This window comes from Lepus europaeus, chromosome 5 (assembly GCF_033115175.1).
Source record: "Lepus europaeus isolate LE1 chromosome 5, mLepTim1.pri, whole genome shotgun sequence".
Taxonomy (NCBI): Eukaryota; Metazoa; Chordata; class Mammalia; order Lagomorpha; family Leporidae; genus Lepus; species Lepus europaeus.
This window is the reverse complement of record NC_084831.1, coordinates 6,053,528-6,175,423: the sequence shown is the minus strand read 5'-3', so window position 1 is coordinate 6,175,423 and position 121,896 is coordinate 6,053,528. Positions and strand designations below refer to the sequence as shown.

The 121,896-nt window shown below is 56.6% G+C and overlaps 2 protein-coding genes across 3 annotated transcripts; both read right to left on the bottom strand.

The window, feature by feature from the left end:
• Positions 1-380: 380 nt before the first annotated feature.
• Positions 381-22,233, bottom strand: TMEM201 (transmembrane protein 201). 2 transcript variants are annotated; one of them, XM_062190387.1, is made up of 11 exons: positions 22,121-22,233; positions 16,361-16,481; positions 15,492-15,686; positions 14,250-14,426; positions 12,797-13,149; positions 12,124-12,327; positions 7,321-7,553; positions 3,805-3,876; positions 2,689-2,988; positions 2,366-2,503; positions 381-1,880 (listed from the first exon to the last, which is right to left on the bottom strand). In XM_062190387.1, the coding sequence occupies exons 1-11, from the start codon at positions 22,231-22,233 to the stop codon at positions 1,783-1,785; spliced, it is 2,004 nt and encodes a 667-aa protein (XP_062046371.1). In that variant the 3' UTR covers positions 381-1,782. The 2 variants fall into 2 exon arrangements, with proteins under 2 accessions (XP_062046371.1, XP_062046372.1); XM_062190388.1 differs by lacking the exon at positions 22,121-22,233 and adding an exon at positions 21,824-21,878 and having other exon boundaries at positions 382-1,880.
• A 3,845-nt stretch (positions 22,234-26,078) lies between these two features.
• On the bottom strand, positions 26,079-66,193 carry SLC25A33 (solute carrier family 25 member 33). The gene is made up of 7 exons (XM_062193085.1): positions 66,089-66,193; positions 52,115-52,294; positions 35,968-36,045; positions 34,987-35,087; positions 30,788-30,854; positions 28,369-28,649; positions 26,079-26,636 (listed from the first exon to the last, which is right to left on the bottom strand). Exons 1-7 carry the CDS (start codon positions 66,142-66,144, stop codon positions 26,434-26,436), a joined length of 966 nt encoding a protein of 321 aa, XP_062049069.1. The 5' UTR covers positions 66,145-66,193; the 3' UTR covers positions 26,079-26,433.
• Positions 66,194-121,896: the final 55,703 nt, after the last annotated feature.

Here is a 121,896-nt window from a genome sequence, read left to right as displayed (position 1 = left end):
CCGTCTCCCGGTGGCCCTGGGCTGGACGACGGCAGCCGGCAGCCACCACTCCCGCATCAGTTCTGTGCGGCTGAAGCTGGAGAGGATGCACACAGCCCACAGTCGCCGCACAGCCCGACCCAGAGCTGGTGCTGGGGCCAGCAGTCAGCCCTCCTGGGGTCTGCCTGGGAGAGTCGGGGGGGCTGGGGAGCCCCAGCTCCGGAGGACTCCTGCTCAGCAGATGGCAGTGAGCAAGCTCCCGCTGGGCCCAGGGGTCTGATCCCACCCTAAGTCCTCAAAGCCCAGGGCAGGAGGGGACAGGGCCATGCCCTGCCGCGTCCTGGACTCAACCCCCAGCTCTGTCCATCAGTGAACCAAGTCACTTCCTCTTCAGCGCTGCGGCCCCCCAAGCAAAGGACGAGACAGACTAGCGAGGCGCAGGTCAAAGGTTCATATCTTTTTTGGTTTCATTTTTTTTGTTTTTTGCTTTTGTAAAGAAAAATAAGGCTGCACTTTCTGTTTGAAACAAAACCCAAGTAAAATCCCCTCCCAGCTAGCCTGGCCCGTGGGGCGCTGGGCCCAGCTGCAGCGTGGAGAGGAAGGGACTGGGGAATGGAGTTTGGTTTTGTTACGCAAAAAATAAAATTAAAAACTCAACACACGCTCCCACTAGAGCCCCGGGCCAGACAGGGGCCACTCCCAGGCTGGAATCTCTGGCAGCTAGACCGAGCCCTGCGGCCACCCCGGTCCCCAGGTGCCCACCTTCTGGGTGGTGGACGGGGCAGGAAACAGGACTCCCAGGGCAGGAAGGGGGAGGGTGACGTCAGAGCACTCTCCTCCCCCACGAGTTAAAAAAAAAAAAAAAACTATTAAAAAAAGCACCCAAAGCTTAAAAAAACGATAGCTCCCTGGCGGGGAGGGCCGGGGGCTTCCTGCCCGCCAGCAAGACGCCTGGCGCCGTGTAGAAAAATAAAACTAACCTCTATCCCTGAATGGTAGCGAGGCCCCTCCTCGCCCCGTGGCCCTCCTAACACCTCACAGAACCCCCCGGGGGCTCACCCTTGCTGCTCCTCGGGTCTCCAGTCCCAGGGGGCAGGAAGGGACTGGGCACAGAGGGGTCAGAAGGGCAGTGGTGGCACCCAAGGGAGGGGGCAGGGGAGATGAAGGCCATGGGGGGCTCAGGTGCAGCTCAGGGACTGAAAACCCAGGGCCCACCGGGGGTCTGGTCTTATCTGAGGTCCAGGGGCTCAGGTGAGGATCCCTGTGGGCAGCAGATGAGGGAGGGCCAGAGAGCACCTGGGCCGTGTCCTCACGTTGCCAGGAAGTCCCCAGGGAAGGGGGCCCAAGGGAGGGGAGGGCAGGGGCCTTCTTAGGCCCTGAAGGCCCAGCAGGGCCCACGGCCTGGAAGCCGGGGAGCCCCAGCACCACCTGCCCTGGGCAGAGCTGACAGGAAGGGCCGGCCACACGGGGGCAGCGATGCCCATGTCTGGAGGCCCGCCCCTTCCACTGGACTGGCGACCACCCCTGCCTCCCCCAGGGAGCTCCACCCGGACCGGGTGTACAGGAGGAAGAGGTGACCTCGCCAGCAGGCTCCACCAGATGGCAGGGAGGGGAGCCGGGGCGGCCGGCCCCCCGGATCCTTGGCTTGGGGACCAGAGTCAGCACCAAACAACGGAGGTGAGGCCTCGGACCCTGGCTGAGCCTGTGTGCGCAGGTGAGGAGCCGGCGGCCCGGGCAGGTGGGCCAGCGAGGTCGGGGCCCTGGAGCCGGCAGTGGTGGCAGCAGCGCCCAGCGCTCAGAGGCTCAGCGCAGGCTCTGGTACAGGTAGGCGGAGGTGAAGAGGGCGTTGACTGCCAGGCTCACGGCCAGGAGGCCCTGCACCAGGGAGGGGCCGAGACGGCCTGTGGGAGCAGAGAGCGCCTGTCAGTGTCCCCAGCCCACGAGAGGACAGGGCGTGGGGGCCTCGGGACCTCCCCGGCCACCCCCAGGCTGGCCAGGCAGAGGCCTCCCCATGGGGAAGGGGCATACCTCTGCCAGTCTCGTACCCGGGGCACGTGGGGTGACGGCAACAGGGACCTGGCCTTGGTTCCCCCCAACTCCCCAGTCTGCCTGACGGGGGCGGCGCTGGCTTCCAGGGAGCCCTTGGCTCCTCTGCTCAGAACTCAGCACACACGCGCCCCTCACCCAGGAGAACTGGCGTCGACTCCTGGACCCCAGCTCATGCCCGTGCCCGTGGTCAGCAAGCAGGGGAGCTCCAGGCCAGTGTGGACAGAGGCAGGCCGCAGGGCCAACGCCGGGACCCAGGCTCTGGGCTCAGTACCTGCGGGGCCCCAGGAGGCTGTCAGCGCTGCAGGCCCCCTTCCCGACCCCCACGCGGGACACAGACCTTTCCAGGTGGTGGCCTCCTCGGAGCACCCCCTGGTGGTGGTGTCCACCGCACAGGTGGACGACTGGGACGAGTCGTCCTCCTTCTTGATGCACAGGCCGCTGCAGCTGCGGTCTCTGGTCGGCATGGACCTCACGTCTGCGGGAGGAGGGCCAGGGTCTCAGCCCCGGGCAGTGCTCAGCCGCCCCCCCCCCCCCCCCGCCCTGGGAGCAGGAGCGTGAGGCACTGCTTGGGGGGGATGGTCTGGGTCAGAGGGGGCAGCGCCTGGCCTGGGGCCTCGGCCGCCCCCAGCAGGCTCCCAGGAGGGCTGGGGGAGGCCGTACCCATGCTGTGCTTCGAGTCCCGCGCTGGCTGCCTCTGGGGGAGCTGGGGCGGCTCCACGGTGAAGAGGCTGCTGTTGGAGAGCGGGTGCGCGTCCGAGCTGCTGGGGGAGGTGGGGGCCTCGCCGGGCGGCGAGGGGAACAGCAGCAGCTTCTGCCCCTTCAGGTTGAGCCTGGCAGGGCTGATGAGGGGCCTGCGGTGGCGCAGGGAGCCAGAGCTGGAGGCCACGGAGCCGGCCACGGAGGGCGCCGGGGAAGGGAGGGGGGAGGCGGGGCAGCTTCCGGAAAGCAGAGAGAAGTAATCTGCAGAGAGAGGTGGAGGACGGTGAGGATGGCGAAGACCATGAGGACGGTGAGGACGGCAGGGATGGCAGGGACGGTGAGGACGGCAGGGACGGTGAGGACGGCGAGGACGGTGAGGACGGCAGGGACGGTGAGGACGGCAGGGACGGTGAGGACGGTGAGGACGGTGAGCACGGCAGGGACGGTGAGGACGGCAGGGACGGTGAGGATGGCAGGGACCGTGAGGACGGCAGGGACGGTGAGGACGGCAGGGACGGTGAGGACGGTGAGGACGGCAGGGACGGTGAGGACGGTGAGGATGGCAGGGACGGTGAGGACGGCAGGGACGGCGAGGACCGTGAGGACGGCAGGGACGGTGAGGACGGCAGGGACGGTGAGGACGGCGAGGACCGTGAGGACGGCAGGGACGGTGAGGACGGTGAGGACGGCAGGGACGGTGAGGACGGTGAGGACGGCAGGGACGGTGAGGACGGCAGGGATGGTGAGGACCGTGAGGACGGTGAGGACGCGGGCACAGCTCGGCTGCCGGCACGGAGGCTGCTGTGTGGAGGTGGGGGCAGAGGGAGCCCTGGGGACCCAGCCCCTCCCCCCACGCCCCTCGGTTTCTCCCAAAGCTGAGCACAAGGTCCTGCTGGGGCAAGTCTGGAGACGGGAGGGCCTGCTGGTGGCTGGGTCCTGGTGCGTGATGCGTCTCCACCTGTGACCCCCGCCCCCACCCGACCCTTGTCACCGCCACCCCCACTTCCCAGGAGAGGACACTGAGGCCCCTCCTGGGACAGCTCCTCCGTCCCTCCTCTGGACTCCCCGCCTCCTTACCTGCAACAGGGACCTCCCCAGATCGGGACACCTGAGACGGTGGGCGGCTCCCGCTGAACAGGTAGCCGGAGTCTAGGAGAGACATGGCCCGTCAGGCTGCTCACTCCCCGTCCGTCCCCCAGCCCCAGGCTCCCAGGGAAGATCTGCCGTTAACGCCACCCTTCCGTGGGCACAGGTGCCCAACCAATCCCTTAAGCCGCTGCCTGAGGTGCGCAGGGCACAGGCCCAGTCTGAAGACACAGAAACTGCAAGGCATGCTGGGCTGCAGCAAGAGCTGGCCTGGGCTGCTCCTCAGGCTCCTTGTTCTAGACCTTTCTTCCTTGGAAGGTCCTGCCTCCTCCACTAACCCCAGCCTCAGGCTGCCTGTGTCAGACCCGAGAGCCCCAAATGTGCTGTTTCTTCCTACATCAGGTGCACCCCAAGAGCCCGGCCCAGTCCCCCTCACGTAACCTATGACTGGGTCCCAGCGTCCAGCTGAGACCGCCCTGTGCCCTGCTGGAGTGGCTGCTCAGACGTGGGCCAGCCCTGTACCCACGACCCCGGCCCACCAATCAGAGTCCTTACAGGGCCCTTTCTACAGAGCCAGGAGAGGGTCTCCCTGCTGGGCACGAGCCACAGGACGCGGGGTGGGGTCTGCACAGAGAGGCTGAGACAGCAAGCTGGGTGCTGGGCCAGGTCCTGGCCGGTCACCAGCAGGAACCTATCTCTGGGGTCCACCCCGGGAATGGGGACCCAGGGACCCCATCTGGCACCAGATGGTCTGCACCCAGACCATGCCTGCAGAAGCCGGCGGCCACCTCAGACTGGCCGCTCCTGGGCCTCTGCCTCAGGCTGGCAGGGAGACGGCGTTGTCCCGGGGAAGGGGTCAGGGGTGGGAGGTCCATCCTAAAGGCCTGCACTGGCTCTAGGAGCCGCTCCTCCGAAGGAAGTCCCAGCCCCTCCACCGGTAGTCAGTGCTTGGGCCCCGTCTGCCCCCACCCCACAAACCAGGGAGGGGTGTCTGCTCAGGGAACAGTGAAACCACCCTGCAGTGGGCACAAGGGAGCAGTGAGCGGCCAGGGAGGGGCCTTGGCTGGCACCAGGGGCCCTGGCCCTGGAGGGTGACAGGGCCACGTGTGTCCAGGCCCGGCTCCAGGTGCTTCCCTGATGAGCTCGCTCCCTCCCATCACAGGGGAGACACCATGGGAGTCACCATGAAGGGACCAAGAGATGGGCGCAGGGTACAGGCACCTGCCCAGGCTCACGCCTTGTGTGCGAGGCCCCGGGCCCTGGCTGCCCCCAGGATTTTAATTCTCTGCATTTGACTCTCGTGGCAAATCTGCACGGTGCACCTCACCGGCCTCGGGTGTCACAAGGGTGACACAGCAGCGCAGACGTGTGGTGTGGGCATGGGCGTGGGCTCAATTCCCTGCCTTGCAGGAGCCACGAGGGGCAGAAACTGCTCCCCTCAGAGGTCAAGTCTCCGCCTGCACTCCCTGGGATGACAAACCAGGATCAGCTTTTTTTTTTTTTTTTAACAGGCAGAGTTAGACAGTGAGAGAGAGAGAGAGAGAGAGAGAGAGAGAGATCTTCCTCCCATTGGTTCACTCCCCAAATGGCCACCACAGCCGGCGCGCTGTGTGGATCTGAAGCCAGGAGCCAGGTGCTTCTCCTGGTCTCCCATGCTGGTGCAGGGCCCAAGGACCTGGGCCATCCTCCACTGCCTTCCCGGGCCACAGCAGAGAGCTGGCCTGGAAGAGGAGCAACTGGGACAGAACTGGTGCCCCAACCGGGACTAGAACCTGGTGTGCTGGCACCACAAGGCGGAGGATTAGCCTAGTGAGCCGCAGCGCCGGCCAGGATCAGTTTATTTTTACGGCACAAAGCTAGCCACAGTGCTGGGGCAATCAGTGTGGGACTCTGGTGCTGCAGAGGCCCGAGGGTGCCCCCCTCTCCCGAGCACTCCCTTAGGGAGGGGCCCAGCTGCAGGCTCCCAGGGCACTTCTTGCTCACCATGTGCCCACCCATGGAGACTCCACCAGCACGCAGGGCCTGAGCCAGAACTTGCCTGCCAAATCCCCTAAGCCTGGTGCAGGGCCTGGTGCTGGCCCGGGGCTCAGGGAACAGGCAGCTGCCAGCTTCCCCCAGCCACCCGGCTCATGGTTGGCTACCCAGAAACACCCAGAGTCCAGACCTGCTTCATCCGACCCAGCAGGCCCGAACCCCTTCCCCTCGGCTCAGACGCTGTCTCCCTCCAGGACCTGTCCCTGCTGTGGGGCACGTGCACTGGGTACAGGACAGGGCTAGAAGCGGCCTGAGGAAAGGAGCCGCACCCCAGCTCTCAGCAGCAGAGGGGCCCCGGGCCGCCTGACACAAAGCCGACATTGTCTGACTGCTCATTGCCAAGTCTGGCGCCTACAGCAGCTGAGGGGCTGACGTCAGGGCAGAAAGGGTCAAGGCACACCTCGCGAAGCCAGCATCCCACGTGAGCACGCTGGTTCCAGTCCTGGCTACTCTGCTTCTGATCCAGCTCCCTGCTCATGTGCCCAGCAGGTGGAAAATGGCCCACGTGCACGGGCCCCTGCGGCCTACGTGAGAGAACAGGTGGAGATCGGGGCTCCTGGCTGCTGTGGCCATTTGGGGAGTGAGCCAGCAGAGGGAAGATGAGCATCTTCATCTTGGTATCCCTCTCTGTCCTCCCCCCTCTAACTGAATGACCCAGGCCACCCCTCACGGTCACTGAAGGTGACTCCTGCCTGGTGGTCTCCCAGTGCCAGCCCCAGGACACAGCCCTGCGTGAGGCAGCCCAGGATGCGCCGGGATCATCACATCGTGTTTAGAACTGGATTCGGGGGCAGGTGTAAGCGGTTAGGATGCCAGGTGAGACGCCTGCTCGCCCCGCCCCGTGCTTAACCTCGATTCCCAGGTCTGGCGCCTGATTCCAGCCTCTTGCTGATGTGCCCTGGGGGCAGCGATGGCTCAGGTCACGGGGTCCTGTCACCCACACAGGGGACCTGGCCTGAGTTCCCGTTCCTGCCTCCCGCCCCAGGCCCAGCCCTGGCTGTTGTGGGCATGTGGGGAGAGAACGGGCAGGTGGGAGCTTCGTCTGGCTCTTTGTGAATAAATACCTAGGAGCTTCTTACCCGTGGGATTTCGCTTCCTACCATGGACTTCCTAGATCCTGCACGGAGAGGCAGAAGACGGGACCAAGCCTCTCAAGCCAGGGCCCGCTCTCGTACCTTCACTCCATAAATGCATCGGGGCCACACTCAAAGGCCTGGGCAGAGTCTCAGTAACAATGGCCAAGCCACAGGAGGCACCAGGCACCCCCATCCACCCACGAGGGGCGTTCTACCGCCAGGGGAAACCGAGGCTCCGAGTGGCTACATCCCTTGGCCAAGGGCAGCTCACTCCAAGGTACGAGCCCAGCTCTGCCCGTCTCTGCAGCAGCAGGGGCTCTGCCCACTGGCCCGCACTGCCCCCACCTGGCACTCACTGGAGCCTCGCTCCGTCCGCCAGTGCTTGCCGGCCCCTTACCTGCTCGAGTCAGAGAGGGGATGGTTCCCAGCGAGAGGGCCCGGCTGAGGCGGCCGGGCAGCGAGGAGGGCGAGGCCCGCCGGGCAGACCGGAACAGCTGCTGGCTGGTGAGCGGCAGGAAGCCGGGTGGGGTGGGGGTGAAGAGGGACGGCGAGGCGCCTCCAACTGCTGGGTAAGGCACGGCCAGGCTGGGGCTGGTGGGGCAGAGGCCAGTGGCGTCTCCAGGGAGGTACCTGCAAGGGCCCGTGGGGCACGGGAGAGAGAGGCGGAGGGTCAGCGAAGAAGGTTCTGGAAGCAGCCTCCAGCCCCTCTCCCGTGCTGCGAGGCGGAGCCCGAGGCGGGGTCCCGGGGGAGGCGTGCGTTAGTTGAAGCAGGAAAGCGTCCCGACCACATTCACGCCATTAGGAGCAGGTGGCTGGGAGGCGCCAGTGTGGCCCACCCCTCCCTGCATGCCCCTCCGGCTGCTCAGGCTCACAGCAAACTAGATCCACTACGAGTCTCGGTATTAAAGTGACACTGTCGCCCTCGCCGGCCTCGCCCCAGCCCGCGCCTCGATACAGAACGGCCAGCCCTGTGCCACACGCTCCGTGAAGCTTCCGGGACTCGGATTCTTTGCCACCTCCCGTGTTGGGCCCGGGGTCTCAGCTCAGAGACACCCTCTGCTCCCCACTCTGCCCACGGGTGGCCTCAGGCACTGGAAACGCCCCTGGGGCACAGAAGGGGAGGCGGCCCAGGCAGAGCCTCGCACCGGACACACGCCAGACTCAAACTTAGCAAAGACCTGCAAATGACCACAAGGCCGCCTTAAAGACAGGTGACAGTGTCTCTTTAACTCGAGAATGGTACAAATCACACCATGGGGCCTGGCGGCCCCAAGCCACAGGGTCAACCATGCTTCTGGTTAGGGCACCCGATTACAGGGGGAGGGTCAGAGGCAGTTAATACATTAGCCTGCCATCCGGGTGGAGCATGGGCGTCCAGCCTTACCTCGCTCCCAAGGGACAAACGAGCCCAGAGGACAATGTGCTGACCAGCGGGCAGGCTGGCCCAGCCCCGTGGCGAGCTGGGGGCTGGCTAAGGTACCCGTGCCCACCACGACCGAGCTCTCGGGGTCGCTAGCCCAGCTCCACGCCACCCATCTCTCCGCCTCTTTTTTCTTCCTTTCCTCCTACACATCTTTTGTAAGGCAAGCGTGGGATCAGCCGCTGACATCGGGACAACCGTGTGGCCTCTCTTGCCTCCCAAAGTCCCAGGAGGCTACCTGGACCAGAGGCAAGGCCTAGTACTGGAAACACAGCAGGTCACCGCTGGACACACTCTCACGCTGCCCTGACCCGCGCTCTGGGCCTGACGCCCACCCCTCTGCCCCCAGGGCTCTGGGGAATCCGGTCGCGCTGCGAAGCAGGGAACAAGACTTTGTAGTCATTTCAGAACCGCGACACCCCTCGGCAGGGTGACGCCATTGCCTGGAATGGCCCATGGGAGGCCACATTCAGGAACCTTGGGCCGAGTGCCCCGTCACGCAGGACCATCACCCAGGCCCCACCCAGGCCCCCAGCAGTGGCAGCTCTGCACCCGGTTTCTATATCCTGCTGCATGGGGCGGGCCAATTGTGGCCCTGGGACAAGAACCTGGCGAGGGGGGAGGGGTAGGGGGGTGCAGGGAGCCAGCAGCATTGTTGGGGGACAGGTGAGAGTCACAGAATCGGCTGCGGGAGAGGCCAGCTAGGCCCAGAGGCTCCGGGGCCCTCCGGCTTCTGTCCGTGCTGCTTCTTGCTCTGGCCCGGGCTCACCCCAGGACGTCACCCAGTCTTGCCCACTCAGCACAGGGCTGGCCCAGTTCTGCTGCCGCTGAGAACGCTGGAGTGAGTTCTCTGGAAGTCTGAGCCCTGTTGCCGCATGCCTGGGCTAACGTCACTCAATGAGCCACCCTCTCGCAGGGCAGGGTGGGGGGAGGGAATGGGAGGTCTCTGCGAGGCGCTCTGCTCGCTCTACGAGCAGCCCTGAGGGTTTCAAGGGTACAGGATGTTTCCTCCGGGCACGAGGCCCTCCCTGGACAGGGTCTCAGAGTGCAGGCCCCATTGGGTGCCCGCCGGCTGGCGTGGCCACTGGGATGCTCCTGACCCCAGCGGGAGACGAGAGCTCTTCTCGGGCCAGCCCTGTCCGCGTCCAGAGCCGGAGAGCGAGGCCCACACTTTAAGCAGTTTATTCAGACAGGAAAGAGAGGCTCCAGCAAGGCAAGCGAGGACAGCCGGCACCGGTGAGCGGCGTCACCGTCACCCCCACCCCCACCTGACTCCCGCGCAGGCACCTGCACCCCAGAGGCCCCCCCCCCCCCGCCCGGGCACAGAGGCCCTCTGGAGAGACATGGAAGAAAACAGGCAGGAAGTCGTGGTGCCTGACGCCCGCCGGGAAGCAGAGTCCCACAGGCATTTATTGATGACACGGCGGCCAGGGCCAGGGCAGTGGTTACAACGCTGGGGTCATGGAACATCGTCCACAGCTCTAGCACACGCGGGACAGGCGAGATCCGGCCACGGCACACACACGGGACACGGGCTCCTTCCAGGACTGGGTGGGGCAGGGCGACGCTGCTGGGGGGCTTGGAGTGTCCTGGGACAAGGGTGGGGACGTAGAGGCCGAGCCCCCTCCCACTTGTAGGGAGGGTCACTGGTCCTCAGGGGGCTCCCACCCTGCTGGGGGATGGTCTGACTGTGGCCCCCAGGGGAGGGGCTGCGCTGCCCAGCAGGGGTAGGCCCCGATCCAGGGCAACCTGAACTTCCTCCAAGTAATGAATGAGACTTTAGAGAACACACGGGTAATTAAAAACGTCACACAACAGTAAAGAGGCCAGGGACACTTCCTTTGTGAGCCCTGTCCTGAGAGTTCCTTCTGTGCCCACCAGAGGGCAGGAGAGACACCGCCTAGCAGGGGATGCCGCCAGCCGAGCGGCTCTGCTTATCCTAAATAACTTAAGTCAGACACGCACAGGGCCAAGCAAAGCGGAAATCAGCACACAGCTGCCTTCCTGGAGCCCAGCAAGGGCATACACAGCCGATGACCCAGGCCTGCCACCTTCTCTCCCATCCCGATGGCCGTCCGGGAGTGAAGGGGCAGGCAGGGTACCCTGGGCAGAACTCCCTCCTGCTGCGTAGGGGCTGTGACCCTAGCCACACCTCGCCAGAGCAGCAGCCGGCACTGGGGCACGGAAGCCCTGGTATCTCGACTGCCCTCCCCACCCCCGCTCACCATGTGCACTGAGCAGTCACAGGAGCTCTGGGGGGCAGGGCAGGGCAACTCCCTAGGCCCCTTCCCCCAACAGATTCACAGCACCACGCAGGAGCTCCCCACGGGGGCTCTGCAGGGGCTGACCAGGGTCCCCTCACGCAGGTGTAACCTGCGTTTGGCTTTCCTGGGCTCCGAGGCACAGGGTGGAGGAGCTGGTGCACTCCGGGCCACACCTGGTGTAGGGGTTATGCTCCGAGTGACAAGTGGCAGAACACAAGATCCTGGATGCAGGAGCCGCCCAACCTACACAGGGTCACCAGGAGGCAACCGGCAGGTAAGGGACAACCTTGTCCATGTTCCTGCCGGAGCCCTGGCATCAGCCTCCTGGCCAAGCACTTCTGCATGGGGGCGGCAGCTCGATTCCCAGAGGGTTCCCCCTGCTACCTCCTATGAGGTCAGCACCCATGCGTGTGTCCTGGAGGGGCCACCTCTCATCCAGGTGCTACACAGAGGTCCGACAGCAGGGTCCTGGCCAGGACACACAACTGGCGAGGAGCAGGTCTGGGGCTCATCCCTGGGGCTGTGACTTTGGGAACGGGATCTCCGGGAGGCCCCCAGGTATTTCACAGCCTGTGTGACTCAGTGGGGGGGAGGGGCACATGGCCGAGGCTGTGAGGGCTCTGGGGCAGCCCCCACAGAGGTAGACCACTGGAACCCCAGTCCCCAGGAGCCACTGCCAGAGGCTAGGGGAGGCTGGTGACACCGACACACTCGAGAGGAGCAAGGTGACAACGACCCAGTGTCACTAGGGGCCTGTGTGTCCCATGGGCCCATTAGCTGTGCCGACCCAGGGCCCAAAGAGGAGCGTGAGGAAGAACAGGCGGCCAGCAAGGGCAGCCCTGCAGGCGGCGAGGGCAGAGCGCGCCCGGGTAGCTGACGGTAAAGTGGAGGTCAGCAGCCTCCCGAGCCGGACACCTCCCACCACAGCCTGGCCTCACAGAGGCCATGCTGACAACCACCCACACTCACAGCCAAGGCCAGCCTGGGCCCATGGACTGCATTCTCCACTCTCGGGGAAGGAGCCAGGCCGCAGACTGACCCAGTGGTAACAGGCTGGACGGGACGGACCAGACAGGAGGTTCTGTCTGGCTCCCTCTCCCCTCTGTGCCCTGAGTCTGGGTGGTGGGGCCGTGTGGCAGAGGCCCAGCCCACGGCCCCTGAGCAGGGGCTCTGAGGGGCAGGAGGGGGACAGCGCTTCCAGTGGTGTCGGAACCTTTCAGAAGGGTCAAGTGGGGCCCGTGGAGCCAGCAGGAAGCCACGGGGCACAGGCGGGCTGGGGGCGCTGCCCCTGTTCTGTTCACCGGCTCTTTGGCCAGAGAGGCGGTGGCAGCGGGGGCACCTGCTGGGGTGGGGTGGGGGACAGGCAGAGGCAGGGCTGGGCCGGGCCCTGGGGCTCTAGGAGCGGCGGGCGGCGTGAGGCGGTAAGAGCAGACAAGACCGAGAGGCTTGCCCGGCGGGGCCCCGCGCGGGCCTGGCCATCGTGTCCTCCCCCCGCAGTCAGTGCTGCTGCTCTGACCTTCGGGGCCGGGAGCGCCGCGGGCCTGTCGCCTTCTTCGTGGCCACAGCTGCTGTGAAGCCCATCAGGCAGCACAGGGACGTGGTGCTGAACTTGAGCGTGTCCAGCCAGCTGGGCGAGGCGGCCTGCAGGTACGGCTCGGCCAGGTGCAGCCCCAGCAGCAGGGCCCACAGGCAGCTGCAGAAGGCGTCGATCCTGCGCAGCCTGCAGGGGAGAGGCGTGGTGAGCACCCCAGGCGGCCCCCCATACCCACACCCAGCCGACCTCAGAGCCCGGGCCTCCTCCACCTGACACCGGGCGGCTCCTAGGTGTCAGCACGGCTGTGAGGAGCGAGGGGGCACAGATACGGCACCCAACAGGGCCTGCCACAGGAGGGAAGGCCAGGCCTGAAGACCCCGGGGCCCCCAACCCCGGAGGCAGGTGGCTATCATGACCCCAACTTCATAGACAGGAGTCTGTGGGGTCTCTAGGCAGAGCGGGGGGAGGGGGGCTGCTCCCACGCCGTTGCTCCAAGGCAAGTCATGTGCGCTCACTCCCACCCAGCAGCCCTGAAGAACCGGCTCATCTCGCTGTGTGGGGAAGCCTGGCCCCGGGCTGTGGCCAGCCAGGCCTCTCGGCTCCTGTCCCCAGGCACCAAAGCAGCCACCCACGTTGCCAAGGGCCCTGCACTCACCTGATGCGGCCAGCCAGCAGCATGGCCAGCAGGCAGGTGAGCAGGCCCAGCGCCACGACGCCGGTCTGGTGGCTCTGCCCGAAGGCCCAGGCCTCGCTCAGCTTCTCTGTCGCGTGCTCCGGCAGCAGGCCCAGCAGCTGCCGCCAGCCCTCAGCCCCAGCAGCAGTGCCATTGTCAGGCGTGGCGGAGCTATTGCCACCAGGTGGCAGGGCTGGAGGCAGGGCGGCTCCCGGGGCAAAGGGGTCGCTGGGGCCATAGAGCGCGGCGGTCAGCAGGAAGGCGCAGGCCAGGAAGGCCAGGGCGCGCAGCAGGATCACCTGCACCGGGGCCTTGACCGCCGAGGAGCAGAAGCTCTGAGGGGAGAGCAGCAGGTCAGCGAGACGCCAGAGCCACCCACAGCCGGCCTGGGCCCACACTGGGCAGGGGCTCCGGCCAGCCCCACACCGAGGCCACTTGGCTCCTGATGCCCCAGCCCCACGCCCTGCACCTCCCACCACCCTTCCGGTGGGGAGGGGCACTGCTCCCCCACCTCCTCTTCTTACTCATTTACTTTATCTGAGAAGAGAGACAGAGACCTCCCGTCCGCTACGCCCAGGCCACTGGTTCATGCTCCAAACGCCTGCAAACCAGGAGCTCCAGCCGGTCCCCCACACCGCAGCAGGGAGCCTCCCTCACCTTCTCATCAAAGAAATATTCTCCCTACGACGGTGATCTTACACCACACCAGCCTCAGGCTGTCACTAAAAACTGACTTTAACTGACACTACAGTGAATGCGCAGACAACCTTGGCAAAAGTTAAGAAAAGACGGTGGCATGGGCTGGGCCGCCACAGTTGCAAGTGGGGGTCACGGTGCCTCAGGGCAGCACGGAGGCTGCTGAAGGCACACACATGATGGATGGTCTGGGGACAGCACCAGACAGCGACGCCGCCCACAAATCTACGCTCAGGGACACACACAGCCAGAGCTGCCGATGCTGGTCTCTCCGCTGGGGTACTCCCACTCTGGCTGCTGACACGAAGGGCCCAAGGGGCACGGTGGGAAAGTGGCTGCATGGGCAGGGTGTTTCCCCAGGACCAGTGAGCCCCCCAGGCTCACCGGGGGGCCTGCCATGCGGTATGGCGGGTTAGGCTACAGCCTATGACACTGGCCTTGCATATGGGAGCACTGGTTTGAGTCCCAGTCGCTTCACTTCTGATCCAGCTCCCTGCTACCATGTCCGGGAAAGCAGTGGAAGATGGACTTGGGCCACCCACGTGGGAGACCTGGATGGAGCTCCAGGCTCCTGGCTTTGGCTGGGCGCAGCCCCAGCTGTTGTGGCCTTCTGGGGAGTCAACCAGCAGGTGGAGGATCTCTGTCTCTCAACTCTGCCTTTCAAAGCAATCTTGCAAAAAGCAGGGCCAGCCTCGGGCCGCCGGGGCCCAGCCTGAGGGAGGCCGACGCCGCCACGGACCTGCGTGTGGGGCTGGCCAGCCTCCCGGCGCTGGAGCTGGTGGCTGAGCAGCAGGGCGCGCAGCTGGCGGTTCTGGTGCTTGATGTAGTACTCGACGGCCGCCTGGCACGGCCGGCACAGCTTGTACATCTGCTCCAGGTGGTGCCGGAACACCTCGATCTCCTCGTCGTACCTGCCCTACGGAGCGACACACGGGGGCTGGCATCTCAGGGGCCGGGCCGCAGGTCGTACAAGGGCAAGCTGTCCCTAGTCTGCCCACAGTGCACCGTGACTTGGGCTCCAGGAGCGAGGCTGGCACAGGTGGGGCCTGCAGGGGACACAGCACTCTGGGAAGCGCTACTGCCCCAGGGATGCACCCACCCTGGGAGCTGGGCTGGGCTCTCTGCTGCCAGGCCTGAGAACCGGACTCAGGGCTCCCTGGAGGGGGAGCTGGGGGGGATATAGGGGGAGGGCTCCAGGCAACTGGGAAGCAGCGCCTGCCTCTCTCCCTGAGACTGAGTCTGAAAAACACTAGAGGCCCTGCTGGGCCTGCAGGCAGTCCACCCCCGCTCCCTCCCTCCCCGTGTCCAAGGGGGACAAACCTCTGGTCTGCAGTGGCAGGAGCGGGGGCCTGGCAGTTTGAGACCTGGTGCACCCAGAAAGCTGCCTGGTGCCAAGCACCCTCTCGCCCTCCAGTCTCCCTCGAGTTTCCCTGCTGGCACAAGCTCACCCCGTTCTCCCTTCCAAACCACACCTGGGAAGCTAGCGTCTCTGGGTTACAGGAAACATGGCCTGACAGGGCAGGCGGGAGCAGCCAGGGACCAAGGCTCTTGGGTCCCACGGGGGGCCCCGGGCAGAAGCCCCCAGTTCAGCCCCCCTCCTGGCATCAGGCCTCCCCCAGCAGCGTGCTTCCTTTCCCACCCAGGAGCTGGGGTGCCCCCAGGCAATCCTGCCCCAGCCATCAGAACCAACTGCCCATGGGCAAGTTGAACCCTGAGCGGGTGAGGACAGGACAGTCACCAGGACCCTCCCCCTTGCTCTTTGCAGGACAGACCCTCTGCACTGGCAGGCACAAGGCCTTTCCTGGTACATCCAGGCCTGTACCCAGACAGCAGTGACCACAAACATGGGGGGCAAGAAGCACGGGTCCCCAAGATGAGGGAGATCCCACGCCCCGGCATGTGAGGCCAGCCCAGAGTCCCGGCAAGCAGGGGCCCTGGGCGCTCTGGCCGTGCAGGGGCGGTCCCGGGCAGGCGGCCTTACCTCCTCGCGCGGCGCAAAGGCGGCCAGCTGCTTGATCTTGGTGGTCTGGTGGTGGCTGCACCTCTTACACAGCAGCACCTGGCTGCTCACCCACTGCTGCGGCTGTGCGGGGTCGCGGGGGCTGGGGACGCTGCTCACCACATGGTTCAGGTGCTCCATGTACTGGGCAGGGATGGGCTTGTTGTAGTCGCCGTTCTGGGGGGGGGGGGGGAGGGGGGACGACTCTGTGAGCAGCAGGCAGGCACGGCCCCGGGAGCGACGGCAGAGCCCCACACACCTGCACGGCCGCGGGAGCGACGGCAGAGCCCCTCCTTTACCTGCAGTAGCAGCTTCTTTTCCAGACCCTCACAAGAACCTTGCAGGCCCACGTGCAGAGTAAAGCCCCCAGCCTGACTGCCACCCGAAGCCGCCTCCCACCCCAGGCTTCTCCCTGGCACCGAACCCTCAGCTCTCAGAGCTCAGCTTGCACACGGTCAGCAAACCATGGCCCATGGGTGGGCCGCCTGGCGGTGTGAACAGTGTTACAGGGACACCAGCAGGCTCACTCCTTCATGTCTAGTTCCCGGCGGAGCTGGGTAACTGTGGCAGAGATCGCACAGCCTGCAAAGCCTGAAATGTTATCTGCCCACTGCAGGAAGTGCCGGCCCCTGCTCCAGGGCAGAGCTGAGAAGGCCTGGGTGTGCACCCCAAGTGTGTCACCTTCAGGAGCGTGACTTTTGATAAGCTGCCATAAGCCCCAAGCCTGCTTCCAACAAAGGTGCAGGGGAAAAACCATGGACTGAAGTGAGCAAGACGGTGCGCGGCCAGGCCGGCAGAGGAGGGGTGTGGGATGGGACAGGGAGCAGCGCAGCGGCCCCACCCGGCCGCACCTCCTGGAAGCCGTTGTACTGCTCGCAGTGGGGGCAGTCCCAGCAGTTGCGGTTCCCGTAGGGCACGAGTGTGTCCTGGTTGCAGAACCAGCAGTTGACCATCGTGTGCGTTGGCTTCATCCTGCGGGCCGAGGGACACGGAGTCAGCCTGGGGGACCGGCCTCCAGGGAAAGGGTGCTTGGAGCAGGATCTGAGGACCACTGGACTGGAGACACAGCCCAGGGAGCACAGGACAGCGTAGGGGGAGAAGGGAGAGGGGCGGGGGCAGGCTGCCGTGCCCTCCCAGGAGGACCAGCCCTCCAGCGAGGCACCTGGGATGCAGCTGGGCTCTTCCCACACCCCCACACCCCACCTCTCCAAGAGCTCAGATGTGGGGAGTGTCGGGGACCAGTGCCCAAAGCTCAGGGACACCCCTCCCCCACGGGTCCTAGTCCCAGGCTGTGCAAAGTCTCCGTGGGAGCTGCCGGGCTACAAAGGCTTGCTATGCTTCCCATGGGGTCCCCAGGAGAGAGAGCCACGGAGGCTGCGGGGTGGGGACTGGGACAGCTGCTCCTTCCCTGGGGGAGGCAACAAGGGTGGGCAGACCCACAGTGTTCCTTGCTGGACACGTGTGGTGACAGGTGTGGCCTGTGGGATAATCCGGGCCCAGACACTGGGGGATCTGTGCTCCAGGCCCCTCCAGCTGCCTCGCTGGCTCCAGGGCCTCGCACACAGCGACTGCCCAACAAGCTCCTCCAGTCTCAGGAATCAGAAACACGGGTCACAAACAGCAGCTGCTGAAGCCTTGCTGCCCCGCCCTCTGCTCTCCCCATAGGCTACCTCCAGCCTTTGCTCCGCCCTCTGCTCTCCCCCATAGGCTACCTCCAGCCTTTGCCCCGCCCTCTGTTCTCCCCCATAGGCTACCGCCAAACCTTGCCCCGCCCTCTGCTCCCCCCATAGGCTACCTCCAACCCTTGCCCCGCCCTCTGCTCCCCCCCATAGGCTACCTCCAGCCCTTGCCCCGCCCTCTGCTCTCCCCCATAGTTCCTCCAGCCCTGGAACCTGGCCTGGGCCCCTGAAGAGCGGGCAGTCACCCCCCTACAGACGGCCCTGCTGGCTACAGGGCCAGATGGCAAAGCCCTAAGGGTCTTCGTTCTGAGACAGGACAGATCCAGAGTCCTCTCCTGGGGTGTGCCTGCAGGAAGTCCCCAGTCTCCCATCCTCGGTGCCCACAACGGTGGAGTGGGAGCAACCACAGCACCATGGGTCCTGCGTGGCACAGGATGCAACGACATAGCTCAGAGGTGCCCTGTGAAGCCAAGGGCCGGCCCGGTCTCTGTCCTGCCCCAGACTTGGGGAGGGAAGGCCCAGGCTCCTGTTGCAGTGCTGGGGCCTGGCCCTGTCCTCCGAGCACGGGCAGGATAAGGGAGTTCTCTTGTCACCTGTCAGTTGGGGACAAGAGCACCTCCCTCTTGGGCCTGTCTCAGAAGTGCTTAACAAGAGCGGGAGTTGTGGCGCAATGGGCTGTCATCCATGTCAGAGCGCCAGTTCAAGTCCCGGCTACTCCACTTCTGATCCAGTTTCCTGCTAATGCACTTTGGGGGTGGCACGTGATGGCTCAAGTGCTTGGGCCCCTGCCACCCACATGGGAGACCCAGGTAGTGTCTGGCTCCTGGCTTTGGCCTGGCCCAGCCCCTGCTGTTGTGGGCATGTGGGGAGTGATCTTCTGGTCTGTCCTACACTCTCAGCTTTTCAAATAGATGAAAAGAAGCACACATTTTAAAAAGTGCTCAGCGGTAACTGGCCCAGAGGAGAGCAGTCGCGCCCTGCGGCGGCGGTGGTGGGGAAGCAGACCACTGGGTGGCTGGGGTCCCCAGTAGCCTCTGCCTACACCTCCTCTCCTCCTACCCAGAGCCCCAGCCCCAGCCAAATGCTCGCTGTGACAAGGGACCCCCCAGCCTGTCTACAGCAAGGCCCGCCCTGTGCCCACTGCTGTGGCCTCACAGACCCTCTGTTTCCTCACCGGTCACAGAGTCTGCTGAGAGCCCCTTCCCCAGAGAGCCACGGGCAGGGCCTCACGAGTGACCGGAGGTGACAGAGGCAGCCGTGCCGGCATGGGGCTGCGGGGTGGCAGGAGGCTGGGGATCTATCTTCCCGCTGCAATGCCCGGTCAGCGCCCGGGCAATGAAGCACCTGCTAACTTGCAGCTGTTTTATAGGCTCCATAATTTCGTGTCGGGGGCATCCTGACCGCTGCTGACCGGGCCGGGGACCTCATGGTCCGATGGCCCTCGGCCCTGTCACCCAGCCTGAGGGGGAAGGCGGCAGTGGGCAGGGCCCGTGGCTTCCTCTGGGGCGCTGCTGCCCCTCCTGCCCCAAGAAGCCACTGCTTCCACTCTGACCCCCAGCCCTGTCGCTAGGGAAAGCGCTCCTCATGTGTACAGAGGCTAAGATAAGCCCTTGTCCCCCTCGCCCCCACCCCAGGGGCCAGCGGCTCCAGCTCTCGTCGCTCGCTGCCCTCGGTAATCCCTGCAGGGCCCCATTTCTCTCCGCCAGAGCGGCTGCTGCCCACCCTGGCCAGGTGGTCTGTGGCTCCTTTGTGCAGCCCCCAGCAGCGGGGCAAGACGCCTGGCCCATGAAATCCTTTGGTCTGGCCCTGCCAAGGCAAGTGCGGGTGGGACTTGAAATTCAATACGTTTATAGCAGGCTTTTTTTTTTTTTTTTTTTGACAGGCAGAGTGGACAGTGAGAGAGAGAGACAGAGAGAAAGGTCTTCCTTTTGCCGTTGGTTCACCCTCCAATGGCCGCTGCGGCCGGTGCACCGCGCTGATCTGAAGCCAGGAGCCAGGTGCTTCTCCTGGTCTCCCATGGGGTGCAGGGCCCAAGCACTTGGGCCATAGCAGAGAGCTGGCCTGGAAGAGGGGCAACCAGGACAGAATCTGGTGCCCCGACCGGGACTAGAAAATGGTGTGCCGGCGCTGCAGGTGGAGGGTTAGCCTAGTGAGCTGCGGCACTGGCCAGCAGGCTCATTTTTGAGCTGATCATCTTGTATGGCCCACAAATTATGTCATAAATATCCAAAGGCCCTCGGCATTTAGCAGCCCTGCTGAAGGCTGGAGGTCTCGGGAGACACACAGGGACCCAGAGGGACCGAATCTCACTCCCTGTGCCCTGAGCTGGTTTCCCAGACATGTGACCGTGACCCCGTCCCACAGAGGAGTGCCCGCAGGTGTCCAGCTCCATCCCAGCCTTGCCGCCCAGGCTTCTGCTCAAGGAAAACAGGCCCGGGTGTCCCCCATCCACTCCGCCCCACTTGGTGGACAGGGCCTGAGGCAAGGATGGAGCATCTGTGCCACGGACAGGAGAGGAAGACAGGCCCAGAGAGGTCCAGGCTGTGGCCCCAAGCCCAGGCCCCACTCCCGGCCAGGCTGCTCTCCCAGCTAAGCTCCTGGCAGCCCCGGGGGGGTGGGCCCCTTGGCAGGAGCAGGGGACACCCCACAAAGCCCAGAACACACAAAGAAGCTGATGCGTTCCTCCGACATCGAGTGAGAACAACGCGTCTGTCCTGGCATCTCACCGCCCTCGTGTCCTAGGTGTGAGCTCGCAGTGAGGTCCTCGGCCCAGGAACCGCAGGAGACACTGGCTGGGGCTCAGCTGCTGCTGTGAGCTGACATGGGAGGCCAGCGTACCCCCCAGTCCCTGGGCAGGGTACAGCCTCTCTGAAAGGGGCTTGGAAGACTTTCGAAGTCAGGCTGGCTTCCTTGGGGTCCAGCGAGCCGGAGGTCAGCACTGGCAGGGCCCCAGCGTGGCTCCTCACTCGCTCCTCTGCACTCGGGGCAGGTGACACATGGGTCGCCCCATCCGATTGCAGAGTCCACGAAGGCACCCACTGGGCTTCAGTGACAGCGCCACCAAAACACAACTGGGCATTGCCAGGACAATGGGCTTCTGGCCCCAGAGCAAAACACGCAGCCTACAGCGAGACAACAAACCTGCAAACCACTCCTGCCCTGGGCAGGTGTGCCACCGCGATCGGTTTACCAAGTACCACGCCAGCAAGACTCCGCTTCCGAGCCAGACCCGAGGACAAGGACAGCTCCCGGGAGAGCTGCCGTGTGGGGCCTTTGCCGCCACTCAGGAACGGGTGAGCTCGCCAGCAGGGACTGCCCAGCGTCAGAGGGGACTCTGGACGAGGGGACACACTGGGCCACCGAACCTGAGGCCGCCTCCTGTCCACCCACAAACGCTGGACAACCGACAGCCCCGGTCGACCCCGAGGCTCCCGAGGGGGACGTCCCTTGCAGAGAATGAACTCTGGACACAACCCGAAGCGGCACGGGGACACAGGAAGCGACTGGTCACCGACCGGTCACCGTGACTACCGGCTGGAGGGGCGGGCAAGCCCAGGGAAGTGTGAGCTGGGTCGCCAGCCTGTGCTGTGCTGGGTGGGCACCCAGGGCAGGAAGCTCGCTGACAGGTGACGTGGGCACGAGGCTGGGCCCTGCCACTCAGCAGCTGGGGGATGCAGGGCAGGCACGCCACTCTCTCCAAGTCTGTGTTTCCCCACTGAAAGACGGGGAGAACACCAGCACCTGCCCCCGCGTGGGGCGGCTGCCGAGGGAGGGGGCAGTGTTCACGGGCCGCGTCAGCACTGCAACCACGACGGGAACCGGGCAAGACTCCCCGAGGGCGGAACCAGGGTCAGCCCTGACCGAGACCCCGAGGGAAGCCAGGGTCAGCCCCGACGGACCTGAAAGCAGAGGCCGGAGCTGGAGGAGTCTGCTCTGTCCACAGCCCCCTCCCCTCGGCGCCGAACCCGCCAACAGCACCCAGCGAACCCCTGCTGCAGCCAGAGCTCCAGTCTGCGCCCTGGAGACAGGGGGACGCAGCCTCCCCGTCCTGGTCTCTCTGGGGTCAGCACAGCAGCCGGAAATCCGGTGCTCCAGGGGCCGTGTCTGAGAACGGTCCTCCCACCACACTGGGCCCCTTGCAGTCTGCCGCCCACCAGGGAAAGGGCTTCGGGGCGTCCACCTGGCTCCTGCTGCACCAACTCTCCCAACGCCTTAGGGGGACCCAGACTCCGGTCCGCAGGGGAGGGGAGGCGAGGCCTGTGACACAAGACCGCAGGACAGCCACAGCGGGGACCCAGGAGTGACCGGCTGGGCACCGGGACCCCTGGAGCGACGGCTCACACGCGTCCAGGAGGCACAGCGAGTTCTGGGACCTCGGCTCCCGCGTGCCGGACAGCGCAGGTTCGGACCCACTGGGACCCACCCTGGGGTCTGGGCCATCAGGGACGCCTTCGAGCCCGGAGCTCCCGATTCCTGGCTCCCGCCTGCTCCTCCGCTGAGGCTCATCCACGCTCACCTCTTCTCTCTCCCTCCGCACCCCTGCCCCAGGAGGCACACAGTCGCCAGGGTTCGAGTCCCAGCCCCGCCACGAGCCGAGCACCACCCCCCCCCCCGCAGCTGCGAACCCACTCGTACTGTTCCTAGGATGTTCGCACGGCGACACGACCGCCTCGTCCCCCCGAGCCGGGTTCGCAGGCTCCGGCTCCAGGGACACGCGGCTCCAGCTCCAGCAATCGGCTCAGCCCCGGGCGGATGTGCGCAGGCCGGAACGCGCCGGCAGGGACCCTGGGGGCCGCGCGGCCTGGCCGTTCCCCGGCAGGTGCGAGGAGCCCGAGCCCCCGGCCGCCCCTGCCCAGGCTCGGCTCCAAACTCGGTCTCGGCGCGGGGGCGGAGCGCGCCGGGCGCGGGGCAGGCCGAGGCCCGCGCACTCACCTCCGCGCGATCCGGTAGAGCAGCACGCCGGCCGCGGCGCACGCCGTGACCCCCAGGCCGCCGGCCAGGCCGGCCGTGGGGCAGCTGGCCAGCAGCGCGCTCACTCCCTCCATGGCTCCCCGCGCGAGGGCGGCGGCGGCGGCGGCGGCGGCGGGGCCCGGCTCGGGCCGCAGGAGGACGCGGGGCGGCGGCGCGCGCCTGCTCGCGCCGTGACCTTCGCCGCTTTGTAGCCGGCGCGGGCCCACCCCCTGACTCGGCGCGCTCCCGCTGCGCAGCCAATCGGGGCGCAGGGCGAGCGCGGTGGGCGGGGCGCTGGCGGAAGCTGCGGCGCCCCCGCGCGGCTGGAGGTGGAAGCGGCGCGCGTTCCGGCGCCCAAGCCCCGCCCCGCCCCGCCCCGCACGGCGCCCGTCCGCGCCCGCGCGGAGCCCAAGCTCCGGCTGCGGGGAGCTCGCCGCGCGGCGCCCGAGCTTCTCTAGGCTGCGGTCTTCTTTCAGACGCTTAGGCGAGCCCGGCCTCTGTGCTCCATTGAGGCACCCCAATGGTTAAAAGCTTGCGAAGAACGCGCGCGTGCGTTGAATACCCCGGGACCCCCGGCCTGCACAAAGGCGACCGTTATGAAGAGGTGTCGGCCTGGGACGCCGGTACCCTGTGTGGTTTCTTTTAAAGGCAGTACGCACACTGATTTTTACAGTAGTCCAGGCTTGTATAGAGCCTTGTGTTTGCAAGACCCAGTGACCTGGGTGGGGATTACGCGTGTCGATTGGAGCGAAATCCCGGGCTCCAAAAAAAGCTCAGGGAGATCTTTGCATCCAAGGGCACAATACGTTTGTTTCCTGAGGTCGATATCGAGTCCTCGCGGATGCTGAGGGTTACTACAGGGCGACAGTCACCTGTGCGCATCCAGGAGGCCGGAGGACTGACCGGAAGCTGAGCCCCAGGACCCCGGAGGCTGAGCGTGGGCCGGACTCCACCTCCTTCCCTGGAGATGGGTTCCGGAGCGAAGGCCAGCCGGGAGCAGCCGAGGTGCAGCTTCGGGGTCTGCTAGGCCCACCCGAAGGGCCCTGCTGTGTGCGGCCTCAGTGCGCATCCAACAGGGCCCCACAGAGCCTCGGTGCGCGCACCGATCGCTGCCGTCGCCTGTGGATTTGTACCTTGAGTGAACAGAACGGAACGGTTGGCGGGACGCTGGCTTTGGGGGCAGCCCCTCCAGCAAGCTTCCTGCCCACCCCCACCCCCACCTCATTCACTTAATCAACAGGCGGTGCAACCAGTCCTGCAGTTGGCGACCTTCGCACTCAAACCTCAGGCCAGTCACGCTCGGAGCCTGTGTTACTCGTCGAAATGCGGACCACACGGCCTGCCTGCAAGGTTGTCAGAATTTGAAGACGGCACCTGGCAACTTGCAGACTGTGTGGGACACACCGCGCAGGCCATGAGGGCCCTGAAGGCACGCAGACACGATGTAAAAGTAATTAAACCCAGTGACTAAGCCTTGGAGAGCTTAGATGCTTCTCCTTTTAAAGCCAAATGACCCTCTTTATAGATAAAATATTTGATCTGAAAGGTAGAGAAAGAAGAGAGACAAACCTCCAATGCCCTGGTTCAAACCCCCAGTGCCCACAATAGATGGGGCTGGGCTAGGCCAGGCCAGAAACAGGAGCCCTGAACTCAACCCAGGTCTCCCCATGGGTGGCAGGGACCCAGCGTCCTAAGCCATCCCCTGCTGCCTCCCAGGGTGCTCATCGGTAGGCGGCTGGGATTGGAACAAGGCACTGGTAAGGGATGCGGGCGGTCCAGGCAGCGTCTTAAACCCCTATGCCAAACCCCCACCCTGCGATCTGATTCTTAAATCTTCTTCAGAGAAAATCTGGGGGAAGAACCCAGGTTTATGATGAACATGGGCATCGAAGGAGTTTACTAAAGGCTTCAGTTAGAGCCTTTCTGGACTGGGAAGAACCCAGGTTTATGATGAACATGGGCATAGAAGGAGTTTACTAAAGGCTTCAGTTAGAGCCTTTCTGGACTGGGAAGAACCCAGGTTTATGATGAACATGGGCATAGAAGGAGTTTACTAAAGGCTTCAGTTAGAGCCTTTCTGGACTGGGAAGAACCCAGGTTTATGATGAACATGGGCATAGAAGGAGTTTACTAAAGGCTTCAGTTAGAGCCTTTCTGGACTGGGAAGCCCTTGCTGTCACACATCTTAGAAGCACGGGAGCCTCACTGAAGTCACTCATTCCTAGATGGTTGTCGAGAGCTCAACGCCACCAGCCACCCTCCCCTCGACTACAGAGGTGAACAGATCAGACGCAACTTCAATACAGCTGAGAATTATCCTCCTCGCCCGGCCTCAGCGTCTGCCATTGAATCTGAAACCACAACGCACCAGGAATTAGAAGCAAGCATCACCCAGACGTTCAGGTTGAAAATCACGTGAGATTCCATGAAAGAGCTCCTGGAGGTCTGGTCCACTCACCTGCTTTTTGTCCCACAGCGATCCTTTTCCTTTAAAATCAAGGGGGTGGCGCTGATGTTGGGACTCGACACTGGCAATCCGTACGGCTACTGGTGTGACTCTCAGCTGCTCCACTTCCAATCCAGCTCCCTGGGCCCCGTGGGACACCCAGATGGAGTTCCAGGGCTGGGCCAGGCCACGGGGGCAGTGAACCAGCCATGGAAGACTTCTCTCTGCCTCTTGTCCCTCCCTAACTCAGCCTTCCTAATAAGTAAATAAAAACGAGGGGGTTCGCTCCTGTTGTTTTTGGAGTATTTAAACACCGCCAGTGCCCCGTCAGAATACAAGCACTCCCCCAGGGCTGGCAGGCGGTCCCCTGGACTGCTCCTCTTCTCCCAAAGTAGAGACCCAGTGACAGGGTGACACACTGGGGCAGGGCGACTGCTTGTGGCATTCTACAGGCACAACCACTCAGAGGCTGCGCGGTCCAGGCTCTCAAGTGTCTGAGCGTGACCAGGGGGAAGTTCTGGAAGCATCTCCAGGAGCCAGACAACTGATGAACAGTTCTTTAGAGCTGCTGCGTTTGGTGCAGTGGTCAAGACCCCACTTGGGTGACCACATTCCACTTCACAGTGCCTGGGTTTGAATCCTCTTCTGCTTCCCATCCCAGCGTCCCGCAAACGTGCATCCTGGGAGACCCAGGCTCCTGGCTTTGGCCTAGCCTGCCCTGGGTACTCAGGAGTGGGCTCGCAGAGGGAAAATCTGTCTCTCTGCCTTTAAGTACATAAACATAAGGAAAATTTAAAAAGCTCCCGCCTTTGGTTCGCATGGGAGAGAAGGTAACTCAGGGGTCGGGGTGGCACGTGGCCCAGCAGGTTGAGCCACCTGCGTGACTTCAATGACGTCTAAGGTGCACGACAGGACAGGGCTTCCTAGTCCAGAGACGCGATCTGACTGCAGCACTTAGGAATGCCCCCGAATTCCATGTTCACCGTGAAACCGGACTTTCTCCTCCAGATGTTACCTAGAGGTTAAGCTTGCATCCCACAGACGTCCGACATCAGAACTGCAGTTCGAATCCCAACTACTCCGCTTCCGATCCAGCTTCCTCCTAAGGTACCTGGTAAACAGATGATGGCTCAAGCGCTCGAGCCCCTGGCATCCCCATGGGAGACCTGATGGAGTTCCAGCTCCTGGCTTTGGGCCTGGCCCAGCTCCAGCTGTTGGGACCATTTCAGGAGTGAACCAGTGAATGGAAGATCTCGCTCTCTCACTGTCACTCTGCCTTTCAAATAAACAGATAAATAAATAAATAATCTTTTTAAAAAGTTTTTTTTTTTCATCTCAGCAGCCCAAACACTTAGATCATCAACCTGTGTGGAAAAGTGGCAAAGACAAAGGAGAAACGGAGCTGGGAAGTTGGTCCTGTCCCGCACGGCACCACCGAAATGTGCCGCTTCCTGCCTGCGCAGCAGCGAGACCTTCAAGTCCCCACGTCACTGTTTCCCCTGTATTGCCCGAGCCCGGGCCCGTCTCACGGTCAGTCCTTTGCTTGTGTCTACAGCACTACAAGCATAAGAGAGGACACCACCAAAAGTGTAGACTTAAATTAAATAGCATGATTTAATTTAGTTACTGCTTAATTCTGAATTCTCTTAAGTTAAAAAAAAGTTATAATTAACTATTAACGTTAATGAATTTAAACCTTCCAGAAAGCATGAATCCAAAAGGAAATGTCCCACAGGAAATATGAGCCAGGGATTTTATGGCCAGTTTCAGTCTCAAACGTTCTAAACAACAATGGGGAAAAAAATCTCTAGAGCTTTCTGAGTCTCGCAGAACACGGCTTTTGGGCCTGTTACTGGGTTCGGTCCTCTAACAGGTACACAATCAGCTCGTAGGTGGACAGCACAATGGCAGTGTTGGGGATCTGCCGGATGAGCTGGGCAAAGAGCCCCCGGTAGAAGGCGAGGTAGCCCTCCTCCCGGAACACCAGGCGCGCCGTCTGCAGGAAGGTCTTGTACTTGGTGCCCTCCTCCCGCAGTCGCGTCCGGATGACCTCTGCAGAGACAGGAACACCCAGTTATGCTGCAAGTCAGACGGGAGAATGGAAGACAGCACACAGCTCTCTCACTCCACTGGACACTCTGAATGCCCTCAGCTCTGCTTGGACAGGGTGACCTCAGATGTGCGGGCAAAGGAACGTCAAGTTCTGTTCAGAACATCTTGTTCCCCCAACCCTGGCCTCTCCTGGGCTCCTTCTCCTCTCTGCACTCGGCCCAGCATAGGAACCACCCCCTCCTGTCTCAGCCTCTGCCCCAGACGCCCAGAGCCCCAGCACACCACGGGGGGGGAGGACCTGTTCCTGCCTCGGCTGACCTTGTGCACTTGGCACAGCTGACAGAGCAGCAGGCTTCTCACAACAAAAGCTGCTCTTCACGCCACGATAAACCGAGCTTTCCTTTTTCTTAAAGTAGGGCAGCACATTAGTAATTTTATAATTCTTAAAAAACAGGGGCAGGTGTTTGGCCTGGTGCCAGTTAAGCTTCCAGCAAACCATATTGGAGGGTCTGGGGTCGTTCCTGGCTCCAGCCTCCTGTCCCTGCAGACCCCTGCCATCCACATGGGACACCTGAACTGAGTTCCTAGCCCCTGGCTTTGGCCCGGTAGTGGCTGCTGCAGACTTCTGGGAAGTGAAGTGGCAAATGGGAGCTCCCTGTCTCTCTTAACTAATCAGTTAACTAACCAGTTAACTAACCAGTTAACTAATCGAAAATAAGCCTGGCCAAGAAGCTTACTCAGCACCCATCCAGGTGGATGCTAAGCGATTTTTAAGTTTGGCTCCACATAATTTTTTTGAATAAAGGAATTTTACATAAAATTTAAAATGAAATAAGGGTTCTGGTTCTCTGGAAGCAGGAGGAGCTCCGCATCACAGGGCCCACGGCAAGTGTGGCACAGTCAGCTGGGGGTGGGGTGGGGGCCGAGTTGCCACCACCCCACACTCTGTGAGGTTACAAGCAGTTTCACACAAATGTACTCACCGTACCTGCAGGTGGGGGCTGGGCATCCCTAACCCGAAAACCTGACATGTTGTGAGCAGCAACACGATGCTCACGGAGTTTCAGGTTTTGGAACAAGAGGCTTAATGGGTAAAGTCTATGCAGATATTAAAAGATCCAAAACACTCCAAAATCTGAAACACCTCTGGTCCCTAGCATTTCAGATAAGACAGCCTCAGCCTGTTGTATTTGTGTTGCAGCTTGCGCATCACACTGCCAAGTGACGAGCCTGCCAGCTGCTGACTGCTTGGGAAGAAGGCGAACCAGACCCCGGGGATGGGCGAACCAGACCCCGGGGATGAGCGAACCAGACCCCGGGGATGGGCGAACCAGACCCCGGGGATGGGCGAACCAGACCCCGGGGATGGGCGAACCAGACCCCGGGGATGAATGAACCAGACCCCGGGGATGGGCGAACCAGACCCCGGGGATGGGCGAACCAGACCCCGGGGATGAATGAACCAGACCCCGGGGATGGGCGAACCAGACCCCGGGGATGGGCGAACCAGACCCCGGGGATGGGCGAACCAGACCCCGGGGATGAATGAACCAGACCCCGGGGATGAGCGAACCAGACCCCGGGGATGGGCGAACCAGACCCCGGGGATGGGCGAACCAGACCCCGGGGATGGGCGAACCAGACCCCGGGGATGAATGAACCAGACCCCGGGGATGGGCGAACCAGACCATGGGGATGGGCGAACCAGACCCCGGGGATGAGCGAACCATACCATGGGGATAAGCGATGCAGGAAGCGCATCCTTTAGAGAGAGCAGCAGCTGCCATGAGTCCAAAAAAGTTTGTGGAATTTTTCTCAGTTGTGTTTGCAGAAGAGGTTAAGGGAGCTTCTTTCAGATACTTCTTCAGACTTTCATAAATAGCAAAACAGATGATAGTTTCCGAAATTCCAGCGTAGGAGGCCGTCAGTCCTCTATAGAAGCCCCGGATACCTTCCGTCTGGTAGACGTGGCGTGCGCACTGGAGTGTGTTCCTCTGCTTGGAGCCCCTCACTCTGCAGAAAGGGGACAGAGGCCAGGTCACCAGCAGCCCCCGAGAGCCTGCCTCTCACACCACGTCACCCGAAGAAGACCTCTGGGTACACGGACAGCCTACAGGGTGGCGGAACGCGTGTGCCTGGTGCTGCGGTCAGCGACCCTGGCCCACCGGGAGGGCAGGCCAGTTAGTGGGGACACCTGACAAGCCCAGACTGGGTATGTGCATCTGTGTCAAAGGCCATAAAAACACGCTCACAGCCTCTGACCTAGTTCCAGAAAGGGGCAGATGGACCATGATGTTCACCCCAGAGGAAGTGTAATGCAATACCATCAAAACAATCCAAACATCTAAAAATAGGAAGAGATAAGAAAACCCGAGTACACATACAAGATTAATATAGTCACAACAGCAGTAACAGACAGCTGCCTTATGTGGGAATTACATGTCAAGTATAATCACAACTAGGATGCAAAAACATCATAGGAAGACTCACATGTATGCTGCTTCACTTCCAACCCAGCTCCCTGCTAATGTGCCCGGGAAAGCAGCAGAAGATGGCCCAGGAACTTGGGTTCCTACATCCACATGTGAGACCCAGATGAAGCTCCTGGCTCCTGGCTTCAGCCTGGCTCAGCTCTGGCTCTGGCAGCCATTTGGGGAGTAAACCAGTGATGGAAGATCTTGCTCTCTTTTCTCCCCCTCTCTCTCCCCCCACCCTCATCTGCTTCTCCTTCTCTGTAGCTCTATCTTTCAAATACATAAATAAATTTTTATTTAAAAAAAGAACACTGACAGATGAGTATAAGGACGCTTTTTCTAATTTAATTAATGAATTGGTTAGAGAGGCAGAGACCGACAGGTTCAATCTCCAGACGCACTCAGTAGCTGGCACTAGGCTGGAGCTGGGAGCTCTATCAGGTCTCCCATGTGGGTGGCAGGGGCCCAGCACTCACCTGCTGCCTCCCAGGGTCTGTGTCTAGGAAGCTGGAATCAGGAGCAGAATCTGAGTCGGAACCCAGGTGCTCCCCCACGCACAGCACGTGGGCATCTTAGCCACAGGGCCAGGTGCCCCACATATTCTTTGTCATCATTCTTATCTCCAGATTCTGTATTTTTATTCTATTATTTCTAAATCTATAAAATTATAATCATTGAATAGGTCATAAAATAACTGGTAAAATACTTGATGCCACGGGCAGGAGCTTTGGTGTTCCTCCCTGGCCTGAAGGCTGGGGGACTGTGCACACTACAGACCCAGGACCTGCATGTGTCAGTTTCAGCTGGCCTCTCTCCCTTCTTCATCGTCTTCCCAGAGGCAGTTCCCACACCCCAGCTGGAACGACCTTTTACACACAAAGCCAATCATGCTTCAAACCCTCCCATGCAGGTTCCTCCTCCCTGCACTACTGACACTTGGGTCAGATGGGTCTGTTGACAGGAGTATGTATACTGGAAAGCACCCAACCAACCTGTGGCCCCTAGAGACAGCTCCAGGGGCGGGGGTTAAGACACCACTTGGGATGCCTGTCTCCCACACTGGAGGGCCTGAGTTGGACCCCAGCTCTGCGTCTGATCCAGCCTCCTGCTAATGTGCACCCCGGGAGGCAGCAGTGAGGGCTCAGTTGCTTGGGTTAGGGAGACCCATATAGCGCTCCCAGCTCCTGGCTGTTGCAGAAATCTGGGGAGTGAACCAGAGGATGAAAGAGCTTGTCCATCTCTTGCTCTCTGCCACTCAAACTTTCAAATAAATAGAAAAATTAAAATTAAACAAGAGAGTCCCCAGCGAGTTTCAGGGCAGAAGTTAAGTGTATGTCAGGGGCATCCTGCAGCAACCCTGAGGCCTGAGGCACTTACTGTTCTCCTTACCGACGTCCTCCCATCTAAAGAGGCCGCGGGAGAGGAGTCCACAGTCCTCACACTGGGGCGGGGCCTGCACGGACAGGCAGTGACCATCTGAGGACTCAGTTTGTTACCTTGCTCCTCTTCTCCCCACAATGCTGCAATACAGATCTCAAAACCAAGGGTGTTTCTACGTAGGAAAAACCAGAGGGGATGGCTGAGGACTCCATCCACCCTGTGCCACAGCTGGAACTGGGGGAAGGACCCCCCCACACCGAGGATTCTGATATTAAAAAAGGAACATCAGTGACTTACTTCCGTTCTAGCTGCATCCGGGTTTTAACCATCCATATAGGATTCATTAAGGAATTTGTGATAAAAGCTGCAAGAAAAAACAAAGCACCGGAAGCAGTCATCAGTGCACAGTCAGTACTGCCAAAGCTCTCCGCATCACACAGTGCCTTCTGAAGTCAGGACAGCGACGGCTCAGTAACAGAAGTAGAAGGAAGCAGCTCTATGCTGCACAGGGAAGCCATGTTCCCCTCCAATGTAACAGATGCTGACGCTGGTTATGGGACCCAAAAGAAATCACTACCTGGTCTTTTCAACCTCTAGGTGGTGCTGTTGATATTTCTGTTAATGTGATTCCCAAGATAAGTATGAAACTCTTTTTATGATTATTTATTTTCATCTACTAGAAAGGCAGGGCAAGAGAGTGAGAGCAAGCACAAGAGTGAGAGAAATGCCTTTTATCGCCTGGTTTACTCGGCAAACGCCAGCAACAGCCTGGGGTAGGCCAAGCCAAAGCCAGGAGCCCGGAACTCTATCTGGGTTCCCAAGTGGGTGGAAGCGGGTGGCAGGGGCCCAAGCACTCAAGCTCTCACGTGCTATCTCCCAGGATGCATTAGCAGGAAACTGGATCAGAAGCAAAGCAGGCAGGACTCAAACCAGCCCTCTGATGTGGGAGGCAGGTGTCCTACGCTGCGGCCTGACCTGCTGTGCCACGATGCCTGACCCCCACACTCTTAAACTAAACTTACAAGCTAAGATTCAGAAAATAAAATTAATTCTTAATCAAGTTTAATTAATTTGAGAGGCAGAATGAGAGTGAGAGAGAGAGCCACAGAAAGAAATCTTCCATCCACTGATTCATTCCCCAAACTCCTGAAACAGCCAGGGCTGGGCCAAGTCAGAGCCAGGAGCCAGGAGCTCCATCTGGGCCTCCTATGTGGGTGGCAAGGACCCAAGTACTTGAGCTATCATCTGCTGCCTCCCAGGCACAGCAGCAGGAAACCTGACCAGTAGCAGAGGTAGGACTCAATCCCAGGCACTCCAACCTGGGATGCAGGCACCCCAAGTGGCAGCTCAATCCATCATACCGTTGCCTGCCCCATACATCATTTGTTTTAGACAAGTTGATGATCGAATCCAAAAGACCATCCCTTAGCTAACTTGGAATAGAATTAAACCTCCGTTTACCTGAATCCAGACTTGGAGACTTCACACTTGACTAATCACTCCAGGAAGCTGAAGCTCGGACTGATCTGCTTATAGGAGGGTTATTTCGGTAAAGCCTTTGCCAGGCTGACAGTGTCAACCACCAGACTCCAACACCTCAGGCCTCCACAGTCTCAAGTCAGCAGACAGATCAGATACTAGGAAAACTCCAGATTCCTTCAACCTGGCTTTGTCTACCAGGGATTCTTCTTAAGGTAATTTTGCTAAAGTTACAAAACTCCTTAGCAGCTTTTTGGCTTGTGGCTCACTCACTGTTGGGTTAAACCAAGAGCCGCCTGTTTTGGAACTCTTTGTGAAAACCTACATGGAAATCTTCACAGTAAATGCAAATGCTTTTCTTGACTGAAGGAGCTTTTCTTATAGACATTATTTTCTACTCAGTGTCCAGAAATTATAAATATTCAGACAGGCTGTAATTTTACTTGGAGTAACTGAGGCAGTCAAAAGTGGTGTGTAGGGACCGGTGCCATGGCGTAATGGGTAAAAGCCACTGTCTGCAGTGCTGGCATGCCAGATGGGTGCCAGTTCGAGTTCTGGCACTTCTGATCCAGCTCTCTGCTATGGCCTAGGAAAGCAGCAGAAGATAGCCCAAGTCCTTGGGCCCCTGCACCCGTGTGGGAGACCTGAAGAAGCTCCTGGCTTCAGATCAGCGCAGCTCTGGCTGTTACAGACAATTGGGGAGTAAATCAGTGGATGGAAGATCTCTTTCTCTCTGCCTCTGTCTCTCTGTAACTCTGCCTTTCAAATAAATTAATAACTTAAAAAAAAAAACTGGTGTGTACCCCTTACAATCTGGCAGAGGTGGACATTTTTCATGAAATGCCACTTTACATTCTCTAAAATACCCTTCTATTTAAGCAAACACAAAACTCTCTATGAAAAGACGGCTGGAGCGGGTGTCTGGCCTAGCCATGAAGTTGTCTGGGACAACTGCATCCATGTCAGAGTGCCTGGGATTGAGCCTTGGCTCTGCTTCTGAATCCAGCTTCTTGCTAATGTGTGCTCTGGGAGGCAGCAGGTGATGCCTCAAGTACTTAAGTCCCTGCCACACATGCGGCAGTCAGACTGAGGTTCAGGCTCCTGGCTTCAGCCTGATCCAGCCTTGGCTATGGTGCGCATTTGGGGAGCAAGCCAGCAGATGAGGTATCTATCTTGCTTTCTACCTTTCAAAAAATAGAGACAGCCACGCCAAACAATTTACAAGCCCATGCTGCTTGTTAAGTACTTCTTGGCAAAAAAATCCTGCCATGGGGGCCGGTGTTGTGGCGTAGCAGGTAAAGCCACTGCCTGTGACGTGGGCATCCCATATGGGGGCCGGTTTACGACCCGGCTGCACCACTTTTGATCCAGCTCCTTGATAATGCACCTAGGAAAGTGCTTGAGCCCTTGCCACCCACATCAGAGACCCAGATGAAGCGCCTGGATTCAGCCTGGCCCAGCCCCCACCTCTGTGGTTATTTGGGGAGTAAACCAGTGGATGGAAGATCTCTCTGTAACTCTGATTTTTAACATAAGTAAGTCTTCCCAAAAAAAAAAAAAAAAAAAAAAAAAAAATCATGCTATGAATTTTCTGTATTAAGTGGAATGACTCCCTGAAAAAGGATATAAGCTCAGGGCCGGCGCTGTGGCACCGGCATCCCATATGGGTGCTGGTTTCAAGTCCCAGCTGTTCCACTTCCAATCCAGCCCCCTGCTAATGTGCCTGGAAAAGCAGAACATGGCCCAGGTGCTTAGGCCCCTGTACACGTGTGGGAAACCTAGAAGCAGCTCTTGGCTCCTGGCTTTGGATCAGCCCAGCTCTGCCACTGCAGCCATTTAGGGAGTGAACCAGCAGATGGACGACTTCTCTCTGTAACTCTGCCTCTCAAATAATCTCTCTCTCTCTCTAAAAGATATAAGCTCTCAAAGTTGTCACTGGTCCTACTGAAAAAACTCCATTGCTGGGGTGGGCACTGTGGCATAGTGGGTTAGGCCACTGCTTAGAATGCCCACATCTCACGGTGGAGGGCTGGTTCAAGTCCCAGCTGCTCCACTTCCAATCAAGCTCCCTGGCTAATGCACCTGGGAAAACAGCAAATGATAGTCTAAGTCCCTGGGCCTCTGCCACCCACATGAGACCTAGATGGAGCTTCAGGCTCCTGGCTTTGGCCTGGCCCAGCTCTGGTCATTGAAACCATTTGGGGAGGGAAGTAGTAGATGGAAGTCCCCCCGCCCCACCTCAACCCTCCTCTTATCCCGTAACTCTGCCTTTCAAATAAATAAATCTTTAAAAAACTAAAACTCCACTCCTGGGGTAGGCGTTGTGGCACAGTGGGTTAGGCTGCTGCTTGAGACTCCAGCATCCCACACTGGAGTGCTGGTTCGAATCCCAGCCACTTCACTTCCAATCCAACATTTCCAATCCCTGCAAATGTGCTTGGGAAGCAGCAGATGAAGGCCCAAGTGCTTGAGTACCTGCCACTCATGTGGGAGACCCAGATGGAGTTCAGCCTGGCCCAGCCCTGGCTGGTCAGGCCATTGGAGAAGTGAACCAATGGGTGGTGGAAGATCTCTCTGTCTCTGTCACTCTGCCTTTCAGATAAACAAATCTTAAAAAAATACACATTGCCAGCCCTGACGCCTGGCTGTACAGAGGGCGTGCTGGGCACCATGGGGTGAGACCAAGACAGCAGCTCTGGTTTTAGGAACTAATTTAATGAGGAAACAAAGACATGACTGGAAGACATGTCAATCTTTTTTTTTACAAGAGGCACAACCCCAACCAGCAGCATGCATGAAACGGTGTCAAGTCTGAGGGGAATGAACAGCCTGGTGGTCCAAGAACAGGAGGTCCAGGCACACACTGCTCTCAGACTCACTCCATCAGTCCTAGCACAGAGCTTCAGAGAAGCCAGTTCAGGTGTGGAAGACACAGTCAGTTTCTCTCTTAACTTCCAGAAAACACAACACGCGCTCTAGGAAAGTGAGAACACCCCTCTCTCTCACTAAGGACGTACCTGCAGAGCCAGCCGAGAAGACGTGCACGACGTTGCTGTTAGGCACGAAAACGCCATTGAACTGTTCTTTGGCTTTGGAGTAACATGCAAAGTACACAGCCCTGTTAGAACAGAGAGGACGCATAAGGAGATCATCACTCACTATACAGTATACACACCCTCTACCCTCTGAGACATTCAGGAAAAACTCACGGGAAAGAAGTTGACATGCAACCAAAAACTCGATCTCATCTGTGCTACAACCAAAAACTTGCACAGGCACTGCCAGGAAACTCCAGCCTGCCCCTCCAGACACACAGGTGTCCAAGATAATCTAGCAACTGAGACTGTGGAATCTGTATACGAAGTCCTTCACGCTCCTCCCTTGGGATACAGGCTAATCCTTGAAGCACCAACATATAGGATAACTTTTGAAATTTATAACACTTCTAAAACATCCCACATTTGTTCTGCTTATACCAAGTGAGCATGTCAACTACAACTGGAACTGTTCAGGTGACTCAGGACAGAGTCTTATAGATTCGCACTGAGATGGATGCAGTGTGGCTGGTGGGGCACACTGTACAGTAGCTCTGCACAGACAGCAGGAAGCCTTGCCGAGCCGAGGGCCCAGTTTCGGGGAAAGCGGAGCTCAGAAGCCTTTCTGATTTCTCCCGCCAGCGTTGGCGAGCGCATGTGAATCACCTGGGGACCTCTGACGATGCTGGGGTGCGCCCTGAGGGCACACTGCTAGCCAGCTCCTGGGAACAGCCACGTGCTGACCACACACTATGCTCAGGGCGGCCAGTAGACTTCAGGTGATGACTGCATATTAATTTCCATACCTGAGACCCACCCTGTTACCACCGCTTCTCTGTGGTCAGCTGCATCTAAGCAAACCCAGTACAGAAAAGGAACTGTCCAGCAGGGGCACCTTCGGTAAGAAAGGACTCCGTATCACAGACGGCGTGCAGGGAGCTCACAGAGCAATTCGGTGCTTACCTTGACGGTGCAACTCCAACCAAATTTGGACCCAAGCCTCGGAAAAGTGACTTTGGTCCCTCCTTCTCCAAGATCGACCTAATAATAAGAGGAGATATAACTTCATAAGCTCCCAGCCCCGGGGGATATGCCAGAGGCAAGGCTGGTGGTGAGGAGTGAAGCCCGGTCTGTCACAACACAGGACCAGCGGGCCCCAGCACATGGCTTCGCTTCGGAGGCACTGCTCAGACGTGTTTTCCAGAAGTGTCTCCCCTTGCTGACACAGGAGCAGGATTGCCCAGGTTTGGGGCTGGCAGGTAGAGCCAATGCCTGCGATGCCAGCATCACATACGGGTGCAGGTTTGTGTCCTGGCTGCTCCACTTTTGATCCACTTCCCTGCTAATGTGCCCGGGAAAGCAGCAGCGGATGGCCTAAGTGTTTGGGCCCCTGAACCCACATGGGAGACCCAGATGAAGCTCCTGGTTCCTGACTTCAGCCTGGCCCAGTGCTGGCCATTGTGGCCATGTGAGTAGTGAACCAGTGGATGGAAGATCTCTGTCTTTCTCTCTTTCTGCCCTTTCAAAATAAATAAATAAATATTAAAAAAAAATAATAAAAAGAAAAAAACTTAGTAACTTTCTCAGACTGGATGAGCATTCTTTAAAGCCAGGGCCTAGTACCTCAAGTCTTAGGACTGCTTTTTCTGTTTCTTGTGGTAACATATAAAAGGATACTTCAACAAATTCAAGGGAAATGGAATTAAGTGGTAAGTTTATTTTGGTGCAAAAATGTTGGAAATTCATACTTTTTAGTGATACGCATTTTCATGAACTTTTTGAAGACCCCTTCTATACACGAATTTCAAAAGCTTTTCTGCAATAAAGCAAAATCCATTACTTACATTTTCCATGAACTTTTTAAGGTATCTCATACATAACAAAATTTACCATTTTAATCATTTAAAAGCATTTATTTATTTAATTTGAAAGGAAAAGTGACAGAGAGTGCGAGTGCATGAGAGGTCGATCGACTGATCTTCCACCTGCTAATTCACACCCCAAATGCCCACAACAGCTGAGATGAGGCCAGGCGACAGCCAGGAGCCAGGAGCTCCAACTGGGTCTCCCCTTTTGGGGGCAGGGACTCAAGTACTTGGGCACTAGCAAGAAACTAGATACAGTGGAGTGGAACTTGGACCCCCACACTCCACCCCAATTTTAATCATTTTCAAGAGCAGAGTACGTACATTAGGGTTAAGTATATGAATATTAAACACATTTACATTTTTGTGTGGATACCACCACCAGAAGATGAAACTGAGATCCTGCACTCCTGACACCCGTAGAGCACTCCTCCCTCCTGCTAGCCCTGGCAACCCCCAGTCTGCTGTCTCCAGAATGTGCCCACCAGGAACCTCCCATCATTCCGTCTTCACCTTCACTTAGCAGAGGGTCTTCAAGGCTCACCCATGCTGGAGCACAGGTGGGTCAGACTTTCCTTTTTTTTTTTTTTTTAAAGATTCATTTATTTATTTGAAATGTAGAGTTAGAGAGAGAAAGAAAGATCTTCCATCCACTGATGCACCCCCCCCCTCCGCCCCCCAATGGCTGCAATGGTTAGGGCTGTGTCAGGCTGATGCCAGGAGCTTCTTCTGGGTCTCCCATGTGGGTGCAGGGGTCCAAGCACTTGGGTCACATTCCGCTGCCTTCCCAGGCACATTAGCAGGGGGCTGATCAGAAGTTGAGCAGGCCGGCGCCGTGGCTTAACAGGCTAATCCTCTGCCTTGCGGCGCTGGCACACTGGGTTCTAGTCCCAGTCGGGGCGCCGGATTCTATCCTGGTTGCCCCTCTTCCAGGCCAGCTCTCTGCTATGGCCCAGGAAGGCAGTGGAGGATGGTCCAAGTCTTTGGGCCCTGCACCCGCATGGGAGACCAGGAGAAGCACCTGGCTCCTGGCTTTGGATCAGCACGATGCGCCGGCCGCAGCGGCCATTGGAGGGTGAACCAACGGCAAAAAGGAAGACCTTTCTCTCTCTCTCTCACTATCCACTCTGCCTGTCAAAAAAAAAAAAAAAAAAAGAAGTTGAGCAGCCAGGACGCGAACCATATGGGATGACAGCACTGTAGGCTGTGGCGTAACCCACCACACCACAGCGCCAGCCCCAGACTTTCCACTGCTGTATGTACATTCACTTACTCACTCATCAGTGGACACCTGGGTTGCCTCCATCTTGGCTGTTGTGATAACGCTGCCATAGCCCTGGATGCCTCCATCTTGGCTGCTGTGATAACGCTGCCATAGCCCTGGATGCCTCCATCTTGGCTGCTGTGATAACGCTGCTATAGCCCTGGATGCCTCCATCTTGGCTGCTGTGATAACGCTGCCATAGCCCTGGATGCCTCCATCTTGGCTGCTGTGATAACGCTGCTATAGCCCTGGATGCCTCCATCTTGGCTGCTGTGATAACGCTGCTATAGCCCTGGATGCCTCCATCTTGGCTGTTGTGATAACGCTGCTATAGCCCTGGATGCCTCCATCTTGGCTGCTGTGATAACGCTGCCATAGCCCTGGATGCCTCCATCTTGGCTGCTGTGATAACGCTGCTATAGCCCTGGATGCCTCCATCTTGGCTGCTGTGATAACGCTGCCATAGCCCTGGATGCCTCCATCTTGGCTGCTGTGATAACGCTGCCATAGCCCTGGATGCCTCCATCTTGGCTGCTGTGATAACGCTGCTATAGCCCTGGATGCCTCCATCTTGGCTGTTGTGATAACGCGGCTATAGCCCTGGATGCCTCCACCTTGGCTGTTGTGATAACGCGGCTATAGCCCTGGATGCCTCCACCTTGGCTGTTGTGATAACGCGGCTATAGCCCTGGATGCCTCCACCTTGGCTGTTGTGATAACGCGGCTATAGCCCTGGATGCCTCCACCTTGGCTGTTGTGATAACGCGGCTATAGCCCTGGATGCCTCCACCTTGGCTGTTGTGATAACGCGGCTATAGCCCTGGATGCCTCCATCTTGGCTGCTGTGATAACGCTGCTATAGCCCTGGGTTGCAGGGTGTGCGAACGTCTTTCAAGTTCCTGCTCTAATGCTCTCAGCTGGATTCCGAGAAGCAGAGTTGCTGGATCACAGGGTCACTGTTTAACTTTTGGGGGACCGGTCACACTATCTCCCCAGTGGCTATACCAGCTTCCATTCCTACCAGCAATGCATAAAGCTTCTAATTTCTCCATAAACTCATTAATATTATTTTAAAAAGGTTAAATATGGGGTATTTCAAGATGCCACTTGAAGGGCCAGTGCCCGTCAAGTAGGTGCAGCCTCTCTACTTGTGGCTCTGGCATCCCTTGTGGGCACCGGTTCAGGTCCCAGCTGCTCCTCTCCTGATCCAGCTCTCTGCTATGGCCTGGGAAAGCACTGGAAGATGGTCCAAGTCCTTGGGCCCCTGCACCCATGTGGGAGACCCGGAAGAAGCTCCTGGCTCCTGGCTTCGGATCAGTGCAGCTCTGGCTGTTGAAGCCATTTGGGGAGTGAATCAGCAGATAGAAGACCTCTCTCTCTCTCTCTCTGTAACTCTGCCTCTCAAATAAATAAATAAATCTTTTAAAGAAAAAAAGGGGCAGGAACTATGGTATAACGGGTAAAGCCACCACCTGTGTTGCTGGCATCCCATATAGGCACTGGTTCGAGTCCTGACTACTCTACTTCCAATCCAGCTCTCTGATATGGCCTGGGAAAACAACAGAAGATGGTCCAAGTCCTTGGACCCTTGCACCTATGTGGGAGACATGGAGGAAGCTCCTGGCTCCTGGCTTTGGATCAGCTCAGCTCTGGATGTTGTGGCCATGGGTGTGTGTGTGTGTGAGAATCAGGGGATAGAAGATTCTCTGAAACTCTGCCTTTCAAATAAATAATCTTAAAAAAAAAAAAATGCCACTTGAAATACCAGTATCCAATCATACAATCAGAGTGCCTGGCTTTAAGTACTGGCTCTGCTCCAAATCCTGGCCTCCTGGTAATGTGCACCATGAACGGCAGGGTAGAGGGGAGACCTGATCTGTATTCTGGAGTCCTGGCTTCAGCCTGGCCCAGCCCTGGCTGTGTCGACATTTGGCAAGTGAGCCAATATGTGGAAGATCTCTCTCTGCCTTTCAAATAAATATAAAGGAAAAAGTTTGAAAGCATTCAACAGTCCTGGATTAGGAGCGCCTCAGGAAATCCTCGAGGGCTGCACGGAGCGTTCTGCAGAGGCACCTTCCCACTCCAAACAGGGATTCGCGTCGGTTAAGTCTCTTCTTCAGTGGTCCCATTGGTAAGGCAGCCAACAGAACTCACATCACTGTGGGCTTCTCTAACCTAACCTTCCCCTATTGCTGAGGATTTTCCTTTACTTGGCAGAGTGCGTCCAATGTGCCAGCATTCTAAGTTGGTCCAGCTCACAGGTAATCACATCCTAGTCAAACTTTACCTCCATTACAAGACACTGCGAATGTAATAAAAGTTATCTTTTACTTCATGGAAAGATGTTCCTATAATGCCAACAGTAAAGTGAGTCCTACCAATCCTATTCTACCACTTCTACATTTCCCATTAAGAAAAAGTTTCTGGGGTTAGCTTCATGGTGCAGCAGGTAAAGCCACTGACTGCAAAGCCAGCATCCCATACGGGCACTGATTCGTGTCCTGGCTGTTCCACTTCTGATCTAGCTCCCTGCTGATGGCCTAGGAAAAGCACCAGAAGATGGCCCAAGTGCTTGGGTCCCTGCTACACACGTAGGAGACCTGGAAGAAGCTCCTGGGTCCTGGCTTCAGCTTGGCCCAGCCCTGGTTGTTGTGGCCATCTGGGGAGTGAACTAGGAGATGGAAGATTTCTCTCTCTCTCTCTCTGACCTTCAAATAAACAAATTAATTAATCTTAAAAAAGTTTCTAGAATCAAGCTGAAATTTTTGGTGCAAAAGAGGCTAGGCTGACATTTTGTTCCAAGGCACGCTGGGCAATGCAAAAGTATTGTCCATGTACAGCTTTCTTTTCTTCCTCTGATCCCCACAGAAATGTATGCTTGATATTCCCTGAAAGTACAAACTACATAAGATTTTTAAAAATTTTTGCTTATTTTTCTTTATTGGAACGGCAGAGTGATGGGGCGGGGGGGAGGGAGAAAGAGAGACACTTAAATTTCACCCACTGGTTCATTCCACAATTGCCCATAGTAGCTAGGGCAGGGCCAGGTCAAAACCAGGAGCTGAGAACTCTAACTGGGTCTCCCACGTGGTGGCAGACACCCAAGTACTTGAAGAAGAATGGGACTTGAACCCAGGCGCTCAGATATGGGATGTGAACATCCCAAGAGGCATCTTAACCTTCGTGTCACAATGCTTACCCCACATAAGTTTTTTTTTTTTTTTGAAGGCAGAGTTAGACAGTGAGAGAGAGAGACAGAGAGAAAGGTCTTCCTTCCATTGGTTCACCTCTCAAATGGCCACTACAGCTGGTGCTACGCCAATCTGAAGCCAGGAGCCAAGTGCTTCCTCCTGGTCTCCCATGCGGGTGCAGGGCCCAAGTACTTGGGCCATCCTCCACTGCCTTCCCGGGCCACAGCAGAGAGCTAGACTGGAAGAGGAGCAACCGGGACAGAACCAGCACCCTAACCAGGTCTAGAACCCGGGGTGCCAGTGCCGCAGGCGGAGGATTAGCCCAGTGAGCCGCAGCTCCAGCCCCACGTAAGATTTTGAGTCTTAGCTTCTTGTCTCCTAATTATTTTTTAAAAAGATTTATTATTTTATTTATTTGAAAGACAGAGTTACAGAGAGAGGTAGAGCAAGAGAGAGCGAGAGAGAGAGGTAGAGAGGTCTTCTATCCACTGGTTCACTCCTCAAACAACCACAATGGCCGGAGCTGAGCTGATCTGAAGCTGCAAGCTAGCAGCTTCTCCCAGGTCTCCCACGTGGGTTCAGGGACCTCAGGGCTTGGGCCATCTTCTACTGCTCTCCCAGGCCATAGCAGAGAGCTGGATTGGAAGTGGAGCAGCCAGGACTCAAAGTGGCGCCCATACAGGATGGCAGCACTGCAAGCCAGGACTTTAACCCACTGCACCATAGCAGCGGACGCTTGTCTCCTAATTATTTTAGATGCTCATAAAACATTTCAATTGCTTAATATAAATAATATTTTTAAGAAGAGATTTCATTTATTTATTTAAAAGGCAGAGTTACAGAGAGAGAGAAACAGAGAGAAAAGTCTTCCATCCCCAAATGGCCTCAACAGCCAGAATGGGGATGCTCCAAAGCCATGAGCTAGCTTCTTCCAGGTCTTCCATGTGGGTCCAGGGGCCCAGGGACTTGGGTTATTCTCTGTTGTTTTCCCAGGCCATAAGCAAAGAGCTAGATTTGAAGAGGAGCAGCCAGGACACAAACCAGCACCCATATGGGATCCTTGTGTGGCAGGCGGAGGCTTTGTATGGTGCCACAGGGCCAGCCCCTATTTGTTAGCTTTTTTTTTTTTTTGACAGGCAGAGTGGACAGTGAGAGAGAGAGAGACAGAGAGAAAGGTCTTTCTTTTTGCCGTTGTTTCACCCTTTAATGGCTGCTGCGGCCAGCGCACCGCGCTGATCCGAAGCCAGGAGCCAGGTGCTTCTCCTGGTCTCCCATGCGGGTGCAGGGCCCAAGGACTTGGGCCATCCTCCACTGCACTCCCTGGCCATAGCAGAGGGCTGGCCTGGAAGAGGGGCAACCGGGACAGAATCTGGCGCCCCGACCGGGACTAGAATCCAGTGTGCCGGCGCTGCAAGGCGGAGGATTAGTCTATTGAGCCACAGCTCCAGCTATTTGTTAGCTTTTCTAAAGAGTTGCAGGCTAGGGGAGGCTAAGCTGCTGCTCACATTGGAGTCATTGATCTGAGTACTAGTTCTACTCCCAATCCCAGCTCCTGCCCAAGCACACCTTGGGAGGCAGCAGGTGATGGCTAAAGTACTTGAGTTCCTGCCACTGAGGTGGGAGACCTCAGCGCCCAGTCTTGGCCTGGCCCTGTCTCAGCTTGTGAGGGCATCTGTGGCCAGTGGATGGAAGCACTATCTCTGAGTCTCTGATGTTCAAATAAACAAACAAATAATTTCTTAAAAGCAGAAGGCTAGGGGCCAGCGCTGTGGCATAGCAGGTAAAGCCGTTGTCTGCAGTGCCAGCATCCCATATGGGTGCTGGTTTGAGTCCGGCTGCTCCACTTCTGATCCAGCTCTCTGCTATGGCCTGGGAAAGCAGTAGAGGATGGCACAAGTCCTTGGGCCCCTGCACCCGCATGGGAGACCAGGAAGAAGCTCCTGGCTCCTGGCTTCAGATTGGCCCAGCTCTGGCCATTGTGGCCATTTGGGGAGTGAACCAGTAGACAGAAGACCCCCCCCCCCTCTCTCTCTCTGCCTCTCCTCCTCTCTGTTAACTCTAACTTTCAAATAAATAAATAAATCTTTAAAAAAAAAAAAGGGGGCAGCTACCAATTAGACAAGAAAAGGTATTTAGATAGGAAAGGAAAAAGTACAACTACATTCACAGACAGCATGGTCTTACATTGAAATGCTAAGGATCCCAGTAAAAACATGCTTTTCCAAGGGATAGATTTTCTGGTATGTGAATAATATCCCAATAAATCTATTATTCAATAGTAAGATAGACTTCAGTTCCATTGACATAATTCAACTATTTCAAAATATGAGAGATAATGGTCTTATTTCCTAGTCATAAGACCCTTCCCTTTCTGGCAGACTAAGCCTAGGCACCTCCCTCCCCTTTTAAAAGATTTTATTTATTTATTTGAAAGGTGGAGTTACAAAGGTAGAGGCGGGGAAGGGGGTGTCTTCCATCTGCTTGTTCACTCCCTGAATGGCTGCAATAGCTGAAGCTGGATTGATCTGAAGCCAGGAGCTTATTCCAGTTCTCCCACATGGGTGCAGGGGCCCAAGGACTGGGCCATCTTCTACTGCCTTCCCAGGCCATAGCATATGGGTGCCAGTTCGAGTCCTGGCTACTCTACTTCTGATCAAACTCTCTGTTATAGCCTGGGAAAGCAGTGGAAGATGGCCTCAGTACTTGGGCCTTTGCACCCACATGGGAGACCCGGAAGAAGCTCCTGGCTCCAGTTTGGCTCAGCTCCAACCATTGCAGTCATTTGGGGAGTGAATCAGCAGATGCAAGACCTCTCTCTCTGTGTCTCTACCTCTCTCAGTAACTTTACCTCTCAATAAAATAAAATAATTCTTTTAAAAAAAAACATGCCGGGGGCAGCACTACGTCACAGCAGATAAAAGCCACCACCTGCAGTGCCTGCATCCCACATGGGATCCGGTTCAAGTCCTGGCTGTTCCACTTCTGATCAACCTCTCTGCTTATGGCCTGAGAAAGTAGTGGAAGATGGCCCAAATACTTGGGAACCTGCACCCACGTGGAAGACCCAGAAGCAGCTCCTGGCCCCTGGCTTCAGATCAGGTCAGCTTTGGCTATTGTAGCCATTTGGGAAGTAAACCAGCAGATAGAAGACCCCCCCCCCCACACACACACACACTCTGCCTCTCTGTAGCTCTGCCTTTCAAATAAATAAATATTAAAAAAAAAAAGAAAAACAAAATAGTTGCTTTATCATTCCTGACTTAAAGAGAAAAAAGGTGTCAAAACATAGTTTTAAAAAAAGGCTAGGATCTCTGAAGAAACACTTCTCCCAAATAACCCCTTGAAGTGACCCACCCTTGTAACATAGTAAATAACAGATTTCCAAAGGCTGCAAATATTCTCCTTTAAAGTGTAGGTTCTCTCTGTGGTCCCCAGTAATGCACACTGTGCAGCTCCAGGAGTCACTCAGACACAGTCACGGGGATCTCCGGCCCCAGGAAGCCTGCAGCTCTCATCCATAATGCAGCAGGGAGCTCATGTCCTCAAGTGACTCAGGCCTTTTAAGAACCGGGGAAAGACTGTCTCCATAGTTACGAATATTAACAGTTGGAACAAAGTCAAATCTCTCTTACATAACCCAGACGTCTAAGCTATCTGGATGTTTATAACAAACACTCTTCTGGAACCATCCAGCTCCTGCTATAAATGGCACACTTCAGCTTCGAAATAAGTATGGAAGGGTCCAGACGCATTTTCCCACAGTCACATAGACTTTATTTTAGAAAGAAATACAAGAAGAAAATAGGACCTTGTTTGAAGCCCGTTATTCTCTCACTGGTTCCAGATCATAACAGGCACACCACAGACCAGCTGGAGACAGACATCTCATCTGAATACGTCAGTTTGTAAGACGGACTCGGGATGGGCACTCAGTCCAGCGGCTCGCGTGCCTGGACATTCCACGTCAGGACTTGGGTTCAATACCTAGCTCTGCTCCTGATTCCAGCTTCCTGCTAATGCAGACGTGGGGAGAACGTGGCGATAGCTCAAGGGGTTGGGTTCCTGCCACTCACACGAGACCTGGATTGAGTTCCCAGCTCCTGGCTTGGCCCTCCATCCAACCACAGTCGTTGGGAGTATTTGGAGAGTGAACCAGCATAGATGGGAGCTCTCTATGCCTCTCAAATAAAAAAAAAATTTTTTTTTGACAGGCAGAGTGGATAGTGAGAGAGAGAGACAGAGACAGAGAGAAAGGTCTTCCTTTTTGCCGTTGGTTCACCCTCCAATGGCCGCTGCTGCCAGCACATCATGCTGATCCGAAGCCAGAAGCCAGGTGCTTCTCCTGGTCTCCCATGCGGGTACAGGGCCCGAGGACTTGGGCCATCCTCCACTGCCTTCCCGGGCCATAGCAGAGAGCTGGCCTGGAAGAGGGGCAACCGGGATAGAATCCGGCGTCCCAAGGCGGAGGATTAGCCTGTTGAGCCACGGCGCCGGCCTCTCTCAAATAAATTTTAAAAGAAAAGAAAAAATAGAGATACTAGCTCACAAGTATGTATATTACTTTCCAGAGTAAAAAGTTTTGGAAAAAAAATATATATAAGGAACCTCAGATTTTAAGGTTAGGAGTTCTGTTGAAAAATAAAACCTGTTTTAAAGAAGGTATCTGAAAAAATAAAGTTCTTGCGTTGCTCTGGTAAACTTAATAGCAAGGGCCTGAGTCTGCCCACATCTTGCCTTTTCTTAGTTTAAAAAAAGGAAAGAACTGCTGATTCTCCAGTGGATCTTCCCTTGAACAGGCTAACCTGATGTGAGACGCCAGCAGTGGTTTACATTTTGAAAAATAAACTTCCTGGAGCCTGCGCTGTGGCGCAGTGGGCTAGGCCTCTGCCTCCCAGCACCGGCATCCCATATGGGCGCCAGTTCGTTTCTCGGCTGCTCCTCTTCTGATCCAGCTCTCTGCTTGTGGCCTGGGAAAGCTGTGGAGGGTGGTTCAGACCCTTGGGCCCCTGCACCTGCATGGAAGACCCGGAAGAAGCTTCTGGCTCCTGGTTTTGGACTGGCCCATTTCTGGCTGTTCAGGCCATTTGGGGAGTGAACCAGTGGACAGAAGACCTTTCTGTTTTTTCCCTCTCTAACTCTGCCTCTCAAATAAATAAATAAAATATAAATAAAAAATAAACTTCCAGTAGACAAATCCTCTGTGAGACAGTTTCTTAAAGCAAGCTACGTGGCTGGGTTTACATGAGTGTTCCCGACTCACTGGGGTTAGGGATCGTCTCTATCTTCTGAGAGTGTGAAGAGAGAGCAGAGCAGGGGTCAGCAGCACGGGCAGAGCCTGGGCCTTGTCCTTGTTTCAAGGTTGACTGGCAAAGAGCCCTCAGTGGCTGGTCTCACTGTCCTTGCCTCGGGCTGCTGCTGGGACGAGCTTTCGGCAACAATGCAGGTGAGAGGCTCACACAGCCACGCCTTGCCACCCCACTGCCACGGCCTCCGCGGGGACAGTCTCTGGGTGAGCACTCAGGCTCAGCAGCCTGTGCACAGGGAGGACCTGCCTCCCTAGAGCCAGCGTGCTTCCTCCCCAAGAGAATCAGGTAACCTGCTACGCTCCTCTTTTGCCTTGGCTACCAAGAAACTCAATTTAAAATCCTGTGCCTACAAAGCACAGACAGTGCCTGGTGCGATGGCAGCGGCTGGGATTCATTCACAAAGGGGCAGGGTGTTACACCCTCTATATCACTATCTTACTCCCAGGCCAACACTTGGCCTCTGTGACAGGCAACATTCTAGGTGCTTGGGGACAATTCAGTAATCAAAACAAACAAAAGCCCTATTTCCAAAGAAGTTCCATGGGGGTAGGAAACAGAAAAGAATGTAAATAAACAAACTACATTGCATTCTGCATGGAGGTTAAGTGCCTTGGATAAAAATAAATCAGGAAGAAGGGATGGGCTGGGGGCAGGGCTCAGGTTTAAACAGCCTGAAAAAAAAAAAATAAATAAATAAACAGCCTGGTCACTGTGAGGCCCACCCACACAGGTGACAACTGGGACCCAGTACTGGAAAGTGTCCCTGGCCTTTCAACAGAGCCACGTGCCGGGTTCTAGTCCTGGTTGCCCCTCTTCCAGGCCAGCTCTCTGCTGTGGCCCGGGAGGGCAGTGGAGCATGGCCCAAGTGCTTGGGCCCTGCACCCGCGTGGGAGACCAGGAGGAAGCACCTGGCTCCTGGCTTCGGATTGGCGCAGCACCGGCTGTAGTGGCCACCTATATCTCTACCTGTCAAATAAAACAAACAAACAAACAAACAACAACAACAACAAAAAAAAACAGAGCCACAAGGAGGCTTGGGAGGGTGAGAGAAGAAGCAGGAGATGAAGTCAGAGAAATAATGGGTTGGGGAACCACTGTGTAGCGCCTGGCAGGCTCAGGGACAGCTGTGGCTTTTACCTGGAGGGGATGGCTACCGCTGGAGGAGCTGAGCCGAGGGTCTGGCTGCTCTGCAGAGAGAGAGAGAAGCGGGAGGATGGCCAGGTCTTGGCCACAGCAGTTAGGAAGCGGACGCAGGGACTCGGGTGATCGGGGAGCCTCCATTGGGACAGCAGAGGAGGAGGCAGTGCTGAGGGTCAGGCTGTGTGTACAATGAAGGTAGAGCTGACAGGGTGTGCTGTGGGGTCGGCAGAAATAAGGTCCAAGGATGACTCAGAGGCTTCAGATCCACACGGCTGAAGGGGCCAGCAGCTGTTGGCCGAGACAGAGAAGGCTCTGGGAGCAGCAGGTGTCAGGGAGCTCAGCTTTGCACATGTTCCCCTCTGGATGGCTGGAAGCAGGCAGCTGGATGGACAGCAGGCGGCTCAGAGGAGAAACACCGTCCCCTACAAACAGTTCCGGCGGCCACAGGAAGCAGAGGCTGAGCTTGGGACCTCCCAGCACAGGAGGAGACAAGGCTGCAAGCCTCCTGTCTCCACGCAGGAGTCCTTGTGCCAAGGACTTTTTTGCTGTGGATTTTTACTTTACTCTTAGCTGTTTCTTTTTCTTTCTTTCTTTCTTTTTTTAATTTGACAGGCAGAGTGGATAGTGAGAGAGAGAGACAGAGAGAAAGGTCTTCCTTTTTGCCATTGGTTCACCCTCCAATGGCCACTGCGGCTGGTGCATTTCGCTGATCCGAAGCCAGGAGCCAGGTGCTTCTCCTGGTCTCCCATGCGGGTGCAGGGCCCAAGGACTTGGGCCATCCTCCACTGCACTCCCGGGCCACAGCAGAGAGCTGGCCTGGAAGAGGGGCAACCGGGATAGAATCCGGCGCCCCAACCGGGACTAGAACCCAGTGTGCCGGCGCCGCAAGGTGGAGGATTAGCCTGTTAAGGCACGGTGCCGGCTGCTGTTTCTAATCTTTCTTAGAAATAAAGTAGCTAAACATGAGCATGACTATGTCCTCACCTATGAAATCAGGCTAACGCCATGCCTTAGTGCTAAGCCCTTAGGTTGTTATGAAAAAAAAAAAAAAAAAAAAAAAAAAAAAAGAATCAAAGAAGCCTTTTTTCACTTGAAAGCTATTAATTATCAGCTGAGGCACACTGAAAATTCTTAAAAATATGTATTCCAAGCAGAAGAAAAACTGAATCAAAGCTCTTGGGTGAAAAATGCCACTTTACAAATGCTTTTCTAACAAAACATCATTTAAGCAATATTTTATGTAACAACGTCATCATTTACATTTGGACGTGAACGAGTGGAGGTGGCTTCACACAGCACCCACAGGTAAACGACATCTCACTACCTGGTAGCCAAGGCTGCCTCGACCAGGAAAAGGTCTGAGTTTGTATGATGTGGAAGCTGGCCCCTGATTTTATTCTTTTATTTTTTCAGATGTACTGATTTATTTGAAAGGCAAAGTTAGAGAGAGAGGGGGAGAGAGAGTCAGAGAGCGAGAGACACCTTCCATCTGATGGTTCGTCCCCCAGAGGGCTGCAATGGCAGGGGATGGGCCACGCTGAAGCGAGACCAAAGTTCCCTCTGGGTGTCCCACGTGGACAGCAGCAGCCCAAGCACTCAGGCCATCTGTCGCCGCTTTCCCAGGTACACTGGCAAGGCGTTGGATCAGAAGTGGAACAGAGGGCCTGGAATCCGTGCTCTGACAGGGCATGCTGGCACTGCACCAAAACACTTGCCTGTCCCTGAATCGTAAAATATGGACGTGGCTTTTTCCTTTGTAGTTTATGAAACAATTGCGTCAACTGAGGGATATGAAGATACACATACACACTCTCGAATGCATATGGGGTTTACCGGCAGCAGGAGACAGACATTGGGATGCAGAAAAAACATCCTATGAAACTCAAAACAGATTATTATGGGCACGGTCCTGCTGACACCACAGCTTTGAGTAACAGCTCCCCAGTTACGGTAAATCTGACTTCACTGGTCATGAGTTATTTGGCAAGCACAGGAGAGAAGTTCACCGTGAATGCTGGTACAGTCTGCCAACGGCCTGACTGGTTCACTGTGTCCAAGGCTCTGCCTGTTCCTCAGAAGGTGTCACCTGACACAGTCACTGCCTCAGGTGTGAAGAGGCAACACCCAGAGGGAACGTGGTCCCAGCTCACCCTCCTCCTGTCCTGAGATCACACTGCACCTCTCCGTCTCTCACTTCTGTCTGACTTGTGCCTGTCCCTGACCTGCTGCACTTGGGTCTCTACTGGCTTCTCAGAGTTTGATTTACATACTTGACTCCCCTGGAGTCTTCCAGAAGGGGGCTCCCCCTTTCTGGGGAGGATTGCTCTCTCCCAGGGCCCAGCATGGTCTTGCTGCCCAGGTCTGCTCACTCCAGACATGCTGGCCCCGATGCCTGAGGGACTCACAGCAAGGTGAGCACCCAACCTGCCTCACCTGAAGTGGGGCTGCGCTGCGTCGCGGGTGCTTTGGGCTGTGGTTGTCAGGTCAGGGCATTTCCACCTCACTGCCCTTTTTGAAGTTTCCCAGCTATGTCTGCACAAACAGGAAGCCCTGCTGAGAAAACAGCTCCGACTTCCCTCAGCACTCTCTGCTCCAAGGGTAACTTTCAGAGACTGCACACCATGCGCCGTTCAGCTCAACTATCATTTACCGACCATCTCTTTGAAGTACAAGATTCTAGAGCTCGTGTCGGTTAAGGCACCACCTACAACACTGGCATCCCATATGGGTGCCACTTTGAGTCATGGCTGTTCCACTTCTGATCCAGCTCCTGCTAATGCACCTGGGAAACCAGGAGAAGATGGCCCAAGTACTTTGGCCCCTGCCACCCACATGAGACACAGTTGGAGTTCCAGGCTCCTGGCTACAGCCTGACCCAGCCCTGACCATTTGGAAGTGAGCCAGTGGATATAAGAAATCTCTCTCTGTAACTCTGCCTTTCAAATAATCAATCTTTCAAAAAAAAAAAAATTTAGGATTCTGAGCTAGAAATCAGATAATCAAGTGCCCTTCTGAATTTCCTGATTTTTGTCTTAGCACAGACATGGATAAGCCAAATTCAATGAATGAATATTTAGCTACTTTGCAAGAAAATTTTTCTGCAGTAAGAATAATCAAAGGGCAGGCAGCCTAGCTGAAAGACAAAAACTTAAGAAGCCATTTTATTAAATGTATTATAGCTTTTCTATGGATTTAAAATTATTTCCAAGCAAAAAGTAAAAAAAACAAAAACAAGACAAAAAAAAAAAAAAAAAAAAAACCAGAAAAACTTATGTCCTTATCACTCCCTCTTAAAATATTTATAAACCTTCCGTGTTTTTTTGTTTTTTTTTTTTTTTTATTTGAAAGTCAGAGTTACACAGAGGAGGAGAGGCAGAGAGAGAGAAAGAGAGAGAGAGGCAGAGAGAGGTCTTCCATCTGCTGGTTCACTCCCCAGTTGGCCACAATGACTGGAGCTGCACCGATCCGAGGCCAGGAGCTCCTTCTGGGTCTCCCACATGGGTGCAGGGGCCCAAGCACTCGGGCCATCTTCCACTGCTTTCTCAGGCCACAGTAGAGAGCTAGATTGGAAGTGGAGTGGCTGGGACTCAAACCGGCGCCCATAAGGGATGTTGGAACCCCAGGGGGTGGCTTTACCGCTATGCCAACGCTGGCCCCTGTGTGCAGTTTTTTTTTTTTCTTGACAGGCAGAGTGGACATTGAGAGAGAGAGACAGAAAGAAAGGTCTTCCTTTTCCGTTGGTTCACCCCTCAATGGCAGCTGCGGCTGGCGCACTGTGACCGGTGCACCGTGCTGATCCGAAGCCAGGAGCCAGGTGTTTCTCCTGGTCTCCCGTGCGGGTGCAGGGCCCAAGCTCTTGGGCCATCCTCCACTGCATTCCTGGGCCACAGCAGAGAGCTGGACTGGAAGAGGAGTAACCGGGACAGAATCCAGCGCCTCAATCGGGACTAGAACCCGGGGTGCCGGCACTGCAGGTGGAGGATTAGTCTATTGAGCCGTGGCGCCGGCCATGTGCAGTTTTTAAGATGTTGCTCTACCACCCCTTATCTTCTTGTAACTCCTCAAAAGATTTGAACAACAGTGACAATATAACGTTTTTAGGATTGCTCTAACCGCCCCGAGAGTGATCACACACGCACTGGGACTCTGGCTGCCCAGAGAACAAGGTTAGAGTTCAAAGGTATTGATTAAACACACACACACACACACAACTAATTCCTTTAGGTTTGGACCCAGACTTTGCAAACAGAACATTCCATTTCACGGGCTTGATGAACACATGTGTTGGCAGTGGGGGTAGGTGTGTGGGTGGCAGGTGCAGAGACTGCATGGAGACTGACTTACTTCAGAACCTGCAGGAGTCCAGGGGTCACGGACGTTGGTCTCACCATTCCAGCTCCGCTAATGGTGCCCAGATGAACTTGAGGGTAGTAGACGGTCCGGAGAGCTAACCTTGAAGACTGCAATCTTGTCTTAATGACTTCTAGTGGACAAGTGAAAATAGCACCAACTGTGCCACCACACCTGTGAACGGAGACCACAGAGGGATCAGCAAAACCGTACTGGTCTCTGCACAAGCAGAATACGCGATTCACTTTTCCCTCTTTAAAAAGGTACATATGTTCATTAAATAAAAATCAGAATCCAAGGGAGGTTAGAAAAATTAGTGGAAACCAGGAGCTAAAGATAATCGGTCAGCACGCTGGCACAATCCGCTCCCACCAGTCATCTAAACACAGAATCTGTCGACTCCGCCCCTCATGCCCGCCTGAGGCATCCCCTGCACTTGTACACACTTGTACACAAGTGTACACACTTGTTACACTTGTACACACTTGTACACACGTGTACACACTTGTTGCACTTGTACAGACTTGTATACTTATACACACTTGTACACACTTGTTACACTTGTACACACTTGTTTCACTTGTAGACACTTGTAGACACTTGTATACACTTGCCCCTCTGTATAGAGGACACTGTAATATAGGGGATAATGTAATACTGTCAGCATTCATGACACTTCCAATTTCACCACTATGCTGCAACGAATATTCTAGATATATCTGCATAAATAAAAGCTATTCAATTTAGGTAATGCCACTATTTTGAAAAGCAATGTTTACTTCACTTTAAAAAAATTATTTATTTATTTGAAAGGCAGAGTCACAGAGGGGCAGAGGCAGAGAAAGGTCTTCCATCCTCTGGTTCACTCCCCAGCTGTCCGCATCAGCCAGAGCTATGGCCATCTGAAGCCAGGAACCAGGAGCTTCCTCCAGGTTTCAAATGAGGGTGTAGGGGCCCAAGTACTCGGGCCATCTTCTACTGCTTTCCCAGGCCATAACAGAGAGAGCTGGATTGGAAGTGGAGCAGCCAGGATGCGAACTGGCACCCATATGGGATGCTGGCACTGCAGGCGGCGGCTTTACCTGCTACACCACAGCGCTGACCCCTGAATTACTATTTAAACATTTTTCTTCAAGACAACTTTTTTTTTTTTTTTTTTTAAGAGGAAGAGACAGAGACCTTTCGTCCACTGGTTCATTCCCTTGATAGCCACAACTGTTAGCACTAGGCCAGGCCAAAGCCAGGGGACAGAGCTCCATCTGGGTCTTGGGCCATCTTCCACTGCTTTCCCAGGCTGTTAGCAAGGAGGTGGATTGGAAGTGGAGCAGCTGGGACATGAACCAACACCCACATGGGATGCTGGTGTTGCACACGGCAGCTTTACTCGCTACACCACAACATCTGCCCTGACACTTCTTCACCCTCCATTTCTCCATGGCATTCCATGTTTGATGGGAGAGTTGTAACTAACAATGTCACATACCATCTAAAATTATCAGCCGCATCACCAGGGACACAGACTTTACTCTTGGGAGACTGCTCTCCTCTAGGAGGAGCTCCTCAAGGTCAGACCCTGGGGTCTACTCAGCTGGTACAGGACTCACCCAGTTCACAGAGAACACTTGCTCAGCAAAGGAATCACGCTCAGGATTTCACTGAGAATGTTGCCTGCCGTCTCTCATGTGATGGGGAGATCCCTGGCGAGGGGCTGTGAATCCACAGCCGAAGTGCAGCACCTGGCACACAGCAGATGGTTCAACAAACATGGGGAAAGCCACAACAGGAAGGCAGAAGAGGCCCTGGCACATGCAGGTGTGTCCATGAGCTTCCCTACTCCTCCAGGTAGAAGTGCCAGAAGTCGGGAAGCAAACTCAACACCTAATGAATGAGGTAACATCTCCACGGAAGACCTGAAAATCAGGAGCTCACAGGTGCACAGAGCGAGGAACACCCTGACAGCACAGGGCTGGCGGCTATTGCCTACATAGTGGCACCGCGACCACCGAGTAAAGCATCCAGTCCTCCAACTACCCTGTGAGGTAGCAACCATCAGCCCCAGCTTACAATGAGGAACCTGAGTGACAGGAAGACAGAATTACAGGTGTGGGTTGGGGGAAGAAGAGAGGAAAATGGCCATTTGTAGCTGTTTAGGTAAACCTGCCTTAAAATCATGATACAAAGGTAACCCAAATTGAGCTGTTAATCTCCCACAGTGTTTTTTGAACTGTGGGCCAAAGCTCACTAATCACAAAAGCAATGTAGGGGACCATAACTGGATGTGAAAGGGAGGAAATACAGGAAGGAACTGATATATCTTTACTTCATAGAGGAACCAGGCCCTCTGTCTATACGGGGGTTATATATAAGGGCACTTAGAAAAGTTTGTGAAAAAATAGAATGAAAAGAAAAGTTTATCTGGGGCCGGGAATGTGGCGCAGCAGGTTAGTCACCACCTGCAGTGCCAGCATATGGGCGCTGGTTCCAGTCCTCACTGCTCTACTTCCTATCCAGCTCCTTGCTAATGCGGCTGGGAAAGCAGTGGAAAATGACCCAAGTGTTTGGGCCCCTGCACCCATATGGGAGACCTGGGGAGTGAAACAGCAGGTGAAAGCTGGCCCCCTCTCTCTCCGGGTGGTGGCACTATCTGCCTTTCCCATGCACAGGTGCCACACCTCTAAGGGCTGCCACCTGCCCCACAGGTCACAGCGCACTGCTGGCCCACAGGTAAGAGCCCACTGGAAGAGGCAGTACCATTATTAAAACGAAGTCACTACTCAGCAGGGAAGCCCTTCTTATCTACTAGGAAAAAAACTGTTGGTGCAGAATGTTCAAAGGCTATTTTTAAGTCATTAAGCTGTGTCAAACACATATTCTCTAGGCCACTTTTTTTTTTTTAATTAATTAATTTATTTGAAAGCTAGATTACAGAGGCAGAGGCAGAGGCAGAGGCAGAGAGAGAGGTCTTTCATTCACTGGTTCATTCCCCAAAAGGCTGCAACAGCCGGAACTGGGCCAGTCCGAAACCAGGAGTTTCTTCCAGGTCTCTTATGCGGGTGCAGGGGTCCAAGGGCTTGGGCCATCTTCTACTGCTTTTCCCAGGTCATAGCAGAGAACTGGATCAGAAGTGGAGCAGCCAGGACTCAAACTGGCACCCATATCAGATGCCAGCGTTTCAGGTGGCAGCTTTACTCTCTACGTCACAGCTCAGGCCCCACTAAGCCACTCTTGGTTAGAAGACAACAAGTTCTTGGGGCCGGCGCTAGTAGGTTAAGCCTCTGCCTGTGGTGCTGGCATCACATATGGGCACTGGTTCAAGTCCTGGCTGACCTACTCCAATCTAGCTCCTCGCTAATGCTCCTGGGAAAGCAGTAGAAGATGACCCACGTGCTAGGGCCCCTGCACCCAAATGGGAGACCTGAGGAAGCTCCTGGCTTCTGGTTCAGATTGGCCTAGCTCTGGCAGTTGCAGCCATTTGGGGAGTGACCCAGCAGATGGAAGATCTACCTTTCTGTCTCTCTCTCTCTGTAAGCTTGCCTCTCAAATACATAAATCAATCTTAAAAAAGAAAAGTTCTGATAGTAGACTACAATTTCCGAAGATGAGTCTTCCTGAAATGTAAAACATTTCATTGCAGAATTTTTCGAGTATCTTTCAGCTTTACTTTTTTCTTTCTTCATGAACCAAACGTGCAAGACGTCTGCCAGTCTGGGAGAACATGGATATGAAACGCTGACTCATCTAGATTGGCTTTCCAAATTTTTATAAAAATATTTAATCACGTTAGGTCCAAAGCACTTAAGATTGCAGCAAATTATGTTCACCTGTCACTCTTCATGCTCCAACACAAAGAACACCTTCCACGTCTGCCTGGCCCCTGCTCCTGGGAGAGTCTGCTCAAGCTCTGTCCAACGTGGGTGGCACCTGAGCTCCCAGGGGTCTCAATTCACACAGAACACAGTTCTGTCACTGCTGTTCAGCTGAGCTCTGCTGAGTCCCTCTCTCCTCTCGGTGACATCAGGGGCAGATCCTGTACCTTCCTGTTTTTCAAATTCAGTCCCACTGGTGACTTCAATCTCCAAAGCCTCCTTGCACCACTGCCACCTAGCCTTGTGGCTCGACAAGACACGGTACAGGGAGGGGACCTGGCCTGCTCTTTTGCTTCTCCTGCCTTCTGAATAGGATTCTTGGGCTTGGGACCGGGGAGGAGAGGGGTGTTCTGACATAACCACTCCCGGTCTGGCTGTGTGCTGGGCCAGGCCTGGGTGAATGCCGCACTTCACTGCAGATTGTGTTCAGTGTCATCGTGAGCCCTGACACTGAGACACCCCCCGAACCACCGCTCCCACCAGCAGTCCACTCCCACTCTCCTTTCGGCCTTGGGAGCAGCACTAGATACATTCCCTTCCTCTGGTCCCTACGCCCCTGGACACCCAGTCAACGTGGCCCAGCAGTCTCCCTCCACGCCCTCCAGGAGCAAACAAGACCGACTGAGCAGGAAGTGTCCACGTTCCCCTGCTCCGCCCCCGCCCCCCAGCACACCAGCGCCTTTCTGTTTGGCTGGGCGGTGCAGCAGCCTCCCATTTGCAGGAAGCAGCGGTCCTAGAACAGGTAAAGGCCACCAGTCTCTCAGCTGTAGTCCCCATCAGACCCATGAAGGGACACGGGCAGGAACGCCCTCTCTCGTCTCTCCACACGTTCCCTCGTTCACAACTAGAACCTCTCTTCTCTGCGCACACGGTCCAGGGAGTGGCCAGCGGCAGCGGGCACCTTCGCCCACCTTTGCTGAGTTGCAGGCCAGGCTCCTCTCGGCCCATCTGAAGGCCTTCCCAGCCATGCTAAATCACATTCACGGCCATTTCCTGGGACACAGCGGCAGCGCCACACACGTGGGACAGCAACTCATCGGGCTGGTGGCGACATTTCAGACTGCTGAGCTCCAGTATGTGGCACATGCCCTGAGGGACGTGCACAACGAGCCTCTGGTTTACAGAGGAGATGTTAAAAAAATCCCACTTTAGAAGCTCCACATTTACCTTCTATTTATGTATGATTAATATGTATAAAACTAATAGGGTGGGGCTGGTGCTGTGGCGTAGCGGGTAAAGCTGCCGCCTGCAGTGCCGGCATCCCATGTTGGTGCTGGTTCGAGACCCGGCTGCTCCACTTCCAATTCAGCTCTCTGCTATGGCCTGGCAAAGCAGCAGAGATGGCTCAAGTCCTTGGGCCCCTGTAGCCATGTAGGAGACCTGGAAGAAGCTCCTGGCTTCGGATCAGTGCAGCTCCAGCTGTTGTGGCCGACTGGGCAGTGAACCAGCAGATGCAAGACCTCTCTCTCTCTGCAAAACTGTAACTTTCAATTAAAATAAATAAATCTTTAAAAGAAAAACCACTCTAGACTCAATGGCTCTCAACTAGGGCAGTTCTGTCCCTACCTCCAGTGAATTCGGCAATGTCTAAAGATATTTTCGGTTGGGGTGGGGGCATTAGCATCCAATAGGTAGAGGACAGGGACGCAGCTAGACATCCTACAAAGCAAAGGGACAGCCCCTGCCCACAAACAAATCCTTGTCCAGGCGAGGCTGAGGAATCCTGCACCGATAAAGTGGACAACATGTCTGAATGCTGTATAACGTGGCTGGCACAGCTGGCTGCCTCCCCAGAATCTATTCTCTTCTCTGCATCTTAAGGTCCCAAAGTTGTTCAGCTGTACATGGTTGGAAGGGCTTGAACTCATTTCTTTTTTATTTTTATTTCTTTTTATTTTTTATTTTATTTTTTATTTTTGACAGGCAGAGTGGACAGTGAGAGAGAGAGACGGAGAGAGAGGTCTTCCTTTGCCATTGGTTCACCCTCCAATGGCCGCTGTGGCTGGCGCGCTGCGGCCAGCGCACCGCGCTGATCCGAAGCCAGGAGCCAGGTGCTTCTCCTGGTCTCCCATGCGGGTGCAGGGCCCAAGGACCTGGGCCATCCTCCACTGCACTCCCGGGCCATAGCAGAGAGCTGGCCTGGAAGAGGGGCAACCGGGACAGAATCCGGCACCCCGACCAGGACTAGAACCCGGTGTGCCGGCTCCGCAAGGCGGAGGATTAGCCTATTGAGCCACGGTGCTGGCCCTTGAACTCATTTCTTTCTTTCTTTTTTTTTTTTTTTTGACAGGCAGAGTGGACAGTGAGAGAGAGAGAGAGAGAAAGATCTTCCTTTTGCCGTTGGTTCACCCTCCAATGGCTGCCGCGGTAGGCGCGCTGCGGCCGGCGCACCGCGCTGATCCGATGGCAGGAGCCAGGTGCTTCTCCTGGTCTCCCATGGGGTGCAGGGCCCAAGCACTTGGGCCATCCTCCACTGCACTCCCTGGCCACAGCAGAGAGCTGGCCTGGAAGAGGGGCAACCGGGACAGGATCGGTGCCCCGACCGGGACTAGAACCCAGTGTGCCGGCGCCGCAAGGCGGAGGATTAGCCTCGTGAGCCGCGGCGCCGGCCTGAACTCATTTCTAGTCTTACCCTGACGCACTCAAGCCGCCAGCACACCACCACCCACTTCCCCAGCATCTGCTCAGAGAACACAGGATCCAGCTCAAGACGCCCAGCGGCACCGGCCAGGCGCAATCCCTAGTGTGAGACCTGTGTGCAAGGTGGGCCAGAGTTGCACCCAGCCTGGGGAGACACAAGGGGCTGCTGGAAAGACCGACCTGAGAATCAGGACGCTCTGGCAGGCAGCAGTCAGTGACGGCCCGTGACACTGCTGTGCTGCTTAGACAAGGCCTCACCTTAGGTCTGTTTTTCCTCTAGAATGCAGGTGTATGGACCAAGAGTCAAGCCAGCTGGAGAGATTTTTCTATTACAACTTAAAGCCTCCTAAATGAGACCCGTCAAAAAACAAAACCAAACCAAAAACAAACCTCGATTTTTCAGGGAAGTACTTAAGAGTTTGTCGTAAGTATTCTCCCAGAGAGGAGTTATGACGCTTGTCTGTAGCAGGCCAAGTTTCTAACAGCCACGGAGAGACTTCCTGGATATCAATTTAATTTCACTCCTAAGGTAATAACGCTCTAGTCCCTGAAGCCAAAGTCCAGAGAAGACTCTGGGACATTCCACTCAGCAAACAGCAAAGGATGCGAAGACAGTGGCAGCGAGGCTACACACAGCAGCTAACACCACATGTCTGAGAGCAGGCAGGCGTGGTGGCTACTTTCTGAAGTCTACTTGCCTAACTTTCCAAAAAAAAAAAAAAAAGGTTTAAGCGGATTTTCTCTGCTCCTTTCCTTATTTTTCACTTGTTCTCTTTTCTATAAATATGCCCCCTCCCTCCCCCAACCCCTCTACCTTCTCTCATTCTGCCTTTCCAGGAGTGACGTCTAGCACTGCTTACATAAAATTCAGCCACTCCTGTCACACCCACAGAGCACCTGCTGGCTCTCCCCTGAGGACCGGGCGCCTCCCTCCTCTAGCTTACAGCAGGGCAAAGCTACAGATCACCTGCAATATACACACTGGGGTTTCTGCCACGTAACATGATCAGACTGTTACATAAACTTTTTTTTTTTTTTTTTTGACAGGCAGAGTGGATAGTGAGAGAGAGAGACAGAGAGAAAGGTCTTCCTTTTTTGCCGTTGGTTCACCCTCCAATGGCCACTGCGGCCAGCGCATCGTGCCGATCCGAAGCCAGGAGCCAGGTGCTTCTCCTGGTCTCCCATGCAGGTGCAGGGCCCAAAGACTTGGGCCATCCTCCACTGCCTTCCTGGGCCATAGCAGAGAGCTGGCCTGGAAGAGGGGCAACCGGGATAGAATCCGGCGCCCCAACCGGGACTAGAACCCGGTGTGCTGGCGCAGCAAGGCGGAGGATTAGCCTGTTAAGCCACGGCGCCGGCCACATAAACTTTTAAAGTTGCTCACACATATTGTTTTATCTTTGAACTCTTGAGTTTCACACAACCAGGACAATTTTTAAAAAATATTTATTTATTTATTTGAAAGGCAGAGTTTCAGAGAGGCAGAGGCAGAGAGAGAGGTCTTCCACTCTCTGGTTCACTCCCCAGATGGCCGCATCGGCCAGAGCTGGGCTGATCAGGAGCCAGGAGCCTCCTCTGGGTCTTTCACGCAGGTGCAGGGGCCCAAGGACTTAGGCCGTCTTCTACTGCTTTCCCAGGCTATAGCAGAGAGCTGAATTGGAAGTGGAGCAGCTGGGACTCCAACTGGCACCCACATGGGATGCCAGCACCACAGGTGGAGGCTTCACCTGCTATAACACAGCCCTGGCCCCAACCAGGATAATTTTTAAAACTGTGTTTCCAGAAACCTCTGTTTCCTAACACATTTACTCACTGGCATTAGGCACCGGAGCCACAGCCACAGCCAGCGACTGACAGTGAACTGGTTTCCACACTCCCAGCTTCCTCCAGCGCACAAAACGGGCTCTGCCAACAGCTGCTACTGCCTGCGCTTCTAGTAACTTCTCCTTCTCATCAGCTGCCTCTTTAGTCCCTACTTGCAAAAACATTAGTTGCTTTTCTGTACACACTGTAATTTTCTGGGAAGTTCTATCTGAATACCTGGCATAAACCTCGCAGGATTTTGATTATGCAAATTATACATTCACTCAGTTTAAACAAAACCATTTTTGATGTAATTCTCCTTTAGAGGCTCTTTCCTGCATTGATTCCATCTGCAAAGAATATGTAAAATAGCACCTGAGTGAATAAAAGCTTCAGTAATTTATAAGACCAAAGAGAATCCTTTCAGAGACAGACAAGAGCAAGCTTCAGCAGATCTAGCGTGGTACCAGATTCTTAATTCACAGATAAAATACCGCTTATCCTTATTTGAGACATTAATCTATATGCCAGGTAAGATGCAAAATGTCTTTTATTCGCCTGCCCAGTCACTAATGAGTGCTGATGAAGCAACTGAAGCATGCCTGGTGCTAGGGACGTCGCTGTGAAGAAAACAGGAGCTCCGGAGTGCATGAAGCCAAAATCCTATCGGGAATCTCTCAGTCAGATACCAAATGATTAAAAAGTGTTTCTCACACATACAAATACAGTGGATGAAATCAAAGTAAATTTATATTCATCGCCGGCGCCGCGGCTCACTAGGCTAATCCTCCGCCTTGCGGCGCCGGCACACCGGGTTCTAGTCCCGGTCGGGGCACCGATCCTGTCCCGGTTGCCCCTCTTCCAGGCCAGCTCTCTGCTGTGGCCAGGGAGTGCAGTGGAGGATGGCCCAGGTCCTTGGGCCCTGCACCCCATGGGAGACCAGAAGCACCTGGCTCCTGCCATCGGATCAGCGCGGTGCGCCTAACCGCGGCGGCCATTGGAGGGTGAACCAACGGCAAAAGGAAGACCTTTGTCTCTCTCTCACTGTCCACTCTGCCTGTCAAGAATTAAAATATATAAATATATATATAAAAGTAAATTTATATTCATAGCAATATATAAGCCAGGTTCATAATTAGGCAAAACTGTATATTTGCTTAATCAAAATTTCTTTCAGTATTTCAAATAAGTCTTGCAACCTCTCCACCTTGTTCTAGAAAACAAATCTAACTTGCACCATCTCTGGACTCCCTCATGCTTCAAAAGTAACCATTAGTGACACAGATTAAATGTAGGAACAAGCAGGGGCCGGTGCTGTGGCGTAGCAGGTAAAGCCGCCGCCTGCAGTGCTGGCTTCCAATATGGGCGCCAGTTCTAGTCCCACCTGCTTCTCTTCCTATCCAGCTCTCTGCTATGGCCTGGGAAAGCAGAAGATGGCCCAAATGCTTGGGCCCCTGCACCCACAAGGGAAGACCGGGAGGAGGCTCCTGGCTTCGGATTGGCCCAGCTCCCGCCGTTGCGGCCAATGGGGGAGTGAACCAGTGGATTGAAGACCTCTTTCTCTCTGCCTCTCCCTCTGTGTGTGTGTGTGTGTAACTCTGGCTTTCGAATATATAAATAAAAATCTTCAAAAAAAAAAAAAAAACACGTAGGAACAGCACAGAACCTGAGTATACCTGGCGACAGCTGCTCATAGTAGGGGGTGGAATACGGAACTTTTTTTTTTAAGATTTATTTTACTTATTTGAAACACACAGTTACGGAGAGAGGTAGAAACAGAGAGAGAGGTCTTCCATCTGCTGGTTCACTCCCCAGATGGCCGCACTGGCCAGAGCTATGCCAATCAAAGCCAGGAGCCAGGAGCTTCTTCCGGGTCTCCCACACAGGTGCAGGGGCCCAAGGGCTTGGGCCATCTTCTACTGCTCTCCCAGGCCATAGCAGAGAGCTGGATCTGAAGAGGAGCAGCCAGGACTAGAAGTAGCGCCCATATGGTATGCCAGCACTTCAGGCCAGGGCAATAACCTGCTGCATCACAGCACAGGCCCCCCCTCCCCCGGAATACTGAATTTTTAAAATATCTGTGGGCGGGGCTGGCGCTGTGGTGCAGTGTGTTAATGCCCTGGCGTGAAGCGCCTCCATCCCATATGGGCACTGGTTCGAGGCCCGGCTGCTCCACTTCTGGTCTGGCTCTCTGCTATGGCCTGGGAGGGCAGTAGAAGATGGCCCCTGCACCCGCATGGGAGACCCGGAGGAAGCTCCTGGCTCCTGGCTTTGTATCGGCACAGCTCCGGCCATTGCAGCCAGCTGGGGAGTGAACCATCAGATGGAGGACCGCTCTCTCCCTGCCTTTTCTCTCTCTGTGTAACTCTTTCAAATAAAATAAATAAATCTTTTTTAAAAAAATATCTATGGGCTATATATTCTAAGATGCTAAAGACCAACATGTTCTCTTTAAAATATGTTTCAAAGGTACGTAAGTCTATTTGATAACACCAAAAAAAAAAAAAAAAAAACCCTACAAAAATAAGACCCAGAGCATCTATTCCAGGTTGCCAATCTAAATCTACAACGGCTTAGTCCAGCTATTTCAGGCACTGAGCCCATGGCTTAATCGCCACCCTGCTATGCCAGCTATGCCAGCTCTGGCCCATCAGGGGAAGGCAGCCCTGACATGAATGGACAAGCAGCACCCCCAAGTCCTCTGACAGACAGAACTTCCTGGATTTCCCTGGCAAATCAGGCCTTCGGTGTTTTTCTGGATGAGATGTTGTTTAAACAGCAGAAAAGGAATGACAAGCTTTGTTCTGTAATAGAAAAATGTGTTTGAATAGCTTTTTGACAACCACACTACCCTAAGGGAAGAAAGCAGAAACCCTACAGGTGCTAAAAATCAAGATCAAATGCATCAGGTTTGCTCCTGCACAAGTAACCTAGCCCATGAGCTGGTCAAGTGCTGCTAAAAATGTTTGGATTCAGGAACTGTACTTTTCTGGTTTATCCAAAGGAAATAAAAACATGAGTTTGTTCAGTTGTTTCTAATGGCAAAGAATGAGCAACAATAGATGAGAAAGAAAATATACGATGAGAGGGGCCAGTGCTGTGGCATAGCAGGTGGCCTGCAGTGCCAGCATCCCATGTGGGCGCTGGTTCAAGTCGTGGCTGCTCCAATTCCCATCCGTCTCTCTGCTGTGGCCTGGGAAAGCAGTGGAAGGATGGCCCAAGTGCTTGGGCCCCTGCACCTATGGGAGACCACATTGGTGGCCAATGTGGGTTCCCTCCATCGCAGAAGTGCCAGGCTCCTGGCTCCGGATGGGCCCAGCTCTGGCCGTTGCAGCCATCTGGGGGATGAATCAGTGGATGGAAGACCTCTCTCTCTGCCTCTCTGTAACTCTGCCTTTCAAACACATGAATACATCTTTAAAAAAGAAAGTGTGTGGCCAGGGTAAGTCATGCTGTAAGTTGCTCCAACATCCTGAGAGCTCCTTCCCTGCTAGCTCCCCACGATCTACGCACTGAAGGCAGAGGAGCACGGATGCCGCAGGGCGACTCCTCCAGGAACACCATCGCCTCTACCAGACAGCCACGCACAGGACGGGGGTCGGTTTTAGAAATGAACGTTAAATTACACCTGGAACGCGTACACCATAGACCCTTCTCTACAGCACTTAGTATTTTCCTTAGGCATTCTCTTCCCACAGGGCGACCCTGGGAGAACACGTACACCATAGAACCTTCTCTACAGCACTTAGTATTTTCCTTAGGCATTCTCTTCCCACAGGGCGACCCTGGGAGAACACGTACACCATAGAACCTTCTCTACAGCACTTAGTATTTTCCTTAGGCATTCTCTTCCCACAGGGCGACCCTGGGAGAAGGCGGTTGGCCTGGTGGTTAAGACGCCCACGCCCCACATCCAAGTGCCTGGGTTCGAGCCCCAGCTCCTGCTTCTAACTCCTGCTTCCTGCTAATGCAGACCCTGGGAGGTAACAGTGACGGCTCAAGTAATCGGATTCCTGTCACCCACCAGGGCAAGCATCTGGGGTGAGAGCCAGCAGACGGGAGCTCTCTCTGTCTCTGTGTATCTCCATTAAAAGAAGAACAAAGTTCCGGTGCGGTATCTGTTCAGTACCATATTTTAATAGTACTTGCCCTGTTCGATGTCACAGTTTTGAAAGGCTGTTCAACACACAGCACAAATGTGACAGGTTCATTTTTAAAGGAGGGGGCTGACTTCTCAGAAAGCTCCTCACAGGCATGAACTTAGCTCTCTGGAGAGGCGCCAGCTTAGTAACGGCGCAAAGCAGCAGGTGCTGTAGTGCGGGAGAAAGGCCCAGGGGCTAACTGCACCCCCACAACTGGCCGTCCTGTACCAGCCGCTGATCCACCACCCGGCATGGGTCACAATCCCGGCAGCAGCGCTGAGAGCGCCCCCTGCGAAGCTCTCGAGTATGTGCAGGCACAGGAACTCCAGACCGCAGCTAACCAGGGACTGGCTCCAGGCACCACCCTAATAAACTGCCCACGTCTCCATCAACCCAAGCGCTGTGGCCAATGCGGAGCACCTGCGCCCAGAGGGCACGGGGAGGCCCGGGGAGGCAGGGCCACCAGTTAGCCGGCGTGCATCGCTCCCGGTGACAAAGACATTTGTCACATGCCCACCTCGCCGCCGGCCAGCCAGCTCATTTAAAATTCTCCAGAGCGACAAATGTACACACAGCGTGTCTTCCCCAAAGACCGCCTCCCCCGTGGGTGACTCTCAAAGGCAACATCACCGGAGACACGGAGGGAGGGGCTGGGGGGGGCGACCCGGGGGCTTTCGGTCGGAGAGAAAGTTGAGGGGCGGCAGCCACACGTCCATCAGTCACCCTCACACCCAGCTGCCCGACTGCGAACTCGCTGGTGCCAAGTCCAGGCTGCAACCTAAGGCTCAAATGGGCAACCCACGGTGAAGTCTCCTTTACCTAAAACGCCCTACACGCGGGGAGCTGTGCCAGACCCCCGGCGCCCTCGCCCCCCACCTCCACCCGCCGGCTGCGATGCAAGAAAAAAAAAACAAAACCTTTTAAACTTCTATTTTCTAGGAGGAGAAAAAAAACCCAAACCGGCTCCCTTTCCAGTCTCTCCAATCCGACTTCTGCCTCCACGGCAAGAAACCTAGGGCGCCTGCCCGCCGACGAAGGGCGCCCTTACCACCGGGGCCCCGCCACCACCCTCCGGGGACCTCGTCCGGCCCTCCTACGTGTGGCGGGACTGCACCCCGGCCCCCCGCCACCTCGGGGCCCCCGTCCGGCCCTCCCACGTGTGGCGGGCCTGCACCCCGGCCCCCCGCCACCTCGGGGCCCCCGTCCGGCCCTCCCACGTGTGGCGGGCCTGCACCCCGGCCCCCCGCCACCTCGGGGCCCTGGCCCTGCCTGCTGGGGGCCCGGGCGGAGGACCCGACGCGCAGCCGGAGCGGCGGGGGCGCAGCCGGAGGGGCGCCAGGCCGCCCCCACCCCCAGCGGCCCCGGCCCCGGCCCGGCCCCGCCGGAGGCGCGGAGCTGCGGACGCCGAGGGCGGGACAATCGCCCTGAGGGGACGCGCCCGGCCGCCCCCAGGCCCTGCCCCGCCGCCCCCCGAGGCGGCAGGGCCCGGGCGCGCGCGGCTCGGCGCAGGGGCTCACCCGCCGGCGAAGAGGTGCAGCAGCGTGTTCTCCTTCTGCTGAGCGCCCGTCGCCATGGCCGCGCCGGTTCGCCGCCGCCGGCAGCCGCGGGCGCTGGGCGGCGCGAGGGGTGCGCGAGGTCGCCGGGTCCGCCCGCCTCGCCGCCTTCAGGCCGCCGCCATGCGTGCGCGGGGCCCCGCCGCCCGGCTCCGCTCGCCCCGCGCCCTCCGCGGGCGTCGCCGCCGGCGCCTCACCGGCCTCTGCGGCGCGAGCCGGGCCGAGAGCGAGAGCCCGGCGCGCGGCCGTCACGTGGCGGGGGCCGGGCCGTGACGTCACGCGGCGGCGCCAGCGGAGAGGCGGGGCGCGGCGGGGGTGTGGGCCGAGATAGCGCGCTCTCATTGGCCGGCTGGAGGGTGTGGGCGGGGCCTATTTTCAGCCTGGGGCGGGGTCCGCCACCTGCGGGGGCCTGACTAGGGCTGGCCTAGGCCAGTGAGTGGTGGGGTGAGAACTGGCTGGGGCTGCCTGGTCGCTGCTCCAAGGCGGCGAAATCAGGCTTGGCAAAGGCCAGCGAGGCCCTAGGCATTGCCTTTAAAAAAGTTTACTTTATGGCAGCTATGTGTGCAAAAAGGTACACAAATGACAAGTTGGAGGCCACCTCTCTGCACCTGCCATCTGGCTTGGAGAAAGAACATATAAGCGTCCATCTAGGTCGCACCCTAGCGTCATGTTGTGTCTGGATCTTTCTGTAATAGCATTATATGGTGCCGTATGCTTCCTTTTGATCATGTCCCGGCTGGACTTAGACATCCACGTTAAGGTAACTTTAGGTAGATATTAGCCTATGTGTGCAAGTGGGACCAAAGGAAAATGAGAAATTTTTTTGAGGAAAATAGGAACTTTCGTGTGGCCGAATGAGGAAAGAAATGTGGAAACAAGCCTGACCAGCAGTTACCTATCTAAAGTATTGCTTTTGCTGGATGACCTCGTTAGGTGGTCTCAACTCTCTCCTGGGGGAGGCAGAACCTTCCCCCACCCCACACTAAGGGACGAATTTCAAGAACTCCACATCCAGAAAGCCCTCCACCCCAACAGTATCCCGGAAGAGGGAGTGGGGAGGAGAAACAGAGGCCCACACCCATACCCATGAAAATGCAGTCTGGACACAGATGGTGCTGTCAGTTCTTCCTTGTCAGTGTGCTCTCTTCATTAAACTTGGCCACTCTCTGTCTCACATCTGAACTTTTAAAAATTTTTTTAAATTATTTATTTTCAAGGCAGAGTTAGAGAAAGGGGGAGAGGGAGAGACAGAGAGAGGTCTTCTGTCTGCTGGTTCACTCCCCAAATGGCCACAACGGCCAGAGGTGGGCCAGGCTGAAGCCAGGAGCCAGGAGCTCCATCTTGGTCTCCCTCGTGGATCTTCTGCTGCTTTCCCAGGCCATCAGCAGGGAGCTGGATTGGAAGTGGAGCAGCTGGGACTCAAACTGGCGCCCCTATGGGATGCCAGCATTGCAGATGGTGGCTTAGCCCACGGCCCACCGCCCCACGGCCCCGCAGGCCCCAGGTCGGCATTCTTTCTTGTGGGAAGACAACAAGTTCCGAGCAGCAGTCTCTGGTGACATCCAGGCTGATTCCCTGCTTGTGTGACCTGGGCCGCTGTCACTCAGCCTGGTGTCTTCTTACCCCAGGCCTGGCCCAGATGACACAGAGGTCTTCCCCGCCAGCCTGTGGCCCGCTCTGTCCCATGACACTGCTGGCTCTCCTGCCTGGGCTTCTGCAGTTACCCTGTTGATTAATGCACAGCATGACTGAATGTCCTTCCTTCCTTATTTCGCTGTTTTTCGGATCAGGGACCTTGTTTCTTTGCTTCACAGTTGTTCCCCGAGTGGCACCTGTCACCTGGTAATACCTGGGAGCCTATGACTGAATATCCTGATCTGAACTCCTCCTTCCCCTCCCCCAAACCTGCTCTGCCTCTGGCATTTCCTGTCCTGGTGGTGACACCATCTGCACGGGCCCTATGCCAGAAACTTACCTGTTACCTTGGCCTCTCATCACTCACCTGGCACTGGTAGCTCCCCAAACTTTCCCAAATCCACCCCCTTCCTTGTGTTCCCTGTGGGGGGCTGTGGGGAGGGACCCCAGGTCTCACTCACAGGCCACTGCTTAGCCCCTCCAGTCCGTCACCCCTTGCAGAGGCACCTGCCCCCAGAGCTGGTAGCAGAAGCGCCTTAGCCAGACCAAGCCGCTAGTGTCCCTTTGTGTAAACACAGAGAGAGCTTGAGCAAGAGGGGAATCGTGTGCAAACACAGCGGCCAGAGAGCCAAGCAGTATTTGATTGCTGGGACTCTTTTAAAAACAACTCTTAGGTGCAGTCATCCAGAATGCAAATACAGCGACTACTCTATGTTAAAGCCATGGTTCCCAAGCCTCCAAAGAAGGAAAATCTCTCGCTATTACTAGAGATGTCTGGAAAACAAGAAGTAAGGAAAGAGAGATGAAAAAGGTGAGTTTCTTCATGCTTCCAGGGTCTGGCAAATCCCTGTGTTAGCTGCAAGCGAAGTTTGTCTTCGTTCAAGATGACTGTGGAGACCCCGCTGGAGGACAGCACTGTTGGCTGGCAACCAGGCGGGAACCGAGCTGGATTCCAGATCTGAGACTCCGTCCGAGGAGTCCAGCCTTTATCTTGGCTCCTCTCTCAGGAGGTGTTCGGCGCTGGGACCCAGGCTTTCTTTTTTTAAAAAAATATTTATTTATTTTGGGGGCCCCGGTGCTGTGGCATAGCAGGTAAAACCACCGCCTGCAGTGCCAACATTCCATATGGGCGCTGGTTTGAGTCCCAGCTGCTCCACTTCCGATCTGGCTCTCAGCTATGGCTTAGGAAAGCAGTAGAAGATGGCCTAAGTCCTTGGGCCCCCGCATCCATGTGGGAGACCTGGAAGAAGCTCCTGGCTCCTGGCTTCAGATCGGTGCAGCTCTGGCCATTGCAGCCATTTGGGGAGTGAACCAGTGGATGGAAGATCTCTCTCTCTGCCTCTGCCTCTCTCTAACTCTGCCTTTCAAATAAATAAACAAATCTTTAAAAATGTATATTTATTGGGGACGTAGAGTGACAGAGAGAGAGGGAGAAGAGAGAGATCTGTCATCCACTGGTTTATTCCCTAAATGCCCACAGCAGCCAGGTCTGGGCCAGACTGAAGCCAGGTACTCCATCTGTTACCAGAGGGAAGGCCATGGAAGCCGTGGGGGTCTTGTCTTCACACAAGGAAGAATTCAGGCGTGATAAGGCTTTATTGGGGACAGGGACAGAGAGAGAGAGAGAGCCCCCAGTCTCTGAGGTTACATGGTTGAATGGAGAGAATACACCAGGCGGGCTCTCAGCAGAGAGCAGAGGGCTGAGCGTGCAGTCCGTTTGGACTCCCTAGGTTTTTAAGGGAGTCTGTTTACCACCTCCCTCTCTCCTCTAGGTCAAAGGATGGAGAGTCCTGGCAGAAGGGTTCATTGGGTGAAAATTAGCAAATTCCTCCCCAGATTTGCTGGTGCCCAGGCAGAGGAGTGGGTCTTCCCTTAGGGCGTCTGAGGTCTTATTGCCCCATGTCTGGAGCTTCCGCAGTGGGTGCTGGTCTTCAGACCTTTCTTACACACACAGGCTCAACTTTTGACTTCCCACCTGACACATCCAGGACTCCCACAGGGACTCGGGCACTTGAGCCACCAGCTACTGCTTTCCAGGAGCATTAAGCAGAGAGCTGGATCGGAAGTGGAACAACCAGGCCTTGAGCCAGCACTCCGATATGGGATACAGGTGCTGAAGCACTGTCAAACCCACAGTGCCACCACTCCTGCCCCTGCCCCAGGCTCTCAACTCCAAGGTAGCACCCGGCTTCCTTGCCTTCTTGTCCAAGGCTTGTCAGTGCCATGTGTGCTGCACACCTAAACAGACCTCGCTGAAACCGGAATTTGGGGTGCCATAGGATATCACCATGTGCTTATTAATAAATTCCTAATATTAATAAGTCCGAATATTAATAATATTTAATAATAATTTAATAACAATTAATAATAATTTCTAATATTAATGAGCCTGTGTGGGTTCTTGCCTAATACTCAGAGAAGAATTCTGAATACCAGCCTAAGTGAATGAGGCAGCATGGTACATTTTTAAGCTTTTATTCAGTGCGAAAGATGCATAGGAGAGTGAGAGCCCTATCTATAGGAGAGAGGCACGTCTGGATTCATACCGAGCACCAGGAACCAGCCCCGTGGAGGAGCCTCTAGGCCAGGAAGCTTGGGGCAGGTAGCCTGAGGGCCACAGAGCCCCTCCTACTGGCAAGAGGCCAAGGAAAGGAAGGGGCGGGCACACTGTGTTCCAGGCTTTTAATCTATTTCCAAAGGGGAGTGGTTAATGAACCTGATTGGCATGAGGTCGCACAGGGGCGTGGTGAAGGCGTGGTCTTCCAGCTCACAAACCTGATCAATTTTAACCTGTATGACTGCCTACAGCTGCCTTCGTGGTAGTTTTGTTACCAGAGGGAAGGCCGTGGAAGCCGTGGAAGCTGTGGGGTTCTTGTCTTCACACAAGAAAGAATTCAGGCGTGAAACAGGGAGCAGAGGGACAAGGCTTTATTGGGGACGGGGCATCTGTCAGAACAGAAGGGACAGAGAGAGCGTGCCTAGTCGCTGGGACTGGGGAGAGCGAGGTCACATGGTTGAATGGAGAGAGCACACCTGGGCAGGCCAGGCGGGCGGCTCAGCAGAGAGCAGAGGGCTGAGCGTGCAGTCCGTTTGAACTCCCTAGTTTTTTTTTTTTTTAAGATTTATTTATTTATTTATTTGAAGGTCAGAGTTACACAGAGAGAGAGAGAGAGAGAGAGAGAGAGAGAGAGGTCTTCCATCCACTGGTTCACTCTCCAGTTGGCTGCAACAGCCAGAGCTGCACCGATCCAGGAGCCAGGAGCTTCTTCCGGATCTCCCACGCAGGTGCAAGGGCCCAAGGACCATCTTCTACTGCTTTCCCAGGTCACAGCAGAGAGTTGGATCAGAAGTGGAGCAGCTGGGACTCGAACCAGCACCTATATTGGATGCCAGCGCTGCAGGCAGCAGCTTTACCTACCAGCAGCGCTGGCCCCCTACTCCCTAGGTTTTTAAGGGAGTCTGTTTACCCACCTCCCCCTCTCCTCCAGGACAAAGGATGGAGAGTCCTGGTCGAAGAAGGGTTTCTTGGGTGAAAATTAGCAAATTCTTCCCCAGATTTGCTGGTGCCCAGGTAGAAGAGGGGGGCTTCCCTTAGGCTGGGGTTGTGTTGTCCCATGTTATCAGGTAACCCCTTTGGAGCAGAGGAGAGAGGATTCTCCTGGGAGCTCTCCTTGGGGGAAGGGCTGGGACCAGCTGGGAGGTCATCAGGGTCTGGGCAGGACCTTGAAGTGCAAGATGCTGGGCTTCTGGAGCTTCCGCAGTGGGTGCTGGTCTTCAGGCCTCACTCACACACACAGGCTCAACTTCTGGCTTCCTACCTAACAGTTTGTCCAAGGCCTTTCACGTGCATTTCTCATTGGTCACGCACGGTGTTTGGCAGCGGTATTGTGTTCTTTCCATTTTTATGGATAAGCAGGATAGATTGGCCCAAGGTCACACGGTTCGTTGTAGCTGATGCAACAGTGGCTCCCGTCCCTGGGCCTTTGAACGCGCTCTATCCTCTGCCTGCCCAGACTCCTGCACCACCTCTGACACCAGCCCAAGCGTTGGCCTCGCGTGTGGCTTCCCTGTGAAGCCTGGGGAAATCTGTCCTCCACCTCTCAGAGCGAGCACTGTGGCCGTGGCTTCTGCACTGGGTCGCTGCACCATGTGGCAATGAGCCGCACTGGTGTTCTCTGCCGTCTGTGTTGGTGGCAAGGAAGACCGGGACTATGTTTACTTTTAGAGGGCAGTCTGGAAATTTCTAGCAAAATGTGGAATGCACAGACATCTTTTGACCCAGTAGTCTCTGTTAGTAAAATGGCACAGTCTTATCTATGGTGCGATCTACACCTCCACACCATCCTAGGCTCTAGCCCCCGCCGCCATTGCTGGAAGCCAGGTGGCCACATGGCCCAACCACCGGTGTCAAGCTCTACCCCCACCCTAATGGGATTTGCTGCTCCCACTTCCTTACCTCTGCAAAGCTATTTAAGACCTATTCTCGGGGCTGGTGCTGTGGTGCAGTGGGTTAACGCCCTGCCCTGAAGTGCCAGCATCCCATATGGGCCCCTGGTTCAAGACCCGGCTGCTCTAGTTATGATCCAGCTCTCTGCTGTGGCCTGGGAAAGCAGTAGAAGATGGCCCAAGTGCTCAGACCCCCACACCCACTGCGAGACCCAGATGAAGCACCTGCTCCTGGCTTCAGCCTGGCCCAGCCCTGGCCATCGTAGCCATTTGAGGAGTGATGGCAGATGGAAGATCTCCCTTTCTTTCTGTGTCTCTCCCTGCCACTCTGCCTTTCAAATAAATGAATAAATCTTAAGAATAATAAAACCAAAGAACAATACATCACGACCAAGCCAGGTGTGTCCTAGGAATGCAAGGCTGGCTTAACACTAGAAAACCCCTCTATGGGGCTGGCACTGTGGCGTAGAAGGTCAAGCCTCTGCCTGCAATGCTGGCATCCCTTATGGGTGGCAGTTTGAGTCCCAGCTGCTCCGCTTCCCATCCAGCTCCCTGCTGATGTGCCTGGGAAAGCAGCCGAAGAGGGCCTGAGTGCTTGGGCTCATGGGATCTGGAGGAAGCACCTGGCCCAGCCTCGGCCATTGCAGCCATTTGAGGAGTGAACCAGCAGGTGGAAGACCTCTCTGTCTGTCATCTCTGTCTCTCTTTCTCTGTAACTGTCCAATAAATAGATAAAATCTTTTTTAATGAAAAAAAGAAAAAGAAAATCAATCCATGTAACAGCACATTAAAAGAAGAGGGTGGGGGGAGGCTGGTCTTGAAAAAAAAAAAAAAAAAGAAGATAGGAGAAAAAGCAGATGCTCATGTCCACAGATGCAGGAAAGCATTTGATGAAACAGAATCCCGTCCCTAAGAAAGCTCTCAGCAGACTGGGAACAGGAGGGAATCCCTCTCCCAAAGGAAAGGTGCCTACAGCAAACCCACAACCGGCAGCATATTTAACGGTAAGTGACTGCCTGCCTGGCCCCTCAGGTTGGCACCAAGCACAGAGATTTGCTCTGATCACTTATTCAGTACTAGAAATCCTTCTCGGTGCAGTCAGGCAAGAAATGGAAAGGGAAACTAAAGGGTGTAGGGGCAGGTGTTTAGCACAGCAGTTAAGATGCCTCTTGGGAGGCCCACATCCCACATCAGAGTGTCTGGGTTCAAGTCCCAGCTCCACTCCCGATTCCAGCTTCCTACTAATGCCTACGGGGAGGCAGCAGGTGATGGCTCAAGTACTTGGGTGCTTGCCACACAAGTGGGAGACCAGGAATGAGTTCCTGGTCATATTTTGGTCATGCCCAGCCCTGGGTGTTGCAAGCGTTTGGGGAGTGAACCTCCCTTGTTGTCATTGTTGGCCCCACAGTCCCAGGGAATTACACAACAGCTACAAAGCGGTGAAAGCAGCAAGGTCACAGGAAATCAGGTCAATAATGCACACAAAAGTTCTTTTTTTGGCTAGCTGCAAACAACTGGAATGCAAAGTTTAAAAAATTCTATTTATGGTAGCATCAAAATAACAAAGAAAGAAACAAGACTTTAAAGAGTACATGATTCGGGGCCAGCACTGTGGCTCACTTGGTTAATCCTCCGCCTGCGGCGTCAGCATCCCTTATGGGTGCCGGGTTCTGGTCCCGGTTGCTCCTCTTCCAGTCCAGTTCTCTGCTGTGGCCCGGGAGTGCAGTGGAGGATGGCCCAAGTGCTTGGGCCCTGCACCCGCATGGGAGACCAGGAGGAAGCACCTGGCTCCTGGCTTTGGATCGGTGTAGCTCATAGCTCAAACTGTAGTGGCCATTTGGAGGGTGAATCAACAGAAGGAAGACCTTTCTCTCTGTCTCTCTCTCACTGTCTAACTGTATCTGTAAAAAAAAAAAGAAAAAAAAAAAAGGTACATGATTCCATTTATAAGGAATTCGGGAAAGGTTGAAACTAATCTGTAGTGACCAAGGACACATCAATGGTGCTGGGGCTGCGATTGGGGAAAGAAGACCTCCTTGAGGTGATGAAAATGTTCTACACCCCTGGGGCTGGCGCTGCGGCGCAGCAGGTATAACCGCCACCTGTGTCGCTGTCACCCCACAGGGGCACGGATTTGTGTCCTGGCTGCTCCACTTCCAATCCAGCTCTCTACTAATGTCCTGGGGAAGCAGCAAAGATGGCCCAAGTCCTTGGGCCCCTGCACCCACATGAGAGACCCAGAAGAAGCTCCTGGCTCCTGGCTTCGGATTGGCGCAGCTCCGGCCATTGCAGCCAATTGGGGAGTGAACCATTGGATGGAATACCAATCTCTCTCTCTCTCTCTCTGCCTCTCCCTCTCATTGTAGCTCTACCTCTCAAATAAATAAATAAAATATTAAAAAAAAAAGAAAAGAAAAGAAAGGCAGGGGGCAGGGAGAAAGAGTTCATCCATCTACTGGAGCTGTTCTAGGCAGGCAGAAGCCAGGAGCCAGGAACTCCATCTGGGTCTCCTATGTGGATGGCAGGGGCCCCAGCACCTGGCCCAACTCCCCTGCCTTCCCAGCGTGTTAGCAGCGAGCCGATCAGAAGTAGAGCAGCCAGGACAGGAACAGGTGCTCCTGTATGGGATGCCGGCGCCACAAGCAGCAGCTAACTCCCCTGTGTCACAACCCCATCCCTAGGATGCATTTTATTATACCGAATTATGTCTCAACAAAGTTGATCAGCTAGGTAAGACGTGTTGAGAAAGCTGCATTTGGAGGCGAGGAAGCCCCCAGAGCTCTACCCAGAGGTCCACACAGGTGCCCCTGGGGCCTGGCCTGGTGGGGAGGGAGAAGAGGGAGCAGAGGCTTGTCTGGGCTTTCTGTAACCAGTCACAGTTGGGGGGCCCAGGCCTCTCGCTGACCCGAGGCAAGTTTCTTGGGAGTCTCCTCTGACTGTTGGCTGGACCTCAGTTGCTGCTCTGTTCCTTGTCCTTTTTTTCTTTCTTTTTCTTTTTTTCACAAAGTGCTGGCTGTTGGAAAAGCACAGCCTCCCACCCCACGAGGGCCATTTCTTTGCAGGGAATCATAAGGAACCTTCCATGGGTTCAAGGGTCAGGGCTGGGTCTCTTCAGGGAGGCCTAACTCCGAGCGAGAGGCAGCTGCCCAGCCAGTCGGCCCAGGGGCATCGGGGCAGGTGGTGTGGTGTGGGGACGAAAGACGGGTGCCCAGAGAGCCGCTGGGCTTTCTCCATTCCTCCTTGTGAGACCCGGCCTGACCCTGCGTCCTGGCTGCGGTTCTGGATCTGCCGAGGCCTTGTAGGACAGGCCTCCCTGCTAACAGAGGGCCAAGGCTGTCCCCAGCTGCAGCAAGAAGTCTGTCTGGCGGGCTGGAACCTGTTCTTCCCAGCTTTCGGGGAGCTCTTTGTCCCTGCCCACGAGTTTCCTCCATCATTTCTTAGAAGGAAGTCACTTTGGGTCTTAAGTCAAGCCTAGGAGGCCCAGCCTGTGTGTCCGATGTGTCTTGAATAATATTTGGGCTGTGGTGGGTGGGTGCTCAGTGTGAATGCATTGACACCTAGAGTTGAACTGGCCACGGGTGGGTGCTGTTGGTGGGGACAGGGCCTTTTTCCTCCCTCCTTCTCTCCCACTCTTGCCTTTGTCTTTTTTATTTTTTTTTCCTTGAGAGGTGGGAGAGAGAGAGAGAGCACTCCCACCCGCTGGTTCACCCTTGCAATGCCCTCTCAGCTGGGGCTGGGCCTGCTAGGAGCCAAGGGCATGATAATAAAGCCAGAACTTGAATCCAGGGCTCCCACTTGGGCGGCAGGAACGCAATTGCTACCACTGCCTCCCCGGGTCTGCACGGCAGCGAATGAATCGGGAGCCAAGGGTGGGGATGGAACCCAGGCACGGTGATATCGGATGCCAGTGTCTTTTTTTTTTTTTTTTTAATTTTTGACAGGCAGAGTGGACAGTGAGAGAGAGAGACAGAGAGAAAGGTCTTCCTTTGCCGTTGGTTCACCCTCCAATGGCCGCCAGGTGCTTCTCCTGGTCTCCCATGCGGGTGCAGGGCCCAAGCACTTGGGCCATCCTCCACTGCACTCCCGGGCCACAGCAGAGAGCTGGACTGGAAGAGGGGCAACCGAGACAGAATCTGGCGCCCCGACCGGGACTAGAACCCAGTGTGCCGGCGCCGCTAGGCGGAGGATTAGCCTGTTGAGCCACAGTGCCAGCCTCGGATGCCAGTGTCTTAACCACTAGGCCAAGTGCCCGTCCCGTCCCAACTTCTGAGAGGCAGTGGAGCCCAGGTCCCACTGCTGAACTGCCAAGTGCCTTAATCTCTCCATACTTCAGTTTTCCCAGTGACATGGCAAGGCCAGTGTCGGCACAAGCTTCAGAGCGAAGATTAGTAATCGTTGGACCAGCACGACCTGTCGCCGGGACAGTTAGAGTTGGAACTGCGTGCCACGGTCAGGCAGCAGGACCTGGCTGTGAGTGGCAGAGGGTAGAGGACATGCATGCTTCCACTGGCCAGCGGCTCGGTCTCCCAGTAGCTGGGCTGGACCACGTGAAGGGTCAGAGCTGGCCTAGGGTCAGCGCTGAGTACCCAGTCCTCTCTCCAACATCTATTTGCATCCACTGAAAAGCACCAGAGCTCTTATTTCAAAGGTAGCAGAGTGAGGAGGGGCTGTCACTCACTAGCACCTGCCTGCCTCGTACGAAGGCCGCTGTCCACAGATCCCTGATCCAAACCCCTGTGTTTCACCAGAACTGCTCGGATGATTTTAGGTGTCAGTGTGTGTTCCGTGCAACAAACCACATAATCGGTTCGGGCAGTCCCACTGCATGGGATTTCAAAACATGTTGAAAACAGCCTCGTGGCCACATGAGGCCAGGGCTTGCTGACAAAGGAGGCCACAGCCAAGCCAAGTCAGGTGCCGCCGCCAGGGGAGTTAGCCTTCCATGTTCAGGGCTTTGGGGATTTGGGTTTGTAGGTAAAGGGCCATGGACCTGTGTGTCATTCTGTCCTCCCTGGCCCCAGGCATGGAAAATCCTGGGGACAGCCAGACCAAGCACTTTGCCCAAGGCCAGCCAGAGCTGCAGCTGCCCCATGTGACCGCACGCTGTGCACCCTGTCTCATTGAGCCTCCCAACCAACCGTGTCTTCTACTGTTCCCATTCCACAGACAGGCAAACTGAGAGCTTAGGAGAGATTAGGTGACTCACCCAAGTCACAGTTTGACCCAGCTTCCCTGTGTGCAGAATTGGATGTGCTTACTTCCGAGCTGGGGTGGAGGTTAAACAGGTATAATATTTTTTTTTTTGGTGTCAGATGATTTTTTAAAAAAATATTTATCTATTTATTTGAAAATCAGAATTACAGAGAGAGAGAGAGAGAGAGGAGAGACAGAGAGAGATCTTCCATCTGCTGGTTCACTCCCCAGCTGGCTGCAAAGGCTAGGGCTGGGCCAGGCTGAAGCCAGGAGCTTTATCTGAGTCTCCCACATGGGTGCAGGGGCCCAAGCAGTTGGGCCATCCTCTGCTGCTTTCCCAGGTGCATTGGCAGGGGAGCTGGATCAGAAGTGGAGCAGTCGGGACTCAAACCGACACCCAGATGGGACAGCTTTACCCACTACGCCACAGTGCCAGCCCCAAAGGATCCTTTATTGAAGCATTTTTCTCTGTACTTCTCGACTGGCTGGATCTGCACTGCTGTTGTGATGCCATCAACACCTGCCCACAGACGGGGCAGTCCCCAGTCTCCTGGATGCTCCCAGAGACTTCTCTGCCAGAGTATCGGTGGTGCGTCTGCCGGGCAGTGCTCCGGTCTCGTCAAAAGTGCTGTTTCCACCGGGCTTGGTGTTCCTCTGCTTCCTTCCGTCTCTGCCGACCAGGGCGGAGGCAGAGGGCAGCACCTCTGTGTGGGCCCTCTGTCCTCAGTGGTCACTTTCTCTGTAATCCACGGATCCTTCCAGTCGCCGGTTGCCTTAGCAACAACATCAGCAACCTTTCACAGAGACAGACCCAAGGCTGATCCTGGGGGCCGGGGTGGACGTGGTGTGGACCTCCTCGCTGGTGCCCCTCAGGTATGTGGCTTTGATCTTGCTGGGATCGAACTTGGGCGGCGTGGTGGAGGTGCCTGGTCTCGGATGAACCCTGATTTGGGACGACTGGAGAAGGTTGCTCCTTGGCCTCTTCTGAGCTGATGACAAAAAATATTTTTTCTTTTAAAAATTTTTTTTTTAAAAGATTTATTTCTTTTTTTGAAAGGCAGAGTTACAGAGAGAGAGAAGAGGGAGAGACAGAGAGAGCAAGAGCTTCCATCCAGCGGTTCACTCCCCAAATGCCTGCGATGGCTAGGCCTGGGCCAGGCCGAAGCCGGGAGCCAGGAGCTTCTTCCAGGTCTCTTACATGGGTGCAGAGACCCAAGCACTTGGGCCATCTTTGGCTTCTTTCCCAGGCTCAATAGCAGGGAGCTGGATCGGAAGTGGAACCACTACACCACAGCGCCGGCTCCTTTTAAAAAATTTTACTTATTTATTTGAAAGGCAGAGAGCAAGAGAGAGACACACAGAGGGAATTCACTCCCGCAAAGCCCTCAGTGGTCCGAGCTAGGCCTTGCCAAAGACTGGAGCCAGGGACTCATGCCAGATCTCCCACAGGGATGGCAGGAACCCAGCTGCTTGCATCATTACTGCTGCCTCCCTGGGTCTGCATTGGCAGGAAGCTGGAGTCAGGAGTCAGAGCCCATCCCGAACCCAGGTCCTCCCGTATGGTGTCTCACCCGCCGGGCCAGAACTCTGCCTGTATACCGACCCTCGAATTGGGCAAACCCAGAACCCTGGGCTCATCACAGGATCTCCCTGAGCCTCTGTTCCCAACTGGAAAGAGGAACTGGCAGGAACGGTGCCAGCCTCGCAGGTGGTGCCGAGGCTAAGGTCACACAGTGGTGCCTGGGCCAGAGAAAGCTCCCAGCACTCCTGCTTCTCGCTGCCCCGCCCTCAGTACAGGTTTATGCCGCAGTGATTGGCAGAGAGGCTCCTGGGCAACAGACTCTCAAGACCACCTCCCAGCCCCGCCCTGGGAGGTGGGGCTCCGGGTTCTTGGGCACAGAGTGTGACCCTGATCTGGGGAGAGGGTGTGCGGCTCCTCCCAGCTTGGGGCCCAGAGCTCAGCTGCTCTGAACACTAAGGGATGTGGGGGCGGGAGGTTCCTACATGGCTGCGGCCAGCCCGCAGGGAGAAGTAACAGTAACGTCTGGACCCACAGCAGCTACAGCGAGGGGGTGGAGCACAGTGGGAGAGAGAAATAGGACAGACCCCACCCATTCATCATGTGTGGGTCAGACGCTGATCCTCCACCTACCTGGTGGCAAACCTGAGCATGGTGAGGGCGCTCCGTGCTGCTGAGCTTCCCGGGTCTTGGGGAGAAGAAAATGCAACAGGCCCGGCGCTGGCGTTGTGGCGCAGAGGGTAAAGCTACAGACTCCCTGCTAATGCGCCAGGGGAAGCAGCAGAAGATGGCCCAAGTCCTTGGGCCCCGACACCCTCGTGGGAGACCCAGTTGAAGTTCCAGGCTCCTGGCTTCAGCCTGGCCCAGCCCCGGCCATCGTAACCATTTGGGGAGTGAACCAGCAGATGGAAGATTCTCTCTGTCTTTCCTTTCTCTGTAACTCTGCCTTTCAAATACATAAATGAATCTTAAAAAGAGAAAGGAAGAAGAAAATACAAGAGACCCCAAAAGCCTGGGCATCCTGCTGGGGAGCTGGCACAATGGACAAGCAATTTATAAACACTCATCTGGAAAGCTCAGGGGGCTTCCCTGAGGAGGGGGCACCTGTGAATTGACCAGGAATGAGCCAGGAATTGACCAGGAATGAAAGAAGCTTGGTAGGACATGGTCCAGGGAGGAAGAACAGCAGGGGCCAGGGGCCCAGCACCTACAGAGAAAGATAGGCAGGCAGCCCTCCCCTGGCCTGGGGAGGGGCGGGGTGGGGCCAGACCTGGAAGCCACTGGAGGACTTCCGGAGGGTGACCTGGCCCGGGATGACCTTGCAGCCACTGCTCTGGCTGCGGGGTGGACACAGAACTGGTGGGAGACTGGGGTCGGGTGTGGTGAGGGTGTATGGGCAATGCCTGGGAGCGGAGGGCAGTGGGCCGGCAGGAAATTGATCCAGGAGGGAAAGTCCAGGTGAGGAGGCTGTGTGAGAGCAGAGATGGGACCCTAGCTGACAGGTGCCTTTGTGTTGAGGGGCCCATGGGTGATGGGGCGTGGTTTCTGCAGTCAGGTGGGCAGGGCTTGGAGAGCCCCCTGGGACGTGGGTATCTGGTGTCCAGGTGGCCTGGGGTGGCAGCCCCAAGGCTGGCGAGGGGCACAGCTTGCTGGACCTCTCCTGTCTGCTTTGAAGGAGCCCAGCCTGGACTGGTTATGATTTCAAAGCTCGGGGCCGAGGCAGGTGGCTGAGCGCTACGGTGCTTGTCCCAGATCCAGTGCGGACAAACGCTGGGCTTCAGGGCCCAGCACAGTCCCCGGAGTCGTCCCCTTCCCCCTGCTCTGGAATCTGCCTGGGTCAGCAAAATGAGGAGAGGAGAGCGTGAGGGTGGCTGAGGACCTGGCCGTGCTGAAGCAGAGCCGGGAAGCGCCCCCTTGTACCCGGCAGCCTTTGGAGCGTTTTGAGAAGTCACAGCGTTCTGGTCTCCTGCAATGCGACTGGGTCACTCGCACACAAAGGACGCAAGAGCGACCTGGGAGTCAGCGGCTTGGTGCAGTCAGCGCTCGGTACGGAGAATGCAGAAGGCACAGGCTCCTGCCCGTGTCACCAGGGGAACATGCAGCTTCAGGCTCTGATGAGTCACTGTTCAATGGCCCTGGGAGGCAGAATGGGGCCGCCCAGCAGGGGCCAGCAAGGCCCGGGGCTTGGAAGGATTCCTTAGCTCCTGGAAAGGATCCCACAGTCACTGCCCCCCCAGGGGAGCTGGCTCCAGTTGCAGACCTGGCGTCACCACAGTCCACGCGGGGCAGACTCAGGATGCCACCCGCCTGGGCTCAGCCGCGGGAAAGGGCAGAGCTGCAAGAGGGACCTACACTAGCTGAGGGTTCAGAGTCTGCTCTGAGCTGTGCTTCCACCGGCTCACTTCACGGTTGTGGCAACCCCACGGGGAGGGGGCTGTTTTGTTACGAAGGAGGAGACTGAGGCAGAGGGTTGGAGCCGGCTCCCTCTCCTGGGACTGCTCGGAGACTAAGCAGGTGCAGGCCCAGGCATTCAAGCTGAGCTGCCCCGGGGGAGCCGTCTTCTCAGCTGACCCCGCCTCTCGTCTGATGTCTGATGGTAAATCTGTCACCAGAGTGTGGGGCTGTAGGGGGAGGGCTTCGCCTGCTCCACCCACGGCCATGCCTGGCAAAGCTTGTGACAACTGAGCCCTTCCGGGATGCGCTCTGTCCCGCCCAGGCTGTGTGACCTTGAGCAAGTCACCTCATGTCTCCGACAGGACCCTGCTGTCTTGTAAGACAGTGCTCAAAATGCTCACTTTAGCAGACCCGTCTGAATCTCCCGGGCCCACTCCTGCCTTAACAGCGCCGGCTTCGTCTCCAGGGCCCTCCCACTAAGCTGGCTCCCGCCGTACAGGGACGCTATACTCTCGACATCGGTGCTGAAGGATGCTGGGGAATTGCTATCTGGTTGTTGATAAACAATGTAGCTTATTTTACAGACGGGGAAACCAGGCTGGGAGAAGTTGCCTCTTGCTGAGTTACCTAGTTGGTAAGGAGCAGGAATCAGACAAGACCCAAGTCTCTTTTTATTTGTTTTAAGACTTATTTATGCATTTGAAAGGCAGAGTTAGAGAGAGAGAGAGAGAGAGAGAGAGAGAGAGAGAGAGAGAGAGAGAGAGAGAGATTGCATTTGCTGGTTCACTCTCTGGATGACTGTAACAGCCAAGTCAAAGCCAGGAACCTGGAACTCCTTTGGGGTCTCCCACATGGGTGCAGGGACCCAAGCATGTGGGCCATCTTCTTCTGCTTTCCCAGGTGCACCAGCAGGGAGGTGGAACAGAGTGGAGCAGCCGGGAGTGCCCATATAGGATATTGGCATTGGCTTAACCCGCTGCACCACAGCATCGGCCCCAAATGTAAGTTCACATTCCCACTTCCCTGCAGTTCCTGGGCTACCCCAGTGCCCACTGGGGAGGCACTTGTGCTGAGTGGTTTAGAAAGTGGTACAGGCCAGCGCCATGGCTCAACAGGCTAATCCTCTGCCTTGCGGTGCCGGCACACCGGGTTCTAGTCCCGGTTGGGGCGCCGGATTCGATCCTGGTTGCCCCTCTTCCAGGCCAGCTCTCTGCTATGGCCTGGGAAGGCAGTGGAGGATGGCCCAAGTGCTTGGGCCCTGCACCCGCATGGGAGACCAGGATAAGCACCCGGCTCCTGCCATCGGATCAGCGCGGTGCGCTGGCCACAGCGCGCCAGCCGCGGCGGCCATTGGAGGGTGAACCAATGGCAAAAGGAAGACCTTTCTCTCTGTCTCTCTCTCTCACTGTCCACTCTGCCTGTCAAAAAAAAAAAAAAAAGAATAAATAAAAAATAAAATAATAATAAAAAAGAAAGTGGTACAAATGTGGTCCCCATAGCTCCAAACTGCCAGGCTTCCCACGGCTGTGATTTGGGGGTCATCCTCTCTCTCCAGCTGACGTCACCTAGCACCAAGACTTGCTGAGTCATCTACTGGCCACGTTATACACTGGGTTTGCTTTATTACAACAAAATCCCCTAGGCAGACTTCTTATGAGGAAAAGAAGTTATTTAGCCCACAGTCTAGAGGGCCGCGGGCCTGCCGCCTGTGCTGGCTCCGTTCCTGGGGTCCCCTGGGCTGTGACACATCTTGGTGCATGGTGACAGTGGGAGTGCAGGTGGAGCAGTGACCACAGACAGGAGCAAGGGAGACATGAGGCTGTCCCTTCCTAGGGTGTGGCCTAAGCACCTCCCCATGAGCCCCACCTTTAAGGCTCCATCACCCCAACACTGAGGACAAACCTCCAACATATGGGTCCTTGGGGGACGGGCCACGTCCAGACCTTAGCATGGCACCTACATGACCGCCGGTTTCTGTCTGCTGCCCCACCCCATCCCCATACGTGCTCCCGAACATCCGTCCACCACATGGGCACCTCCAGATGGGTATTAGATGGACTGCTGAGACTTGCTGTCGACAAAATACATCTATTGGTTACTCATCTCACCCCCCTCCCCCCATAACTGCTGCCCCCCGGGCTGCCTCGTGTTCCCCACAGTCACTATGAGAACTGGGACGTTGTCCCAGTGTGCATGCTAGGCGTGGATCAGAGCCGAGTGCTGTCATGAACTTGGATCATCGTCGTCTGCTTTGAATTCCTTCTCAGTGTTTGGGCACCAGGGACGTGGGTATGAACACAAAATGGTCCCCCACACCCTCAGGAGCTCCAGTTCCCTTAGGGGCGACCAGCCACAAGCATGTCCAAGGCCATGAAAGAAGCAAGCAGGTGGTGGTGGGTGACCGCCCCATGCCTGATCCATTTGGTGAGGGCGGCTGGGGAAGTGGCGTTAGGCTAAGGCATGGAGGACACCAAGGAGCTAGACTGGTAAGAGCCTGGGGACAGTCCGGACAGCACGTGCAAAGGCCCTGGGGGAGGACGGGCACAGGCTGCAGCTGGAGTCTGTTGCGATTTGGGGGTGAGAGGCAGGTTGATTTGCAGGTGCCCACACCCTCAGGGTTTGCCTTGGGCTGAGCAGCCCAGCTGAGTGGAAGCTCAAGGCACACTTCTAGGAACAATCTATGCTTGGTAATATTTCTGGGTTCCTCCATTACGTCGTGCCCCGCCCCCCCCCCCAGGCCTTTGCGCCATTGCACATGCTGTGCCTGCTGCCTGGACACCGCTGCCCTTTCCTGCAGGTGGACGTACGCCCGGCACAGCCCTCACTGCCCCCTCCCCCGCCCTTGCTGAGCCTTGCGCCCTGGCTGTCCCAGGGAAGGGTGTTTGTTTACATGTGTCTTCCCCGCCTGGCCCCAGCTGTCAGCACTAGGGGCAGAGTGAGTAGTCAAGGGAATCGCAGAAGACACAGCCCAGACCTCCCACCTTCTCGCTTCTTCATTGAGAGCCTCGCGTCAGAAAAGTTACTGAACTGGATTTCAAGAACGCTCTGCTCTTGAACATGACAGCGCGTGGCTTCTTTAACATCATCTGTGAATTTCAGACAGGCTCTGCCCTTCAACACTGGGCCATCAGGGGAGTTTGTTTTAGTGTTTTTTTTTTTTTTTTTTTTTTTTTAAGTTGAGGTGCAGTTCAGTTCCCATTCCATGGAGTTATAAGTGCACCTCTCCATTTAAGGGACATCCTTGGGGCCCCCTTCCTTCCCTGGGTGTCTGGCCCCCAGGTTCCTGGGAACCTGCTGTCCTTGGAGAGCCCTGGAGCTGTTTCTTCCTCCAGCCGTCTTTTCCCACGGCTGTGGCTCCAGGTAGGGGTGGGAGGGGGGTCGGCGAATCCTCTCCGAGCAGCCTGGAGTTGCCAGCACCTCTTAGGTAACCACAGGGAGCAGCCAACCTTCCTACCGAGAAGCTGAGTTGGCGTCCACCCCGGCGGTTAAGGACACACGGGGACTTAGCCCCGATCTGTGCCTTCCCAGGCACCTGCGATGGTCACGGGTCACATTTCCGTCCCCAGAATGTTAGAGACATTGTGTTCCTGGGTGGCAGATTAGACCACAAGTCCCGAATGAAAGCGCTGGGAACAGAGCTTTGAGCAGGTGCACACATTTCCATTCATAAACAGCACCAAGGGGGCGGGAGGGTGTCTGTCACAGGCAGTCCCAACCGAGCTTTTCCAGCTCTTATAGCTCAGGTTCCACAACAAGAATCAGTGATTCACAAGGACTGAGACAAAGAGAAACTGATTAAGCAGCCCCAGGGTCATTTGATTAAACATCTGGATTTAAAAAAAAATTAGAATAAATCTCCTGAAGCTACAGCCCGTGAGCCTGTTTTGGTGTTGCAGCTAAGAATGGTTTTTAAGATCCCTTTTTAAAAAAGATTTATTTATTTATTTATTTATTTGAGAGGCAGAGTTACAGAGAGAGAGGGAGAGACAGAGAGAGGTCTTCCATCCCCTGGTTCATTCTCCAGATGGCTGCAATGGCCGGAGCTGCGCCGATCCAAAGCCAGGAGCCAGGAGCATCTTCTGGGTCTCCCACGTGGGATGCTGACACTGTAGACAGTGGCTTCGCCACAACCACGGAGTGTGCACCCCGAGCGCCCCAGGGCTGCAGGCCAGAGGGGGCCGCGGTTCTGTTAAGGACACTGGCGCATTTCCTGACTGCTGATCCTGAGAGAAAAGTCGTCTTTTGGAAACTCGCCTACGGAAGTGCCCGTGGCAGCATCACCGGGAATTGCCAGGACCACACAGCCCTAGCTCCCTGAGCCGCCGAGCGTATGTGCAGGGTGCGCTCTGTTACCGCCCACCGCGTATGACTCAACATGAAAGGGGACAGAGCAGACACACGTGGAGCAGACACACGTGGAACAGCACAAATGAGCCTCAAAGGTGCCATGTCAGGAGTGGGTGTCAGCACAGTGGTTAAGGCCCCACCTGGTGTCCACGTCCAGTGTCAGAGCACCTGTGGGTGTGGGCACAGTGGTTAAGGCCCCACCTGGTGTCCACGTCCAGTGTCAGAGCACTGGTGGGTGTGGGCACAGTGTTAAGGCCCACCTGGTGGCCATGTCCCGTGTCAGAGCACCGGTGGGTGTGGGCACAGTGGTTAAGGCCCACCTGGTGTCCACGTCCCGTGTCAGAGCACCTGTGGGTGTGGGCACAGTGGTTAAGGCCCCACCTGGTGTCCACGTCCCATGTCAGAGCACCTATGGCTGTGGGCACAGTGGTTAAGGCCCACCTGGTGTCCACGTCCTGTGTCAGAGCGCCGGTGGGTGTGGGCCCAGTGGTTAAGGCCCCAGCTGGTGTCCACGTCCCGTGTCAGAGCACCTGTGGGTGTGGGCACAGTGTGAAGGCTCCACCTGGTGTCCACGTCCCGTGTCAGAGCACCTGTGGGTGTGGGCACAGTGTTAAGGCCCACCTAGTGGCCATGTCCCGTGTCAGAGCACCGGTGGGTGTGGGCACAGTGGTTAAGGCCCACCTGGTGTCCACGTCCCATGTCAGAGCACCTATGGCTGTGGGCACAGTGGTTAAGGCCCACCTGGTGTCCACGTCCAGTGTCAGAGCACCTGTGGCTGTGGGCACAGTGTGAAGGCTCCACCTGGTGTCCACGTCCCATGTCAGAGCACCTATGGCTGTGGGCACAGTGGTTAAGGCCCACCTGGTGCCCACGTCCTGTGTCAGAGCGCCGGTGGGTGTGGGCACAGTGGTTAAGGCCCACCTGGTGTCCACGTCCCGTGTCAGAGCACCTGTGGGTGTGGGCACAGTGTGAAGGCCCCACCTGGTGTCCACGTCCCGTGTCTAAGGGCCTCTGTTTGAGTCCCAGCTCTGCTTCCAATTCCAGCTTCCTGTCACTTGTACCTGGATGGCAGCAGGTGATGGCTTAAGTAATTGGGTCCCTACCACCCACGTGAGAGGCTCTGGGCTCCTAGCTTTGGCCTGGCCCAGCCACTGCAGTGGTGGGTATTTGGGGAGTGAACCAGAAGATGTGAGAATTCCCTCTTTCTCTCTCTCCCACTTAAATAAGTAAAACAAAATAATTAACTTGTAAAAAGAAAGTATTACAGTAGGTGAAAGAAGCCAGATACTAAAGGCCACATATAATATATATTTCCACTCATATAAAATGTCCACAGAGACAGAAGGTAGATTGGTAGCCACTAGGGACATGGCTACTTATTTATTTTTACAGACTTTTAAGATTTTCTTATTTGAATATTTATTTACTCGAAAGGCAGAATTACAGAGAGACAGAGAGAGGGAGAAGCAGAGAAAACAGACTTTCCATCTACTGGTTCACTCCCCAAATGGCTGCAATGGCCAAGGCCGGGCCAGCCAAAGCCAGGACCTGGAACTCCACCCGGGTCTCCCATGTGGGAGGCAGGAGCCCTAGCACTTGGGCCATCTTATGCTGCCCTCCCAGCTGCATTGACAGGGAGCTGGATTGGAAGCAGAGCATCTGGGACTCAAACCAGCATTCACATGGCTGCTGGCATTGCAGGTGGCTTCACCCGCTGTGCCACAGCGCTGGCCCTGGGATTCGGCTTCTTTTGGGAATGATGAAAATGCTCTACAATTGCCTCTGGTGGTGGGTGCGCAGTTCTGAAGAGACTAAAACGCCCTGAACCGCGCGATGTGAGTGGGTGATCTGTGGGAAGTGTGAGTGACAGCTCAATAAAGCCGGAAACAGGCACCGACCCAGAAGAAAGCCCTGGCTGACGGCTTCGTGGCAGTGGTCACCGAGACTCGTCACGCTGTAAGTGGGTGTTCACCGTGTGAACCTAGGAGGGACTCTCACAGAAACCCCTGGGGGCGGAGCAGCTTCAGGCCAGAGCGGGAGCAGCCAAAGCCGCTTCTCAAGGGGGAGGATTCACAACCACGTCCCCGGGGTGGGTGTTGGTGCCATGGCTAGGATGCCCACATATCACATGAAAACGCCAGGGTCTCAGTTCTGGTTCTGGTTCTGATTCCAGCTTCCTGCTAGTGCACCCTGGCCTGCAGCAGGTGATGGCTCAAGTACTTGGGTCTCTGCCACTCACATGGAGACCTGGATGGAGTTCTGGGCTCCTGGCTTCAGCCTGGCCTAACCCTGGTTGTCATGGTCATTTGGGGAATAAACCAGCAGATGGAATCTCTCTCTCTCTCTCGCTCTGTGTCGCTCTGCCCTTCGATTGAGTAATAAATAAAAATGATAACAAATCAAAACTGCATTTCACAGGGGGCCAGGCACGCATGTCCCTGCAGTCTCAGGCTGTGGGTGGCTGGGGGCTGAGCAGGGATGCAAGAGGACAGGCCACACGCAGAGGGAAATGATCACCCCTGTCTGTCTCTCCACTCCAAGACACCAAAGTAGGCCCAGGACCTGGGACAGTTCTGTACGTGATGGAATTTCAGCTGCGCCCTTGGGGACTGTCACCCTGACGCTAGGGAGCAGTGATTGTAGCTACAGAGTCAGGAATGAGCGGCCAAGGAACCACAGAAGTCAGTTCTAGAAGCTAACCCGAGAGGGATGCCACACACACAGTGTCGCCTACGACCACTGGGAGCCCCAGGAGCCGGTCCCAGGGACTGCAGGGGCTCAGATGGGCTGCTGGGCATCACTGACGAGTTCGCTCTCCCACCAGGCTCAGTTCTACCATCAGATCTGGCCACTCCCCCCTTGCCGGCAAGTTCGTGGTGACCCCAGACTCTTGGTGTGTTTCCTAGTGCCAGCTCTCCCCGCTCAGCACCATGGGCACCGAAGGAGCCAGGTACAGCTTCTGTTCCCCATGAACCCAGCTGGGCGCTTGACCCTGGGGGGACTAATGACTGCAAAAGATGGGTCCCCCAGAACCGTCAGTGTGGCCTCATTTGGACAAATGGGCCTTTGCGGCTGTTGTCACACCAAGAACCTCTAGATGGGATCATTCTGGATCCAATGGCAGTGCAAGTGGAAAGTGGGAGGCCTTGCGAAGACAGAGGCACAGGCTGGCTGATGCCAGCACAATCCCAGGAGTGCGGGAGCCACCAGGGGCGGGAGACGCTGGGCAGGCCCCTTCCCCCGGCCCTCAGAGGCTGTGAGGCCGAGCCAGCGTGAGGCTGTGGAGCTACCAGTGTCTGGAGCCATAGACGCACGATCATCTGCTTTTGCAGAATGTACCTGCAGTGTTTGAACGAGCATGTACTGCTTGTACGTAGTTGTGGGCTAAGTGTGAGGTTTCTGCCCAGTTTGAGGCAGCCGGTGCTGTTGTGGTCGGGGTCATCGGCACTCCCATTTCCGGATCGTCGCTGGGTTTGGAGCTTTGGCGCCCCTCTTGGGTAACTGTCCATAAAGACGCAGCGTTCCTGTTGTAAGCGCCCGGCGCGTGGTCCTCCTGGCACCCAGGTCCGGTCAGTGACGCGTGGTAAAGCACAGCGCTCCTCCCGCACGCTGGGGACCTCGTGCAGGAAGCATCTCCCCACACACGCCGCCTCGTCTCCAGCACAGCCGGTGGGATGGACGCCCTTCCGTCTCTGGAGGCTCAGGTGGAACGGCCTGGCCGTGCAGGTGGCCGGACAGCGCCCTGCTGCATGGCCGGTCCCTTCTGGGCTCACACCCTTGGCCGCCGGGAGCTCAGGGAGTGTGCAGCCGCGGGCCTGGCCTGGCTCCAGGGTCTTGTATTCTCGCACTGCAGGGCCTGAGGACCAGCGCGGGATTCACGGGTTGGGTCCAAGGCTCCCCAGCAGCAAGGCCTGGGAACTTGGCTGGAAGTCTCCTTGGCCCTGCCCCAAGGGGCCTCTCTCACAGCTCCACTTCCTGGCCCTGCTGCCCCCACAGCAGCCGGGATGGGAGGGGGAAGATCAGCCGAGCCGGGAACGACTCGGGCCCCATCCCCCTGCTTGGGCAGTGCTGGCCAGCGGTTACTGCCCTTTGGTGCCTGTGAACGGCATAGTGACAGCTTGGCAGGTGCAGACAGGACACTGTCAGAAGGGACCCTGGTCACCAACAGGGCCCGGGGCTGGGGGGCTCAGTGAGACCCCTCCAAGGGCAGGGAGCCCCTCTCTGCCCAGCACCCAGCCCTCCCTGCCCTTGGCCACACTCTTGTCTGCCAGGCTGCCACGTGACCCTTAGCCCTTGTACCCCAGAAGGAAGCCACGTGGGTTGTTAAAAACTGCTTAATAATAAAATAAACAGGCGTGGTCTGCAGGGGGCAGGCTCTGAGGGACACGGGTTCCAGACCAGTGACTGTAGCCCAGTGACCTTTCCCCTGCTGGCTGGAAGCTTGTTCATGTGTCTGGCCAGAATAAGTGAATGCCGGGCACGGGGCACTCGCCCGAGCCACCCCCTGCTCCCTCCTCTCCTGACAGCGATGCTTGGCTGATGCCACCAGCCCCGTGGGGACGCCTGTGCAGCACAGGGCCCTGCCAGGCTGTTCCTGTGCCTGGACAGGGCTGCCTTGTTTGAGCCTCCGCTCCCAGGGTTCTCTCTCTCCCTCTCTCCCTCTCTCTCTGTCTCTCTCTCTCTCCCCATGAGAATGTGCGTCTGAACACAGCCAGGACCGAATCCTTGGCTCAACACCTGCTGGCTTCTCACTTTCAAGGCCTCAAATGCGAGGTTTCCCCTCTGCACAAAAGCCTTGCCCTTGGGAAGGGGGCAGGGGCCTGGGGGGGCGTTCCCAGTCGTGTCCTTTCTCCGAGGTGGACGTGCTGGAGCTTCCTTTCTATTTATTTATTTGAAAGGCAGAGCAATAGAGGGGAGGGGGAGAGAGAGAGAGAGAGAGAGAGAGAGAGAGAGAGAGATCTTCCATCCTCTGGTTCCTTCCCCCAAATGGCTTCAAAGGCCTGAGTTAATCCAGGCCGAAGCCAGGAGCCCAGAACTCCATCCAGGTCTCCAGCACGGGTGCTGGGGCCCGAGCACCTGGGCCATCTTCCACTGCTTGCCCAGGCGCATTGGCAGGGAGCTGGACCAGAAGCGGAGCAGCTGGGGCTTGAACCAGCACTCTGAGGTGGGATGTGGGTGTTAGTAACAGCAACTTAACTCCTTTGGACACCACGGCAGCCCATGGTAGACTTATTATCATGGCATTCTGATTTCTAAAAAGATTTATTTATTTATTTGAAAGACGAGTTACACGGAGAGGCAGAGAGAGAGAGAGAGAGAGAGAGACAGAGACAGAGAGATCTTCCACCTGCTGGTTAGCTCCCCAGATGGCTGCAACAGCTGGAGCCGTGCCAATCTGAAGCCAGAAACCAGAAGCATCTTCCCAGTCTCCCATGTGGGTGCAGGGGCCGAAGCACTTGGGCCATCTTCTACTGCTTTTCCAGGTCATAGCAGGGAGCTGGATCGGAAGAGGAGCAGCTGGGACTGGAACTGGCGCCCACAAGGGATGCCCGCACTGCAGGCAGCAGCTTTACCTGCTACGCCACAGTGCCGGCCCCCCATGGCATCCTGATTTGATCAAGCAATTAAAGCATGTTCGGGGGTCTTCGCAGTGTCAGAGCCCTGTGCCTCCTGGGCTGGAAGCCGAAGCCCGGCTGGTGCTGCAGGGGCTTGCCTCCCTCTGCTATCTCAGTCCCGGGTACTTTGCCGTGTCAGGGTTTGCTATGCTACTGATTCACATGTGAAAATACGTGTGGCTGGCGCTGTGGCTTAACAGGCTAATCCTCCACCTTGCGGCACCGGCACACCAGGTTCTAGTCCCAGTTGGGGCGCCGGATTCGATCCTGGTTGCCCCTCTTCCAGGCCAGCTCTCTGCTATGGCCCCAGAAGGCAGTGGAGGATGGCCCAAGTGCTTGGGCCCTGCACCCCATGGGAGACCAAGAGAAGCACCTGGCTCCTGCTTTAGGATCAGCACGGTGCACCGGCCGCAGCACGCCGGCTGCGGCGGCCATTGGAGGGTGAACCAACAGCAAAGGAAGACCTTTCTCTCTGTCTCTCTCTCTCACTATCCACTCTGCCTGTCAAAAAAACAAAAAACAAACAAAAAAAAAACCCCCCCAAAAAGAGAAAATGCGTGTTTCCCAACAGACCTGCGGGTGGGTGTTCCTGCCACCCCTAACCCCCAGACGGCAAAGCCGGGAGAGCAGGGGGCTGGTGCAAGGTCACGGACAGCTGGGTGAACCCAGGACCCGCCACGCTCCAGGAGCCTTGCACATAACTTCTATGCTGGCTGCCTCTTTACCCACATTTGAAAGCCTCACCTGCCCACAGGTCGTGGCAAAAGCCACACCCAGCGTCCGGGAGGCCTCTGGGAACCAGCAGCTGGTGGCACCTGGCCCAGCAGGCACTGCCGGGAGCAGGAAGCCCAGCAGAGACACTCTGTGCCCGGCCACCCCTCCCGTCTTCACCAGCTGCTTCCTCCTCGGGACCGGAGGCCGCCCTGCCCACTCCAGCCACGGCCACCTCAGGCCCCGAGGGACCTTCTCTGGACCAGAAGTCTCCTCTGTGAGCATCAGAAAAGGCGCCCCTTCCTTGAGGCCCTGGGCCGTCAGGAAATGGGTGCAATGAATGTTCTGGATGTGAGTGGTGTCCCCTTCAGTGTGCCACATACACACCCTGTCCAGCCACCCAGGGCAGCCATGTCCAGGCCTCTACCAGGCCCAGCACCACAGCCTGCTGCCCAGGGGTGCCTGTGGCTCAAGGCTGAAGCCCAGGCTGCCTGGTGGGACACAGTGGCCACAGAGGGACCCAGGGCACGGGCACCATCCTATGCCAGGAAACACACCTGGGCGCAGCAGCACGGGGCATTGTGAGCACTGGAGATGGGCTTTGAGAGCGGGGACCCCGTGTTCCGAAAGCAGTGAATTCCGCCTGGGCAGGAAAGATTCCGCCAAGAGGGAACATTAGAGGTGGGCTGTGCAGGACGAAGAGCAGTTTGCTGTGCAAAGAATCCAGGAGAAACAGTGCAAAGGGAGTGCCGAGGGGCAGGGACAGAGACCAGGAGGCCCGAGATGGCACCTGTTCTGGCGCCGACCTCGGTGGGTCATTCTCATCTCTTCCCCGCGGCTCTGTGGGCCCCTGAGCTCCTGCATCCCCAGGCCCAGGGTTAGGGCCGGCCAAAGGACCCTGAGTGCGTGTCTGCAGTGAGAACACACTGCCTGCGAAGCTACAGCGTGAGGTGCCCGCGGCTGCAGAGGGAGGTGGAGGAGCAGCTTGGGGCAGTGGTGGCCCCGGGGCTGTGCCCGGAACCAGAGCTCCGCCAACAAGGCAGGGGATGGCAGCCTTGCCACACCCCCTTACACAAGGTGTGGGCCAGGGGCGGGGCCCAGGATGGCCGTGGGCCTCTGCTCTGGGAAGAGCCTGGCTGTGTCCTGGTGGGGTCTCCACCGTAGGTGCAGAAAGAGCGGGTGACAGAGCCCAAGGCCTGGCTAGGTTAGCCCACTTGCCCACGACTATTGGGAACCCACTCAGGCTGCGTGTGTTCGGAGAGGGGGTCTATTCAGTTCTCAGCTCTGGAGGTTCAAGGGCTTGGATCTGAGGGGGCCTCAGGGCAGCTGGGAGCTGACATCACCACCCCAGGTGCCCAAGGGGCGGGGGTGTGGCCAGGCTGGCTCCCACCTGGGGATTCCCCCCTAACAGCCTTCACCCCTCCTCCGGGCTCACCTCCTTTGTTTTTTTTTAAGATTTATTTTTATTTATTTGAAAGGACCAATTACAGAGAGAGGGGAGAGAGAGAGAGGAGAAAGAGAGAGAGGGAGAGAAAGAGATCTTCCATCCTCCCACCTTGTGGTTGACTCCCCAAGTGGCTGCAATGGCTGGGACTGGGTCAGGCAGAGGGCAGGAGCCAGGAGCTCCGCCGGGGTCTCCCAGTGCTGCAGGGGCCCAGGCACTTGGGCTGCCACCGCTGCATTCCCAGGTGTGCTAGCAGGAAGCTGGGTGGGCAACACCGCAACCGGACACGGACCTGCACCCTGGTTCGGGACGCTGGCGGAGCAGGTGGCATCCTAACCCCACTGCACCACAACGCCGGCCCCTCTCTAATAAATATGTTTAAAAACTTGAAAAAAGATATTAGCAACAAATCACACACTCGGCCAAAAGCCATGCAGTAAGCGCCCCGTGGCCCTCACCCCCGAGCTGAAGGGAAAGAGGCACCCACGGCGGGGACACCGAGACGGAGGTGCAGCGCCAGGGTCCCCCAGAGCTGGGCAGGGAGGTAAGGGCTGGCCTCCAGGCGCGTGTCCCTGCCACCGCGGCGCCCACGCCAGGACACCTGGGCCCGCTCTGCGCCGGCCGCTGCGCCCCCTGGTGGCCGCGCCACACCGGGTCACTTCCCACGCACCTGCTCTCTCGCGGGTCCGGGCCCAGGACTGGACTGGAGGGGGATCACTGGGCAGGGCTGTACCCCCGGCCTGGGCTCCGGTCGAGGGCCCCTCCCGGCGGTGTCCGAGGGAGGCCGGCGGCGGCGGCGCCATCGCGCCCTCCTTAGGCGGGGACTACGCGGTGGTGAAGGCCCAGAACCAGAGCTGGGAGGCTGGGGGGGCACCGCGACCCCTCCCTGGAGAAGTCGCCGGGCGGCCGTTAAGGAAAATTCTGGATTCTGCCCTGTGTTTAGTGATTGATGGGCTGGCCAGCCACCTGGCTGCCCCGTCCCGCTCCGGCTCTGGCTCCAGCTCCGCGCTGAGGCACCCTGGAAAACCGCGAGTCTGACCCAGGACAGGGCCCTGTGCCCGCGTGGGAGACCCGCACCCGCACCCGCACCGCACCCGCACCTGACTGAGCCCCGGGCTCCCGGCTTCAGCTTGGCCCAGCCACTGCGGCGCTTCCGGGAGTGAACCAGCAGGTGCAGGATCTCTCTCTTTCCCTCTCCCTCTGCCACTCTTTCAAATAAATTTAAAAAATCGATAAATCTTAAAAAGAAGCCTGCTGGGAGCCGGCGCTGTGGCTTAGCGGGTAAAGCCGCTGCCCCCAGTGCCAGCATCCCATATGGGCGCTGGTTCAAGTCCTGGCTGCTCCACTTCTGATCCAGCTCTCTGCTATGGCCTGGGAAAGCAGTAGAAGATGGCCCTTTGGGCCCCTGCACCCATGTGGGAGACCCAGAAGAAGCTCCTGGCTCCTGGCTTCGGGTTGGCTCAGCTCCGGCTGTTGCAGCCATTTGGGGAGTGAACTAGCGGATGGAAGATCTCTCTCTCACTCTCTCTCACTCTCTCTCTCCCTCTCTCTCTGTAACTCTGTCTTTCAAATAAATAAATAAATCTTAAAAAAAAATAGTCTGTGAGGATGAAGCACTGATTGCCAGCATCTTTCTGGAATGTTCTCTGGCGCTGTTCAGAAAGCTCCCAGCCGCAGCCCAGCCGTGGCCACCCTGTGCACGGCGCGAAGGCACAGGTTCCTGGCAGAGCAGCGGGGGCCTCTGGGCGAGGCAGCCTGAGCTTGCCTGTGTCAGCCATGTTTGTGATCTCGGGCTGGACCGGCACAGGCTGTGGTGTCAGAGCGTTTGAGCCGCGCTTGTCTAAACCTCGAAGGGCCCGTGAGCCCTTGGTGACATCCGAATTGGGCACCGTATTCCTGTTTAACATCATTGATGTCCCCTGGGGATTGAGGTGCCACCAGCAAACAGGCTACGTGGTGGTGGTGATGGGGGCCCGGGCGTGGTGGAATGTCCCAGAAGGAGCAGAATGGGGCATCCGAGCTCGGACGAGGACTGTGAGAGGGGGCCAGGGGCTCCCAGGCCAGGTGTGGTCGAGGTAGGAAGCAGGCAGGCTGCTCGTAGCCACCTGTGACCCACACCACAGACAGCCTTGCTAATGGGCTGGAAACCTCAGAAGGGCTCAGGTGAATTTTAGGCTCTGGCCACTTGGGAGAGGGTAATACCAGTGTACAGTGTTTTCTGTTTTACTCTGAGAGGTCTCAGCTGGGTTTTCTGTTGAAACAATCGTTTTTCCAGCGTAAAAGTAATCGAGCCACGGACAGCTGGGGGAACTGGGAGAGACAAAGATACAATCCCTGCAGCTCTACTCATAGAGCAGTCTGCACATGGCTCAACTTCCCGGTCGGTACTGTTCAGCAAGTAATTTTTATTCTGATTTGTGTATTCGAAAGGTGGGGGAGGATATGGAGGGAGAAAGAACCTATCCACTGTCCACTCCCCAGATGAGCCAGGACAGTCCAGGTCTCCCATGTGGGTGGCAGGGACCCAGCCACCTGAGCCATCCCCTGCTGTCTCCCAGGGTGCACTGGAGTCTGGAGATTGAGCTGTGTATTGAACCCAGGCACCGCGATATGGGGTGTGGGCATCCTAACCAGATTCTCAGTTGCTAGGCTTAAACCCCCACCCCACTATTTTTTTCTCAGTTTGAATTCTCTGCAATAAGCAGTTCCTGGGGGCCAGCGTTGTGCAGCAGGCTAAGCCGTGCCTGCTATGCCGACATTCCACAGCCGAGTGCCGTTTCAGTCCCGGCTGCTCTGCTTCCCATCCAGCTCCCTGCTACTGTGCCTGGGAGGGGAGTGGGGACGGCCCAAGTGCTCGGGCCCCTGCACCCACGTGGGAGACCCGGATGGAGCTCCAGGCTCTTGACTTTGACCTGGTTCAGCTGTGGCAGTTGCAGCCACTTGGGGAGTGAACCAGCGGCTTGTAGATTTCTCTGTCTCACTCTGCCTTTCAAATAAATCAATAAAAATTTTTAAAACTTTTTTTTTTTAAATTAAACGTGTTAGCAGGGTCTCAGTCGGGCCTCCTGGTGCAGGGGATCCGGGGTCGCCAGGAGGCACCCCCGCGCACCTGATCCCAGTGCCCGCCAGAGGGCGCGCAAGACCACGCCAATCAACTCGGGCTGGTGGGGCTGGGGCTGCCCTTCCCGGCTCTCTGATCCCCTGGGATCCGCAGCCCCTGGGGTGGGGGGCTTCTGCGCAGACCCGGGATGTGCCGGAGGCCGCGGTGAGAGCCGGGGTTCCGGGAACTCACAGCGGGGCGCCGGGCTGGGCTTCCCCCTGCTGCTCACTGGGCGTCTCTTGGGAGAGCTGGCTTTGCTTCCTGGGCCCAGTTTCTGCGTCTCAGACCCCTGTGTGAGTTGAGATTCAACCACGGACCTGATAATCCACCCATTGAAAGTATGCGAGTCAGTGAATAGTAGATTCCCAGATCCGGAATCCCCCCAGTCTGATTCAGAGCTTTTGGGTCACTTCAGAAAGAAACTGGGTTCCCCGAACTGTGACTAGGTACCTATAGTCATGACTGGGTACCTATAGCTATGACTGAGTACCTACAGCTATGACTGAGTACCTACAGCTATACTGGGTACCTATAGCTATGGCTGGGTACCTATAGTCATGACTGGATACCTGTAGCTATGACTTGGTATCCTATAGCTATGACTGGGTACCTACAGCTATGACTGAGTACCTATAGCTATACTGGGTACCTATAGTCATGACTGGGTACCTATAGCTATGACTGGGTACCTATAGCTATGTCTGGGTACCTATAGCTATGACTGGGTACCGACAGCTAATACTGGGTACCCAATAGCTATGACTGGGTACCTACAGCTATGACTGGGTACCCTATAGCTATGACTGGGTACCCTATAGCTATGTCTGGGTACCTATAGCTATGTCTGGGTACCTACAGCTATGACTGGGTACCCTATAGCTATGTCTAGGTACCTATAGCTATGTCTGGGTACCTATAGCTATGACTGGGTACCGACAGCTAATACTGGGTACCCTATAGCTATGACTGAGTATGTATAGCTAGACTGAGTACTCCATAGCTATGACTGGGTACCCTATAGCTATACTGGGTACCTACAGCTATGACAAGGTACCCTATACATATACTGGGTAGCCATAGTTATACTGGGTATTCTACAGCTATGACAGGGTACCCTATAGCTATGACTGGGTACCTTATAGCTATGACAGGGTACCCTATAGTTATACTGGGTGCCCTATAGCTATGACTTGGTACCCTGTAGCTATAACTGGGTTTCCTTAAGTATAATGGTAAAGTTCCCTTTACTATAACAAATACCCTATACAGAAACTGGATACCCTATAGCTATAACTGGATTCCTTATACTATAACTGGGTTCCCTATAGCCATAATGGGGAGCCCTGTGACTATAACTGGGTTCCCTGTACTACAGCTGAGTACCTGATACTTGTAACTGGGTTGTACCCTATAACTAGCCCACCTTGCTGCTCCCAGCTCTCAGTAACTGACAGCCTACTGGTTTTTCAAATGTTCTTTCATTTACTTTTTTTATTTTTTTTATTTTTTTATTTTTTTATTTTTGACAGGCAGAGTGGACAGTGAGAGAGAGAGAGAGACAGAGAGAAAGGTCTTCCTTTGCCGTTGGTTCACCCTCTAATGGCCGCCGCGGTAGCGCGCTGCGGCCGGCGCACCGCGCTGTTCCGATGGCAGGAGCCAGGTGCTTCTCCTGGTCTCCCATGGGGTGCAGAGCCCAAACACTTGGGCCATCCTCCATTGCACTCCCTGGCCACAGCAGAGAGCTGGCCTGGAAGAGGGGCAACCGGGACAGGATCGGTGCCCCGACCGGGACTAGAACCCGGTGTGCCGGCGCCGCAAGGCGGAGGATTAGCCTGTTGAGCCATGGCGCCGGCCTCATTTACTTTTTTATCTGAGAGGCAGACAGAGGTCCCATCTGTGGGTTCACTCCACCAGAACTGGGCCAGGCCGGAGCCAGGAGCCAGGAACTCAGTCCTGGTCTCCCACGTGGGTGTCAGGAACCCAACCACTTGAGCCGTCACTGCTGCCTCCCAGGGTCTGCACTGCAGGCAGCTGCGTGGGGAACTGAACCCAGGCTCTCTGGTGAGGGACAGGGCCAGCTTAACCGCCAGCCCAGTGCCTGCCCTGTCTTTAAACAAGCGGGTTAAGCTGCCGCTTGTGACACTGGCGCTTTTGGATCCAGCTCCTTGCTAGTGTGCCCGGGAAGGCAGTGGGAGAAGGTCCAGGTGCTCCATGTGGGAGGCCCAGAAGGAGCTCCCGGCTCCCGGCTTTGGCCTGGCTCAGCCCGGGCTGTTGCAGTCATTTGGGGAGTGAGCCAGTGGATGGAAGACTTCTCTCTGTCTCTCCCTCTCTGTCATTCTACCTTTCAAATAAATAAATAAAGCCATAATCTTTAAAAAAACATATTTATTTGAAAGGGAGGGAGGGAGGGAGAGAGAGAAAGACAGAGGAGAGAGAGAGAGAGAGAGGAGAGAGAGAGAGAGAGAGGAGAGAGAGAGAGAGGAGAGAGAGAGAGAGAGAGAGGGAAAGAGGGAGAGAGAGAGAGAGGGACTGATTCACAGGACTTTCAGGCCCTTCCCCCAGGGGCTTCAGCTTCAGCTGTAAATGAAGACGAAGCTCCCATGTCCCCATCAGGTCAGCCGAGACCACGCTGCTGCTGCACACCTCCCGGGGGGCCCTTGCCACACAGGACAAAGCTGAAGCGGAGACCCCCAGGTGTGGCCTGATGCGGTCCCAGAGGTGCCCGTGCTCGGCCCTGGAGCCCGGGGCTGTGTGGGCTCAGGTGAACGCTTTGAGCCCGGATCCTGAGCGGGGAGACTGTGCTGGGCCACCTGTACTGTGCTCACAGTGTCCCTATGCGTGGGGAGGGGACAGACTCCACCTAGGGGACAGGGCAGCATGGCCAGGGACCGGCGTACAGCCATGATGGCTGCGCCCGTGGGCTGTTGTGGCTTTAGGGCCCGATGTCCTCTGTTACTTCTGGGACCCACAGCCTGGTCCCGATCCCCTGCCGGCTCCCACGCTGGCCTTCCTGGGTTCCTGCCGCAGGGCGGCTGTGTGCCAGCTGGGAGACCCCTCTGCCTGGACCCCCTTCTCTCACCTCCTCCGGTCGTGCCCAAGCCATTCCCCAGTGAAGGCTCCTCTCTGCTCCACCCAGCGCCCCTGCACCCCACCCCCGCTGTCTCTTTCATCACACTCGCGTGGATCGCTCCCGACACACCACGCCATTTCCTGTCTTTCTTTGGGGTTCGCAGTCTGTTTCCTTCCGCTATAGTCGTAAGCCCCAACAGGACAGGGACTCTGCCTGGTACGTGGGTGCTTTGCCAGTGCCTGGAACATAGTAGGTGCTCAGAAAACACTGGGGGTAGTGAGAGGAAGGCGGGGCAGTGCCTCCCTGTCAGTCAGAACCTCAGCTTCGGGCTTCCTGTTTGCTGTCACCTCCTCCGGCAGCAGCAGAGACAGCCACGGAGACACCCCCCCTCCTCGGATACACTCGCCCCTCCCCCCCCAGCTCACACCTCCCTGGAGCCTTTGAAGACGCAATGACTTAGGATGAGGCCACCTTGGAGTGGGGTGGGCCCTTCGTCCACTGTGACTGGCGTCTTTCTGAGGGGAGGAGAGATGGGCAGGAGACATGCACATGGACAAGGACTCCAAGGAATCGTGGGTTGGTGGCCCCCAGCAGGAGGCGGGAAGCCCGGGCAGGGTCCCCCCTGCTCACACCTGGATTGTGGACCTCAAGCCTCCTGAGAATGCATTTTTTATTTTATTTTTATTTATTTATTTATTGACAGGCAGAGTGGACAGTGAGAGAGAGAGAGACAGAGACAAAGGTCTTCCTTTTGCCGTTGGTTCACCCCCCAATGGCCGCTGCGACCGGCGCACCGCGCTGATCCTAAGGCAGGAGCCAGGTGCTTCTCCTGGTCTCCCATGGGGTGCAGGGCCCAAGGACTTGGGCCATCCTCCACTGCACTCCCGGGCCATAGCAGAGAGCTGGCCTGGAAGAGGGGCAACTGGGAATCCGGCGCCCTGACCGGGACTAGAACCTGGTGTGCTGGCGCCGCAAGGCGGAGGATTAGCCTATTGAGCCACGGCGCCGGCCCTTTTTTTTTTTTTTTTTTAAAGATTTATTTTATTTCTTTGAAAGAGTTACAGAGCGAGAGAGGGAGAGGGGGAGGGAGAGGGAGAGAGAGAGAGAGATATCTTCCATCCACTGGTTCACTCCCTAAATGGCTGCAACAGCCAAGGCTGGGCCAGGCTGAAGGAAGGAGCCAGGAGCTTCTTCTGGGTCTCCCACATAGGTGCAGGGGCACAAGCACTTGAGCCATCTTCCACTGCTTTCCCAGGTGCATTAGCAGGGAGCTGGTTTGGAAATGGAGCAGTTGGGACTCCAACTGGCGCCCACATGGGATGCCGACATGGCAGGTGGTGGCTTTACCACATGGGATGCCGACATGGCAGGTGGTGGCTTTACCACATGGGATGCCGGCACGGCAGGTGGTGGCTTTACCCGCTGCGCCACAAGAATGCATCTCTGTTGCTTTGCTCCACCCCGTTTGTCACAGTGGCCCCCGGGCGCTAAGGCAGATCCACGGTCGGCATGAAACCCACAGACCTGCCCCAGATCTGGGGGCCCCCTCCTCTTATTCATTTTAAACATTTATTTGGGAGGCAGAAAGAGACGGCGACAGAGAGACAGAAAGAGTGCCCGTCCACTGGTTCATTCCTCGGATGCGCAGGGCACTGGGGTCTGGTCCAGGTTGAAGGGGGAGCTGGGAACTCACTGCAGCCACTGGAGCCGTCACGGCTGCCTCCCGAGAAGATCCGGGGACCTGACGCCTGCGACGCGGGGCACAGACGGCTTAGCCGCCGTCTTAACTGCCAGGCCCAACACCTGCCGCGGTTGCCACGTCCAAACTGTGCGCTCTGCGGTGCCTGACCTTGAAGCACAGCAGCAGTGGTTGCTCTGGGTCTCTCTGGAACTTTCCCTCCTGCACCTCAAGAGCCCCTTAGGACGACACCAGGAGCGTGCTCTGCTTGCTACGGCCAAGGAGCTGAAGCCCAGGAAGAAGCCAGGAGGCGTCACCTGCTGTGCCCCTCTAGACTCAGCTGGCCGTGAAGGCGTGAGGGTGGGGGGACAGTTGAGACCTCAGGCCCGACGACTTAACCCAGACAACCCTGGCAAAGGGGGGTGTGTGGACAAACAGGGGCTGCTCCGCTTCCCGGGAGGCAGAATCAGGTGGATTCTGATGCCCAGAGCCAGCTGCTGTCGCCGGTGCGCCTCCACGGCCACGGCCACGGCCACAGGCACAGGTGTACAGCAGGGTGACGTCATTGCCCCAAGGAAGGGAGCAGCACTGTGTCGCCTCTCAAGGCTCCTGGGTCCGACTCGGGGCTCTGGCTCCTGCCTCCAGCTTCCTGCTAACAAGACCTTGGGGGGTGGCAGTGAGGCGTTCCTGCCGCTCACGTGGGAGACCTGGATTGGGTTCCCGGCTCTGGTGCCCCAGCCGTTGGAGACGTCAGGGGAGTGAATCTGTGATGTGACTGGGTTCTCTCTCATCTCTCTCTCTCTCTCTCTTTCCTCTCTCTCTCTCTCTCTCTCCTGCCCTTCCAATAAATAAAACTAAACAAAATAAAACAACCACTAACAATAAGACAAAACCGAAGGGAGGTACTTCTGACACTCTTCCCCAGGGAGGAACCTCGGGGCGTTATGCTGGCTGAAAGAAGCCACCACGAAAGAACGTGTAGTGCACACTTCCGCTGATAGGGGGTATCCAGGATGTGGGCTGGCACTGGGGCACAGCGGCCACGCTTGCGACACAGCCATCCTGCACCGGAGGGCGGGTCAAGTCCCCACTGCTCCACTTCCAACCCGGCTCTGCCCAGGAAAGCAGTGGAAGATGGCCCGAGTGCTTGGGCCCCTGCACCCACGTGGGAGACCCAGATGGAGTCCCTGGCTCCTGGCTTTGGCCTGGCACAGCACTGGCTGTTGCAGACACGTGGGGAGTGAACCAGCAGATGGAAGCCCTCTCTCTCTCTCCCTCTCTCTCTCTCTCTGCCACTCTGCCTTTCAAGTAAGTAAATATTAAAAAAGGATCTCTAGGATAGGCAAATTCATCCAGAGACAGTGGGCTGGTGGTTGGCCGGGCCTGGAGGGGAGGGGATGGGGCTACTGTTTAGCGGGTGCGGAGTTTGTGTGCCGCGGTCCATTCTAAAACAGAGCAGACTGCGAGATGAGGGGGCAGAAGCTGCTCCCAGTGGGGGTCCTGGAGGCGGCCATTCTGTTCCCCAAACTTTTCCACGTCTTCCAAATGACCTACGAGAGCTTTGAAAATGCCGCCTTCGTTCTGACGAGAAACGCTACGCATACGCAACGGGAGGGGACTGGGGCACCCCCCCACCGCCTTCCCAGGGAGCGGCTCACAGGCGATCTCGTGCCACCTCCACCCTGCCCGCTGCTCCCCACTCCGATTCCATGTTCCAGCTTTTTGTTGCGTAGAATTTGCTCAGGGGACAGAGGGGGTGCAGTAAATTCTTCCCCCATCGCCCCAAGGCCCAGCCCCTGTGTCCTGTGCTGGTCAGGCCTGAGCCACGAGGGCCTACAGGTGCCCTGGGGAGGCTTGAGGTCTGGGGCTCGCACTGCCGGACCGGAAGGCGTGCTTTGGTGTCCGACCCATCCGGAATTCCAGCGCACTTGCCAATGACGGAAGTCATCTTTTTTTTTTTTTTAATTTATTTACTTATTTATTTGAGAGGTAGAGTTACAGAGAGAGAGAGAGAGAGGGAGAGAGAGGGAGAGAGGGGGAGAGAGAGAGATTTTCCATCTGCTGGTTCACTTCCCAAATGGCCACAATAGCCAGAGCTGAGCCGATCCAAAGCCAGGAGCCAGGAGCTTCTTCCAGGTCTCCCATGTGGGTGCAGGGGCCCAAGGACTTGGGCCTTCCCCTATTGCTTTCCCAGGAGCATTAGCCAGGAGCTGGATGGGAAATGGAGCAGCCGGGGCTTGAACCGGTGTCTGTAAGGGATGCTGGCACTGCAGGCTGGGGATTTAACCCGCTGCACCAGAGCGCCGGCCCCAGAAGTGGTCTTTTCTACACGGTCGTGTGGCGGGGCAGCACCTGGTGCATGGTAGCGGATCCGCTGACTTTGACAGGAGTCCTGGGATGCCGGTGGGATCAGAGCAGTGGTGAGGGTGGGCCCAGGGCCCCAAGGTTACCCATGGGCTCCCTGACTCAGCCCAGGAGGTTGCAGGTGCTTGGAGCAGAAGTGCCTGCCCGAGAGGATCCAGGGAGGACCTCGCACTGGCTCTGGGCTCAGCCAGACCAGAGCCCCAGGACATCACACACACGGCCGACGAGAAGCACCTGCTGGCGAGCGCCTTGGAAGCTCAGCAGCTTCTTCTTAGGCGGATTCCCTTGGGAGTCTTCCCATGCAGAGTGCACCGATAGCTGGAGGAGAGGCTGTGACAGTGATGGAGAGGCCGCAGGGCCTGTGGAGGAGGGGAGAGGGAGCGACAGCCTGGCTTCCGCCAAGACGTAGGACAGAGGCGGCCTGGAGCTGGCCGGTGTCGAGTCGCAGATGGAAAGAGGGCTTGGGGAGAGTCGGGGGGGGGGGGAACAGAAGGAGGAGTCACGTAGCGATATCAGGCAAAGGAGGAGATAGGCTGAGGTTCAAGACCACTTCTGGGCAAAAGACCTGCTTAGAATGACGCCTCCCCAGGGCGCGACACCCCTACTGCTCCATGCGGCCAACGTCTCACAAGCTCAAGGTCTTCGAGACTTGCCTCAGGAGCGGCCACCTCTACCCTGATCCGGGCGACTCACTGGTAGGCTCTTTGCCTCTCTCACCAGCTTATTTGGAGACGCTGGTGTGGGTTTGCTGCCCAGGTCTCTCCAGCTGTGGACAGGGCTCTGGCCCGTGAACGCAGGCTGGAAGAGCGCCGTGTGGGAGGCCAGCGGGAGCCAGCGAGCCTGCTCCAACAGCAGGCGGATGGCACAGCCCCAGCGCTGTCCTGATGCCACTGCAGAGGACAGCCTGGGAGCCGGTTCCCCGCCAAGTGCTGCCTCTGTCGAGTCACTGTCACCGGCTACAGCTGACAGCAGGGGTGGGCAGAAGCCTTCCAGATGCGGGGTTCAGGGGAGACTGGCACTGGGAACTGTCGGCACACAGACACGCTGGAGTCCTGATGTGGGGTGAGCTCACGGAGGCTGTGAGGGGGTGTGAGCCAGGCAGGCTCCTGGGGATCGCGATGGCAAATGTTGGGAGCCCTGGGGGAGGAGGAGGAGGAGGAGGAGGAGGAGGCAGTGGGATGGGCAAATGATCTGCACAAGCCCTGGCTCAGCACTTTCCGTGTCCCGAGCAGGTGAGGCAGAGGGCCCAGCAGATAAAAGGCCGGTTGCTTCCCAGCTGATGATGGAGGTGGCACCAGAGGCCGGGCAGGGGGGTTTGTGCAGTAAGGACAAGAGCATCCGGAGCTACAGGTCCTGGCCGGGGCCTCCCAGAGCCGGGACTCCGGCTGGACAGTGGCCGAGTGGAGCGGTCGCCGCAGAGACCCCAGGACCTGCACAACTTACACTCCTAAGAAGTGTGGGGGCTTCGTGATACCGCGTTGTGAGACCCTGAGGATCGGGGTGAGGAAGGCAGGGACCAGGCCCCTGGTGGGACTGGAGGGAGGCCTTCTCCCGCTCTGTAGCCCGCGGGCCACCACAACCAGCAGCAGTGGACTATTTCAGGAGGGGCATGGAAAATTCTGAATGTTCCCAGCACAAACGAATGACAAACGGGACAGATACGCTCATCACCCTGATCTGATCACTTCACTTTATATGCGTGAGTCCAAATGCATAAACTTGGACAGTTACTCCATGTCGACTAAAATATATATTTAAAAAAAAAAGAAATGGAAAGAAATAGGCCCCGTGCAGCTTCCCCCTGGGGGGATGCCTCTCTCACGCTGCACTTGAGGAGGGCACAGCACGCACAGTGCCATCTGCTCCTGCTTCTAGAATATTCTGTGCGTTTCTCTTCTCAGGTGGCTGTACTGAGAGTCACCACCTCCCAGGCCAGGCTCTGCCTGGTGCCTGTGCCTCTCAGCTGCAGTGGAGGGCAGGCGGTAGCTTTCAGGGGACAAGGGACCTGCCATCAGCACGTGCCCTGTGGGCCCACGAGAGGCTGGGAGCTGGTGGCAGTCAGCCAGCGTGGGTCCCCAGTGCAGCCTGGTAAAGGGTCAGTTTTTTTTTATGAAGTCCTGGGCTGGGCCAGGCTATTAGGGCAGAGTGGGGTCCATAGCTTCATGGAATACATCTTTTTTTTCCTCTTTGTATTGTTTTTTAAAAAATATTTATTCATATGAAAGGCAGAGTGGCAGAGAGACAGAGATCTTCCATCCGCTGGTTCATTCCCCAGATGGCTATGGTGGCTGGGGCTGGTCCAGGCCGAAGCTAGGAGTCAGGAACTCCATCCAGGTGTCCCAGCACCTGGGCCATCTTCCGCTGCCTCCCCAGGCACGTTAGCAGGAAGCCGGGTCGGAAGCAGAGCAGCCAGGGTTTGAACAGTCGCTCCACTATGAGAGGCCGGCGAGGGCAACTGGAGGCCTAACCGACTGGACCGCAACCCAGCCCCTGCTTCTTACACGCTCACGCGCTTAAGCTGATGCTGGGCGTGTGACTAACTGGAGGTAAATAGCGCTGGCTCCCAGCCCACGGTTCCGGTTCTGGAGGAGAGCCAGCAGAAGCTGCAAAGTGAGGGTGCACTGACTGTGCCGGAACGCGCAGGCGCAATAAGCGTGGGCTGCAGGCCGGGGGCTTCATTCTGGCGCCTCTTGACACAATTCTTAGATCTTTCCGATCCCAGCCACGTACGTTGTGTAGCTGTTAGCTGTGCAGAGCATCTGGCCCTGTCCTCCTCAGGATAAAGCCGAGCCATCAGCGTGTTTCCCAAGGAAGCGTCCTGACACCCGTGACGTAGAGGAAGACACACACGCACACACAGCGAGAGACACACACACACAGAGACACACACATATATACACACACATATACAGAGAGAGAAAGAGAGAGATTGAGAGAGGAAGACACACACACAGAGAGACACACACACATACACACACATATATACACACATATACAGAGAGAGAAAGAGAGAGATTGAGAGAGGAAGACACACACACAGAGAGACACACACACAGAGACACACACATACACACACATATATGCACAGAGAGAGGAAGGCACACAGAGAGAGAGAGAGAGAGGAAGGCACACACACACACAGAGGAAGACACAGAGAGAGAGAGAGAGGAAGACACACACGCACACACACAGAGGAAGACACGCACACACACGCGCACACACACAGAGGAAGACACACACAGAGAGAGACACACACATACACACACAGACACACACATATACACAGAGAGAGAGATTGAGAGAGAGAGGAAGACACAGAGAGAGAGACACACACACACATATATACACACACATATACACACATATACGCACAGAGAGAGAGGAAGACACACACACATATACAGAGAGAGAGAGGAAGACAGAGAGAGAGAGGAAGACACACACACACACCCAGAGAGAGAGAGAGACACACACACAGAGACACACACATACACACACACAGACACACACATATCCACACACATACACACACATATATGCACAGAGAGGAAGACACACAGAGAGAGAGAGAGATTGAGAGAGGAAGACACACACACACAGAGGAAGACACACACACACACACAGAGAGGAAGACACACACACAAATACAGAGAGAGAGGAAGACACACACACACACATACAGAGAGAGAGAAAGAAGACAGAGAGAGAAGAAGACAGAGAGAGAGAGAGGAAGACACACACGCACACACAGAGAGAGAGACAGAGAGAGAGAGAGAGGAAGACAGAGAGAGAGAGAGAGGAAGACACACACACACATACACAGAGGAAGACACAGAGAGAGAGAGAGAGAGGAAGACACACACACATACACAGAGGAAGACAGAGAGAGAGAGAGAGAGAGGAAGACACACACACATATACACACACATACACACATATATGCACAGAGAGGAAGACACACAGAGAGAGAGAGAGAGATTGAGAGAGGAAGACACACACACACAGAGGAAGACACACACACACACAGAGAGAGAGGAAGACACACACACAAATACAGAGAGAGAGGAAGACACACACACACACATACAGAGAGAGAGAGAGAAGAAGACAGAGAGAGAGAGAGAGAGGAAGACACACCCGCACACACACACAGAGGAAGACACACACACAGAGGAGAGCCGGGCACATCCGCAGGCAGCTGGGTTGGAAGCTGAGCAGCGGGGCTGGGCTGGCTCTCTGCTATGGGATGGCGGCACCCCGAGTAGTGGTTTAACCTATTGTGCCACAAAGCAGGCCCCAAATTATTCACTTTAAAATGGTGAATTTTATTTTATGCAAATCCCACCTTTATAAAAAATAAAAACACAGCTGTCATCCCCTCTGCCCCCGCCCCCACACCCTGGGGCACTCCCGGGGTGCAGGGGCTGCTGGCCACGTGGCTCCTTCTCCCCATCTCCCTGCTTCCTCCCTCCTGCAGCCTTCGGGGTTGGGGCGTGATGTGGGTGCTGAGCCAGGAGCTGCCGTCCCGGGGCCAGGGCCTTTCCTGCTGCACAGGGCCGTGGAAAAGCCCGAGTGTTGCTTTGTTCACAGGAAGTTCCTGCGCCTTCCTGAGACCTGGTGGGGCTCACGTGCCAGGGAGATGCCAAGGGCGTCTTGCTCGTGGGGGCTCGCGGACGGGTTTTGCATCGCTCCCTCTCAGCCGCTGTACCTGTTCTCCTCCTGGCTTCGGGCGCCGCAGGGGCGCTGCTGTTCTTTGGTGTCCAAGCTGCTGCTCCAACAGCCGGGAAGACTCAAAGAGCCGGATTCCCATCACTGCTTGGCACCGGGGTGCTCCGCAAGGCCACCGTGAGAGAGGGCTGGTCTTGGGAAGAGCTGCACATTCACCCTGGAGCTGCAGAAGGCAAAGAGGTTTGGCTCACTCTCTGAGCCTTTCTGAAGCCTGCAGCTGGGCTGGGGCCGAGCCCAGAGCTGCCCGAGGCTTCCAGAGCGAGCCCGCGCCGGCCCCTCCGGGCACAGCGGTTTCCACCCGCACTCTCTTCCCTGGCTGCTGGGTGCCCTCTCACTGGGGCTGGGCGGGGACAGCCATAAGCTGGCACTGGGCTCGTCCGGCCTGGATGCAGGGTCTGAGCTGGCCTTGGGCTGACCACGGCCTGGGGTCTCATGTCAAGGGAAGCCCCCGGGGTCCCCAGAACACAGTCATGGAGCCACATGCCTTACCAACCGGCCAGCCCAGCTCCGCTCCCCGACCCGCTCCATATGGGCTGACTGCCGCCAAGTCTCCGAGACTGACAGCTCCTCGCCGGGGTTGAGATTCGAGAATGACCGGAGGATGGGCAGCGCCACCTGGACGTTGCAGGGTGAGCAACCTGGCAGGGGATAGCAGGGCCCATCGGAAGGATCCTGGGCCTGTGGCCTGGGTTCAGATTCTGACCTCCCGGCCGAGGGACTCCAGGCAAACTGCAGCAGCGCCCTCGCCTGGGAAAGGGGGCACTGACGCTGCCCCACGACTGTGGCCCTCACAGCTCACGTCCACCAGGACTCTCGGAACGCGACCTTGTCCTTGTCTGGATGGAGGCCTTCGCAGATGTCACTCAGGAGCTCCAGGTGGACTCAGCCAGGGGCTGGTGTCCTTCGAGGCAGAGGAGGGGACACGGAGGACCACAGCGCGGGCAGCCCCTGGGAGCACAGGCGGAGACTGCAGGGTCGTCTGGAGCCTCCAGGAGCCGGAAGAGGCCAGGCCAGGTCCGGCCCGAGTGCCTCTGTAGGAAGCATGGACCTGCCTACACCCCGACCTTGGACTTCCGGCCCATGCGCTGTGAGAGAACGAGCTTCAAAAGGCCGCGGTGGCAGCAGCATCCTGAGAAGGACCGTGCCCTCTCACAGGGCATTGGACGGACAGCACACAGTAGGTGCGCACCACCATTCCCGTGCCGCCTTCCCTGGGGCCGCCAACAGCAGGATCGGAGGGAGAAGAGCGAGGAGGCAGCTGGGACGGGGGGAGGAGGGTGGAGGCCCTCACCGCCATGAATCACGACCTGCGGGCCAGTTGCGCCTGCTGACACATCCCGCCCAGAGGGAGGACAAGGGTGACCTCATGCTGCTTGTCAAATACTCGGCCCCTCCCAGCGCTGCCCAGAGGGAGCTGTCCCCACCCCAGCTCTGCCCAATCGTGTGAGCTCCCCACCCGCCTGTGCGCGCATGGCAGGGCAGGCGGCCGCCGGAGCCAGAGCTGGACTGGAGGTTTAGCATCTGGATGCTTCGGGGGAAGGCAAAGGGCTCCTGCTCCCCCCAGGGCGGCTGACACAGGCCTGGACCTCACATGCGCATCTTTCCCAGCTGTGTGGGGAGCGCTGGGCTGGGTTTCAGTGGGCTCCTGCCCAGGGTGGAGTCTGGGTCCCGCCTGTCCCTGGCTGTCAAAGTGATGGGTTGCAGACGGGGAAACTGAGGCCCAGAGGAGCTAAGGGCTTGCCGCCCGGCTCCAAGGGGAGGAGCCGGGTCTGGAGTGGAGAAGTGCTCTTGGGCTGAGGTCTGGACAGGGTCCTCCACTGAGATCTTAGCTCTCTGCTCGGGGCTCTGGGGGCCGGGCGGGGCCTCTGGGGACAGCTGTCTTCTCTCTGCCCTCACCTTCTGCACACAGAATTCTCGCCCCACTGGCTCCGTCCGCGACACAGACAATGCTTTCCCAGTGGGTGGATTTGGGAGAGGACTGGAGGAGAACTGGCTGAGTCGGTGCACTCGGCCAGGAGCTTGGCCCCCTGGCATGTCCGGCACACACCGGCCCCCTGGCCTGCCCCCTGTGCCCGCAGCAGGGAGCTGCAGGCCCCTCCATTTGAGCCAACTTGGCCTGGGGCTGTGACTCAGGACCCGGAGCAGCGGGCAGGGCTGGTGGGAGCTCCCCAGGGCTCCTGCTGGTTTATTTTACCACCATCACTCGAAGCCAATGTTTAAGCATCACCAAGGCAACAGCCCAAATCTCCGGCCCTCGGCCCCATCCAGCCCCGCACGGTGGGGGCAGGGGCGGAGCGGGGTGGTGGGGGGAGAGCGAGGAAAATGAGTCAACCGCTCCCCTCCCTTCCCAAACACCTGGGAAAGCAGTGACCCAAGAAACACAGCCCGGCTTCTCTGGCAGAGCCGCCGTGGTCCTGTGAGGATGCTTCTGACACAGCCCGAGTCGGGCGGGACGCTGGGCTAATGTTTTACTTCTGCGGTTGGAGCCCTTGGTTCTTCCAGGCTCTTGCTGAAGTTAACACACAAGAGGGAAGTGTGCAAATGTCAGCACACAATTCTCACACACCGTGCACTTTCCCATAGCAGAGGGGCCGAGGGTGAGGAGCAGCCCCTGACCCCGCCCGGGACCACCCCACCGCCTTACCCGGACTTCTCGCGTGTGGGGGCAGTCGCGTCTGTTTTTGTACCTGCTCTAAATGGAATCACACACTGGATTTTCTTTCGGGGAAAGTCAATCACATTCCTTTTGTTTTTCTTTAAAGATTTATTTATTTCTTTGAAAGGCAGAATTACGGGGGGAGGGGGGGAGAGACACACAGAGAGAAAGCTCCATCTGCTAGTTCACTTCCCAAAGGGCCGCAAATGCTGGGGTTGGGCCAAGGCTAAGCCAGGAGCCTGGAACTCCATCCGGGTCTCCCATGTGTGTGGCAGGGACCCAAATGCTTGGGCCATCTTCTGCTGCCTCCTAGGCGCATTAGCAGGGAGCTGGATGGGAAGTGGAGCCACCAGGACTTGAACCGGACATTTGATATGGGATGCAAGCATCCACCACACCACAGCACTGGTCCCCTGGGCGTCCTCAGTTTGCCTCCCCCTGGTGTTGGGGACAAAGCGAGGGGCACATTGCCCAGTCGGTGCCTCCCCCCAGAACCCCTCACATCTGGAAGGATGGTAGGGGCACCGCACTTCCCCCACGGCTCACCAGTCCTGTTTTCACGCCTCACCAGTGTCTGGCAAGGATCGCAGCCGCTGTGGCCTGGCGCGGCCCTGTGTCCCCAAGCTTGGCTTTGCCTGGCCAGCGCCCCATGCCTCAGGTTCCCAGGGCTGCTGTGGTGTTGGCCGCCGCACAGGCCTCTCTCCGTCTGTCCCAGGGTTGAGGACACGATGATGGTTCTCGGAGCCCTGAGTCACAAGCCGTGTGCTGTGGAGGCCCCTGGCCCCCTCTGTTCCTGCGGGACCTTTAGTCCCTCAGCGCCTCCTCCTCCAGGGAGCTCCCCCAGGTTGCTCATCCTCCCTCCCCTTGACCACTGTGGCAGCCGCTGCACAGCCGGCAGACTCCCCGAAGGGTGCTGGCACCTGCCAACTCTGGCCGGAGCACCACCAAACTCAGCTTCCCAGAGCCTCCAGTGGGTGTGGGATGGGACACAGGCAGGGGCTGGCGGGGAGGGCAGCGTGTTTTTCCGTGGGAGATGGCATTTGTCTGGGGCCCTGGGGCTGAGGACCCCGCAGCCCCCTGCGCAGCCGCACACTAGCCCGGCGTCTGCATCTACCAGCCGGCCTGCCCCTGCCGCTGTCCCGGCCCCCGCTTCTCCCACTCCTCTCCTCATTCTTCTGCTCGCTCTCTTCCTTTTTTTCTTTTTAACAAGCCTGGCTGCATATTTTCTCTAAACCAAACCATCTGTGCGCTGGCTTTGACACGCGGTTCGAACGTCAGTAAAGAAGTTGGGCCCCGGGGGTGGGGCAGCTGGGCAGGAAGGGGTTAAGTGCCACGCTTCGGGGCCAAGGGGTGGCTGGGAACCTGTCCTCCTCCAAGCCAGGTCCCTAGAGAGGCCGGGCCAAGCTGTGGCCTTCCCACCGCCCCTCTTCCTGCAGCTGGCTTGGCGGGCCTCAGGGTCACCTGCCTGTGGCTCGCAGCCTGCTGGCCGGGGGCTGGCGTGGGGAGCTGGGAGTGGGGTGGCCATGCGAGTGCTGGCTCAGAAGGGGCCAAGAGACCGCTCCGAGGGAATGTTCTGAGCTCCGCGCGCTCTGAGCCCAGGAAAACAATCCGACAACAATGCGAGTGCCTAGGTGACAGGGAAAAAAAGAGGAGTCAGTTTGGGAACAGATCTCCTCCTCTACGTCCAAGGCATTAGTAATCCACGCAGCAGTGAGCGCGATGTTTCCTTGGGAAACTGGGAAAAGTCGGATAACGGTGCTCTCGTGGCAGCCTCCAGCAGCCGCTTGTCGTCCGGTTCGGCCCTCACCTGGCAGCAGGGGGCGGGGCTGCTGTGGCGGGGACCCCCGGAGTCCCTTTTGCGTCCCGGCCCGGAAGTCACTGCGGTGAGGGAGGCACGGTGTCCAGTCCAACGTGCAGGCCCGAGACGAACTCCTAGGCCCGCAAAACTCGTACTGTGCTTTTCAACCAAATGCAGTTGCTGTAGGTCGTAGCATCTTCTTTGGGGGCCACGTTCTCAGCAAGTTCATGATGCTGATCAATTTTTTTAAAATGTTATTATTTGTTTGAAAGGCAGAGTTACAGAGAGAAAAAGAGACAAAGTTTCTATCCACTGGTTCACTCCCCAATGGCCCCAACAGCCAGGGTTGGGCTGAAGCCAGGAGCCAGGAACCCTATCCGGGTCTCCCACGTGGGTGCAGGGGCTCCAGCACTTGGGCATCTTCCACTGCCTTCCCAGGCCCATTAGTAGGAAGCTGGATCGGAAGTGGAGCAGCTGGGACTCGAACCCGCGCTCTGTTACGAGATGCCAGTGTCACAAGTGGCGACAACCTGCTGCGCCACTGCACTGGCGCCTGGGATTGTGTTTCGTCTTGTCTCAGTTTGTTTTCTTCTCTGTTCTTTTTGGGAGGGAGAAGGCTGGGAAGGGAGGGGGAGTGTGGCCAATCGTCTCAGTCTGCCCGGGACAGAGAGAGCTCCCCAGCTGCAGGACTGCTTGTGCTAAAACCCAAAAGTCCCAAGCAAACAGGAATGAGTTAGTCACCCTAGGGGTGGGGCAGCTAGAGTGAGAACACAGGGTTCCTGGCCAGGGACACACAGGTGACCCCCCCAGGGCTTATCTAGGAAAGGGTGGACTGGAGGCGGAGGGGATGGCAAAGGGGTAACCTGCAGGGGCGGGGCAGGGCAGGGGAGGGCAGGGGCAGGGCAGAGGCAGGGATGGGGCAGGGGCAGGGCAGGGCAGGGGCGGGGCAGGGGAGGGCAGGGGCAGGTGAGGGGCATGGCAGGGGCAGGGCAGGGGCAGGGATGGGGCAGGGCAGGGCAGGGTAGGGGCAGGGCAGGGGCAGGACAGGGACAGGGCAGGGGCAGGACAGGGACAGGGCAGGTGCAGGGGCTGGGATCAAGGCCCGGGCTCTGTGTGAATTGTGGGCACCAGGGGGCCCTGGAGAAGCAGATGGAAGATCCTCTCTCCTCTCTCTCTCCCTCTCTCCTACTCTCTCTCTCTCTCTCCCCCTTCTCTCTCTTGCTCTTCCTTCCACCCAGGCTGCCTCTGTCTGGTGGGACACAGGCCCCTGTGGCCGGAAGGCTGGTGTTTTGACAGAATTTATTGTGGAAGCCCCTGGGGGCGGGCCCTGTGATGTAGCAGGTAAAGCTGCTGCCTGCAGCATCGACATCCCATACGGGCACTCGGTCCTGTCCTGGCTGCTCCGCTCCACTTCCGATCCAGCTCTCTGCTAGTCCTGGGAAAGCAGCGGAAGATGGCCTGTGTGTTTGGCCCCTGCCACCCACGTGGGAGACCTGGAAGACGCTCCCGGCCCAGCCCTGGTCCTTATGACCATTTGGGGAGAGAACCAGCAAATGGAAGATCTCTCTCTCTCTCTCTCTCCCTCTTTCTGTAACTCTGACTTTAAAATAAATAAATAAATCTTTAAAAACAAAACAAAAAAAAGCCGGCTCCTGTATTCTGCCAGTGTGGACTTGTAGGTGAAGGGCATCACATGGGGGTCCCACGAAGACCTCTGCTTGCCCTGCTGGCCCCGGGGCGGCCCGTTTGTAACCTCTTGACTGCCGCAGGTTTTCCGTTTCCAGTCCGTTCCAGAGCTCCGTGGCTGCCCCAGCTGCGGCCAGCCGTGCCCTAGGTGTGTGCAGAAGCTGATTCCGGGGGTTCATTCTAATAGGCAAGCGTCTCACGCTGGGGAAGCGCTCCGTTGATCTAGGTGCCGTAGACTCAATATTGTTAAGCTGTCGGCCATGACCCAGGCGAAGCTTGAAAACATCATGCTCAGTGAAAGAAGCCAGACCCGCTGCCGGCAGACGAGAGTGCGGTTCCGAGGAGACGGGAGGCAGAGCCGCGGCTGCCGAGGCCTGGGGGAAAGGAGGTGGAGTCGTGCTAATGGACATGGGTTTTTTTGGGGGGTGCGATGAAAATATTCTGGAATTTGTTGTGATATTTATATACTCTTGTGAATATACTAAAAGCCAGGGAATTACAACCTTTAAAGTGGTGAATTTGAGGGTATGTGAATTCTATCTCAATTTTAAACCTGTTTTGTTGCTTCTCCCCCACACTGATGTATAGATTTTATGCAACCCCAATCAGAATTACAGCCTGCCATTTTTTCTTTTTTTTTTTTTGTTGGGGGGGGGTGCATAAAAATAGATTCTAAAATGCAAATAAGGACCAAACAAATGACAGGACTGGAAGAGCCAGGCTGAGACCTCACCCGGCTGGATTTGAATAATAATAATCAAGGCACTCTGGTACAGGCATAAAGACAGACAAATAGATCGGTGGAGCCCAGAAATAGACCCGCACGAAAGTGGACAGATTTTCAACCAAGGTTCAAAGGCCTTCGGTGGGACTGGCAGTCATTTCAACAAACGTGTTGGAGCAATGGAAAACCCAAATGCAGAACAGTGAGCCTTGGTCCATACCTTTATATAAAAGTGGGTTATTACTCAAATAGCCCTAAATGGAAGACGTAAAAGTACAAGACTTCTAGAAGGGAGCTGGCGCTGTGTAGGTTAATCCTCTGCCTGCGGTGCTGGCATCCCAATACGGGTGCCAGTTCTAGTCCTGGCAGCTCCACTTCCCCTCCAGCTCCCTGCTAATGCACCTGGGAAAGCAGTGGAGGATGGCCCAAGTGCTTGGGCCCCTGTACCCGCGTGGGAGACCTGAAGAAGCTCCTGGCTCCTGGCTTTGGATCAACACAGCTCTGGCCGTTGCAGCCATTTGGAGAGTGAACCAGCGGATGGAAGACCTCTCTCTCTGTCTCCGTCTCTCTGTAACTCTGCCTTTTGGATAAAATAATAAACAAATAATTAATAAAATAAATAAATATTTTAAAAAGACGAATTCATTTAAAAAAGACTTCTAGGAGAAAACATAGAAAAAAGACTGTGCCACCTCGACTTAGGCAAAGATATCTGAGCTTTGGCACCAAATGAATGATAAAAGAACAAATTGAAAAAATTAGACTTAATCAAAATTTAAAATTTCTATTTTTTGAAACACTATTTTTTTAAAAAGGTTTATTTATTTATCTGAAAGTCAGAGTTACACAGAGAGAGAAGGAGAGGCAGAGAGAGATTTTCCATCTGCTGGTTCACTCCCCAGATGGCCGCAACGGCTGGAGCTGCACCGATCTGAAGCCAGGAGCCAGGAGCTTCTTCCGGGTCTCCCATGTGAGTACAGAGGCCCAAGGACTTGGGCCATCTTCTACTGCTTTCCCAGGCCACAGCAGAGAGCTGGATTGGAAGAATAGCAGCAAGGACTAGAACCGGTGCCCATATGGGATGCTGGCTCTGCAGGCGGCGGCTTTACCTGCTACACCACAGCGCCGACCTCTGAAAGACACTATTAAGAGACCAAAAGGATTGGCAGAAAATATTTGCGAATCTTGTATGTAATAAAGGGCTTGGATTCAGAATGTGTTAGGAAGGTTCAGAAGTTGTTTTTGAGATGGGGCAGGCACTGTGGCACAGCAGGTGAGGCCAGTGCTTGTGACCCTGGCATCCCATGTGGGATGGAGGAGCCGGGTCCAGTCCTGGCTACTCCGCTTCTGATCCAGCTCCCTGCTAATGCGCCTGGGAGGTCAGCAGATGATGGCCCAAGCACTGTGGGTCCCTGTCACTCCACGAAGGAGACCCAGGCCGAATTTCTGGCTCCTGGCTTGGCTTGGCTGTTGTGGCCATTTGGAAAATGAGCCGGTGGATGGAAGGTTCTATGTCTCAGTCTCTCTCTCTCTGTGTCATTCTGCCTTTCATTTAAATGAATAAATATTTTCAAAAAGTTATTACTAAGAAAATTCATCTAAGAGTGGGCCACAGGACTTGAACACTGAAGCGTTCACTCTTCCTGTTCGCAGCCGTAATGGAAGCTGTGCGCAAGGTGAGAGCGCTCCGTGCCTGCAGCTTCTCCTGCTGCTCCCGAGAGTTGCCCTTCTGTTCTATGGCGGGGTCCGGCTTTCCTTGCAAGGGTCTTTTTGTGGTCTGCGTCCAGTGTTGGCCCAGTGAGCCTTGCTGGGGTGAGTGCCACGGGCACCATTGCGCCGCTGGCCTTGTCCTGTGCGCCGGCTCAGCGGGGCGACTCCTCGAGTCAGTTTGCTGAGCGTCCTACAAATCATCACTCTCGCCAGGGGGCGTGGCCGCACCCGCCCTTCTACCTCAGCTCCCTAGAAACAGGGGAACCTGCAATCTCCCCGCGAGTGTGAGCGGGTGCAGCGAAACGCCGCCCTCCGTCCCTACGTGGGTCAGAAGCCACGAAGCGATGGGAGTTGGTTTTGGCAGCTGCTGCTCCAGCAGGGACTGCAAAGGGGCCTCATTCCATAGCACGAGCTTGCGTTGGATGGCCACTGTGCGCATGAGACCGAAATCGCCAGCATCAGGGAGTGCCGATGGAAGCACGGGGAGGGACTGCTACACATGTGCTAGGAGGGCTCAAATCAAAAGACTGGCGGCACCAGGACAACTCCCACACAGTGCCCGGAGGAGCATAAACTGGGGCAAGCACTTTTAAAACGCTTAAAAGTTAAACCTACACTTGCCATGTAAGCCAGTCATTCTAACTCCTAAGAACTTACACCAAGGAAAGGAAACACAGAGACTGGAGCGTGAGTATTTGCAGCAGCGTTAGCTGGAAACGATGTGGAAGTCCGTCTGCTGGTGCGTGGAGAAGCCAGCTGGCCCGCTGTGCCAGAGCCACTCGCCGGGCTCCTTCGCAGCAGTGAAGAGGGGGGAGCTGAGATTCCTGCAGTGACCTGGCTGGATCTCGAAACCACCACGCGGAATAAAGAAGTGCGTGCTTGCCCTAGCCTGCGTGGACGCAGGGGCACAGCCTGGGCAGCGTAAGTGGCCGAAGTGCAGCGTCTCAGCTCCAGAGACCGCGAGATCAAGGGCTCAGCGGGCCTGCTTTCTTCTCTGCTTTCTCTCTTCTAGTGACTCCGCATGGTCACCCTTCTCTGTGTGTCCTAGTCTCACTGCCTTATAAGGACACCAGTCACATCGCATTAGTGTCCACCAAATAGGTTTGCTTTAACCTAATTCTCTCTTTAAAGACACATTTGCTGGGGCCAGCATTGTGGTGCAGCAGGATAAGCCACTGCCTGCAGTGCCAGCATCCCATGTCAGCGCCGGGTCCAGTCCTGGCTGCTCCACTTCCTTTCCAGCTCCCTGCCAATGCACCTGGGAAAGCAGTGGAAGACGGCTCAGGTGCTTGGGCTCTGCCACCCTCATGGGAGATCTGGATAGAGCTCCAGGCTCCTGGCTACAACCTCGCCCAATCCTGGCCATTGCAGCCATCTGGGGAGTGAACCAGTGGTTGGAGGATATCTCTCTCTGTCTCTCCTTTGTTCTCTCTCTGTAATTCTACCTTTCACATAAATACATATTTTTATATAAAAAGATCCTATCTTCAAATCAAATACAGTCACATTCTGAGAATCTGGGAGTTAGGACTTCAACAGATGAACTTTGGGGATGGGGAGCACAATTCAGCCTAAGACAATACTGGGTGACTGCATTCGTGCAAAACTCTTTCTAGAGTTTTCTAGTGCAAATTAATCAAGAAGCCGATCACAGTTGCCGGGGGTGGGGGCGCAGAAGGGGAGTGAGGAGAGGCGCATTCTCGGGAGCGTGAGATGTGTTCATTTTCTTGTATGTGGAGATGATTTTCATGCCAAAAGGTATCATTTGCACATTGAAGGTGCAGGGTGAGGGAGGGGCTGGGAGGTTGGGCCACACAACAGGATGTGCAAGAGTGTGCGTGTGTGCGTTCGAGGCTGAGCTGCGTGTGAGAACGAGAGTGCACAGGGGTGAGTGCAGGGAGGAAGGGGGATGGACTCGCCCGCGTGCGGCTGGCAGGGCACAGGTTCACACTCCTGCGCGAGAGGCTACGCCCAGGAACAGGCGACAGCCTTTTAATTAGAAGGAATTTAACATTTCTGGCTTCCCATTTTGCCAAGTAGGAACACTAAGGACCACAGCAAAAACAGTCTCCTGGTTTGTTTGTAAAAGCAAAGCAGGCTTGATCGTGGGACAAGCAACCAACGAATGGCCTTTAACCGGACTGTATTTAGAGTTATGACAATCTCACCACCTGTGTCCTGGTTTCATCCCATTTCACGGCAGATCCATGCCCTGCAGCCCTGGGGCACATCTCTCTCTCTCACTCCCTCCCCCGCTCCGGCCCATGTCCACCTTCAGGGGAAGCTGGTATTGCTCTTTTGCAAAGATACCTGCAAGGAGAGCTTTGCCACCACACCTGCCCGGCGCCCCGGTGAGTGGCCATCCAGCTCTGACTGCCAGCTGCCCCCAGCCCAGCCTAGTGGATCTGCGACAGAGAATGCACTGGGTGAGGGGTGACATCGGGATTCCAGGGAAAGCCTTGGCCGTGCGCCTGGACGAAAGCCAGGCTCTGAAGCAGACAGGGAGGGCCAGAGCACACCAGGCCTTCTCCGAGGGTTTTGCTCCCAGGGGACAGACAAGGCCTGCAGGGCACAGGAGCCCGGGTCAGGGCTGAGACGGAGGTCTCTGCTGGTGGGGACTCTGTCTTCAGGGAAGTGCGCGACCAGGGCTCTCCTGGCTCCCTGGCTGGGGCCCTGCCGGCCTCTCCCATGTGCAGTCTTAGCCCTGGCTGGGGCCTCGTGGTCTCTGTCACCTCCACTCTGTGCCTGGGAAACTTCATTTATTTCCCGTTCCTCTGAGCAGCTTCTTTCCTCATTGTGTCCATGTCCTGCCCCCTCAACCCTTTCCCTCCTGAGGACTTAGTCAATGGATCTCTGGGCTCCTCCCGGCCACGGGCTCCCCCCTGAACCCCCATTGTGACCCAGGAGGTGCTGAGTCTTCCCCTCCGAGGGGGCCTGGAAGACGCCTGCCCTGTGCCACCGGCCCCAGCCCACACCGATGGTTTCTCTCTGTGCCTTTGAGCACACAGTCATCATCACCCCGTTCAGCAAGAGATGAGAATCCTTTGTAAAAAAAACTAAGGTGTCTATTAGAGAGAGAGAGAGAGGCAGACAGACACAGAGAGACAGAGACAGAGAGAGACAGACAGACAAGACACAGACACAGAGATGGAGAGAGAGAGAGAGACAGACAGACACAGAGATGGAGAGACAGAGACACACAGAGAGAGAGACAGACAGACACAGAGAGACAAAGAGAGAGAGAGAGAGAGAGAGACAGACACAGACACAGAGATGGAGAAACAGAGAGAGAAAGAGAGACAGACAGACAGACAGACACACAGAGATGGAGAGACCGAGAGAGAGAGACAGAGACACAGACACAGAGATGGAGAGACAGAGAGAGACAAAGATCTTCCAGCCTACAGTTCGCTCCTGAAATGCTGGCAACAGTTGAGGCTGGGTGGAGCTGAAGCCAGGATCCAGGAACTCAATCCAGGTCTCCTGCATGGGTGGCAGGGGCCCAGATACTTGAGCTGTCACCTGCTGCCTCCCAGGGCGAACGACGGCAGGAGAGGGAATCGGGAGTGGAGCCGGGACTTGGACCCAGACACCGCGCTGTGTGATGCGGACGTCCCGAGTGGCATCCTGACGGCTGGCCTCCCCTCCCCCAGAGAAGTGATCCAGTTCTCAGCTGCACTTTCTGGGGTCGGCCTGATTTTCCCAGTCCACTCTGCTGCAGACCTGGGTGTCAGCTGCTCCAAATTGCTCCTTGCTGCCTAGGACGGAGCTGGAGGGGGGTTATTATCTTACCCAGAACAGGGATCTCTTTGGGAACCACAAGTGATTGTTATGCAAATGTAGTAGCCGGTGAGACCCCCAGGGCTAGGAGCAAGGCAGACCCCAAACCCAAACAAAAATCCAACCCTCCAGGGGGCTGGTGCTGTGACACAGCAGGTTAAGCCACCTGCAAGGTGAGCAGCCCATGGGAGTGCCTGGCTGCTCCATTTCTGATCCAGCTCTCTGCTACGGCCTGGGAAAGCAGCGGAAGACGGCCCAAGTGCAGCCACGTGGGAGATGGTTGGAGTTCCAGCCTTCCCTTTCGCTTTCTGTAATACTGCCTTTCAAATGAATAAATAAATCTTAAACAAACAAACAAAACAGCAACAACAAAAAAACCCAAGGTCTCCGGAAAGGGAGAGACCCACCAAAGGGTCTGGGGCAGGATGCACCCCTCTGGAGGGAGTCAGCTGCCTCTCAGCAGCTCTGCCTGGACTGGTCCTGGGGTCAGGCTGGGAGAGGTGGGCAGGGTGGCTGGGTGGTCTGCACGTGCCTCATGGCTCAGGACAGGTTGTCACATGTTGAGTCCCACTGTGGGCCACCCGCCCACTGCAGGTCCCCACACACAGGCGGGGTGGGACTTGCCCACCTGCCCACTCACCCACCCTCAGCTCCCACTGCTTCCCCTCCTGCTTGGAGCCTTGGCCACGCCTCCTGCCTCCAGGGAAAGTGTAAGTGTGTCTTCCCCAGCCCGGCGCCCTTTCCCAGCACTGAGAGCACAGCGACTTTGCCTGTGGCCTCTGTGTGGCTCATTTTCATCTAGCTCCCTGTATCAATAACCCCATGATCAATAGCCCGGTGTATCAATAGCTCCCTGTATCAACAGCCCTGTGTATCAGTAGCTCCCTGTATCCATTGCTCCCTCTGCCCCCATCCCTTGGCTCCCAGTGCCTGCCCAGGGTGCAGCAGCAGTAGAAATGGCCAGGCTGGTGTCCCCACCTTGGCACAGGGGCTGAGCGGACAGGGGAAGGGCGAGTCCCCAGCGCGATGGGGCAGTGCTGGCGGAGGGGCGGAGAAGGCCCTCCCCTACCTCCCCGAGCCTCCAGGCTCAGAATGAATGTGGCTTGGAATCCCCTGCAGTATTTTGGGGGATTCTGTGGAGACAGAATCCTTCTGGTCTGGGGGCTTTCAACCC

Coding starts and splice junctions, on each gene's coding strand:
- TMEM201 (XM_062190387.1), bottom strand. CDS start 22,233: ATGGAGGGAGTGAGCGCGCTGCTGGCCAGCTGCCCCACGGCCGGCCTG. Junction 16,482..22,120: donor CTCTACCGGATCGCGCGGAG/GTGAGTGCGCGG, acceptor CTCGGCCCGCAG/GATGAAGCCAACGCACACGA. Junction 15,687..16,360: donor AGTACAACGGCTTCCAGGAG/GTGCGGCCGGGT, acceptor CCCCCCCCCCAG/AACGGCGACTACAACAAGCC.
- SLC25A33 (XM_062193085.1), bottom strand. CDS start 66,144: ATGGCGACGGGCGCTCAGCAGAAGGAGAACACGCTGCTGCACCTCTTC. Junction 30,855..34,986: donor CTTCTCGGCTGGCTCTGCAG/GTACGTCCTTAG, acceptor TTTTTCTTGCAG/CTTTTATCACAAATTCCTTA. Junction 26,637..28,368: donor CTGCATCGCTTATCCCCATG/GTATGGTTCGCT, acceptor CTGTCTCTGCAG/AGGTCATCCGGACGCGACTG.